The sequence below is a fragment of the Gallinula chloropus genome (genome assembly GCF_964237585.1).
Source record: "Gallinula chloropus genome assembly, chromosome: 9".
Lineage (NCBI taxonomy): Eukaryota > Metazoa > Chordata > Aves > Gruiformes > Rallidae > Gallinula > Gallinula chloropus.
In genome coordinates this window covers 7366835-7511013 of record NC_140094.1, presented here as the reverse complement: position 1 = coordinate 7511013, position 144179 = coordinate 7366835, and the positions used below count along the sequence as shown (strand labels likewise).

The 144179-nt window shown below is 41.1% G+C and overlaps 4 protein-coding genes across 6 annotated transcripts; 2 read left to right on the top strand and 2 right to left on the bottom strand.

The window, feature by feature from the left end:
* Positions 1 to 28601: 28601 nt before the first annotated feature.
* On the top strand, positions 28602 to 70251 carry TNFAIP8L3 (TNF alpha induced protein 8 like 3; the record flags this gene model as incomplete). The annotated part of the gene is made up of 2 exons (XM_084268049.1): positions 28602 to 28656; positions 69689 to 70251. The coding sequence occupies exons 1-2, from the start codon at positions 28605 to 28607 to the stop codon at positions 70249 to 70251; spliced, it is 615 nt and encodes a 204-aa protein (XP_084124175.1). The 5' UTR covers positions 28602 to 28604.
* Positions 70252 to 77096: 6845 nt separating this feature from the next.
* On the bottom strand, positions 77097 to 96312 carry AP4E1 (adaptor related protein complex 4 subunit epsilon 1; the record flags this gene model as incomplete). Its single annotated transcript, XM_084268107.1, has 21 exons — positions 96059 to 96312; positions 95525 to 95596; positions 94582 to 94705; positions 92428 to 92501; positions 90906 to 91027; positions 89896 to 90055; positions 89221 to 89387; positions 88590 to 88663; positions 86880 to 87002; positions 86681 to 86790; positions 86269 to 86408; positions 85330 to 85442; positions 85044 to 85162; positions 84498 to 84800; positions 83691 to 83805; positions 82748 to 82883; positions 81373 to 81628; positions 80239 to 80814; positions 78666 to 78850; positions 77723 to 77880; positions 77097 to 77257 (listed from the first exon to the last, which is right to left on the bottom strand). Exons 1-21 carry the CDS (start codon positions 96218 to 96220, stop codon positions 77097 to 77099), a joined length of 3450 nt encoding a protein of 1149 aa, XP_084124233.1. The 5' UTR covers positions 96221 to 96312.
* Positions 96313 to 101717: 5405 nt separating this feature from the next.
* Positions 101718 to 126979, top strand: SCG3 (secretogranin III; the record flags this gene model as incomplete). Of its 2 annotated transcripts, none has more annotated exons than XM_084267838.1 (12): positions 101718 to 101817; positions 102493 to 102545; positions 103117 to 103162; positions 103253 to 103468; positions 104501 to 104643; positions 105778 to 105939; positions 106248 to 106425; positions 108310 to 108426; positions 119896 to 119979; positions 120584 to 120712; positions 122569 to 122649; positions 126861 to 126979. In XM_084267838.1, 12 exons carry the CDS (start codon positions 101733 to 101735, stop codon positions 126977 to 126979), a joined length of 1413 nt encoding a protein of 470 aa, XP_084123964.1. The 2 variants fall into 2 exon arrangements, with proteins under 2 accessions (XP_084123964.1, XP_084123965.1); XM_084267839.1 differs by having other exon boundaries at positions 101733 to 101817; positions 122569 to 122637.
* A 5273-nt stretch (positions 126980 to 132252) lies between these two features.
* On the bottom strand, positions 132253 to 143027 carry LYSMD2 (LysM domain containing 2). 2 transcript variants are annotated; one of them, XM_084268146.1, is made up of 3 exons: positions 142755 to 143027; positions 139029 to 139366; positions 132253 to 133030 (listed from the first exon to the last, which is right to left on the bottom strand). In XM_084268146.1, exons 1-3 carry the CDS (start codon positions 142950 to 142952, stop codon positions 132979 to 132981), a joined length of 588 nt encoding a protein of 195 aa, XP_084124272.1. In that variant the 5' UTR covers positions 142953 to 143027; the 3' UTR covers positions 132253 to 132978. The 2 variants fall into 2 exon arrangements, with proteins under 2 accessions (XP_084124272.1, XP_084124273.1); XM_084268147.1 differs by having other exon boundaries at positions 132253 to 133026; positions 142755 to 142968.
* Positions 143028 to 144179: the final 1152 nt, after the last annotated feature.

Sequence of the window (144179 nt, the reverse complement as noted above, 5' to 3'; positions counted from 1 at the left end):
AACTGCCTGATTAGAGCCGAAAATACCTCCCCTCAGATTTCAATCATTCCTTTTTCATTTTAGAACAGCTGATTAGCATCTCAGTGCTGTATAAACTTATCCTTACCTTGTAGTGATATGTAGATGAATTTCATTCTCCTTTTAGCAGTCATTGAAAAATTCTCAGCAAGTAATTATAGATCAAAATAGCTATATTCAGAAACTGTACCTTCTAACACCTATGTACATATTTGCATTTATATTTATATTTTTTATTCCAGCAAACACTAGAAGATATTTTTCAGTGTTAAACAATAGTTTAAGATAGACACGAGAAGAGTACAAATCAGTATTATTGTAATATTAAGTATGGTGCTAACTGCATTAAGAAAATTGCCACTTACTTCCATTTCAGAAAGCACAAAATTAAATTTTGCCAAAGGATGCAGCTACTGAATGAATACTAAGCAGTTGCAAATGGATCTTTTTCTGTTGTGATGTGAAGTGAAATGTTTTCAAATGAAATTTTACCAGCTCCCACATATAAATACAAATGAAACTATATTCATTAATCTTGTCTTCCTTCTTCCACAAGAGTAATGCAAAAAAGACAAACTCACACAACACAAGTGTTAGCGATCCACTGCATTACCTCACCTAAGGATCTCAAAGCATGCTATGAGCATCAATTAAGTCTCTGAAACAGGGCTGACTTGCTAAACCCATGCCCCAGAGAAATGTTACAGTAAAAAGCAATTTACAGTGTAGCTCAGGAACTAATTGCCTGAGGGTGCCTTCACCCCTCAGATGACAATCTTTGGTCAAACCCCCAAGACACTGAGATCATAATCCAGGTAAAATGCCTTCTCTTAGATGTCAGGATATATTGCCAGAGTCTGCATCTACGAGGACGTATGCATAGTTTAAATAAAACCATATATACAGTGAATATTTCTCTAACATTATGTAAATCATACAATCTAATAATTTAAACAAAGAAGAATATAGCAAGAAATAGATAATAAATTATAATACTTTCGTTAGAACATACAGTAAAACTCAGGGATAGCAGAAAAATTTGCAAACTAAACAAAAATGAGGCAGCAAATCAGCTGTTACTGCAAATGTGTACATGTGGCTCCAGGGAATATACAGGGGAAGAAGAGAACACCATCACGAGTAACAAGTTGTCAGGACTGAGAACATAACTTGCTGAGACTCTCCACCTAGGCAAGAATAGCTACCAACCTTGGGACCTGACAGGAGAACACTTCAAGATGAATATATACACCTTGCTGAAGTGTACCAGCTGTCGTTTATTGCTGCTTGCTTTTTGTTATTAACTAGGTTCAGTAAGCTATTAACTTTACACCTTGTGCTTTCCTTTGTTGCTGGCAAGTATCCTGCTTAAAATAACAAGTGTGAACACCTCAAGGTGGTTTTCTGGGGTTTTTTTAAATATCTACTTCAAATTATGTCAAGGAATGACAATTCCCTGTTTCCAGTTCCAGCTACATACTGGAACTCATTGCCATAATAGTAGCTTGTTGAAATTCTCTTAAATTTGAGTAATTTATCAACCATTTCTTAAAAGTGCCATCAGGACCCAACAAAGGATAAATTGTTTTCGAGGACTACATTTAACAGGGCATACCAACCTACAATCTACCATATTTTGTGAAAGAGAGGGCAATGATGCAATATAGAGTACTGATGGGCAAGAATAGTCTCCAAACAATATAACCTACAGAAAGCCCAAGTTTGCCAGGTCCTTTAAGGTCAAGTTACCAGTCATTAGTTTGTGACCAGTTCAAAGCATAATATTGGATCTATTTAAATTTATAAACAGAAAATTCAATAAGTGTCTTAAGTGTGCTAAAACTAATCTGTATCCACATTTTTCAGTTTTTGTTAAACGACTAAATGCCCAATTCTCCTCCAAGAATTCCAGGAGTTCTCTGTAGAACAGTGTAGGGACAGAGCATGAATAGAACAACAGGAGATTAAACCAACCCAAAATGCTGCTTCAGCATTTGGCTTCTGAAGAAGCTGATTGATTAGCATGGTGTTTTTGTGACACCATAGTTTTTCAAACAAAATACCATAGACTGAACTTGGATCAGAGTAGAAACCACTAATTAATATTGCTGCAGTGGAGCTTTTGCAAGTCCTATTAATATATTAGCCCACAGTTTGAAAAGTTAAATAAACTGAAATGTGACGTTCATTCACCAAGCCTTTTCAGAACTTACAATGCATGGTTTACAGGGGCTCATTTCAGTATTCTGAACAAGTCTAATGAAATGTCATGTAAAGTCAGTGTGATTTAGAACTTTAAGTATTAAACTTGCTCCCAAAAGCAAGGAAAAAAAATAGCCAAGACACCTATTATTCTAATTGATTAGCAAATCACAGCAATACACATGTACAACATAAACCTTAAAGTAGGTCTTCATATGAGATATTATATGGTTTAGCTCACCGACAAAGCATTGCCACCATTACTTTTCATAGTATTTTAATTCCAAAATATCAAGTCCGTACTTCATGCAGTGATCCAGTTTTGTGCACCAAGTCACTACTGTTTGGGTGGTTTGTTTTTTGGGTTTTTTTCAGTCATCATTCTATTGTAATATATATTTTAATATTTTATAGCCACTTCCTATTTGCAATTTCATTGTGCTATTCCATTGTACTAGAATATTTTTATAGCATTTTGAAACTTTTCATTTACTTATCCATCCATTTAGCAGTAACAAGACAAGATACAGCTAAAACTGCTTATCTGATATCAAGGGAGAAACTTTCCAGAGCAGAGACTTAGTTCCACAGACTGCATGGCATTTCTAGTCCTTTATTTCTTTTTTCAACCAAGGAATGTCTGACATAACATAAATGGTGTACTTCAGCCTTCCAAAGCAGTACCTTTTCAATCCATAAATCTGCACACAACTAAAGATTTTAAGGCATGATTTGAGATAAATATGAGATCATGTGAAAGATGCAAAGCCTGTTGGTATAATGGAGAAAGTACCACCTGTATTCTGGAGGACATTTACCTATCACACTAACCCTCCATCCCGAAGAGAGCTAGTTGAAGGTCCACAAAATACAGCCAAGGGACAGACTTACATCACTACAACACAGGCAAACAAGAGGTCTGATGTTCAAGTTCATTCCTCAACCAACCTTCTCATTTAGCAACAGAGAATTCCTAAAACTGTAGAGTTACTGATGAACAAGTAAATGTTCAGAGCTGTTACAACGCAGTGTGAGTAGAAGAACGAACAGAATTCATCAGGAAGAATACGCAATAGGAAACAAATATGTACTCTGAAGATTTCAGAGTATGTTTTATTGCTCTTATGAATAAAGCCCATTTCCAGTGGAATTCATTATAGTTTACCAAGATATTTCACACACACCCCTCTACAGAGTAACACTAAATAGGTCTGCTGAGAGAAGAAATAAATCAATTTCCAGTGGATAAAGGAATCAAGAAAGAATATTTAACCCTTTCCAACTCTCAGAGATCTAACTTAAGGTTAACAGTGGTTCCTTTAGTAGCTAGACATATACATTAATCTCTGTTTAAAATTTCAAACATGTATTTACAATATCTAAGAATTTGATTAGCACCTTTTAACAGTATTTCTGAAATCACCGTATAAACACAGATATGTCCTAAACCTCCAGTAATTTTGAGCTTTGGTGTTGCAGAAAATGCAGAAATGGATGTGCATTAGCTATGGAAATCTATAAAGTGTACAGTCTCCTGATTGCTTTAAAATAAGCACTTAGAAGTTTAATGAAGAGAAATAATTGTCTTTGCCTTACTAATTATGATTCTGCTAGGATATTAAAATAAATTTGATGCATCACATCTTTTGAATGTAACCTAGTAGGATATTGAAGTGGAAAAACATGGATTGTTTTACTTACTATATGCATTGATAAGTATGGAAATCAAAAAATTACACATATGTTGATAAGCCCATTTACTACAGAAACATGGATTATAGACTCATGCATTCTTTGCTATTTCTCTGACCTCTCCCCAAGAACTTTTGGATTACAGAATACTCTTATGAAGTCAAATACCAGGGAGAAAAACTGGCTTTGTAAACCCCAAACAGCAACAAACACTAAAATGGGAGAGCTACATCTAAATCACTGAACTTTTCAAGCAAAAAGAATTGCTTCTATTGAGAACAAACTGGATGGACACTTAAATCCATCTGTTACCCCTTAGAAGTTGACAAAGTAGTATGTGGATGAAACATAACCTTCAAGAGTCTTGCTTAGACAACGCTCTTCCCAAACAGTCTTCAGTTTATTAATCCCTCAGTAGTAAAAATATCAGATAATAGATCTAGACTATAAATTAAGGCCAACTGTGCATTCAAAATTAACTGTACAAAATAAGCTACTTCAAAACTTTTATAAATTACTTCGAGAACAAGCTCTGTCAGATCTATTTTAAATCCCCGGCCTCCAATATCTCTTTAGAATTGAATACCTTTTAAAGACAAGTAAGAACAAAGCGATCATTGCAAACTGGTTTAAATTATTTTTCAGGGCAGGTTTTATATATTAATAGCAATATGTTTTTGCCAAGTGGGCATAGTATCTTTGGGCCTAGAACAATGACTCAAAAAATAATTATTTTCATGTAGACTCATGCTTGTGCACAAGATATACAGCTGATAAGCATCAGAGCTGTCTGTGAGAACTAAATTGTTAGGTTATTATTTAAAAGTATCAAAGGAATTATTATTGTGTGGTGGTTATATTAAGTGTGTGTATGCTTTTTCTTTACTCATTACAGTCAATGGCAAAATCCTGTTCAACCTTACTGAATGTTTGGTCAAGACAGCCACAACAAAAACACTTTTTGGACCACAAAAAAACTTTCCCACTCAATTTTGCACAAAAACAATGGAAAGAACAAACCCACAAGGTCTCAAAGATGCAGTGAGCCTTTTGCCTCAAAAGGCAAACCAGATTATCTAAGACATAGTGGCTGCATTTAAGTTTTAAAACTAAGTAAAAAGTAATTTTATCTGGCTCCCACTTTAACCAAAGGAGGTTTTTCTACTACCTTTATTAAGGATATAATGAATTTACTGTTATACAATAGGAAAGTTTTATGTCCTCAACTCTGTGGCAATGCTTTTTCTACAATATTCACAAATTTAGCAAAGTACATTTTCCTATAGAACTCCCCTTCACACCAGCAAAGCATCTTTTTGATGTTTTCACAGCTAGAATTGAAGCCAAACGCAACTCTCTGCTTATTTGCTCCAATTCTCAAAACAGGCAATGTTGTTTTATGTGAAGCTTTTAATGTTTTGTTGCATAATATTTGTGAGAGGGGAGAGAAAACATAGAGCAAGAGTGATTTTTGCATACTGGACCTCATTCTGTTCCAGCTGCTGATCTGTTAAAGGAAAGAAAATCTCTAGTTTTTGAATAGGATAAGAGAACGACAGTATGAAATTAAGAATATCTGTTACTCTGTGCAGCAAAAATTCAACTCGCCTATGTACAAGCCAAGATTTCTGTAAAAGCAGTTATGCAAGTTCAAACTCAGATCTAACCACCAAGATGGATTCTGAAGAAAAAGTCACCATTTTAATAAGAAAAAAACCACTTGTAATATCAGATTATAATATTTACCACAGGCATAGAACACAAAAAACCCCAAAACACATAGGATACCCTTTTAGCCAGTAAGGATGGAATGTTAGATGCATTTCTTCATCGGTATATAATGTTGAGTGTTGCCTATTGAATAATTTTATCCTAAATTTCAGTTAGCAACTACAAAAAACAAACAAACCACAAAACCAAACCTGCATGATTATCAAACTCTGCTCATAAAGGTCTTTGAATGAAAGACAAAGGTTTATTTCACATCAAGAACTGGAAATTACACCATGTTCCCAAATCCAATCATGAATTTTCCTTTTAGTCAGGAATATATATCCCCACCGTCCCTTTCTTTGAAAGGAGGAAAAAGCCTTTCTTTATCAGGAAAGAATCCTTTTCTGCTTTATTAACAGCGATATCCTCTTGCTCATACACCAGCGCTGTATCTTTCGATTTTAACTATTTTACATGAAAGACATCTCATCTCTTTCCTCCTAAATTAATCTTCTCTTCACCTTTGCAACTGTTATTAACTGAGAATAAACAGGGGCCTAATTTTATATATGAGACATTCAGTTCCAAGGAAAGTCTAAACCATCTGGAATGGATGCAAAAGGATTGTTGACGCTCAGTTTTATTAGACTCCCATATGGTCCCAAATTATTATTCTTTTTTTTTTCCCCAGAATAGGGAAGCAAAAATACACCACAGGAAGATTTTCCACATCAAAGCTTGTTTTGCCCTAGCACTGATGTGTTGTACTGTGAAGTAAATGACACAATTTGCTTGTTTTACTTTATCTGGTCAGCCTGGTAATGCTATTATAGGTTAAATGCATTTAATTTTATTTCTTTTTTCGGTGCTAATATTTGGTTTCACTTTTTTTGATTACTCTCTTTCATGCACTCTGCATCCTGATTTCAGGTTGATAAAGTAGCAACAGTTGCTTCAAAACAACATAAAAAAAGGATACTCTCACCCTCATCTTTATATATTACTATGGTCTAGCATAAGTCCACAGGAGATTCTAAAGCCATTAAAACTTTTGAGAAACTTTCCAAGCTAGATACCAGGTGCAGTAAAATCAGCAGATATCAATGTTTTCTTGTCTTTCACTGTTAGGATGTGCAGAACACACAAGCATGACAACTGAAAGACATTCAGCAGTAGAGCAGTATGTGTTCCTGCTTTCCAAAATGTTTGCAATTGGGGGAGGAAGTAAAACTGCCCTTATCTTTTACAAAAACAAAATCAAAAATGTTTCCATGGAAGAAAGCAACCAATTCATACAATTCTTACATAAATTAACGTTTCACCTCCATGCCTATGCGAACGCAAGATGTTCACAGCAGAGATGGGAGCACTAGTTTTCCTTTTTAGCTGAAATCAGAAAAATTTGTGTGAAACATATCCCTGAATAATAGAAAAAACTTATCAGAAATTATTTTTACCAGATCAAAGAACCAAAATTCTGTTTCTAACAAACCCTGTTCTTAATAATTACATACTGTTCACAACAGGGGATTGTACAAATCCCACTGAAGGTACAAGCAGCTTTTCCTTTTGAGCAATTAAGCTCAGGTTCTGAATGCTTTGTAAAAATAAGATGACTGATGAATGACAGGGTGAAGAAACAATGGAAAAACATCACATGAGATTGTGGATATTTCCTGCACTGTCGAATATGGCTTAAAAATCCTGACCAAGGTTCCACTATGACTACTGTGTTGCTTACAGGAGCAGACAACATAGCATAATTTATTCCAGAAATGGGTTGCTCTCCTGTTACTCAGCTGTTTAGTTTTGACAACCTGCAGTCTAGTTTTCATCTTCCTTCTAGTTGTTGACTTGTCTGAGGTAGTCCTGACTAAGAGGTAAAACACAGGCAGGTATTGCTCTCTGGATCACTAGGACACACAGTACATCTTCACAAGCCATCCCAATGTAAAACACAATAAAGCTTTAATAACATGCTTTGGAAATAATGTGTATTTGATTATTTTTTTTAACAGCTTTACTGTGCTTTTCAATGATGAAACCAGAACAGAAATATATCTTAATCAAACTAGATTGGTTCCATCATAGTGGACAGCTGAAGAGTCAAGCAGTAGTAAGGTACATTTTTTTGCTGTCAGAAAGTCTTATAAGGATGTCCTTGCTTTTTTTTTTGTAAAAGCACGCACCTCACTGTCTTCCCTATCTAGTATCAGAAATGAGGATCTTTTCCTGCTTAACACATACTGTTGATACACAGAAACCTGAGAGTCTGTAGTTGGGACATAATGTATTACGCTGCTTTGTTCGAGTCAGCTAGCAGCCAGCAGACAATGGCTGGCTTTCAATAGTACCAGGAAATCTTGCAGAGTGTTCTCTTTCCACTCTTATCAAAGTTGTCCCTTTTGCTACTTAGACATTTCAGACACTGTAGCTCTTAAAACTAGGTATTATATAGGGCAGATTGTACAGATCCCAAAGTCAGATGGAACTCAGAGACCACAGCAAGTTGTGAAAGATTCTTTTATCAAAATTATTAAAGAGATCCCTTATGAGTCCTTTTGGAACCATGTCTCAAAAAAAAAAAAAAAAAAATAATATCCCTTCTCTCCTGACTGCCTAGTCCTGATCTATCTCTTGATGAGAAGCTTTCACAGACTCCACTTCCCCTTGCTTTTTACCAAAGCTTCTATTTGACAGTTTGAAAATCTTTTGTCTCACATCAAATCTCAAACACTTGTCTCATCACAGCAGCCAGTAGTAAGTGGTATTTCACATAGTTCTCGGGCATGGTTCGCTCAAACTAAATGTCAAATTCTATACAATCCAGTAGACCAGACCAGTAAATTACATAAAACTGATTAGACTACAGAAAATCTTGCTGAAACAAGTATATAGCCATCAATATATTTTCTTTTTGCTGCCTATGTCTATGTATTTATGACATAATATAGAAGTATGTTACCTATAAATTCAGAGTGCTTCAGTAATGGGGAATACCTGTCATCCAATACTTATCACTGCATTTTTTTTGTTAAGTGATGAACACTACAACATAATTTTACGGATCATGAGGAACTGATCTATTAGACCAGTGCGTTTTCATTGAAACATTTATATTGTAACGGATGTTTGATGGGGGGTACTTAATACTATAAATTGTTTTAATATTTCTTTCAAATATCTTACCCAATTACAGAGAAAATTTTTATTTTTTAAGCACATTTTAGTTACTCTAGGCAAACAGAATACTAATCATCCAAAGGTTTACAGGCTAATATATCTTTCTTTACTATTGTTTCCCATAAAACAATATAAAAATATTATCAAAGTTTAAAAGCTGTATTAACTACATCTCTTTTCTCCACAGTATTACATACATACACATAAAGCTTCAGCACTTTTCTTTCCCAGAAAAACAAGCTGACAATTGTATTATAGTTTAAGACATTTTATGCGTAAATTAAGGTTGTATCTTATGTTTAGACAGCAGAATACATACTTAGTTGCCCACTGTATATCCAGTACTCCATAAATGGCAAAATATTGCAGTCATTTTCAGTGCAAATTACATTTGCATATAATATACTGAGCACAATAGTATTTCAGAAGAAGTTCCTCTAGAAGTAAGAAGAGGAGGATTTTCTTTGTCTAGGTCTTTCACTAACACACATTCAAATCCTCTTACAACTTCATCTATAGAATTAGTGCAAAATAATAAGGAATAGGACTTCAAGATTTCATATGAATTATACAGTAGAGATTTGTATGAGGCTCGGGGTTAGCTTCAATGAATTGCTGGGTGTAAATCTGTAAACTTAATTGCCTTTCCTTTACATTAATATCTACAAGGTATTTGGAAAGCAGGCATAAGCATCTTTTGTCTATGGTTCTGAACTGGGAGAACTCATGAAATTTCAGTAGCTCAAAATAGAGTGGTATCATAGATATTGCTTCTTGGTGGCCAAAAGTACCATTGGCATCCAAAGACTCAAGGTGCAAATCACATGGTGATATAAAGATTACAGAGCTCAGCACTGCAATACCTATCTTATAGGGAACTTCAGTCATTCATACAGTTTCTGGACAAATGAAGAGCAGACAATCAGAAAATTCAACATGCCAAGCTTTCTAAGATATTTTTAATTTTCCCCAGAGACATGTTCAATAGTGCTGAAAGGGTAATATTTGAAACTTTTTTGGTGGTAAAGGTAAAATATACATGATGATACTAACTTAAGTGTGCAATCTCTGCTTGAATGTAATGAATAAAAGTGAAAGCACTGAACTGCTCAGAATTATTATATCTAGTCTAATTAAAGTCTAATTAATGCAATTGCTATAAAAGGAGTATTGCATCTTTTGATAATTGGGCTTTATTAGAAATAGAGAAGCAGAGGCATAGGCTTAAAATTGATTAAATTGATCCATTGTTTTCTGAATGAGAGAGAACAATAGCTAATGCTTGGCAGTTACAAAAGGAAAAATAATTTTTGAGAGACAGAAGGGTAAGACTCCCATAAATCTTGTTAAAAGAACAAAATCTTTTGAAAATCAATTTTTAAAAAAATAAGAAAAAAGTTCTAAACTGTATTCTGAATGACCTACTTAAAAGACTTTCTTTGCTGGTCAGTCATTACAACAGTTACCACAGTATTTTCCCACCTATCAAACAGTAGGAATACCAGTTTCTCAGACTAACATGCAGTTAGACAACCCATAAAGTGTGGATCAAGCTGCAAAATTCCAATATCCTGGACTGTTATAGTTAAATAAGTTTATTCTGATAAGCAGAGTTAATCACACTTCCTTTACTCTGCAAGTCCTAAAAAGGACTGATATTCAACAACTGTTTTGATAAAGAAGCCAAAAATAACAATCCAATTGTCAGTCCTTGGTAGGTAACAAAATAATCGCTTGGTCAGGAATCATTTAGCAATTTACATTTGATTCATTCACATGAAAGAATAATCTTTGCCTGTGAAAGCTTTTCTGCATTTCAAAGACAGACCTCACCTGGTCATTGGCTCTTCAGAATAACACAGTGCAAAACCTCAACCAGTCAGCAAAGATATACACATAAAAACGGGCTTTTTGTGGCATCTTCTTTCAAGTATTGTGCTGTGATATCACTGACCTGAGAAAGTTCGATATCAAGTTTGGAAGAAGAGATTTGGATTTATTTCTGAACTGTGAGGAAGGCAAAAAAAAAAAAATCTGTAAATTTACAGAATTACCATGTGCAAAACTACTCACAGTTTCCCAGGAACTGGATACCATGGACTTGAGTCAATCTGATACTGAATTTTTCTCATCTCTATTTGGAAGTGGACAGGCCAAACCCAGAATCATTTTTCTAAACTTTCTAATTTTCCAAGTTTTGTCAATTACAAACAATTTCATAGAGATAAAGATTTAATAAGATAACAGATAAGGGAAAGATCAAAGCAGCAATGTTCTGGAACTGGGAATTATGTTGCATGCCTTTATATATTGCATTCATGCAATTAAGAGTTGTGCTTCAAAGATTAAAGGTGAGCTCAATTCATCAGTAATTATGCAAAGAAAATGGATCAGCAAATGAAACTCTGCTACAGGATAAAAATGAACACATCGATTAAGCTTTTTCTATCAGTTTCTATTTTTATTGTGTTCCTATTTTCTTCTTTGTTCAATAATGAAGGGGAAGGGATGTAGGCGTCCAAGTTTGAGCCCCCATGTGTAGAACAAAGTTTCCATTGCTGCACATTTGCAAACTGAGCATTAATTTCTTCCAATTTTATTTAAACTTTGCCATGGGACATCTGTTCTTGTGTGCTGTGTTAATAATGTAACACTTTCTACATGGTCTTACAGGAACACTAACAATCATTTTGAAAGAATGTTCCTGCTTTAACTTAAGTATTCTAGAATGTGCTTTTTAAATATTAAAATGCTGGTACATCACTCATTATGTTAACAGCTGAATTTCTGTTTCTAAATTAAGGATCCAAGAAGAAATCAGATGTAGTGCAATAGACACTGCAGTGACAAACTCAGGTACATAATGGTCTGTGTCATACAGAACAAATAAGCTCTTTCTCCCTGCTAAACTCTTGGAATTTGTGAACAAACCCCAAACAAAATCAAAAAAGGGATCTAGCTCTAAATTGCTCCAGATCGGGGTTTTTGGGGTTTCTTTAAGAGCCCAAACCCAACTGCAGTACACTTTTATATGGCAAAACCAGCCCTATTTGTTCTCAATTTTTAGGAAAAGGGAGATTGGCCAGAGGTTGACTCAATCTAGATTAATGTTCCATTCAACCTTCAATTAATTTCAGTTTATATAATCCAAATTGTCTGAAGCTTCAAAATGAACACTACAAAGACAACCTTGTAGTTTAATCCATCATACGGTATCACTTGAGAGGCATTTATCAATTTCTAATGAACTTCTTTTTATCTGAAAATGTCATTTGCCTAACCTAAGTCTTCTCAGTAAGCAGCGTTATTTGAGAAAAGTGAGACAGTAATCCCAAAAGAAAGACTCGTTTATTTCAAGCTGTTGTCTTTGTTGGCAGAAACTTAGATTTAAGACTCGTCTCTAATGAATGTTTCCATGGGGGATATTTTTGGTTTCATATTTAAAAATAACATCAATTGTGCTAAAACTTAAGTCAGGGAAAATAATAGCAAAACATTTTGACCTGACCTTAGTTTGTGCTGTAAAACCTGAAGACACTATGAGCAGTTCCCCAAAAGATAAAACTATACTTTCATACTATTATGTCAGGTTGGATAAAAATGTGGCAGCAAAGTCGCAGTACACTGGATTAAAGTAACTAATTTAAAGTACAAAACCTAACAAACACTCTCTGTGGATACTTCTTTTGATGTAAGAGAGATTTACCTTTTTTTTTTAATTCTGATATGTTTGAAAGAAAACCTAGAACGTTACATTAAAATGTCAGAAGCAAAAGAAGTTTAAAGCTTCTATGTGATTCAAATACATTTTTAACAAGTATAAAACTGGAGAATGTATTCTATGCCCTGTAAATTCACTGTGCAAGTGCACTGGTTGGGACTAGAGGAAGAGCACAAGACAACAGAGTACTTCACACAACATGTTTACAGAATGAGCTCTACTCCTTTCCATCACAAACACCTCTGTGCTGATTAGTCTAGTGTATTTCACCTTTCTTTTATCCTTGCTACAAAGTCTGGTACATGAGCCAAGGGCTTGGTTATCGTTCAAGTACTACTAAATGTCATTTTACCAAACAGCATACACACCTTTCATGTGGCACATACCTCACACGCATTTCTTACTGCAATGTGTACATTACAGTCTATTCCAATTGATTTAAAGTCTAATTCAGTGAAAATCATGTGCTCAATGAAAGGTATTTCTTGTTACTGAAATTTTATTTTAGTGACTGCTACTTACAGCAAAAGCTTGGAAAGTTTTGGAAGAGTTCTCTTATACTAAAAAAAAAAAAAAAAAAATGTAAATCTATCAAACCTGAAAGGACTTTACCTCTGTTACAAGATAAATGTGCAGTGTGAGGCGTTAACATTTCCACTCAGAAACCCTCACTGAGATGAGAAACAAACTATAATCAGATATGCTGTTAAAATTGCTAGCCTACCAATAATCCAGCTGTGTTACAATGGCAGACACAATGGTATGGGAGTGACATCCCCATCATAATAAACAGCTAAAACAGAGACAATTTCATTACAAACCAAAACGAACATTTTGTCAGCTGTTACTATAATACACAACTGCTGAAAATAGGGTCTCACAAATAATGATAAATATTCATTAGGACACCATTACAAGACTATGAAAAACATGGCTCAAACTGAGCTACCATTACTGGTGTGTTCTTTTCACAAGTCATGATACCTTGTCTCTAGATGCTAACTCTCTTAACTGACTCCAAGCTATCATTTGTCCTACCCCTAAGTAGGAAATATGTATGCTTAGCATGTCACTGCAGACTCTCAGTGCCTCACAGGGGTGAGCTGGAGAAGAACAAAAGAAGAGAGTCTACAGGCAGATGGTAAGCAGCCAGGGAAAAGTCATGCTGGGTTGGCTGACCAGCTGAACAGAAACAGAGGGAGATGGTTTAGCAGACCCATTGTGGAGGAGAAAATGGAAAAACTTGGGGGGGATCACACATAGCTTGCCTCTATTGCTTCTGTCCCTATTCCCTGAATTACAAGGGCTCAAAACAAAGTGTAAACTAACAAAGAAAATGGCAGCCTTGGCCAATTCACATACCAACACCACTTGGCAAAACTGCATCTTTTCTCTCTGCTTTTGTCACTGCTTGGGCTGGCACAGATTTTTCTACTGAAATTACTTTAGACATGCAAGCAGTAAGCAGGTAACAAAGTAAAGATATAAGAGAACATCCCAGATTGAGCATGCCTTAAATGAAGGGATTAGTATATCAACAAGCTTTGTGTCCATTGTAACACCTTCTCAAGTGACATGAGGTCAATTTAGCTGTGTTACCAAGCTATATCCTGGTATACTATATAAAGAAGTCTCATCTAGTGTGGTGAATTACACATTACAACATTTACCAAAAAATGGAAACAGAAAACCCTCATTCCATTGCAGTGCAAAAAGGCTGACAGGTGCATTTCTATCATGGGCCTTTGAGTTTTCATGATATTAAAAGGAAATGCAGGCATCCTCCTTCCACTTCCACACACATCTGTGTGTGTGTGTGCATGCAAACGAACATCCTGGCTTTGCAATGACCACCTGGTTTCATCACCATCCATAAAGGTTTAAAAGTCACAAATTGAGATATACATCATTGTTTGTGAAGAAAAGATAGTTCAAATAATTATAATAGGCTCAATCTGTTAAAATATAGGTTCTTACTTTGTAAGAAATAGGGAGCATTAGATTTGCCACAGCTTTCAGACAGTTTGTAATGCAACTGCCCTGGATAGCCAGACAAGCACAATTCAAGCAGTTAGTACAGCCCCCCATCTGCTGGCTACACTAAGTGTATGCAACTTGCAAGTCACGAATACAAAATTTAAGTGAGAACTCTCTCCGAACTTAGTCCTACTACAAGACAAGTCACCTTTTTTATACTTAATTCTAGGAAATTTTGTTAGTTTAGAGATTATACAAATTACAAAATCTAACATTTAAAATTATACAAACCCTAACAAGAGAAAAAAAACCCAAAACCAAGCATGCTGGGAAGTTAAATAGACTATTTCATCTATTTACCAATCAAGACCTAAACATTGTCAAAATCACTTGGGTTTTTCCCTTATAATTTTTGCATAAACTTTCTGCCTTATATCCTAATCCATCACTGGTTTATCAGAGAGTCTAGCAAGATAAACTGAGAATACTTACTTTGAGAATATGAAATTTATAAAAAGCCTATTTCTCTTAATGAACACTACCTACAAAAGCACTTTAACAATAGTATGTGAAATCTGACAGAGAAGGGGGTCAGTAAAACCTACCCATGAGCTTGAGTAGATTACCAAGGGAGTGAAAAAATGAGGGCAGAAACCATAGATCACTGCCTGAGATAGGAGGTTGATTTTTTTTTTAAACAGTTAAATATCCAAGACAAGAATCTCAGGATTGTTCCAGGAAAACATATTACATTCCTCACTGAGCCCTGGAACTTCACCTAGAGTACACAGGAAAGAAAAGAATTTCTTCATAAATCAAAAATAAGAGAAACATTGAATAAAGGCTGAGTCATCACAACCAGAACCTCAGCTTCCGCCTACACCTCTTACACATGCACATAGACACAGAAGATGAACAGCATTGTTTATGAACACTGACACATCTTAATATCAAATGAGTCATTACACAAGGTATTTCAGGATTCATTTTATCATAGCATGTGAGAGGAATACAACAAATGGACCACTTCAATCCAGCCCACATATGCTTTGCCCAATACTATGTTAGGTTGCCTTTTTGTATAGTATTTGTCAATATCAAGAGCACCTCACTTTAAACAAAAGTCCATCTCTGAAATTGAACCTGCTATCCCATAGTATGTTGGGCTAGGGTTCAGTGTGATACTCTATGCTCTGTAGTGCTAGTTGTATGTATCTTTGTACTTTTTCTCATTTCTATCACTTAAATCTATCCTTAACTTGGAAAGATTTTTAAAAGTTATGTAATCAGTTAACTTGGGATCACCTTTCCCTACAGTTCCAGTAATTCACACCAAATTTTGACTGCAATGGTGCCTCAATTGTGCATATTTGAATGAGTCCTAATTTCTATTGTATGATGCTATGAGGAGGTACCAGCAACACCACAGGCTCCATGCCACCTTCAGTTTACATACTGCTCATTAGAAGTCTTAAACTCCTAAAACTCAACAGAAAAAGAATTCTGTCCTTTGGTAAAAACATGAGTGGCCACACCCAGTTTTACCCCAGAGAAGATACTTTTGTCTCCACAATGACTTCAGCTAACCACTTAGAACCTTCTTTTAAAATTCTTAGTACACTATTAGAGCTTAATGGTACCTGGCTGAGTAAGAAAGCTCTAAACATTCTGTTTAGGCACATGTGATCTTATTAATAGGAAAGGTTCTTGCAGTGCATGATTTTTTGTTAATTATGGGGTACAGCCATGGTTTATCGTCCTTAAAACAAGATAAGGTGGGCACCTTACCTTATTTTATTATCTAGTGTAACAACATGCTTGCTTTAGTGCCCTGATGTACTCCTGCAACATTTCCATTTGTAGACTTTGTGATGGTTTTCTATAATTTTTCAAATTCTTTCATCATAACACCTGCTGCAGTAGTTGATCTGCCCTTAGGCTTGTGATATCCATAATGAATCTCTGCAGTGACTCAGCTTGCTACTTGTTGCAACTGTTGATACAGAGCTGAAAGTGTTGTTATATAACCTGCCCATTGATAGTATTGGAAAAATGTTCATTTACTTTTGTTCTCAGAAATGAATTGGGCTTCTTAGCCTTGCACAGAGACAGAGGGCTTGGGTTCTCACATTCTGTGCTGTCTCCTCTTAAGGGTTTTCTCCACATGCTGTTGATCAAACCATCCAACACTAGCATCCTTCACATCAGCACTTAGTTCCCCTGTCACAATCCAATCCCTTTGTGGTGCTCAGTGCTTCCTGCATGATGCTGAGCCTCCATTTCTACCCGACTGACTGAAAACAAGAAACCTTCAGCCCCTGCTGCGTCTGGATCTTTACTTGGCATTCTATTCCAAATCCACTAGACACTGTAATTTTAATCTGACAAGATGCCTGGTAGAAACAGTTGTTATAGTAATGGCTGGGTTGTCATCTTTGACTAAATTGCCTTGCAGATAATGGATCTGATTATCCTCCCTGCCTACAACTTCTGGTCTGCTTTTTAAATTATTATTTGTTTTACAGGTGATTAACAAATCAAGAGGGAACATGCCCTACTGACATGAGTATCCTTTGTCCTTACAAAAGGCAAACCTTTGGCATAGTTCTGCTTTGAGCGTGAAGTTTGATTAGTTAACCTCCTGAGATGCCTTCAACCTCCATTATCATATAAGCCTAAGTAGTTTTCTTATTACAATCCGTTCAGACTGATAGTTAAAAGCAGCACTGCTGTATTATGCATTATGTAATTTGGGTTTTTTCCAGATTTTTTTCCTTGTACAACTTTCACAAATAAAGCAGTGGAATAGTAAAGTGAGTCCACTGTGCAGTGAAAGCAATTTGAGACTTCAAGCATTTAAGTTTCCCCACTGCAGCTCTGTTCTGAAGTCCCGCTCCCTATTCTAGATCTTGGACATGGAGTAGTGATGAAAGCCAGATATCCAGGGTATTTTTCTTCCCCTTCAGGAAGGGCATTACAATTTTCTTTTTCTTGAAGTAGCAGAAACAGTCATTATGATCTCTTCACTTCCCTCATACACACACTTGCAGCAACAGAGAAACAAACATTTCTCTTCTTTCCCCATCCAACACAGACATTACTAGAAGACAATTCCCCAAGCAAGATTCAGCCATCAAGATTTCTCTGTCCAAGTATGTGGCAAATACAGCTAATGTCATTCTTCTACTTACAAAAGGAAATACCAGCCTTAGAATACTTGTCCTACTCTAATTCCTGCCTCCCAAGAGCAGATTCACCTACTGAAACTGTGAGGATTCATTGAGTGCCAAGGGCACACACAGGTGAGTTGAGACTGATTCAGGGTGCTGCCCTCCCAGCTACACCATCGCACAAAACCCACCATAGAGCACAGTCCAGTAAATTCCACATGCAGGCAACTCAATCTGCAGCTCCTCCTGTATTTGTAAACCATGTGCAGCTGATAACTGCAAAGAAAGGTGTTGCAAGAGAGTTCAGGGTTTCTGAGGGTTTCACAGTTGTCCTGGTTTCAGCTGGGATAGAGTTAATGTTCTTCCTAGCAGCTGGTATAGTGCTGTGCTTTGGAATAAGATGAGAATAAGGCTGACAACACACTGATGCTTTAGTGTAAGCATTGCCTAGCAACAACTAAAGTCAAGGACTTTTCATACTGCCCCACGAGCAAGGAGGCTGGTGGTGCACAAGAAACTGGGAGGGGGAACAGCCAGGACAGCTGACAAACAGGCCAGAGGGATATTCCATATTATCTGAGATCATGCTCAATATATAACCTGAGGGATTTGGATCCTGGCTCAAAAACTAGACGGTCATCAGTGGTCTGCAGGTGGTGAGCAACTGTGTTGTGCATCACTTGTTCTGTATATTCTTTTTGGTGGTATTATTATTTGCCTTTTCTCATATCAAACTGTCTTTATCTCAACTCCTAAGTTTATCTCTTGGGTTTTTTTTCTGATTCTCTCCCCATCCAGGGCCAGGATGGGTGGGGGGGAAGAGGAGCAGTGAGCAAATGGCTGCCTGGTGGTTTAAACCAAAACTCAACATAGCATTCATATTAAGCAAATTCCTAGCAAGTCTTGTTTTCAGACCTTCTCTATTGCTTCACCACCACTGACTTCGATGATGACATGATGTGACCCACCAGACTGTTCCACATCTCAGCTGACCAGATTCAAGAAAACTAAGCAATCCTCTCTCCCCGTGCTCCCACAGAATAGCATGAAGTGTGAGGAAAAGAATTTTGGTTGTCCTACTGGGATAACATGAAGTCATCTCTGTGTCACTCTTACATCTCTGAAATGAGTGGAGGCCTACTGAACTCTGACTTTAGATACCAGTATTTCACCCATAAAACCATTCACTGTGTGCTGAAAGGCCTCTAAAGGTTTGCTTTACGGTTTGATAAAAATACCCTTTTTTCACATTCAGTCAACATTATAACACCGGATTCATATTTGTCTTTCAACATCTTCTACACTCACAGAATTTATTTTTCTTAAAACGTGGTCATAAATGGTAAGGTTTTTACTTAATGAACACTACTTTTTTTTTTTTTTTACAAGGTAAAATCCTCAAAAAAACACATGTAGGTTCTTCTTGAGTTTTTAAATCTTACACAACAAAACCTGAAAGCAAACCATCCGTTGACATTAGGTAAATATACTACAGAATATGCTCATTCATGTAATAGCTTCATCCTCTATAATTTCTGCACTAGTTCAAAACTTCAGCTGAATTAATACTATGCTGCCTTGAAAAACCCACCATCCTCCTTTTCTTCTGATCCTCACATCATTAATTTCATATACCAGCTGACAACAGACCCATCTCTACAGAGCTGAGGAACACAGATGTCTTGTACCACTTTATAACTTGATTTTCTAACATAAATCAACCAAAAAAACCCAAAAAATCCACCCAATAATCAGACATTTTAGTTAGCCAAACTCACCATGATTTTTAGATTGTCTGCATTTTGTTTTCTTTTGATCTGTCTAACACTCCAGGTTAATGATTCCCTATTTTATCTCCATTTTCATCATTATGGATTTCTTCTAGTAGTTTGTTGGGGTTTTTTTCTTCACCAACTGCCCTCTGCTCAGAATAAAAGTTAGATGGCTCTTGGTGAGTCACAACAATGATTTTCTGCACTAGTACAACTGTAATTCCACTTTCAGATACACTGTTCCACAAAGAGAAATCAACATGCCTTCTTTCCTGTAGATGTGGATCCTTCAGCACATAAGTCACTCCTATTTTCTTCCTGTGCCACTAATTCACAATTTACCTTCCAAAATGCCTACTAACAAGGTGACAGCATGTGATACATTAACTAACTCTGAGTAATGCAGGACAACCATCTAGACAATTGCTGCCAAACAGACAGATGAGTTTTCCCTGCTTTTCCGCCAGCAGGGACACCAGCTCTGTTGCCGAGTGAAGGAGGGAGACCAAGTTTTCAGAGTTTATAGAAACTGAATAATTTCTGAGGCATGCTTTCCTCTTTTGACTTTTTGAAATTGGATAGTTGTATCAAAAGTTATTCAAGGCAAGGACAGGGGGAGAGAGAGAGCAAGCTTGTTTTCTAAACAAAGCTGAAAACAAAGACATATTAATGCCATGCTCCTGTTCTACCTTCCAACATTTTTTCCTTGTAATTCTCAAGTCTATACCTTCAAGGACAGAACACCTGCTCTCTGACTTGCCAGCCACAGGTATTTCTATCCACACACCAGTACTGAGGTGTTAAGCACTTTTTACAAAAACACATTTTTACTCCAAATCACACAATACCTTTGTTTCATTCTTAGCCCTTTATTGTGCTTTATCTGCTACATTTTTTCACTTCTCAACATTACCCTTCTGCTGTGTATGCTGGAAATAAGTAGAATTTACATAAAATTGTTGAGTAGACATCATTTGGCAGACACATCCTACAGCGCTGACCTCAGCAATGTCAAAGGAAGCTAGTCTTGGTCCTATTTATCAAGATAACAGCTGATTTACATCCATAGTCCAGCTTGAACCACTTTTGCTAGAACTATTCACTTTGAATAACTATATATACATGCAGTGAAACACAGCAACTCATACACACTTCGTAAGATGGAAGATAAATAGGTAGGTTCAAGTCTTCACTTTCAATCAGGCAAATGAGGACTGTGAACCTGTGTTTCTCTAAATCCATAAGGAAAGTACTACAAAGTAAGCTATGACTGCAACTTGCTTGTGTTCTTTTTCTCCAGTCCCAAACCTTAAAATCCTTCTCAACAAGGTAGTGTCTTCCTCCTCTCTCCTGCAGAACATGGATGATGACTGAACCATTTTGAATGCTCAATGAAATGTTTACCTACAGTGTTTTTTTCTGAAGGGTGGGGTGGGAGGGAAGGGGTAAGATGAAACTAGTAAGATTCTTATCAAGCTCTTACCCAAATTCTTCTTTTGGGGGGGGAGGGAGGGGGGAGGGAAAGCAGTTACTAGTTAAACACAGAATCCTGCCTAAAGACAGCCAGCCATGAGGAGTGCGGGAGAGGCTTTAATTAAAAAACACCACATCTTGTACTGGGATATGTTTCCCTTAGTGGTTGCCAATGGCATGTAGTCTGTAGAACTCACTGAAGGACTATGTAAAGTTGTCAGCATCCTTTACATCGTCGGTTTCCTTCAAAATTCTACCAGTATTTGAAAGGGCCTTTATTTCACATTCCCAGCTACTTTAGCTGCAAAAAGTACCCAAGATCTACACTCCAAGAGTTTAGTCATACAAAAGTAAAGGTTCTTGATCAACCTATTTATAGATGAATTCATGCTGTCCAAGTGGAATTCAAGTCATTCATATACTGTATTTATAGATACTCAGAATCCCTCAGTGTGTGCAAGAGAAATAATTCACCTGAAGTGGTCTGGACAGCAAGTTTCTAAATAATTTCATTCTCTTTACTGGGACTGTTGTAGGACTACGTATAATCTAATTGCCTATGTTGCATGTTCCTAAGACTACCCATAAAATGCAATTTTATGTCTGGTTGATGATATTTAGTTATTTATAAATAGGTGGGTAGCAGAGTGCCTTTTCCCATGCTCTTAGAAATGGTCATGAAGTAATGCCCACACACTGTCAGATGGATATGATGTTTCCATACTGTTCTAAAAAATCACATCAAACTCTACATAAACCACAAACAAGTACATTAACATCCACAGACCTTGCTCAAATGGCAGAATGTTAGTGAACTGCTCCACAAAAAACCCAAATGTTTTCTGTCTTTATGAGTACCTCTCACAGATGATGATACCCTTTGGTCCAAAGGATCCCACACTTTTCAGCAGGACCTCTATATGAAGACTGATCTCAGCTGTTGAACCTCTATTTCAGTCACAGGTATATCCCTCCTGGACTAAAATCCACAGCATTGCTTCAGTCACCTTTCCAACGTGCAGCTACATCTTACTGTTATAAAATGGGAGGCACAGCATCCAACATAAAGGAGTAACCAGACCCAGTCAACTGCAAAACACCATACGCTTCCAGATTTTTTTCTGATAATATCCAGCTTGAAAAATGTTCAGTTTCTGCATAAGATGTACAACTCTGTGGATCTCAGCACTTCCCTTTTGTGGGAAAGCATGATCTACAATATCAGAATCATTCAGGATGTTCAGGCAACATTATCATGTCAATAAATATTAGCCTTCAAAACACAACAATCTGAAATGTTTGGTGGGTTGTTTTTTGTGCATTGAAAAATAGAAGAAAGCAATACAGAGATAACCACAGAATGTATTTTCTAGGATACACAAGTGTGTAAAAAACATTGTGACTACAGGAAAAATCTGAATGTTTACATAAAGAGCAGGATTAGAAACATTAATGAAATAACTGACACCAATTCTAAAACATTCTGGAAAGGCAGTACAGTACAGTATAGGGCCTCCATAGTATCCTAGCAACAGAATTTTCTCTGCTTTCTGAGAGTGGCATAAAGTTGTGGAATCCTCCTCCTACACATAGTTTGAAACCAGGGATGAAAACAAGAATGACCCATCTTCCAGACTAGAAGCAGAAAACTGCTCCAAAGCTTGCTGAAACAGAGCTCAGTAATAAGCATCATCTGTTGTTGGTTTCACCGAATTTTACTCGCATCTTAGACACGTCCAAATGCTTAAATTCAGCCACCAGATAATCAACTCATAATGAAGAGTATAACTCAATGACACATACAAAGTAAGGAATGTGGCATTTTAAAATAACTTTAGTGACCACAAGAATTGAAAAACAATTCCACTGGCAGTGGCAAACAGGAAAACGGTTTTGACTGTCTTCTGTCAAAAAATGGTTCTGTCCCCTAGATTTTTCTAGGCAGCATCAAAATGGGGACAAAACAAAAGACAATCCCCTACTTTATCCTGTATTGTACAGTGGTTCCCTTGAGAAAAATTCTTTAAAGTTTTCCTGACTCCAGAACAGAGAAAGCAGAAACAAAGTTTGTGTTTTGTATAATCATTCTTAGCTTTTAATATTATTTGTGTACCACCCATAATGAAGTTTAAATTTGCAAGTATAATAAGCATCTAATTATTAGGACTTTAAAATAATAATATTGAACTCCTTGCTCATAAAAACAAGAGGGTCATGGCCTAAACAATAAAATTTCCAATACACAGAATTTCCTCAAAAGAATTTTTCCACCAACAGAACTAACAGGTACAGTTTCAATCTGGGAGAGTAGGTTTTATTTCTTTAATTACTTAGAATGCAAAGTTCTGAATGTAAGAGTTTGACAATCTACAGCAAATTATATATGTCATTTGCAAGATGGGCATCCTTCTAAGCACAGGATCAATCATCATTCTCAAAACAATGGTAAAGTATTTGTTTTTAAAAAATAAAAACAATTCTCACTAAAGCTGTACAGAACTATTAAATGCCCAGACAATTCAAATTAGTTTAATACAGAAAATTTTATTATATGAGCAAAACTATGTAAACAGAAAAGTAACATCATCCCCATGGCCAAAAAACAGGCATGAACACTTATGCCATTCAGTTCTCACAGGAAGAGGTTAAGTTACTGCACAGAGAGAGAAGGGGAGACACCATACAATAACAAAAAATCCCCACAAAGACCAAAAAAACCACAGACCCATATTATTCTGGCTGTGCTGTTTTCCTGTGTCTGTAAGCACAGATGTTAGCAAGCTTGCCTCCCAATCTAACTACTCCTTCTTTAAAAATTCAGATTATACAATAGATTATTACAACTAAAATGTATTAAAACTGCATACAAAAATGTGTATGTCTGCTGACTAGCTTCCATACATCAGTAAGTATCCAAGTTCCTGACACAATGAAGTTGTTGACAGAGGATCTACCGATCCTTGATGATGGTGGTTATTTACACTTTGCCAATAATGGTGTGTAGGGTGTGTGTATATGTAGTTGGTGACAAAAATTGACACCATGAAGAAATTGGCAAAAAAAAAAAAATAATTGAAGTCTGCTGCAGTACATTTCATTAGTATATCAACCTACAGGAGATGTTACTCTGTTTAATATGTTCAATAGCAAAGGCACTTAGACATGAAATATATCAAACGGTGAAGCCAAATATTAAGCAACAATATTAGGAACAGTATATCCTAGGAGAGAGTTTATTTAAATAATATTAAAAAGTATTTGTGAGAAAAAATTTAATCACATACTTTTACATTTAGAATAGAAAGATGTAATCGTGTAATCCTACCCATGTCTCTTTGGAGTCTAAACCAGACAAGTCAGACACAAAACTGGTAGTGCACAGGGAGTTCTGCTAGATTTAATAAGGGGGGGGGAAATAACAAAACACACACCACCAAACCAACAACCACAGCCACAAAACCACTGCTTCCTGGGATAGGCTTTAAAGCTCAGTTTTAAGGAGGAAAGCTTGAGGAGTAGCAAAGCACAAAGGCAGCTTGCCAAGTTCTTATTTAACAGAAATGTCTAACCTAGCAGTTCAGGTACAGCTCAAGAGATACAGGTGAAAGTCTGTGCTTCACACTTAACTTTAAATCATAGCTTCTCAGTACCTCGTTTCCCTCTCCCTGAAAGTGAGAAATACTACTATCCATATTTCACAATTTTCCCGTAAGGATAAATATATTAGACAGAGATGTCATGTTAACTGAGCTACTTAAGTACTTAGAATATGATAAAATTGTATTTGTGTGAATATGCAAGCATGATTTGCAGATAGAACAGTGAAAAAGCATGAATCCTAAAAGCTCTCACAGGCAGATCTCCAGCTTTTAGATATAACGAGGAGGCAGGGAAGGATTTCAGTTAAGTTCCATATGGAACGAAGATCAAGACCAGACACAGCTGAAATGTGAATGGAGGAGCCATACAGCCAGTACAGACAGCATCACATAACTGGGAATGCACACAGCATATGGGGCAGTAACGCAGCCTCTGTTAAATCCTAGGTGCAGAGATTTGCAGTCAAGTATATTAACTGAGCCTCAAGGAAAAAAAACCATCCCAATAATCTTTAGGTCTGCCCTAGTAATAAAGGAAACAGACATGGGGCTCTAGTTTATAAAAATGGGTATGTAATTGCACTATTTGTACCAAATGCAAAAAATAAGTAAGTTGTGAAATGCCAACTTTCTTCATGTGAAGTTTCATTTAATATGTATCTATCTATCTAGCACATATACTGCTGTTAATAAACCTTTTGTGTTTTTCTCTCTGCCAGTATTGTAATGAGCGGAAACTATGAAGTTCAGAGATCTAAGCATATGGAATTTTCCAGGTCACGTGTTAAAGCAAGTGCTGGACTCTGCTGGGCAGAGAACATCAAGGAGAAAGAAAGTGAATTTTAACCATATGTTTTGAAATGAAACAATATGCTCATTCTGTTACAGCTGAAAACTTTAATAACTGCTTTACAGTTAACAGTAGTAAAGAAGGAAAGTAATTTTGAAACAGCATTTACTGTGGAATAGAAAGTAATTAGAGCATAGTAATGAGCACGTCTAATGTATATATCAAAGGTCTGATGCAATACAATATTGATTAAGTTACTCCATTTCCATCATAACATTATCATGGTTATTGAAGGACAAAAAAAAAAAAACCTGACAAGAATTGAAGTAAATGGGATTCAGTTTTCACTTTTAACTATTTCACAACAAGATTTTTGCCTTTCAGAAGATCATGAAAAATAATCTGCCCTTTACCAATTAACTATGATTAGTGGCAGAGAAGTGTGACTATTCAAAGTTTAACATTTAATTGCAATTGTAGCATAGGCTATGCACTAAGAGAAGGAAAAAAGCCCACACAGAAAATTGGGTAAGGCCAGTGCCTAGCATGCCTTGGAAGCACACTCATAGCTGCCTTGCATGCGCTCGTTACGTGACCCAGAATACACCCTACCAGGCAGCCCCCTTTGCAGCTGGTGCAGCAGGAAGGGTTCACCACACACACACACACGAGCCTGCAAAAAAACAAACCCCAAACCAACCAACCCACAACCCTTTTTTTGCTAACCTAATTACCAGGATTGTCATTACAAAGTCAGAATTTGTCCAGGTAAGAAATTACCATTAGAGTTTCAAGAGATTAAAGACAGTCCAGAATATGAGTTAGTTGCACTCAAATATACGCTTAGTCTTCCTATTGGACTTAAACTGCTCTGCTTTCATTGGGGAGGTTTTTAAGGCTCCATTTGTGCTGGTAAAAAGCAAACAAAGAAAACAAAACCAAAACAAAACCCAAAGCAAAACAAAAGCACAGAAAGACTAAACTCTGTCCAGCTCTCAGATTCAGTTCTTGGTATAACATCAGGGATTATATTTCATGACTTAATCTTGGCATTTTTCTGTTGTTTTTATCCTGCTTATAGATTCACTACATCTTCTAGGGACCTACAGGAAAGCTGGAGAAGAACTATGTACAAGACTGAGTAACAACAGGACAAGTGGTAATATTTTTAAACTGAAAGAGCATAGATTTAGATTAGATACAAGGAAATAATTCTTCACTGGGTGGGTGCTGAGACCCTGGCACAGGTTGCCCAGAGCAGCTGGGGCTGCCCCCTCCCTGGTACTGTTCAAGGCCAGGCTGGATTGGGCTTTCTGCAACCTAGGCTAGCAGAGGATGTCCCTGCCCCTGGCAGGGGAGTGGAACTAGACAGGCTTTGAGGTCACTTCCAACCCAAACCATTCTACTATTCTGGTAGTCTGTGTGATGTGTGTATATGCATTAAGATTTGACATTGGGTCCTCACAATAGAATCACAGAATAACTTGCTTTTAGAATTTTTTCCTTATATGGTACTAATTTATGGGGTATTTGGAATATCATTTTAAATTTATTTAAAATAATTACAAACAAAAGTCCTTTTTTTTTCATGGAATAAAACCCAAGTGTCTTAATAGTACAGGCTCAGGGTATGACAGCAACATGGAAAACTGCTTAACACCTAACTTATCACTCCAGACACTAAAGAACTTTTTGCCCAAATTCAACATACCAATGTGTATAGTCCCAGGGCCAGAAAGCCTGAGGTGTTTTCTCTTTAGGCTCAAAGTGATTTGAAGGCAAAGAAACATGCTAGGCTTCACCCTACAACATAAGGAACACTCTGGCCCTGTTTTTATTGTTCTAGTTCTTAGACTCAGCATTGCACAGGATAAACCATTACTAGAAAGAACTTGACAGGGCCCTATGAATTTAGAGAGAATCCTTTTATGGCTGCATATTTAAACATCACTGCATACGTTGAGAAAATTTTTGCATTTGTCAAAGTGTTTGGCATAGCCTGATGACAGTAGGTAACCTCATCTATGCAGCTTCAAAGCAGTGTCCAGGCACTGCTCTTTCTCCAGCAACACAAGGATCTGCATAGCTTTTGGAGAGAGGGTTACCAAGCAAGGAGAAAGGTATCTGTGGTATACAGCTACAGGCATAGATGTCTGCCAGGAATTGCAACAACACACAGGTAAGCGTTCCAGGCACTGGCTTGTTTTCAGGATGTGATGTATCTATGGATCAAACAGACCTGTGAGCTCTGGTTTACAATGACACTCGGTTCCCAGTAAGAAAAATATTTTTGCTACTACTTTCCTGGGATTTTTGTGCTAGAATTTAAATGATCTTTAGCAAAGAGGAAGACAGAACTACCTAACCTGATCAGAGCTAAGCGAATGGCCTCACCCATCTGGAGTAAGGGATGGCTCAGGGCTGTAGTAGCCTAGGGACACAGGTAGAACGCTGCAGCGTTGACGCTATGAAGTTTTCAGACTCACAAGTTCAAAACAATCTAACGTGTTCCTCATTTACCAAGCACTACTCTGTCTCCCTAAGCCTTTGAACGACATGCAAACAAGCAGTGGCAAAACTCACTCCTTCAATGTTCTTCTGGGCACCAATAACCAGCGAGAACTGACACTTCCCTGCCAGCCCCCGCTAGTCTGATGGCAAATTTCTGAGGAAACTGGTCACTAGCTCGCTCTTAATCCCTTAATGGACAGCGACAAGGTGACAGCTGAAGGTCGGGAAGATGCCAGCAAGAGAAGGCAAAGGCGAAGTTAGCGGGAGACCAGATGGCAGCCGCCGTATCGGCCGGTTTTGCGCCCTGAAGTTCTGCCTGAGGGGCCCTCCGCGGAGCGGGAAGGCCACAGCTCCGGCCGCGGGTCCCGGCAGCCACCCACCCCAGCCCGGCAGCCCCACGGACCCGTTTCCCCACAGCCGCATCCCCCGGAGGCCGCGGCCAACCCGAGGAGGCTGGGGAGATGCAGCCGGCTGCGAGACGAACTTGTGTAACAGGCTCGGGGAAGAAAACCGTTCCTCCGCCGCGCCCCCGCTCCCTCCTCCCCTCGCCGGAGCCCGCCCGTCTCCGCTCCTCCTTTGCAGCCAATGGCACTAAGCGAGGTGGCTGCATGTGGTGGCGCGGACCCAGCGCCCGGGCTGGGAGCAGAGGAGGAGGCAGCAGGCTCTGCTCGCCGTTCGCTCCCGGCTCCCGCTCCCCGGCTCCGGGCACTCCTCCTGCCAGAGGCGGCCAGCTGCGCGCCCCGGGCTGTCCCTCGGTCCCTCGCCCGCGCCGGTACCTGCAGCATGGACTCGGACTCCGGGGAGCTCAGCGAAGGCGAGCTGGTCTCACCCGCAGGTAAGGGGGGCTGCCGACTCACGGACCGGTGCCGCCTAGCCCCGCGCACGACGGGGCGGTGGGGGCGGCTGCGGGAAGGTAAGGGGGGGTCCCCGCTTCACGGCAGCGCCCGGGCAGGGCTGCCAGGGTCGGCGCTGAGGGGAGAGCCTCGCCGTCGCGCGGCCGGCGAGCGAGCCCTGGGCGGGAAGGCTGCGGCTGCCGCGCGCCTCGCCGGCGGTGCGAGGGGTAACCGGCTCCTCCGGGGCTGCTCAGGCAGAGACGCCCCGCGGGAGCGGCACGGCCCGGCCCCGGCTCCGCTCTGCCCCGGCTAAGGGGAGAGCTGAGCTGATCAGTTGCGCTTGGCCATGTCGTGACAGCCGGTTAAATTAGCGGTGTTGGCATGAACCTGAGGCACGGTGCTTTGTCTATCCAGGGGCTGCAAAGTTCTTCGGGTTTGGTTAGGGTGGTTTGGCTGTCACCCCCGGAGCAGGGCAGCGAGCCCCTGCGCAGAAGGGCAGGCTCCCCTCGGAGGCTGGCGTGCAGGGCCCGCGGCCGACAGCCTATTGTTTTCAAGTCTTAACTTGTCACCAACAAACACTGAAGCGCTGCTGTCTAGCTGCTCGCATAGTTCTTAGATGAGACAGAAGAAAAAAACATCATCTCCTGCCGTTTCCCAGTCTCCACATTCCTGTGTCCTACGCAAAACAAACGATGTGCCGTAATCAGGGGCTGTCCTGCACGAATTCTAAGTGTGGAGAGGCAACTTGTGTGAAATTCAGCACACTCGGAGGTCCGGTCGCTCCAGCAGCGCAGCACGCACCCCAGAGCCGGTCTGACAGAGCTGCCCTCAGTTCGGGACTGCCACCCCCTTCCCCACGCACAGCTCTGGGTTTCTAACTCACCTTCAGCCAGTGGTGGTACTACCCTGCCACCCGCGAAGTGGGCTGCAGCCGTGTCACACACGGCTGCCACCTGGACAGGCCCCAGGCGATGTGCACAGGGATGATGCTAGCTGCACAGGGACCTGCGTGACCTCAGTTTCCTGTGGTGCAAGGCACAGGCACCTTTTCTGAAGCCATTTAATTGGCATCAGATACAAGTAAGAATGATTGGAATCATGCCCAAAAGAATGCTAGGGATCAGAATAAACCCAAACAGAAAGTTACTGGGTTACGTTATGAGAACTTCAAGAAAAATCTTATCACTGTCCAGTTTAGACATGGCCTTTACCTCAACTGGCACTCCCCACCCCCCAAAAAAGAAAGGTTTTTAACACCAACCTATTTTAATGGCAACAGGGAAAAATGCCAGATATTTTGTATATTATAACCGTCCTGTTAATACAACAATAATGAACAATGGTAGGAGAGCGTAAGATAAATAGGAATTATCTTGTCAAGTCTCCCAGCCAAACAGGTCCTAAATCCAATTAAGTTCTGAATATTAGGGGGCTTAACTCTTGATATCTTACTTTGCATTTTCTTCCTTTAGATCTAAAGAATGAAATAAGCCTAGCAACAGGTCAGACAGCTCTTTATATTCAGAAGGCTCCATTAGGCTGAACTCACTAGCAAAGACCACAAACAGCTATAGTTCTTCATCCAAATATTCAACTTGTGGTCCGTACACTGCTTTACAAACACTATGTTTATAGACAAATTAATGTAATACAGCTCCTGCCAACAACTTACTCCTGTTCTGAACAGGATTTTCTTTTAAAGAAATTAAAAATAACTATACTTAGATATTGCCATAAGTGCTTTTTATGTCATCACTTGCTAGCTGCCAAGAGTTGATGTTCATCATTCTCCTCTCTTCTATTCTTTCTTTGTACTATGAGACAAGAAAAATCTGGTATTTTGACCATACGTGGCAGATGCCTCTGCAATAGAATAAACTTGGAATAGAATGAAAACTTGGTGGTTTTGTCTTAACCAGCTGCAATCATCTTTTCTGCACTACAGATTTACTTGCTGTTTGCATCCCCCATCCTATTCCAAAAAATACATTTTTTTCTAGATTTCATTTGGTCTTTTTTCTGTGTTCTGCCATATGTGTGGTGCAGCATCTCCCTGTACGTGGGTGGTCGTTGTGTAGTCACGCTGTCAGTCACTGGTGCAGGCACAGAAGCTGAGGGGTTATAGTGTAGGATTCAGTCATCACCTTATTCAGGTAGATGCCACGCCACAGAGATCCCAGGGACATTCTGCCTGCAGTTTAGAGGGCAAGCAGAGTGCCTCAGAGGAGCATCTGGGAGGAAGTCTTGGCTAATGTCAGCTTTTGAGCACTGATTTTAAAACAGCTAAGATTTTGTACTAAAAGTAACACAAGCTTGAATGTTTATCTTACTGTCTTCGTTATTGTCTTAGTGTCTTCACACTTCCAAGCTTGTAAAGCAATGACTTCATCTTATACAGCTGAAGCTCCTTGTAGCCATTGCCCACTTCTTTGGTTGATTGTTCAAGCCCAGCATGATACAGTTTATTACTAGGGCTCCACGATTCTAATGCAACACAGATGTTTAAAAACATAACCCATTATAAGGGTTTGTACTACTCCTGCAATACTTGCTCAACCTTCTGCTCTGTCTGTCCCAGCGGAGCAGCACCCCTGCCATTGCCGGGACTCGCACGGTGCGCACAGGACAGGAAGGTACCTTGTACGCCCCCACCATCTGCCGCACACGCTTGGCTGCTGAGAGCCAGCTGGAGTCTTACTCCGAGATCCCAGCAGCCTCATTTCCTTTAATAGCCCACTTAAAGCTGAGTCTCCAAGGAGGCAGAAGTATTTTTTCTGTATTTATTCTGAACACGTTGTCTTGATAGCATCTTCATATTCCTTTGGTGCAAACAAAAAGCCCCTTATATGCAAGCAGTGTAAGATGTTAGCTGTACTGAACCCCCTCCCCCCCCATCCAAACCCTAACAAAAACCATCACACCTCTGCACACAAAAACAACCAGCTCCACGGCCTTGGCTTCCACCAGTCTCCTCACACCCACCCATTACTGCTTCACATTGGAGTTGTCTGTATAGGCAAAAGGTTTGCGGTAAAAGAAGAAAGGTGAAAGAGTTCCTCATGAAAGAGAGCCCTATTAAGAGCAGTCAGCAGGTCTTGATGATTCTGAAAGATATATATATATATACATTTTAATGCAAGAGGAACAAGTTACATGCTTACTGGTGCTACCCCCAGTGATGCTTCTTGAGTTGTGCTGTACAAACAACTAGCCATGGTTCTTTTCTTGCCCTACAGATAAGCTGCTTGAGAACTGAAAAGGTAATCTTAAAATAGACCATTGTTCTGACTTTTTAATGCCCAGCTATTGAGAGGCTGGCTTTTCTGAAAGAAAATTCTTCAGTAGAGCGATCGACTACTTTTTCCCCAGGTCTTTCATAGGCAGCCGCCCACATGAAAGTATGATCCTCTGTGCCATCTTTCAGAGTAGCATTGCACAGAAATCCAGGTCATCTCCAACAGCAATCATTCTGCAGTTGATTTGGAGATTCTGCACATCAGAGAGAGGCGGCTGCATACCTTCATTTGGTGTGCCTCTTCCTAGGTTCCTTAGCTCAAACAGGCAGAAATTTGGCCACATAGGTTTTATGCAATATAGAGTCAAGACCCTACAAGCTTCTAATTCAGAACATAGATTTCCACGTTTATTTTAATGGAACTATCGGTTACACTATTAATATATGATAACTAGAGGTTCAGCTGCCTGTAAGCTCTTTGAAACAATGCAGACTATTTTTTATGAAGTTTAACATACCCTGGAGAATAAACTGGTGCTGGTCCCTTCTCTGGCTTTAAACTGGTGACAAGAAGTTATTTTTTTTTATACATTAACACTGTGGAGCTTACAGCTTTGTATGATGCTGGGGGAATAAATTGAAGACAACCTTATCACAGGCTTGTATCCATAACAGCAGTCTTACTGCCTTCAATAATCCCAAGATCTTGCCCTGCTAGTCCTGGCACAAAAATATTTATGCATTTAAAATTATTTGATGAGTTATGTGAACTTCAGACAATAAATAAGAACAACAGGTTTAAATATTACCCACTGTTGTAAAGCAGCCCTGACAGATATGAATATTTTTTTTCTGGAGCTGTAATATTATTTGATTTGCAATGCTTAGCAAATCATTTTTCCTGCAGATTATTTACCATGCTATGTGAACTGCCTGTACTTTTGTGATATTAATCTTTTAAGCCTGTTACATATTTTAATCACTGTTTTGCAGCGTTAAATGCCATTCAAGAGCTAATATTCTTGTAAATACAAAATTAATTAGAACGTACTGTAAGATATTTAGCTCAATTATTTGAGGCATCAGTAACACGTTTATGTGATACAAAGTGCAAATAGGCATTTTATAACTCTTTTTGCACTACCACAGTGGTCATTTGACCAACATTTATCATGACAAAAACTATACTTTGGCCCAGGGAATAATTATGTGTTTATTCAAAGAAGGTTTTGATTTAACAAAGCCTTGTCTTGACTCTACATAAAAAGGTTCAAGTCAGATATGCAACAATACCTATTGGACTTTAGACAAGCCAACAGAGATGGTAGATATCAGCATGTTGTAAGGATGGAAGCTTGAAAAAAAAAAAGATCTCAAAAAACTCTTTGGAGTGCAAGGTGCAGACTCTGCTGGATGCTCATGTAATGAAGTGCTTTCTAGCACCTGTCTAAAAGGGCTCCCCCTTCCCTCCTGCTGCAAAACAGGAAAAAAAAGCTCGTTGAAAAAGACAATAGACATGAACTAGCATGTCCTGGAAACCCACGCTTCAAACTCTTTACAGGGCATTTTGGACCGCTGCAAGCACGTGTCCCAAGGTTCCATGCCAAGACCAAGTGGGCAAGAGAGACACTTGAGGATGAGCAGGCAGAAAATGCCTGTAAGAGTAGCAGCTAGGGAGGGCACAGGAGCCAAGAGCCTGGCTGGGTGGATTTATTTTGCATCTCTCTACTGCTCCCTCCAGGAAACACCTGGGCTGCTGGCTTACAGAGACTCCTCTTTAGTACAGTGGCTGTCAGACTGGAAGCCTTGTCCAACCAAGGAAAAAATAGTAATAACCTTGAAAGGCAAAAAATATAACCATGCTGTGAAGGTAGTGAAGACTGTAAATAATCCACTTCTGTCAAGATGAATAGGCAATTTGGACAAGCAGAATAGAGAGTTTGGTTGAACAGGTCAGCTTGTTCAGGCTTCTGTTTTTTGAAATCATGATTCTAAGTTCATAGATAGGAACATGAAGCAATACCCTGCCACACAGCAATCATCAACCAAAGGCCTGGGAGAGGAGCAGGTTCCATTTGATGAGATATTTTGGTGATAGGAATGACCTATATGAGGCAACAAACGCATCTGCTCAAAAACCTCACACATCCAGTTTGAAGAAAGAAATCTTTTATCCTTTATTCTCATCTATACCAAAGACTAAGAAGTCATGGTAGGAACAGTAGGTTGCCTGATTTTGTTGGTAATGGAAGAACAAAGCTATAAACCCCAGGTAAAAAGGAAAGCAGCAGGCCAGCTAGATGAGACAGCTCAAGAAGATCTGGTCTGCCTGCAAAGCCTTTGGTATTTGCATTTTACCTACAGCAGCAGCCTTAGGGTGACAGGGTCTCCCAGGAAAGTAGAACTCTTAACTTTCTAAGAGCACTCACTATCTTTTCTAGTAAACTAAGCAGGACCCTGGCTGTGGGCCCAAGCAGTGGTACACAATCCTCTAAACTGTTTATCTATTAATATACTTCCTGGCACTGTTACAGCCCGTGCCAGATAGCCTCCACAAAATGCCCTGGCTCAAGACAGAGGATAACAGGGGCCAGTATGAATTAAACAACATTTGGAGTGGGGAGGGGGAGAAAAATCAGCTTGCATCCAGATGGCAACACAATGCACATACAACAGGTTCCACCTCAGTTTGTTTACAGTCATAGACCCTGTGGTCAGAGCAGGGTGCAGAGATTCTTCACTATTACCGTGACGGCTGGTGCACCACTCACAGCTGTCCATGCTGCTGGGCTGCTTGTGGGCCCCTCTCAGGGCAGCTGCCTTGGGCCAAGACATGAGTTTGGAGCTTTGCCCAATTCAACATGAGCTGTTGGCTGTTTGTCTGCCCAAATCTGTCAGCTGGATGATGGGAGAGCATCTTATAGTTGACAAGTCTAACTGAAGGAGACTGATGGGACACCGAGACTGATTTGTTGCAATTATTATGACTTTATACCCAAGACTCAAACTTCTTGAAAAGCCAAGATGAGCTCAGCCACTGGCTGGTGGCCAGTGATTTTTCTGCTCTTTAAGGCAGCCATCTTTAATGAAAACAGCTGAGAAAGAGCAAAAGTCCCTATGCTGGCCTTTCCAGAGGTCACTATTTCCTCCTTGGTAGGGACTTTGGTTTAAGTCAAGTTTTGTCAGTTGGTTCTGTCTAGCCTTCCTACAGAGGAACAGAGATCAGTCTCTCTGTACAGGTACAGGTCTTGGCTAACATGATGTAACAACAAACATAAAGCAGGAATACTGTTTCTATCTGTGATATAAAAACACTTCACCACAAAAACATTCCATTTGGTCTTCTTACTGGCACTAGTTTAAATGAAAGGTAATCTTCTGAAAGACAGATAGCAGAAATCAGCAGAATACCACACTACCACTAATGAGCATCTCATTTCTGGAGTTAACTTTGTTTCCCCAAGCAGCACGTGTTACAGGAAAAACTAAATTTTCTCTTTCTCTTTGAAGAAAGATATTAACACTATTATTGTGTCACTGTTTCCTTTCCAAATAGTTTTACATTTACTTTTAGAGCACATAGTTTACATGCTCAATCACTCACAGATGCAGATCAAACACAAGCAAGTTTCTTGGGACTTTCAAAGTGTTTTTTTTTTTAGTTCTGGTTTGTTTTTTAAGTAAGATAACTATCTTTCAGATGATTTTTCTAACAATGCCTTGGTGCCATATAGTGTTATGCCAGGTGAATGTATGTGTTTTTTGTTTAGTTGCATTTAATTTTAGCTTTCTATATTTTGCATCATTTCCCCTTCGCTCACAGAAGTCAGAAGGAAGCAGATTAGAGGTACCAAGAGTGACCTTCACATTCACTTCAAAGCAAGTTATACTTGATGTCTCATTACTTTAATAATCATCACTATTTTGACACATTGTTTCATTAGTGATCTTCACTGTTAAGAGAAATGTTTAGTAGTAGATGCAGAAATAACAATTCAGTCATGATGCACAGATACTGGATTTCTTAGAAAGTTGTAAAAAATCAGTGAGGAAAAATATTGACTTGGATTACAGATCTAGGAATGGGATAAAAAGTTCAAGGCTGAGTATCGGTAAAGATCACTTCCACACACTTTGTAGAGTACCCCGTTCTTACCAACTTAAACTAACCGGTGCCCTTTAAAATACCAGGCTCTATATAACTGAAAGAGGAAGTTTTTCTTCAGTGACTAAATCTAATCAGTATTCCATAAATCTAGTCTGTCCTCGGTTACGAAGCCTACCTGGCTTCTCTCTTCCCTGTATTTGCTTTTAAGAGCCTATTTCCATATCAATTCTTACAGGTTGGTCTCAGGTATTATCCTGCATAACAAGGAATGACATCACACTTTGTATCCTTGGGGTAGACATAGCCGAGACTTCACTCTCGCCTGTGCCCTGCCCTGGTCTCAAAACAGACAGAAAAACAAAATAGAAAAAACCCCATAAAACAAAAATTCAACCCCAGAAACACTCCAGACCAATATACTCATCCAAAACCATCACCACTGGCATTTCTCCACAAATCACTTCCCCCTACAGAAGTCATACAGAATTGATGGAAAGCCAAGAACAAATCATCTTAAGGACAGATGAATACCAGTGTACTCCATAATTCCATGAGTTAACTTTAAAATTTGGATTAAATCAGATGCCTGAGGGCTTAGAGCAGTCCCAATACTTACTTGTTAATCGGTCTCTGTTTAGCCTCCAGACCAAGGTCTCTCCTGTAGCTTGAGGCTGATTTCCAAATGCTGAACTAGGGTTCTTTTTAACTACTTGGTAACATTCACAAGCAAGTTGTGCTGATTTTAGGCAGTGCTCACTGTTTAAAAGTGTAGTTACAAGGAGCTAGAAGAATCCCCTTTCAGTGTTACGTTGCGACATGCAGCAGCTTGTGCTGGTAAAAATGGATGCTTTGGCTACATGAAGAACAATGAGTGGAACTGCACCCCAGGAGGACATGCAGAAATGCCTCATGCTTTGAAAAAAGACCAGCACATGCAGCGAGCAAGGAAGGTCATAAGCCCCCTTGCACCCTTCCTTTGACTACCACATGCTACTAAAGAGGCCAAATCCCTTGCAAGAACACAGATACCAAGACTTTGGCTATATTCTCCATCTTCTAACCTCTAGAATTCATTTCAATTCTTTCTCTTTTCACCCATCCTTACTTTTACACCTACAATTTTTTGCACTCCTCTTCCAGGTGCCCACACCTTTCTGGTATACAACTGATCTCATTTCCCCTGTGCCACAGCCTATATGATATTATTTTGCAAGCTTCAATTCTTCCAGTATTGATCTGATTCTTCTTCCTTAACTCAATTCTTCAAATATTCTTGGGTTTATGATTTCTGCTGCTACAGAAGCGAGTAAATGCTGTCAGGTTCTGTTTCATGAAAGGGAAAACTGAAGAGAGTAAGATACTGTCTTGCCTTTGTAATTGGAGGCATTAGAAAGAGATGTGCTTGCCAGAGGAACAAACCTGCCCCATCCAGCAAACAAATAATACAGACAATGGGCTTGCAGATGAGATCAGTGTCATCTAGATTAGTAAAGCATGTTGAGAACAGGAAAGTTAATTTGATTTTGAAATACTGAAACAGGTAGATACAATATTTGCCAGAAAGTGAGAGCACAGTACTGCCTCCACAGACAACAAGAGCCTCTCTGTTGTTTCCAGAGTGCATTCCTAAACACCTACTTGGAAAAACAGTATATCCTCATCCCTGTAAGATCAAATCATTGGGTTCGAATAGGAGCTCCAGGGGAGAATTGCATTTCTCTCCAGACAGAGCAGTCAGGGACTGTCGCTGATGGAGTGAGGTCAGAGTAGGATGCTGCTTCCTAGTGACATAGCTTAATTACAAGGAATAAAGGAAAATAGAGTGTAGCCCTTTTGCAAACTATCCCTATGAACCATGACAGGCAGATCTCCCCCAGCAAAGTTCACTAATATATTTCCTTAAAAGTTCTAATAACTTTAAATAAAGGTATTGTAAAAGAATTCACAGTTTGCATCTAGAAAGCAAGCAGAGCATTAAACAGCTGTGAAGAGGCAATCAATGTGAGAGATCCTTCTAGAAACTAAACTCTTCTTCACTTAGGACAAGAATGTTTCTTTCAATACTCTTCTGCCAATGAGACAAGAATGAGAGCACCGAAATACACCAAGGGAGGCTTTAGGGAAAGCACTTGAAGCAGGGGAATTGCCAAGAGGATGCAGGTTCCCCAAAACACCCACACAGTGCCTGCATCCACCTTTCTACCCCACCACTGAACTGGCTGAGCTGGATCAAACTCAAATCAGAGCCAAGTCTGCCCTTTGCACCCTTTGCCCTGACACCTGAGTTTTCTCTTCCAGCACCAGGGTGGCAAGAAACAGCACCCCCATTTTCCACCACAGCATCTGTCTGGATGCTAACCCCAAACGTCAAACCCACCTCATTTGTCCTCAGTCAACATCATCTTGTGTGCCATCTGCCAGAACACAAGAGGACATGCGGTCCTGCCCAGCAGATAGGGAGGGAGCCAGGGAGAGCACAGCTCTGCCCCAGCACAGCAGGAGTGACATGCTCATATTAGGTGATTTTTGCAGCCAAGATGTCTGTGCAGCCTCCCTATTCCCCAGAGCTATGCCTACGCGTGCCCGTCCGCGTACAGAAGATGAGTAACAGTTGCTCTCGCACTGCTTAGAGCTCTGTCTATTTACCTTTTGGAACTTCTCTAGAAAAATATTGCCTTAGCAACAGCTGAGCAGTATTAAGACAGAGACAAGCAATGTGTAGGAAGAGAATTTAGGGTGATGGCGGGGGGAACCATTATTCAGTGTTTTCCGTATTTTCATAGGAGAGAATTTAATTTCCTTGGAGTTACTGCAGTCAATGACAAGGAGACAGAAAGGTGCATGTGAAAAGACTTCTGGCTGAGCTCTGAAATAAAGTACAATGAGAATACACCAAATAACCAGTGCAGGCAACCACAGACGGAGAGGGGTTTTAATTATACGCTCATTATTGAAACAGCTTCTCTTTCTCCTCATAGCCACGCTTGATGGAAATTCAGCTAGCATGTGTGCCACTGTTAAACAACTACGTAAGAGCAAGGAAAGAAACAAACTATTCCAGACATTGAAACAGTAGTTACACTACTTAATAGGGATTGTCATTTAGGGACAGTTGATGCATATGTTTAGTCACTTCATCAATGACTAAAATACAAGTTCTGCCTGCTCTACAGAACATATGTTATTAGAGAGATTGTAAACAAGTCTTTAAATGAGTACTTAGCTTGCTTTTAAAGCAATGTGGCTTCTTTACCATTACAAAGTGATAAAAATACACATGATATCATAAAGCTCATAAAACTCACAGCAATTTTGTTACTCCAAGTTTTTCAGCTACCTACTTGAATTCATTTAGTCCGAAACTTGCCTTGGTCTAAATTGTTTGGGTTTTTTTTAAATACAAACAGCATATCACTGAGCATAGATAAGTATTTATACATATGTAAAGCAGAGAAAAATAATTTTCCATAAGTAAGGAAATGCTATATATAGAAGGAAAGCTAAATGCTTTCAAGTCATAGGCTTCCGTAGGTTCTTCAACATCATCCCTAGACAGGCAGAACCAGAACAATATAAAAGCACTTTTCTTCATGAGAATACACAGAACATCAGAACAGTAAGTAAAGAGAGTGGAGTTCTGCTGAATGGAAGTCATTATCCTGTTGGCCCATGTTTTCCACTCCAGTAACGATCATGCTGCCTTGTTACCTTAACCTACCGAAGCGTTCACATGCCCCATTCAAGGCTTTAAAGATAAGTTTTAAATATTTTTAACAAATACAAAGATCTGAGTAAGTCACAGAAGGTATAGGCTCTGTATCTCAAGAGGTAGAGTGTGAAATAATAGCCCTGAGGAAGACTGTTACTGGGTGGTTTTGTACCATCAGAACTGCATGCTGTTATTTGGGATGAATGAACTGCTGGAAAAGAAAAACTGCATCTTAAGTTTTTGCAACTCCCTCAGGCCTTGTGGGTAGTACACCTGGACTGTGCCAGGAGTTCTCTTATTAGGGATTTTCTGGTTAGTTTTTTGCATATCGCCAAGGGAATGTTAGATGGCTACAGCTAAAGGGTACAGGGAGGATACTCCTAAGATACACTCAGAACTTTGCCACGTGGGATGCTGACTGAGGGCTTGGGTAATCCGGAGCTGTTCTAACAGAGTATAGAGGCACAGATACACACAGAGTAACAGAAAGTGGCACCAGTTAAGCAGCTTCACGTGTTCATTTGGAAAAAGATGTACAGAAAACATTTGCATAAGGTTTTTCATGGGGTTTTTTCTGCTGTTTTCAGTTTTTCCATCATTAAATAGAAGTGACAGGATTCCTTTCTTAGTGTAACATCTCAGTAGCTATGTCCCAGTGATACCTTGCTCATATTAAGCCTGGACTTCCATATTAATGGCTTGTCCACCAATTTATTACATTGAAAAAAAGCTATCTGCCATATCTTAAAACAAACTTTGCCACTTCAGATTTCTGCTAAGTAACACCTTCCTGAATTTCAAAGCAAACAGGATTTGAAATTTAATGACACTGTAAAGAGACCAGTTTAATTTCTTTGTGCAGTGTCCCATATGATACCCTTTCAAAGATCTGATGGATGAAGTACTGGACTGACAGCAGGGTCTTAATCACAGCCTTAAGCAAGTATTTCAGCTGTGGCTATTTCTCCTCCCGCTCCTGGTCTGCTTTGTCTGTTTACCTTCGCTATTTTTAGGTCAGGAGTGTCATTCACTATGGGTTTGTGCAGTAAGAACATCAAGATGTTTTATTAAAAGCTAATAAACACTAATAGCAGTGCATTGCATGGTCACCACAAGTGCTTTATAAAGGTGTAAGAGAACTTTCATCCCTGAGAAAGAAGCCGCTCCTCTGCAGTTACCACATTATCTTAACTGTGACTATACATGAAAGACCATATTGGATGCGTGTAAGTCCTTCATAAAATGCTGCAGTGTGAGATGTAATTTATCTTCAAGCTTGACGTGGTCCTATTAAGCAGATAACTACAATTATATTTTTTTACTAAGCAGCACTACTGCAGGTAAGACAATAAAGGAATGTCACAAACAGAAGAAATTTATTTTAATACTTTAGCAATTCAGCTGAAGAGAACATGCTCCTGTTCCTCCCGCTTCCAATTCCATTCGCTTCCACTGCTGACCGTCTAGCTCTCTGGCAGTGAAAGCACATTTTGAATAAAAATAGAACCCACAATTTGAAACTATTGGGTGTTGCTTTGTTTTGCTTTTCCATTTAATACATAAGCCTTTGACTGAAATGAGGAAAGCCTTTCACCCAAAGAGAATTTACCAGAACAAAAGACGTTTGGCAGCATTAACGTGCTCGTGATTGCTGGCATATTTTCCAATACAAGTCTTTCAAAATACAGGGTGGGATCAAACACAAAAAGAGATCCTGATCAAGTGGTAGGATGCAGGCTTTCTTCCATGACTGAGATATACACACCATGGTCCAAGAGCACAGTCTCCCCAAGAAGCCCACTGAAAAGCACTCCCCACAGCAAAGTCACTATTTTCTTCATAACCTGAGTTTCAGTTCTTCCACATAAAATAGTCTGTGTGGACTTTATATACATGCATATATCATAGCCCACCTACATCATAGTCTTCTCAAGAGGCTGTTGGCTGCCAAGCTCACTTGTGTGCAGGCCAAGGAACATGGACATTTTCTGATCCTGTCTGTCAAGACTTTTCTGCAGCAAGCTGGCTGCCTAGGGTGTGAATTTGTGCTTCAAAACCATCTGCCCTCTGTTCCTTCAGCTTAGGCAATGCCTTAGCCGAAGGAATAATAAATCTTAAGGCAACAAGATCCAGTAACCTGGCACCAAATCTCCAGTTCTAGAAAGCCAGATGAAACCTGCCCCCAAATATAACCAAGGCAGATCCATCTGAGGCACAGCTGTTCATTACTAGAGCTGTGACAGCCACCTTGCCCATGGAACACAGGTTCAAGATTTACTAGCAAACAGCTGTATCTGATAACGCTGCTTTCCTTCTCTCACTCACAAAATCAGTTTGTCTGATCTAGAAGTGAGATCACTACAGGACAGTGTTTTACACACACATACTGGAAGTTTGTTAAAGTCAGTTAATGCGTCCAGGGGTCGATACCTGCTGGAGACAGAACAAGAAGCACTCAGTGTATTTTCAGCCAGGGAGATTGAGTCTGACATTAGGAAAGCTTTCTAAACATATGAGGTGCAAGCACTGCATTAAGCTGCAAAGGGATGTTGGTCTGAGAACAGATTAGACAAATATCTCTTCTAGCCTACTAGCCTTATCTCAGAGAAAGGAATGGATTAGATTATTGATAAAGTTTGTGCCTTCAACCTCATGTTTCTATGATACTGAAACAATACAGCAAATCAAAGCTTAGTTCGGTGATGTAAACAACAATGTTCTACACCAAACCAAGTTGTCAGCCTAACTTTGTCTTCTAGGTAAGCAGATAGAATGACCCTTGCCAAAACTCTGTCCTTAATTCCATTTCCAACACTGATAGTCTTTTTAGATAAAAGCTCCACTCTTTCTGGAGAGCATCCTTATTTCAGTTAATACCTGTGTAGATTGCCTAGATAGTCAAACAATCTTTGCTGCCTGCCACTTTAGAGCTTCTGAGCCTTGTTCATCCATCAGTACCTAATCACCAAGCTACAGGTGATAATTAACACAAACACTGATTTCCAAACTGTGGATGCAGGCAGGTCAATTGCAAGGGCTCATGAAGACAGAGCTGGGAAAGATTAGAGAACACCACCTGGGTATTCTTATCCTTCCTCTGCAGCAAGATGAAAAAACATAGATTTATGAAACCACAAGATCAGGCTGCATCTTATCAGGTCATGGTCACAGTCCATTCTCATCTCCCTAGATTCAGTTGAGATGAATCCCTCCCAGCACCACCTCGGGCAGTACCAATCCTCCCGTGCTGCTGCAGGCACTGCCCTGTAGACTGCAGGCTGCCTTCACTCTCTGGAAGCCCATGCTCCTCCACAAGCCAGGAGCAGCCACCTTCTGTGCCAGCTCGCTTTGAAAGCACAAAAAAGCCAGTCTAAGTCATCAGCAAACTCTACCTGGAGGTGGGTCAATAATATCATGTATTTACATATCATACAGCCACTGGCCATTATTGACACCGAGCATCAAATATCCTCCCCCTAAGTAATACTGAAATATAGCTGTCTCCTATAGCTGGCTGTAAATACAACTTATCTAATACCCACTGGAAGCACTTCACGGGTGTAAACTATACCTGGAAAAAGAGGAAGGTGGATTTCTGCTCAATTGAAAACACACCATCTACTCTTAGCCCACAGAGCAGTGACGTGTTGTGTTACAGCTTAAAAGCACAGCGAGGCCAGGAGGCAAATTAATACCAAGTGCAGTTGCTGAGGAGCAGATACACTGTCTGGCAAACCCAACAGTGTAATTTTATACAGTGAACATCTAGGGGTTTTTCATTTTCATCTTGTCATAACAGAGCCATATATAGCAAAAAGGAAAGAAAAAAAAAATGAAAGAGTCTTACAAAAGCAGAACTGTTCCTAAAGTGACCCAAGACAGACTAAACAGACCATCAACCTCAGGAATCCGATTTTTAACCAGAAAAAAAAAAAAAAAGGAATGTTAGAACCTATGAGTTACAGTTAGCCTTACTCCTTTCATCATAGTGCTACACACCAAGCATGGTCTTGCCTTCCCTTCACCTGGAAGCCAGCCTACAGGAGCAGCAAGTTGGGAACGTGCTAACAGAACGGTTTTCTTAAGTTTTATCACACAGGGGAGACAGGAAAGAATTATTTTTCCTCGTAGTGCTACAAAGTCACTGTGGGCTATGCAAGGAAAACACATCAGAGCAAATTTACTGAAATACAATGCATGAACGAGCCTGCTACAGAAAGCAGTTGGCATAATGTTCAGCTCTTCTGCTGCCAGAAATAAACTAATCAAGCCTTGATGACATTCATTTGAATATTAAAGGAGTTAAACATTCATCTACCTCTTAGATGAAAATAAAATACCTCAACAGAAAGCAGTTTAAGTACTGGAACAGTATTCCCAGGGACCATTTCCATGAGCACCATTTGAGCATAGAGCATGTACGTGCTTATACTGGTTAACCCAATAGCTCCCTCTCTTTTTTCAGGCTACTAATAAACCAAAATCTCTGCTTTATACAGCAAGCAAAAACCACACAACCTAATAAAAAAGGAATTCAGGTGCTGCCAAACTAGCCTTAATATTAAAGTCATAGAGTAAACTGGAGACCTTTAAATATGTAATCCAGCAGACAAGTTGATGCATTACTGCACATAGTGCCAGCACGCTTGACTCCTTGGTTCATACAGGTCTTTGCAGACCACTGTAAGTTCATGACTACAGAACTACAGCATCACGTTTTTATATGTTTGGAGTGGCTTCTTTCAGAGAAAAAATAAAAAAAATTAAAAATAGTAACTTGCACATGGAGTTGGATCCATTCTCAGTTTCATGAAGTACAATGCCACAGCAACCACCAAGAAAAACACGGTTCCACCAGGTCCTACAGCCACAGCAGCATGGAAGCAACACAAAACCCCTACACACACACTCCATAGCACCATGAAAGAGCTACTCACTTGCAGCAGGCCCCAGCAGGCTGCTCAGAACAGGCACCAAGGCAGCCCAAGGCTCCTTCCAGCCCAGCACACCTCTCACAACAGCACCCAAAGCATGTCATAACACCAGCACAAAAACTTCTTACAGACTCCAACAAGTCACAGCCCCACAACCTCCCAACTCAGAAGACACACCAGCAGCCAAGGAGCCACAGACCCACCTTGCAAGTCACGCTTCCCAGGGCCCAGCCATCCACAATTGCCACCTCCTTCTCCATACTCCCCTATAGTAGGTCACAGCCTTTCACAATTGCCTCTTCTTCTTCTTCTTTCTCCTCCTCTGGACTCCCCTGCAGTAGGTCACAGCCCTCCCCGCTCCTCTCCTCTGCTTGAAGCACAAGGCACAGGTGTCTGGAGGAGCCCCTGATGTGCTGATGAGGAGCACCTTGTGCCTCGGGCGAGGCAGCAGCAAAGCACTGTCGCCTCGAGCTCTCTTCCTGCTGCAGACAGGCTGGCAGGTTGCTGCCATGCAGCCTGGCACTGCTTTTCTCTGATGCATTTCCAATGATGGGCAGCAGTGCATCTTACATGCTAGAGGTGCGGACATGGGACTTCAGCCTCCTGGTAGGGGTTGTGACCCTCAGGTGATCCCTGAGACTATCAATACTTCCAGAGCCCTCCTTCCCCTCCAGCTGGGGCGTTCGAGCTCCGGAGGCCATGCAAATAAGCAGTGTCACCATGTGCATCTCCCACAACTGCACGTTCTGTGTCTCAGGCACACAGACTAAAATCTGACTTAGTGGTTCATGTTATTCTGAGCTGCTAACTCATTTTTATCCCCACTTTGGTACTTTGAAGTCTGCTGTGGAGTTTTTCCCTTTCAGACATTCCCGTGCTCAAAGAGCCAAATGTAACCAGGACTGCAGAGAGCAACCTTCCCTCCCTTCCAGAATAAAACCCAGCTCTGCAGTACTGACAATGCCATATGCAAGCAGCCATTGCAGAGTAGGACTACACAGCAAGGCATAAAAAGATTCTTCAAGTATTAAAGGAATTTGATTTTTAATTGGCCTTTCAGCTGTCAGACTGCTTTTGAAATGCTATTAATATTCTTGAAAATCAGTGACAGCATTGTTTGTCTCACAGTGTAAAATTGGTTAATATATGAAATAAGTGTCTTCAGAGCACAGTAAAGCAATTTAAATGCTCAAAATACTTTATTAGCATTATGAGGAAAGACATAATTACCAATTCTGCTCTGAATAAAATAAATTCTGTTTATCATTTAACACTGAAGGCTGACCTTGCAGTTTTACTTGGGTAAAACTCCCACCAAATGAGGAGATAGTGCTACACATAAATCATTATGTGGGAAGGGCGCAAGAAAATATTTTTCTAATGAAATGATAAGTTTTTTGGAGTAGCTAGGAGGTATTATCAGCTCTGTGGATCTTAACTGCTTAAGTACCAACTTGGACTGTGAAGATCACACTGCATGAGGTAGGCAAATGAAATTGTAAAACTCATTTACTGTCCCACTACCAGCTTAGCCTAGGTGGAAATTCTCAATCTGGAAAAGTTGTTATTTGGATCTTTCACATCCTTCCCCGTATCTTTCACGGTTGCTAAGAAACAGCAGCATTACAGTAGAGTAATCATTCCTACTCCATTCTAAATTGTCGTTAATTAGCCTATGTGTGAAGTGGGATTCCTAGCACGAGAAGGAAGAGATAAAGTTTAAAGGTACAAACCAATACACAACCAAAGACCTGAGGATTTCTTCCAAATCAAAATGTTCAATGGCAGAAAGCTTTGGAAAATTTGCATTTCCAGAATGTTTTATCATACTTGGGTAGAATAAAGGAATCATGATTAGCTGTGTCCCACAATCTCTCCTTTTGCAGACCTTAATGAAAATTCTCAGCTTGAGTGTGAAATCTGATGGGTACAAAGACAAAGATAACGTGATTGGATAAATTGGGGGGGAGGGGAAAAACCCAGAAAAGGAATTGTTCTCTGACGTGGGTAGCATATACAGCAGGAAGAGGTCTACAGCATAGGGGAAGGTGGGAAGTAAATATGTTTCTGAGGTTTTTTTCAGAAAATTTGAAATTATGCTTTTTATATGGAAATAAACAGAAGCTGCTACAAATTATTTGGGAATAAAAATGTTTAGATTACATAAATATTATTCTTTGTCTTCTGCATTTCTCATTTACCTGAATAGGTTTAAACATCATGGTCTTGAACAGAAATAAGTCCTGGCTTTGTCATTTGCCAGGGAATTTTCTCATTAGTGCCTTTGTTGTACGCAGCTGTAGTCAAAGGATTTTGTCATTTGATTTCCAAACATGAGTGAAAATTTGGTATTTCATTATGAAAGAACAATGAACAAGTGCCTGCTATTTGAAGCTCAGGACAGATCAGTCATTATCTTTCTAGCAAATTTGTGGTAGCAGTGATAGTACTTTTTAACCGAGATTGGGAATTTTAAATACCTCAGAAGCTGATTCCTGTGAAAGCTTTTTTTTTCCTCCTGTGCAGTTTTACGTGGAGAGGGTTTTCATGAATTCTGCTTGGAGAAGGGAAGAACAAGCTGCTTCCAAGTCTTTTCATTTTTCTTTTCCAAATAGGGATGCTACAGAAAGATCTTTCCAATTCAAATGCATTGGTCTTCCCAGTTCTCCCTGAGCAGGCTCTCTCAGACTACCTTGGGGCTAAGCGTTAGCATTGTACCAGGTGGATCTCTGCTCTGTCAGACAGCTCTCATTTCAGTGGCTATTTATAAGAGCCACCACGCTACGTAGCAATGGTTTATTAATCAGGGTATACTCTGCCACCCAAACCTAAAGGGCATTTGTGTTCAGAATACTTTGAGAGCTTTCAAACTATAAAAATGTAGGAAATATGTTTATAATGCTTATTTGTTAACTACATGTGTATAATTGTGTGTGTGTGTGTTGCTATTTCCAAACTGAGATTTAAAAGTTATTACTCCGATTATTTCTCAAGCCTCTATTTTCCTTCCTCTCTATAATGGTATAAAGACTGATGCATCTTGTAAGAAATCAATGATTATTTCATTTCACTACTGCTTGGGATGTCAGAGGGCTTTTAAGACGTATTGTAAATAAACAGCTTGACAGAGGCCACATTGGCTGCGCCCCAAAGGAGAGGCTACGATCATCTGTGGAGCAGCTAAGTGCTATTTTGGAAATGAGCTGAATAATGAACTGTTGTCCAAGGGGCAGCAGAAGGTTAAAGCCTACCATCAGGGTTGGGTGGAGCGCTGGCCTAGGGGAGGAAGACACACTGTACAGCCACAAGCACAGAGCAAAATGAATGGATTGTGTGGCACTGGGGTGTAAGGGCACTAAGGCTTTGCCTTCTCCCACTCATTCCTCAATCCATCCCAGTTCTGACTGTAAACTTCACACGGGTGAAAGAGAAGCCCACAACACAGCTCAGTACAAGGTTCAGATACTGCTAAGGGCTTGTGCTGGCCCTAAGCAATTTGAAGAGTTTTGCAGGGATTCTTTCCATGTCCCATCACCCCCAGATAACAGAGTATTGAGAAAAATCTTCAATGCTAACCATAAAGGATTATCCATGGCTGATCGTGGTTGGTAAGAGTTTTCCAGAAGCTTGCTGACTTGTGAGAATGCAGTCTTAAGAAGCATGGTGGATGTTCCACAAAAATCTGTTTAAGAGCATGTGTGGAAAGTAATAAATGTGTACTGTAGTGTGCCATTGCCCTTTGAATGTCACTGTGAAAACGTAGTGAGGTGTGGTATAATTCAAAGAGACAGTGAGTTTTGAGGCTGATTGTCAAATCTAATGCCTCGTTTGATTGTGAGGAGTGTTACCTGAGGGACCCACAGCCCTACCTGAGCCTAGATCAGTGGTTTTCAATTATCCTTGATGAGATGGAGTGGTGAAAAAAGCTAACTGTGGGTTTGAGCAGCTCGACTATAATAGAGACTCATCCACTGTCTTGTGAGCGCTCTTTGGCTACTGCCTCACAGGCTGCCGCTCTTCTGCCTTGCTCCTGAGGGCTTCTGGAGTAAGAACTGCATTCATGGGGAACACACAAGGCTCTGGTTGCCCATATAAAGTGTAAAGGGAAAACAGAGGTATTCTGCGCAGCCAGAAACCGCCCTCCCCCTGCCCAAGGCATGTCATCCACTACTTGAACGCTGTCAGTCTCAGCAAGAGCTACCAATGGATTGTCTCCCACACAGAGATGGTTGAAATGACCTAAAAGCATCAATTTATACAGTAGTCCTGTGCCCAGAAAACTTGAGGTCCCGAAACCTGCCTAAAGAAGCCTTTACTGAAAACAGTAGATAATTCTGTAAGTGTCAGCCCCCTAAGATCTGGTCACATGAAGCAGCATGACAGGGTAATTCCACTCCTCAGGAAGGAAAGCAGCCTGTGTGGAGCTGTGCCCCGCCTGCAAGCCCCAGCACCGTTGAACATTGTTTCAGGGAAGTTCTGATAAAGGCTGGTGGAGATGCGGATGCGTGACAAATGGATTTGGCTTCATGAATCCTCTGGCTAAAACTCCTACGGATGGCATGAGCGGCAATAGCCACTGTTACAGCATAGGAATTGTCGTGGCAGAAAGGGAGGAGCTGGCAGGACGTACAGACGCTAGGCAGGGACTGCATTCTTGCATTCCCAGTGGCACGCTCTGGCAGAGCTCTGTGCTCCAGTGTTTCAGCTTTCAAAAGGAGCTTTAGGAAAAAGGCTACGGAATAGCCCCTCGGTTTCCACTTGACAGAAAGCAGCAGTTCAGACCCACTAACTGTAGATCTTTTGAGAGAACAACCCTAGAAATGAAGCCGTGAAAGGCATAGCACAAAATAGGCTGCTGTTTCAACTGGCAACTGTGGAATATGCTTGTGTTGGGCTATTTCAGTCTTGTACAAGAATAATTCCATCATTCTAAATCATTTTTCCAAGTAACACAATCTGGTTTCATTTTCCAGCACTAATGGATGAGAAACCTTTATTTAAAACTTGTAATCGATCATCAGTAACAAGATGAACTGGTAACAGAGGGAAATAAATATGCCAGATACCCAAATGAGCTTGCTATCTACTCCAAAGTGCTGGAAAATATAATGAATTCTGATTAGTTCATTGAGTGGCAAACTCCCAACCCCAGCAGCAAAGGCGGGTGCTATCTGCTGTGAAGCAGACATACCCCTTTCACATAGAGCAAAGGGAACTCTGCAGCAACAATGACTATGGTCCACTATGGAAAGGCTGATCTGCCATGGAATAAACACTCCCTCCACAGCCTACTGCAGGGATTTTGCAGTATTTTCTTTCCTGTTGAAGATTACTCAATTTTCTTTGGTTGAGCATGCTTAGATAGTAAATATAAAATTCTAGACAATTGACTAGGTTTTCTTAGTTACATTTTTCACTGATGTCTTGGAAAAATCCAAGGGTTGCTCTAGTCTGTGTATGTCCACCCAGGTCTTACTTATCTAGGCTGAGTGCCAGGCTGTACTTTCTGTATGGTTTACCAAGGAAACTAACCTCTGGGGAGAGCTGTGAAAATTTTTTACTCTATTGAAAGATAGTACAAGTGCTATATAGCAGGTGAATGGTGTTGCATACCCCTGAATAGCATATGAACAGTGTTGCCCCTGTGTACACAACTGAGCTTCATGCACCACAAGTAGGAAAGGGAATGCTTCATGGTTTAGTGCATTTTCTTCTTTGGAACTTTCATTAAACTCTCTTTATGCCCTTGCTAATAAGTTAGGTCACAGATTTACATCTACCTCCTTGCACAACACAAACCCCATAAACACCACCATGGAAGTCAATGTTTTCTGCAGATTTTTTAGCACAGTCATTATCAAAGAACAGACAATAAAAACCTAAATGAGCCATCAGAAGCTACAAGCTTTGAAGCTCTGTATAACAACTGGTCCTAAATAAAAGCAAGAACTTGAGCATCACCAGCAGCAGTTATATGGACAAGAAAGAAACCTTTCATGTAGCGAGTACCTACAGAGAGACTCCTACTGATCACCACCAAATGAAAGGATACCAAAGAGGAGACGTGCGAGACTTCAGTTGTACAAGGTTAATACATTACCTACTTGAATCATGGAAAAACAGAGGAAAGAACACAGGCCACTGAAAAAGCCTGATTTAATTGGAAAGCATCACTCCCCTGGCTTCTTTAGTTATTGTTGGAAGCCATCCCAACTCTTTATATATTTAGAAGTGATATAATTCAACTCATAAATAATCTCTTAATAAGCAAGAGTTCTCTCAAAGTATGTGATTTAATCCTGCAGAGCTTGTGAGAATATTTTATAACCATGATAATTTTTCCATTATATGTTTTAGAAGTAGGGGACCCCAATAAATGCATTTGTTATCCTATGAAATGACAAAGGCTTTGGACAGGAGGTATTAAACGCTGAAACAATTTTTATTGTCAGTCCTGTGGTGTCACAGAGATGAAATTACATTATCATTAGGGAAATCTACATATGCATATGTGAGATTAGACCTGATTAGAAGGCAATCTTTACACTGCTGAAAGATCAGCAAAATCTAGAGGTGCTCTGTTGTCATTAACAATGAAAAATTTGTGAGAAAATGTAAAAATATACATACTTATGTATACATATGTGTGTATGCATATTTATACATACACAGACACACATGGGTGGGGTGTTTTTGTTTTGTTTGCTTATTTTTCCAAAAGGACACTGAGTCTACAAGAGCAAGGTCAGTGTCAGCTCTGTGAGCTTGAAGGGGAGCAGAGCTGGATTCCCTCCCACACCAGAGGAACAGCTCTCTTTTTCAGCCAAAACCTGTGCAGTGAAGCTGCAAATGGCAGCCACAGGAAGAAAGGGCTGTCTGACAAGCTGGGAGACTGATAGGAAATCATACACTATTTTATCAAAAATGTTAATGTTTTCCATCAAAATAGCTTAAAAGGATCATTTCCAGGTTATATTAATGCTAGGGATAGCCCATAATTCATTAATTTCCCTGTTCTCAGTTGCATAGGTAGATACAGCCATAATATTTGTCCAGCCTTAAGTCTCTTTAGGTCCAGAGTGATTATTGTTCTTCACTCAACCAATTAAAAATAAATCTGATGAGGGGAGCGCTCCCTCCCTTGGTAGGGAACTGCTCTGGTGGAGCTATACCAGCGCACACCAGAGGACTGAGCTTCTTATTTTAGAGAGAGCGAATAGTTTCAGAAGCTGGATCTGTACCTTGGGACAGGAGGCATAGGAAAGAGCAGAATTTCTTCTTGATTCGGGGGTTATGTTTTGCTATGACTTCAGGGCAAATTTCAGCCAGGCCCCGACTCATCCTTAGGATATTACTTGATATGGCTATTAAACATTAGATTGCATGAACAAGGTTACTGTAGCAGAGGCAAAAATTTAGGGCACATTTGGAAAATATGAGAGGAAGGAAAATAAAAAAAATCAAGATTTTTTTCCAATGTGGTTTCCCATGAAGCTCTGTTCAGTTTATTCCCAACATACCCTATAAACCGATAAAGCTATTTACATGAGTAAGTCGAAGCAGGGCTTGGCTGTGAAATCACTGGCTGTTAAGGAAGCGTGTTTTGATTAATTTCAACTCGCTTTGGGTTTAAAAAAAGTAACAAATAGTGCTGAAAACCAGCGAGGTGCCAAGGCTGGCAACTGGGAGTCCCCCGAGCCGCCAGCCATTCTAATCAGGGTACCACTGAAAAGCGCTGTTTCGAGAGCTGTTCTCTGGCAGCAGGCAAAGAAACGGCTTTTCATTCATTTTCTTCCCACTTCAGTGGGTTAGTCAGGACGAACCGAGTAGAATAGGCTCCTCATTGTACCTGTTCAAAGGGTAAGGGGGTTGTATTTTTACATGGAGGTGGCTTTGCTGGTGTAACTAACCTCTCGCCGTTAGTTAGGGCTTCAAAAGCTTAACCTTGCCCCACGTACTTACCACTTAGATCATTCAGTGCATTTCTGTACATCTCAGTTAGGGAAAGCAAACCAAACAGCCTTACTCACTGGAGCTCATGAATTAACTGTGCTGCACCATAATGCTGCAAATTCTGCAAGGAGTCAGAGGAAGCTTCTGCCACCGAGTCTGTTAAAGGTTTCACATAAACGTGTCTGTTACTACAATATTTAGCTAACCCCTCCCCGTTCCTGAAGCTAAAGTCTGAAACATGAAGCCACCAGTGACCATGTTAAGCTGCCAGCCCAAAACCACAGTAAATGGCAGCAGTTAGAACTAAACAACACTTTGGGAATTGCTGTAATTACAAAATACTTTTGCTGGAAAATACCACACTCCATGTTGCGTGGGAAAGAACAACGTAGTTGAGAAAGGGAAGCAATGACCCTTCTGAATTCGGTGCTTTACCTCTGGACTAACCTGAGAGCTGTGCCTAGGAGTGTGTTTCCCATGCTAACGTTTCTGCAGGGATCACTTACCAGCCAAACAAATGGCTCCATTGCTGTGTCAGTGCTCCAGAGGCAGGAAAGCACAGAGGATGCCCGTTCATTAGATTTTGTGCAGGCTTTGTGTTTGATTGTGAGGAAACCAAGAAAGCAGTGCTTAAAGGACATAAGGAGGCCCTTATGAATGATACCTTACTCAGAAACCTCACACTACCCTCTACTTACCTGCTAAACAGGTATTACCCAAAGCAGTCCCTGGGCACATTAATTGTTCTTGGCCCCTAGAGTGGTAGTACAACTCAGTCCTACAGCAAGGGGAGTTGAAGCCACAGTGTCGTAATTGTAATCCTGTGTTTGATGAAGTTTCCACCTCCACATCACTGCTGCTAGCATTGAGTAGCACACAGATAAACCTGTTCCGGAGCAGGGAAGAGAGCAGAGTGTGTGTGTTCTGAAGGATTGCTGTGAAACAAGATACCTGAAAGCATCATTTTGTAGAAATGAGGGATGAAGAAAGAGTCCATTTAGCTTGCACCTTTGCCACTAAAGAAAATAAGCCAGGTGTTTTGGCGAAGGGGATGAACAAAACAAGAGATCCTGCTATTAACACAGTACAACGTGTCTGTTAAACAACACAGAGCAGCTAATGCACTGTGCAGCATTCAACACTCTCCATCTAATCTTTCCTCACCCAAGCAGAGATGTCTCACAGATTTTCAATGCCAAATGAATACCTAAAAACAATTGGAAAAGATAAATAAAATCAAAATTGCATAGAAATATAGTGGTATCATTTAGACCACGTTAGACATTGTCAGAGATCAAAACTTTTCTTGGCATGGGTTTTTATTTGAAGAGGAAAGTCCCTTTTTCTTGTACAAGAAAGAAAGGGGAAAAGGTTACACAAGCATAACTTGAAGAACAGCATGTGATTATAGTTGCCCATATTTAACCAAACACATTAACTAGCATATGTGATAAGAATGACAGCAAAGAAATAACACAGAACTAAGAGTTCCAGAGATCTATAAATCATGAGAGCTTGGTAGAATTAACCTGTAATATTTCAAAACTTCGGAGGTTTTTAATCATCTCCTACACTTGTTTCCCCATCCCTATCTCTGCAGCAGTTTTTTTCATTTACTGCTTGGGTGACCTATGCCTTTTGTCTCTTCATTTCTGAAGCTAAAGCAAAGATAATGCCATTAAAAGTCACTCCTAAATCTGTCCACTGACACATATTCCAGATGAATTGCATAATCATTTTACAAAAAAATAAAGAAAAAAGAGGAACGATGCAAGAACAGACACAAGTAAGATCTCAGCTTTTTCTCTGTTTGAGAAGTTGTCATAGTGAAAAGTAAACATAACCAAAAGAAATCAGAAAATAGTCCTCTGCATTTACTGATCCAGTCCTCAGGCTGAAGGACAAGAGCTGGAGTGAGAGAAAGACATTTTGAATTCAGGACATGAAGTCAGGCAGCAGCCACCACACAATGCACGGCTATCCTCTGGAAGCTGTGGGAAACTACAATCCTAACACCAGATATTCTGGACAGTCTGAGAAAGGTGATGCAGGGAATCTCAAAAACATAGTTGGCTGGACTACATCCCACTTAAGTAGCAAGTTCCCTCTAAAAGAATTAGGAAAGAACAGCTGCTGGATATTGAGTGAGGCTTGAATGAGAAATGGGTGGAGTCAAACCTGAGCACATCATGGAAGGGAGGGAAGCATCTTTGGAAAAATAATCTCTGTGTCATCATTGTAGAAAATGTTGCATGGAAAACATGAGATTGGGCAGAATCCAGTTTGTTCCTATGGGACTGGTGGGAGCTGCGCAAGAAGTAGGAGGGTTTGTCACACTTCTTCAGGCAGAAGGAGCACTGAAAGCAGCAGAACCTTAAAGCAGGACTAAGAAAGGCAAGATTAGGTCTCTAGGAAAGAAGGATTTACCAAATCCTGAACAGCAGTAAGGGGACACTAAGCAGTATTTCCCCTCAGGCAACTGCAAGACTATCTGAGGAAACTCTGCAGGCTGCTCACTCTTTGAATACCGTGCCAAATCCAGGAGAGATCAGATGGATCTAAACTCACCTTTGGAAACTTTCTTCATCAGCCACGAGAAGCTGCCTATGTGAAGAACATTTCCAGCAGGACAAGCAGCATGCTGGTGGCTCTGTTTCTTCAGTATGTATCACAGACACTCTAAAAATCCACGCTCAAGGTTAAGAAATGGCAAAATTGACCCAATTTTGTTGTTTTGGTGGGATGAAGTTTTGTTTCTAGGCACAGTCTTTATCTCTTAGCAGAACTGGAACTGTATCTTATTCTATTACCATTAACCAGATATAAAGGTGGCAGTTTCACTGTAAGAACACGTGGGCTGTGTTACATTTCTTGCTCTAAACACGAGGCCGGGCTCGATTCAGTTCATGTGGAGCCTCTCTAGACACTGTCATGGCTGCTGTGTTCAGGGGTAACATTTCTGCATCCCCCTGGATATTCAGGTGATGCTTTCAGCACACATCTAGATATCAGCACAAGTAAATTCAGTACATACAATCTCACGAGATTTCACAGAGCTGAAGCCTCAGGAGGGATGGCCTGTTTTGCTTACATGTGTCTATCGTTGAGGCTTGTCCTTTTGGGGTTTTCTTTAGGTAACATAAAGGCACTGATGTCTTGATCTTTCCTCTGAAAGTTCAGTCCTGACTCCATATAGCTGCAATGTCATGCAATGGGGATACGTACATAGACATACTAAAAACCAAAACAAAACCAAAACCACATTGCTGTTACTCACATGCCTTAGAATAATGAAATAGGCCTCCTACGAACTGTCTTGACCCTTTCAAGCATCTTTTCCATTTCTGCTTTCCTGAAATAGAGCTGAAATAGAGCATGGCACTTACCACAGCCATAGATGGCTACAGCTAAAGCTGCTAAACTGTTATTAGAGACTCCCTGATAACAGAGACACCATCCTTGTTATCAGGATAATTCTCCTGGCACGGTATGTTTGGCAGTATGTATACACACAATAAACAAGAGGTTTCTGTAGAAAACCAGATTCTCTTCGTTAGCATGTATCCTCCAGAGGAGCTTTGACTGTGAGATAGCATTTATGCTGCTTGGGTCAGTTCCATCCCTGCTTAGCGCTTTCGTTTAGACCCAGAACAAGGAAACCATCATTTGTAGCCTAGTTTCTCCTCCTTTTTTCCAGCACAACCTCAGGACTTTTTCTTTCATTACTGTAACATGACAAGACACTGTAATTTTTGGCAGATTATTCCTGCAGATCTTGAACCAAGGAGGAACAACAAATCCACCTTACTGAGTTTTGTATCCTTCCACAGAAATTAATCTTTTGCTCTTACTGTACGGCTCAGCTTATCTTTTCATTAGGATATACAGGCTTTTCATGGTTTAAAAATTACTCCCTTTTACTAAAAAAAACCCGCTGGATAAGCACTGGACAGCCTTTGTGACAGCACTTCAGAGAACAGCTATGGAGAATGCAGCAGGTGGTCCAGTTCATGTGGGATAGAGATGTACTAGTCTGTGTCTTTTTTCATAGGGATGGAAGGCATCACTTATTCCTGTTTTAGTGTTTTGTTTATCTTGACCGGATGCTTGACCTGACACTGAAGATGAGCAGTGCAAAGAAGATCACCCAGAGAATATATTAAAGTCAAAATCAGGCTTCATCTTAAAGGAAAACAGGGTTACAGATCACATCTGAGGCAACATGTGCTTTCTTCCTACCAATAAATCCCGTATCAGATGCACAAAAACTCAGACAGAGAATACGAAGAATCCCAGCTGCATTGACCAGCATTATTTTTTTCCTTTGGTCAGGAGTTTTGGAATCTGGGTTGGCCATCTCCCCAGCAGCTAATCCTTCTCCAGAGGCAGGGGGAAAAGAAAATTAAAAAAGCCACAAAAAGAAAAAGTCAAGGATTCCACACAGCCTAATAGTCTGCAACCATAAAAATCTCTTTTCCCCCCCTATTAAATAACCAGGCAAACAGTAGAGCATTGTTTAAAACAATAAGCACATGGAGACTCTTCCAGTACTGTTGTCCTCTTTTAGGAACAGTAGAGAGGCATAAGCAGATTCTCTTTAAGCTCTCCTGTCCCTTTGCCTTTTCATTTTCAGCTTTGCTGTTGTTAAATACTTTTCTAGCACTTTCGGGCTGAAAACAAGACATTGATTTCACCACAGATCAACAGTATCGACACGTTCAGCTTAGATTTTTCTTGTGAAGATACACAGAGAGCCAGTGTCTGTGTGTGGGCAGCTCCTTCAGCATAGCATGTGCTTAAATCTCTTCTCTGTTGAAGAAGGGAAAAAAACCCTAAACTACAAAGAACACACTTGTTTGCTTGTCAACCAGGATAAGTGGATGACAAATATTATATATATATATATATACTTTTCTTTAAGCTTGTAATACCATTGGTTCATGTATAACTATACCATTGACCTAAATCTTTGAAGATAGATCCTAGAGTATCAATTCTGATGGTTGTAATCAAAGAGCAAGCAGCTTTTGTTTCAGCAAGGCCCCAGTGGGATTCTCTGGTAGAAGTTTCTAAATAAATTGTTAAACTTTTAGTGGGAGGAAGAAAAATACTTCAATTGAGCTAAAAGAAACCAGAGCAGGCACAACTCAGACACTGATATTATCAGCAGCTCCTACACAGAAAGGGAGGATGCCTGCAGGTCTTTTATGGACTTGCACAAGCAGCATTCCCATTTGGTATCCTGCCCCTCTTGTAAAGCTGCAGCACAAAGCATCGCCTCATTAGAGCTGGGCGAAACAAAACTCTGCTTCAAATGGCAATGCCATGAGCCTGGACCTGTATTCTGTAACCTATTATGGTAAGCAAAGCGTAATAGTTTAAAACCTGGGTGAGAAAAGTTGATGCTGTCTCTGCCCTGCAGCGGGGCACAAAGCAGAACGCAGGGCCCAGCTCCGCGCCAAGGCACCGCACACGGGGCAGGAGGGCGCTGGGCAGGGAGCAAGGGATGCTCTGCAGCCGGGAGCGTCCCTAGCGCGGCAAGCGGTGAACCCACTGCCAGTATTTTCTTGACCCAAAAAGACATCATAAGTTGCAATAACTCTTCCAGGTTTTGTCCTCCTTTTTCCCCCTACTCTGAGAATATTCAGGAGGAATTGAAGGTTTGGCCTGCACTCAGCAACACATTAGGTGCTTTTACAAATCTAGGCTTTTGCGTTCGTGTAGGCAATGAAAACTTGTAACAACACAGACATAGGCAACACCCACATAGCTTGTAAGTAATGATGCTGGGATATGCAAAATACTGTAACTAGGCATGACTCAAGGTGATGGTTCAGAAGAGTATTTCTTTAGTAACTGCCTTACGCACCTGCGGAGTCCCTTCATCGAGCATTTTAGTTTGAGGGTTGGTGGTTGGGTTTTGTTTTGTTGTTGGGGGTGTGTGTGAGGTGTATAGTTGGTTGTGGGGTTGGTTTGTTTTAAGGACATTAAACAGCCACAGGATAAGCTGCACTTTAAACTCCCTTACACCCCTGTCTAGCCACATATTGCAGCAGGTCTACCATCCTTCGTTTTCCTTCGTGATAGTCACATCACGGTCCTACTGTCCCAGGTGTGCCACAGCCAGAACTGTCCCTGCTTGTTGACAGGCAAACAGCAGTTTGTCCAAACAAGTCCTCATGATCCACAGCCCTGTGACTCACAAACAAATTGTAAGCACTAACCAAATCAATACTTTAATTAATTGACTCCCTCAAAGAACATAGCAAGCAAAGAATAAAAATGGGACAATAGCCTATAAATAAGGGTAATTAAACTTTTTTTTTCTGAATAGTTTTAAGATGTTGTGATCAGTCTAGTCTGCTCTGGACTTGGGAGAGTTAACTTCTGTCAGACACTTCTTGACGCTATCAACCTCATCTTCCCCTCATTAGATTTTCTTCTCCAGTTTAAACACAGTTTGGAAGCATCACTGGTGTCAACTGGGAAAATCAACAGCTCCTCTGTGTTTTATTTGGGGACCCAGAGTATGTTTTTCCAGATGTACCTGATCTCTGCCATTGTTTGATTTCCCTCCTATCCATCACCTTGTTAATTCAAAACTGGCAAAGCAAGCAAATACCAATGTAGTGAAACAACAGCTCATGGCATCCATAAATAAATAAATAAATATCTCCCTCATTTGCAAGATAGGCTGATGCCATTAACCAAAATCAATTCCAAGCTTAAACATCCTACCTTTCCCCTCCACCTCCCTTGGCCTCTTCTCATACACACACACACGCTGCCAGTGTTCCTCCTGCCCCTCCTGATCTTCACAGAAAGCTACAGAATCACAGAACGTCAGGGGTTGCAAGGGGCCTCCAGAGATCATCTGGTCCAACGCCACTGTGTCGGTGTCCTCAGAGCACTTTAGTAAAGAGGGATTAGTATTGGTATTAGCATTGTCAGTGGGGTCTTTACTTCTAAAAAACAAGACAAAACCACGCAAGAGCAAACTGCAGTTTTACTTCCAATCACTCCCCCTGTGTGGGACAAGGTGGGCTATTTTGGGTGTATCTGAACAGCATGCCAGAGGGTGGTGAAGAAAACCATATGCTCTGCAGGAATGCTGGTGGTGTTCTACAGGGATGCAGTGCCAGAGCTGCCAAGCCCCCTCCTCTCCCTCTGGATGTGGCAGAGCTCAGCCTAGTGCAGCTGGGGAGCTCTCTGGGCAGCAGCAGCCTCACACTTCCTGCAGCTGCAGCTTACTGTGGGTGTTTTGCAAGCTCCTTCACCTTGACCTGGTTTAGCAGAAGTACTTTTTCCCTCCCATTTTCTTTCAGCCTTACGTTCAGCTACAGAGAAATGCCATCTTAGGAGTTTCTCAGCATCTTTGGACCAGCTACCCTTGGGGTGCCGACTGCTTGCTTTCTCATGGAATTTTGTACATCCCTAGAGCATAGACATGGTTATTTTTCATGCCATTCTTAATATATTAGAGTCAAAAATAGAATTACTCTATGTAAAAGGCAAGGACATTATATCTCCGGAGAAACAGCAGTGTACTGCAACAACAAGCAGCTTCAAGGCACAAAAATAAACCCACAGAATTTTCTTCCTCAAGGGATGAGAAACAGGGGGGGGGGAAGAAGAAATCAGTGAACCAGTACCCAATAACCTGTTCCTCAGCCACACTTTATCTGTGTGAAGCACACACATGGCGTGGAGGCCTTGTTTAATATTTAGGGTTGATATCGCCAGGCCTTGCTTCACTAATGGCATATTATGATGTTCCTACTGGGAACAACTGGCTCCTGCATGCTAAAGAGACTCCTGTGGAAGGAATAGAAAGCATTTGAGCTACAGAAGCACAGGGAAATCTGCACCTCCCGATAACCAGGACTGCTGACTGTGGTAATTACCAAGCACTAAGCCCTGACAAGCACAAATGCCCCCACAGCCCTTCTCCCCCCCTCACCCTTCCAGAGGAGGGTATGGCAGAATACATCCTGGACAAGAACACAAGCCATTCATGAAATTGGACTAGACTACCCCAGAAGGGTGTCCAACCATCAGGAAAAGGGTATGGCTGCTCCCAGGCACCAAATCCCCCATCTGTAGCTGGAAAACATAGCCAGAGGTGGAACCAGGAGAGCTGCTTCTGGGCCACTGCAAGTGAATACCAACATATAGCTGTAACGTATAACTTGCCATACAGTTGTATACTGTCTGCCTGGCTCTGTTTTCTGTCTATGTATGGCTTTGGGGCTTTTTGTTTGCTTTAAAGAGGCAAGAGGAGAGACTTAGTTGTTACTACATTCCTGGAGCAAGCAAGATTGCACATACTGAAAACAGAAAGCCTCAGCAGCTTTAAGAAACATGATTCTAGCTGCTGGCTTCCAGGATGTGTACGTGTATCCCCCATGCTCAGAAAACACAGGCTGGATTTTCTGTCATTCAGTGCTGGCAATTTCTTTGTTTACCCTTCAAGTTTTTGCTCCAAACAAAATCTACCAGTTTGGAAACATGACAAAGTAGCAGTGCAATCAAGTTCTACAGATCATCTACAAAGAGAAGTTGCTACAATAATTGCAACTGTATAAAGACAGGATAGCCACAAGATGATGAAAGATGTCTCATGGCTTATCAGAGTCTCAGTGGCAGATAATACTTCAGCAAGAAAATTCTTTCTTTTCTGGAGAAGTGTTACTTTTGTGTAGAAGAATATGGTGGTCGAGTCCTTTTAAAGAAGATACCCAGGCTTTTTCCTTAACAAGATAATTGATTTATCATTCATGATATGCCTGATGCTCCCCCAGAGACTCTGTCCCATCCAAGCAAGAAAGAGTTCCTTAGCACATATCAAAGAACTCGTTACTGTCCTGTTGTGAAAATTACATGGCCAGACATTAAAACAAGCATAATTTTCCTATAGAGATAATTATTATTCATGTAATTAGCTGGTTTTGCTCCATATCACCATGACACCTTATTTTTAAATGCATTGTCTTTTAAAGGAAGGTGCAAAATAACCTGGTAAGTGTGGAGAAAACAAAGGAGATTAAATACAAAATGTTTCAGAGACTGAAGTTAAACTCTTCAACAGTTCCTGCCCAGGATGTGCTATTTAAAACAAAACAAAACAAAACAAAAAATTACTGACAGTTTGAAGGCCAAAAAGCTCTAATCAATTCAAGATGCCTACCATTGCCTATCTGCTGGGGTTTGAGAGATACCTGTTCACCCAAGACCCTGCTGTAGCATTTGGGATATGCCAGCATGCTTCTCCACTCTAAAAGCCCTTTTTAGACCAAAGCTAGCATTGAAAGAAAAAACCCACTAAGGTAGTCATAAACATCTGCCCCAAAACACAGGAGCAGGATCAATAGGTAGTAACTGATTACAACAGGTTGTAACCAACCCTCCTGCATTCCCTAGAGATCAGCCCTGGCAATTCCCAGTCTGTTATGGCTCCATCTATTGCAAATACATCCCTTGTCAAGCCTTTGCTGTCAGTGTGCAGGCACTTTCCCTTGCAGTGTCAACCAGCATTAAACCAGCATTTCTGGGGTAGGGATGTTCAGCCTTTCCTATGTATCCTGCACTTGCTACCAACATGGTGACCTGACATGGACAATAAAATACAGTGCTCAGTATACCAAAACCTCTCTTAGTCATATACCAAAGCTTAAAAAGCCCAAACACCACCATATTTTACTGTCACTCCTGGCAGAATTACTCATTCCTGAAACACCTGAGAGCCTACAGATAGGAGCAAAGCCCAGTTTGTACTCCATGTGTGTGTGCCTTGGGGTGCTGTGTAAGCAAGCTCTGCATTGTTTGTGCTCACCACCAACTGCCAAAAGTTAACCAGATGTGTTTGCTGCCTTGGCAGGGCTCCCCTGAGGGCTGCAAAACAGGAGGGGCAAAGTTTAAACCGCACATTTGAAAGTCACTCTTCAAAGATAACCATTCCCTGTGCTGCTGCCTGGTTTAGGTTGTGGTTCTGATACATGTGGTCAGATTAAAAAACAATTAAGAGAGGTGACTGTGCTGCTGCGTGTGCCAAGCTCATCCTTGGCAGGCGAGGCACACGGGCTGGGTCGCCAGCACAGCGGTTGCTGCCTGGTTTCTGACGCAGCGCGTGAGGATGTTCCTCACTGAGCCTTTTTGTCCGGGAGTGGTTTCCTCTCTCACAAGCTGGATATGAGTTTTCAGGATATGACTGGAGTGTAATGTGCCGTTTTGACAGCACCGTGTCAGCTCTGCCACATACTCAAGGGAGCTCATGCAAAGGTTTCCACATCGCAGGCCAGTTTCAGGCACAGGACAGTGCTGTTGTCCAGCTACTGCTTGCCAGCTACTGCTTTTAGACACAGAAGAAGAACATACAGCCATGTAGTTCAATTCCCAGCCAGCTACTAGGGGTAGCAGCAGAAAAGCTCAGCCAGCCCCTTTCTTGGCAGCTCCAAGAAGAGCTGATGGAAACCGCAGCTGAGCTCCTCTCCCCCGGGTATCATCTGTGGAGGCATCACCAAGATGAGGACAGCAGTTTAACCACTCATTCTGCGTTACTACTCTTCTCTGTACAGAAGTGGCTCCCCAGCCTACCACTGCCCCTGCCAGGTACTGAAAGGGACACTCCAGTACGGAGCAACAATACTTTACTAGTGAAGTAAACGCCGAATAGAAGGCAGCTGCTGAAATAAGCCTGCCATTAGGATCTGCAGTCGCTGGGTTCCCAGGCGGCGCTTGCTTGCGGCACGGCTGCTGCTCGCATGGCACACTGAAAGGAAAATCAGTCATCCTCTTTTTTCCGTTCAGCCGTGTTCCCTCTGTACAGTGCTGTTGGCTGCTGCTGCCAGCATGCCCAACTCCTAGCTTTCAGACTTTTGGATACCAGCACATTCCCCCAGCATCAGATAATTATCAGTCTGTAATCTCCTGTTCCACTACAGAAATGAACAACCCTTTTATGTTCATAGAAACAATTTAAAAGTGTTAAAAGTCTGAGCACCAGGCCCCTGGTGCTTACACGTGTTTAAATTGGCCCTCCCTGAAAGCTGATGTATTCCATCTGGTCTATTGGATTTCTTGGCTTAAAAGTTACTGGAAACACTTAATGTTTCTTCTGCAGCGATCCCGTAGCTGTCCAAGAGCAATAGGCACGCTCAGAGCTAGCTCCCCGCCTGCCCCACGCTAAATCACTGTGGGAGAAGAAGGGCTTTTAGTGGGCTTTTCTCCTGCCTGCTTTTAGAGCTATTTTGAAACCTGGAGTTCTGTGGTTCGCTTTTCTAATCAATCTTATAGCATGTAAGTGACACTTGAAGGATAAATAAAACACACAAGTTTGCAGCTCATTACCTCCAAACATTTTGTCTGAATACTGCAAATTAAGTGACTCAATTATTTTGAGGTGGGTTTTTTCTCTACATTCTCCTTTCCAAAACTCCTGTTTCCTGCTCTTATTTTCCTCAAAGGTTATTTAGGCTTTATAAGCTATTTATAACAAGGAAAGAGACAATACAGGCAACTGCAGGTTATAGTGAAAGAAACGGGCAGCCCAGTAAGTTACCAACACCAGCAGCAGCACTGGATTAACCATACAGATACCCACTGCTCATTTAATACCCTGTAAGAGCTTTAGGATACAGCTGCCTCATTCCTTCTCCCTGGCATCCCCGGACTCGGTGGGCTCTGTGGAAGGTATATCACCAGGTTAAAGTACACAGATGTATTCAAACTGGGCCACACAAACCATTAAACCAGCACACTCCTACAACAATATTCACAACTCAGCCACCTCCTACTGTGGCAGCCCCTGAGAGCGTGCCTGTTCCTTGGCTTAGTCCTTCTCCCACAAGCTCAAGCAACTGCTAGCAGCTGGAGAGATGCCCACGTTTCCAGCAGCTTTGCTGACTCCTTCAAGCCTGGCTTTTGCTGCAGAAGCTGCACTACATTTGAAAATTGAGGATTCAGGAGTATTAAAAATATTTCAGCCTCTTCATCATCTTTACTTCCCTACATACTTCCCTCTTGTTCAGCAAAGATTCAGGCCTCTGCTTACTTACAGTGCAGCTGCAGCACAGATGCCAGGACCCTTTCTGCCCCCACTGCCTCCCATTCCTGACAGGCTGCAGGACTGCAGCAAACTCCTCCAGCTTCAGCATGTTTTGGGCTCAACTCCTTACCTCACAGCAGCTGAGCTCTCCAGGATGCTCCCAAGCCAACTCAGTGCCTCCACCCTACTTGGCAGTGGCTTGAAAACTGCCCATCACCAGCTGCTGGGAAGTGGGAGGGAACTGGGCCCAGAGCCCCAGGTGTGACTGAGCACCACTCTCTGCTCAGGGAAAGGAGGCAGTGCTTGAGGCTGACACAAGTGGGACCTGCAGCAGTAACAACTCCCAGTGCCCCATGTAGCTCCACAGGTGTGACAAAACCAAAGGAATTCCTTGGTAACCCTTCTCCCCAAACAAGCCTGCCAGTGCTGTCACAGACGCACAGGACAAGCTCCACTGAAGCATTGCAGGTTAAGCACCACTCCATCTGTGTTCACCTGTGGAGCAGCACTCCCACCAGAGCTCACTTCCCTGTGCCCTTCTGCCACCAGCCAGGGCAGAAAACAGCCTGGCTGCAAGGCTTTGTTCAGGCTTTTGCTACGAAGTGGCTAACTGGGAGGGAAACAGATTCACGTGCTCAGGGTTTTGTTTCCATCTCCACTTAATTGCTTTCAGAAAACACGGACCGTGCTCTCCCCTGGGCACAGCAGGAGCATGCTCTGCTTCACAGGCTCTGCCTTGTGTTTTGCACAGACTGGCTGGATGGGTATTTACACTAAAACAGTATTGATGGGCATTTAGTTCTAGTCATGTTGTCCTTGGTGCAGCCATCAGGGATCAAAGTTTTTTGAGAATATTGCAGATGCTCTTGCGTTTTAGCCCCCAAAACTCTGAAAATACAACACTCTTAAAATACTAAACTCTTACATTCACTCCCTGGAGTCGCCAAACTTTGTCTACACTTCTGTTATTAAGCAACTCCATTATTAAGCAATGCTGTTATTTAGTGGATGTGAGACATCTTTGTCATGTTCAGCACCGTGTGCCAGAGGTTGGGCTGTGTTGCTGGCAGGGGTGTCGCACCCTGCCCGTGGCACTGCCTGGGGGTGGGGGGTCCCTCCCCTCCATCCCCCTGCAACTGGGCTGCACCATTCCCTCTTCGGGTGCCACAGCTGAGGCGATACAGATCTGAAGAGTTGCACTTTTTGAAGGATGGAGGATTGCTGTGGGATTAATCCTGTCACATGGGGCTTTTTTAATAGCTTTTATCATCACAAGACTCCCATGACTGAGAGAGAGGGAAGAGAGCAGATCTGAAGGCAGAACTGGTCCTTCTCTTAGTAAATCAGACTTTCTATTAAGGAAGCTAATCATTACCCAGCAAAGAAGTACACTCAGAGGTTGGTTTTTCTCTTCCAGCTTTGCTGTAATGTTCCTGAAAGCTAATTGCATCTATAATGTTGTTGCTGATTTGTTTTGCTGTATGAAAGAAAGCAGAAAATAGAATTGCTGTATGTAGGAGGGGCAGATGTATTTTGTGTAACAAGGCGTGTGCTGCAGTAAGAAACGATTGCCACGGTAAACCCGCAGTTCCCATGAAAGCCTGAATTTAATCACATAGCCAACCACTTGTGATCCCTGAAAGGCCAGCCATCACTTCGTGTCAGAGCACTACATGATTCTGCAGGCAGGAATCCAAACAATCAATCCAGGTTCTCTCTCTTTCCAACATACACCATTGCAAAACTATGCACGCCCCAAATTTAAGCAAAGCTCAGTACAACCCCTTGCAAAGAACTCCTGGGCCATTGTCTAGGCTGCACAAACAAGCTGAGGACTGTTGTCTCCATCCTCCCTGTCGCTGCATGTTGTCTGACCCCACCAGCAGCTGGAGACCACAGGGTGAGGCTCTGCAGAGCATCAATCCCAGGAGCAGGGCTGGCAGCCTGCTAGTGCAGCTGGGATGCACCAGTTGTCCTCTCTGAGCTTCTTGGTGGCTTCCTGATGAGTGGAGAGACTTTGGCCACTCCTGTATTTAGCACCAAGCACCACAGCATGTCATGGATGCAAAAGCTTGTCCTGTGTCCCCACAGAACACAGCCCTTTTCCACCAGGACCATGTCTGTTGGGCACAGATGACTGGGAGAGAGCTAAGTGGCTGTGGTGAAACTAATTACCAGCCATTACAGATGTTACAATGCACAGAGCGAGACACATCATGGGAGGAGGTGGGGGAAAGGAGCATGCACAAGATATTGGGATCTGGCTGGTTTCTGAAAGCACTTGGGGCTGGTGCTGGAGATGCCATGGTGAGACAGGCGGTAGAGCCAGGAGCACAAAGCAGAGCAGAGGGCTGCAGGCAGGAGAGCAGGAGTGGAACTGGGGTCCTGGTTTGAAGAGAGGAGAAAAAGAGAGAGGAGCGGGGTACAGCACTAGGGCCTGGTAAAGGAACAGAGGAAAGGGGAACACACCTTGTACAGGAAGGTTTAGCAGCTCCAATGCAATCATAGATTTATTTGGAGACAGAGCTCAGTCTCAGGCTGTTTAATAGCAGATCCCACAGCTGGGACTGGCCATGTAAAAACGGTCCCACCTCAATGTTTAAACTCAGCCCACTGCTCCCTGGCTGCACTGCCCCTTCCCCAGCTCGCTCCCTCTGCTGGGAGCTGTGTTACCGTTGGCCAAGGTGCCAAAGTTGGAGGTGGCACCTCTGAGGACTGCACTCCAGTTTTGTGCAAGAGCCAGGACTCAGAACATAGGAACATATCCCAGAACCACTCTTTTTTGTGCCAAACCTCGCTTCTGTGTTTATTAGAAGCTTTTACATGCTAATTTAGCATTTAGTTTTTTCTCTCAGACATCACAGAGGAAGGAGGGCAGCTGCCTGCATGTCTCAGAACGTGCTGGTGCCTGTGCTGGTCCCGGCTCTCCCACAGATGCGCTGGCGTACCAGAGACACAGGGGTGCGGTGGAGGATGCCGCGCCTCGCTAGCCCCCTCCTCCTGTGCGCCACAACTGAGGGAGCTGCTTCAAGCCCCAGAATCACAGGGACTCTGCAAAGCTCTCCCTGCCACAGACAGCTGAGCACGGCAGGAGCCAACCGGGCTCTCACCTGGTGACAACGACACAGAGGCTCGGGTGTCACTGACGTTGGGAAAATTCATATTCTGAAAAACATACTGTGATCACCTTCAGCTTCTGATCAAAGCCAAACTACTGCGTCCACCTGATTAACAGCAAACACTTATGCCAGAAGCAGACAGCAGTGTTAATCTTCCATTTTACTGTGTCAGATGCAGGTAATTATTCATCACTGATACTATTTATATACCCCCGTACTGCTAAGTGAAAGAATGCTTTCATCCTGCTTTTATCATTTACTAGATTAAATCACAGTTTCTCGATTTCCTCCAGTCAGCAGCTCAGCCCCACAATTTTCTCTCCAAATGACAGGCAATTCTTTTAAGCACACTGAATTACTTTTTTCCAGGTGGTGGTTCAGTTGAAATTAAATGTTACTCTTTCATGGTGCTCAGTAGTACAGCTGTAGCACACAAAGAAAAATGACAACTTCAATATTCTAGCTAACCTGGAAAATAGGACTTAAACAGAAGACTGGTTAAATTCAGGGTGTTACACACTCAAAGTGAGCACTGGCACCCAGCACCCCTTTTGCCTCACACAAGGGTGTAGGGTGTACAGAGGAAGGAGATGCTACAGTGAACCCACGGCTGTGTGAGTGAGGCTGCAGCTCAGACAAACACCAACAGGTTGACAGCTGCAGAGAGGGGTGACAGTGCGGCTGCCTCAGCTGAGCACTCATGTGCTGAAGACTGGAAAGGGCCTCCAGAACTCACCCAAGCAGCCCAGGACCCACTGTGGCTCCACAACCACATCAGCACTGGAAGCTTTGATTTGTGTTGGGTTTAGTCTCGCAGCGGTGTGAGTCCCCGGCAGCTGGTGAAGGAGATGGTGACCTCCACCCCCTTGCACCAGCCAAGGCTCTGGTCTCCCAGTGAGCACAGTGAGGTCCCTGTGCTCAGAGGGCAGAGAAAGGTGGGCAGCTCCTCCACGTAAGCAAATACAGAGGGAAGTGAGGGGAAGGGGAGGAAGGTGTCTGCTACCAGAGAAGACACTGCCACCACTCAGCCCATACCTCAGTAGCTCTGTGCCTGAGCCTACACACACACACTCATCCTTTGATCCAACAGAGACTTCACTACTGCAGTATTAAACTGGATAATCATTGCATATGAAATCTTTCTGTTGCCTTCACTTTGTCCACATGGGGACAGTTAAAATGCAACATTAATAGGAAAAACAGAGGAAGGTCAAATTAATCTCTACCAATAATTATAGAAGCTCACTGTAAAAGTTCAGCAGCAGTAGCCACAAGCTTAGGTGCTGGGTAAAAGACATTAAAGGTATTTATTTGACAAGCTTAAGAGCAAATAGCTCAGGAACTTTCATCTGGCAGGAACCACATGCACTGAAGCACCAACATTTTACAAAAATCACATTCTAGAACGTTGCAAATTAGTAACAAATGAGAAAGACAAAAGATTAAAGCAAAATAAATCCATGTTTATGAATCCACTCTATTAGCCATTATGCTGCTTTGTCCAACCGTGGAACAGCGGTGCCCCCCAATGACCAAAAGTATAATTCCAGTTCGTGTCCTTTGTCAGTATCATTTTTGCTTGTCCCTGATCACTTACTGTTTTGAGAACATCTCAACAGATCTCTGCCAATAAAGCTTTAATATTGAACTTCAGAACTAAAATACCAGCAAAGAGCCAGCAGATATCCCGTGCCAGAATATTCTGTTCTTAAGTTGGTAGGCAAAAAGTCCCCAATGACAGCAGGACCCCAAGGACGCCTGGAAATACGGTGTTGGAAATGTTCCTGCTATTGCAGTCGTGGCTATATGCAATGAGTGGTTAAATGTGCAAGGTCTCAGCTAAGCCCACAGGTAATACTTTTCTTAACTGATTATGAAAATTATTCATCAAGTAAAATAAACATTTTCCTCCTTCTCTGCTATCCCCAAACAGGTCCTGATTGTTTCAGTTCCAAGAATCTCGCACTACAAGCCCAGAAAAAGATCCTGAGTAAAATGGCAACCAAAACCATGGCTAACATGCTAATCGATGACACAAGCAGTGAAATCTTCGATGAGCTGTACAAAGTAACAAAGGAACACACCAGAAACAAAAAGGAAGCCCATAAAATTATGAAAGACCTGATTAAAGTGGCAATAAAAATCGGGATCCTCTATCGAAATAACCAGTTCAACCACGAAGAGCTGGAGATCGTAGACAAGTTCAGGAAGAAGCTGAACCAAACTGCCATGACAATTGTCAGTTTCTACGAGGTAGAATACACTTTTGACAGAAATGTTCTTGCAGAACTTCTGAATGAATGTAAAGACCTTGTGCATGAACTGGTAGATCGACACCTGACAGCGAGATCCCACGGGCGCATCAACCACGTCTTCAATCACTTTGCCGACGTGGAATTTCTAACTGCCCTGTACAGTCTTGATGGGGACTGTCGGCCATACCTCAAAAAGATCTGCGATGGCATCAACAAACTACTTGATGAGAAGATCCTTTGAAACTAGGCTCGAAAACAAGCAAGAAACCAACCAAAAACTTCTCTCTAGGACTGGCCACCCCTCATGAACCGTGGTGAGCAAGCGAGCTTCCTCCCCACTGGTCTCTTGCTCCCATCTCCAGCAGGAGCCAGAAAGCGCTCACCAGGCTCATGATGAAGTGGAATACTGAAATCAGAACACTCTCAGTTTTCATGTTTTGTTCAGGTAATTCAGTCTTTCCCAAGGAGCAGAGCAAACAAGGCTGCTGATATATATTGTTCAGAAACAGATCGCTACACACCATAATCTTCCAAGCTTTGTGTTCAAGGCTGAACACGTGAAAAGAAAGTAAACTCAAATGCATGGCTATGTACAGACAGAGAGGTGAAGGTAAGAGCGATGGACAGGATTCACCCCCTAGTAATTTCCACGCTAACTGAGAAAGCTTAGACAGAAAGTAGGGCTGTACTGAATTAAGCTCACTCCTTTCAAAAGGACAAGGAATCAGTATGAGAAGGCATCTCTGATTTTACAGGGTATTTCAGTCTAATAGGGGAGTAACAAATCTCTACAAATTCAGTAGAAGTGGGAGAAAAATTTACAGAACTGCTCAACGAAGCAATGTTTTCATTAGTTTTGTTCTATACCAGCTCATAACAGAGAAGAGGTTGCATTTTGATTCTGAAAAGCAGCTCAAAGGTTCAAGCTCAAAGGTAGAAAGCTACATAGAGCAGTACATCAGTTTCCCCATTCTCAGGGTTTGTGTATTCACGAACATCAGACAAGTTTAAGCTGAAGGTTGTGCTGCTCTTCATGCTGTCATTGCTTTGCTGCACACAGCAAAACACTTTGGGAAGATTTTGAAGTTGTGCTTGTGAAGAGCAACACCACTAAGGCACCAAAGTGGCATTGCCATCCCCTAGCCTCAAAACACGATGTTAATTTGTGCCCTCAGAAGACAGAGGTGTGATGAAAAGGCAGCAGACCCACAGCAGGCTTAGGAGAACGGCCAGCTCCAGGAAGGATTTTTGTTCACAATGTTTTCAGTGACAGTTTTTAAAACAAAATACACAGTGTCTGCAAACTGAAAACACTTTGCAAGTACTGATTTCTATAGAGTTCTGTTAGGATTAAGGGAAAAGGGGAGCAGAGCACATACACTAGTTTGCCACTTGCAGGATCTTGTGCTGTAGGTGCTGGCTTACCTCAAGTAAAAGAATTCTGTTTGGAAATCTCTCCTCCCCTTCCCCTCTACATCTGTATCCTCCAGGCTCACTACTTCGGTGTCATGAGCCATCTTTCAGTTGGCACAGACAGCAGACAATCCCTTTATCTGGAGGTAACAGCTTCCATATTGCCTATTAGAATAGAGATGCATGTACAAAGACAAGGAAATCTCTCCAAGGAAAGCTTCCAGTGCAGATCTCTCAGTACTTTGGGTAAGAAAAGTTTTTGCTTCTCCTGTGAATTCTTAAATGCTATGATAGTAGAGAAAACTGTTGAAAATTTTCTTCTTCTGGATTTCCTCACCCCAGAGTAACTTTATTGTTTCTCTTGCAACAAATTTGGCTATCACAGCTTTATACAATTGAGAATACACAACCCCAGAACCCACAATCAACTTGGGTTGCGCTGGATGGATATTTATCTGGTCCCAGAGCTCATTTTGGAGCACAGTAAAAAAGGCAGCACGAAATATTACCAGAGCAGTTTCTAACAATGTAAATGTTCCCCAGGTATTTCCTTTAACCATAAAAAGTATATGTAGTAGCCAGGAAGGTTGACAATTCCTTTGCAACAGAGCTCATCAATGAAATACCCACATTTGGGGTTGCAAGTTCAGCCATTGCAGAGCCATATTGACCCGTACCATGAGCTGCATTTTGTTTTCTCCAAGCACGGATGTGTCAGCTGATGCTTTTAAGTAGTATTTATTGTATCCAACACTCCTGTCCCAGTGCACATGTCTGACTCTGTGTCTTTGTTTCACTTGTGGCAAGCAATTTTAAGGTCTATTTTTGAAGCCGGAAAAAGACGATTCCACATTCAAGATGCCCAGAGGAAAGGGATATCCTGTACCTGTGACTTTCTTTTTGTGTGTTGCAAGTATCAATATTCAGATTCTGGTATTTTAGACACAACAGTTGAACATCTGTTGTTTTATTTATAAATCTGAGTAGCCTTAAGGAATGTTTGAGTATTTCTCATACCTGCATATCCTGTATATTCATTGTTTACTTTTGTACTTGTAGCTTGGTATGTAATAACATTGCTAAAATATGGGCAATGTTCAGGTCACTTTAACTATATGATGTATTATCATATTTGTGGATTAAAAATGTGTGAGTACTGCCCTTTGTTTCCTTTGGATTTATTTATTCTACCATCCAAAGTAAGCTGCAATTAAGCAGTAAGAGGAGGCAATTCCTGTCGTCTAAGTTTTGGCACCTTCAACTTCTGCAACCTTGGATGACTGGATTTTGTGAAGGTAGGAGGTTGGTAGATGGGCAGTTCCAGGGTTTAAAAGAAAACTGGAAATCCACATTTCTGCTGCACCACACACACATAAATTAAATTCCTGTTTTTCCAGGAATTTCTCAAATGCTTGAGCTAACAAATGATGCTGGCTCAATGTGTTTAAGAGTGTGGTTCAGTCACCAGGCTCACACTCCCTCCCACACCAGGTGGAGGGAAGGGCACCAGCTTCTTGCCTGCAGGTAACAGCCTCTTCCCAGGCTCAGCCTGAGCAGTGCTTAGAAGATCCACAGGCAGCCTGTGTGACAGGGCCAGAGCAGATGGAACACCTGAGATCTAGCCCTTTACCACCCTCTTGCAAGTTTTCCATGATGTATGTAGCTCACTTGACCTCATTGTGATTTGAATTAGACAGAAGACACAGCCCTGAGAGATTTCAAATCCCTGCCCTAAACCTGGGTATGCCAGAACCTACCAGAATGTTTTAACAACAGCTAGCATATATTTTCCTATCCTTATTCCCAGAAAAGGCAAACTGTTTTGGCTGAAAGAGCTCAGGATTTGCAAACAACTCACATGGCAATTAAAAAGGAACCAATTAAAGACTGGCACAAAGAGAAAGCTACCTTAAAATAAAAGTTTGAGGCAATCTTCCTAAGTGGCATTTTGAGCCATGCTGCTGGTAAAACATTGCTGTCAGGTTAATTTTATGAATCATATCATGGCAGGACACAATATTCTTTGCTTCATCACTGCCAACTTTATGTAATAAAGAGAAAAATGTTAATGTTCAAGAAACACTCAAGGGAATGACAACTTCTGGCATCCTAATGAGGTTGTACACGTACCACAGAACAGTACATCACACTGGACATGTAATCTTATTTGTGTTAGAGAAAAATTCTCACAGAAAGAGCTGACCCTGAAGACAACCAAGAGGTAAACCCCAATTAACTCTTATCACCACAACAGAAATGCAACAGCGAATCTTAACTCCCTGACTTAAGCAGATCTACTTCCATTTTTACATACCTCAGTGACAAGGACAACGCACAGTCTTATCCACACAGAAAAGATAATACAGCTCTTAATGCTGAAAACCTACTAGTGGAATTCTATAGGAGATAACTACCTTCCCAAGCTCTAGAAACCATCAGGCAGTGTCATTTACAAACTACTTGCAAGTACAGGAAAACCTAAAGACAGTGCCATCCATTATACTGATTTCTTCTCAGCCTCTTACAGGATGGGAAGGGGTTGGGAATGCTTAACAAGTAGTAATGTAACAGTGGGAAATTTGATCTAAAACATACTGCATCGTGCTGCCCTGTTGCTCTTCCACCATTTTTTTTCCTACCGAAGTCTGAAAGTACTTGGGGTAAAGGGGAAGAATCTGACAAAACAGATGAAATATGAAGCCAATACAATCAATAACCTGTGGACTCCAAAGTGTCCAGAACTCCAAGCTGACCACAGCATAGAGCAGTAGAGCTGCTGGTGTCTCCTGGTACCTACAGTTTTGGTCCAAAACACTGTTAACCTGCCAGTTTAGATAAGTCAGAATATACTCTGGTTGGCCTCTGGCTGCCTGTTGGAAGTAAACTTGGTGCTAACTGGATTACGTGCTCTTCCTTCTAGCCTACTTCTACACACCTTATTTCCCTCTCTCTGAAAACAGGTTACTACAAGTCCTAGTAAGTCACAAAGAAAAGTAAACAGGAGCACCACAAAAGATGAAGATATTGGGTAAAGGATTTTCCACACAGCCTAGATGAAATAATATTCATTCATGTAATGACTTGAAGTTTCATTTAATTTTAGAGAAAACTGGATGATTGATAAAGAACAGAGGGATTCCCAGTGCTGAATTACTGAGTTTCTCAAGGGCCTAAGGTCCCTACATCAACCAGAACAGCAGTGTAGTATGCACTTGGCACACACCAACAGCCCCCCCACCCCCCCAGAAACAGTCTTCCAATTTACATCAGGGCTCCAACCACCTTCAAGTCAACAACCTGCCAACCTCCAACTCCTTCTCAACACTATTGCAAAGGGCATGTTACGTTAGCACTGGACAAGGAATGCATGCCATTGCTGTCAACTATGACTAACAAGAGACCCCAAAGTCTCCTCCCACAATCCAGCAGTATTCCAAAGAGAGTGCTGGATAATGGGAGCTGGCACACAGAAGGCTGTTTAAAAGATCAAGTGTATTCTCATTCTTTTTATACCTCCAACTGTGACACAGGAAATTTAAATCACCAGTGGATTCAAGATTTCTGCAACGTTACATTCTCCACCACTATTCAGATGCAAAGAGAAACAATACAGCACCCAGTTCTTAACATGCTACGTGTTGTAGCAAAGAAGATTTAGCAAGTTGGGGTTTTTTTAGTGAAACTGAATTTTATTCAACTACAAGACATGTGAAGATGATAGATTAAGAAAAGTATTTTCTGGGCAATCTAGAAATGAAGACTGACACAGGTACAATTCCGTGCAACCCCCTTTATGTGGTAACACCATAAAGCTCCTCAAATCCGCATTCTGACAGCTCAACACACACTGTTCATACAGTGAAAAAAGTTATAAAGAACATAACAGGAACAGCAGAACACATCATCATCTGCTGCTGTTCTTTTTAAACACTAGGACACTGAACATCTCGTTACTGACATGGTTTAAATGCATAGGCCAGAAACAGATACTTCTATTATAGCTCATATGATTACAAAAGTCTAAATGCATAACACAAGTCTGATTTACCAGCAGGGAAATCATTTGCTGGAAATTATTCCACTATAAATCATTTTTCACTTATATAAACTGTCTTGAAGTATCAAGTAAACATTAAAATATGCAGAACATGAAGTATATTTACAAGTTCAGTGCACTTTAAATTCCTCAGTAAGAGGGTACTGAAAGAGCAATAAAAAAAGAGCTTTGCTTAAATGATTGTACTTGTGATAAGTGGTTTGACTAAAAACACCCCCCCCAAAAAAAAAACCCTATCAGCACATTTACATTCTTATGATGACTTCACAAGCGTTTACCACAGCATTAGCAAAGTAACCAGACTATTTTACTTTCCTTTAGAACCAGTGCTTATCAAGTGAGAATCAATAACGCTGAGAGGTAACAAAGAATTTTCTTGTTAATATTAAACAGGCAAAGGAGAGGGTTCTGCTGTGTGTAGAATCATTGATTTTTTTAAAGTAAAAACATAACCAGTTATAAATAATATTCAACAGTACCAAAGATTTAATTTAGCATCTAAATAAATTACGATTGCTGTGAGGTTGTTTCAGGAAGGAGACAACCTAGACAGGCACATTTATCACAAATGCTTCTCATGATTTCCATCTCTTAAGCCTTACTGCAGTTCCTTGCCAGGCACACAGAGCACAGCCACATCTGTGCAAGTCAAAGGCTTGAAGAGTCATACTAAGGGTATAAATAATGAGATGTAAAACTAAACCAACATTTCCTCCATGTAACTTCTCATGGACAGAGATATCAGCCTAATTAAACTCTGAGGATTGACTGAAGAGCAATGATCACATTCACAGACAATTACAACCATCTCAGTCTTGATCCACATGAAGCTCATCTTAAGCCACACACAAATATTCAGCCACTGTCACAGACCTCTAAAGAGAGGGAAGGTGACTGAAACACAAGGCAGGAAGAACTGCAGATGGGAACCAACCTGAAGGGCCTGAGGTGGGCCCCCACAAGGTGCTTCCATACAGTTCCCCATGCTTGCTTCCTATCAAAAACCTGTTTAGATGTTACCACTTTATTGGTAAATATCACAGATCATGGGAAGTGCACTGACCACTAAAGCTTTTTCACCATTTCCAAAAACACACATTTGTTGCTATGTAAGTTTCTTTATACAACCACCAATAATAGGTCTTCTTGCCAGCAGTGCCTAAAAATAGCTTTACAAAAAACTTATCAAAATAAAATTAGATGATGATGATAACTGAACAAGTCTGACCTCATAATGGTGATGTTTTCTTTAAAATCATATTTAAATAGTTGCTATGAGAAATAGTTGTTGATGTCTATAAAAGCTGCATAACAAAAATAAATACTTTCAGTCATTTACAACAAAATTAAGAAATATACATTTCACTTAAACAGGTAACAATACTTTAATGGATTACTGTTAGTCACTGTACAGTCCTGAGCATGTTCTTGGAGGCGTAATTTAGGTCATCATTCTTCCCCCACAAGTCCACATGACATATGCCAGCTGGAAGAAAACTTTAAATACCTCTGAGAAGCAGTATCTTAATATAGCTTTGGTAATTATCTGTGCAACTGTGTAAATCTTTGCTTTGCATTTCACACACCAAACAGATTAAGGCAGAGCACTCCTGTTATCAGGATTCCTCCATCACCTTCTGACACTGGTAAAGCAAACCATCGGGAAGAGCAGAACAAGGTGATCTGAACCACAGAGCCAGCATCCCTGAGTGAGTGCGACAGTGCAGCAGACAGGGCACAGATGGAAGCAGCTGGCAAGCCAGTATTCCCTCATTACCTTAAAACAGAAGCCACAGGAAAAAAAGTGGTAAAACCATTAACAAGTAACAATAGCTACGATATAGTTCACAAAAAATGCACCTTTCTCTCAAACTATTTCCACTGCTCTCTTCTCCTCTTACCCCCACTCCTCTAACACCCCTCCGAAAATCAGGTGTCCTGCACGTAACCCCAACTCTGTATTTGTTGTAGAGCTTCAGTCTCATTTTTTGTCCCACCCAAATTCACAGTGCCATAGACTGCTCCCCTGTGAAATTTACTGTTTGCTGAACACTTGGACCTTTACATCAACCTTCACATAGATGTCCAAGTAATGCAAATAAAGTCCTCAGGGGAATATTTCTGTGCTTACTATGCTCCTAAACATTCCCTGCCTTAAACTGTAACATACCTGCTTCCATGCACTTATACTCCTGGAACAAGTTACAGGTTGTAAGGAACCTTACAGTATACTTTCACTCACCTATAATATCAACTATATGGAGCTTCAGCTTCTGTTGCAGTGTGTCCAGAGTTGCTGAAAGGGAATCTTGAGAAGGCAACATTTTTATATTCTGTTTCACATCGTTGGAGAGGGACAACCACAGCTTCCCAAAGTCTTCTGTAGTCATCACCATTGGCCTAAAAATAAGTTCACCACATACCTTAGCAACATATTTGGTCTCCCAAAAAAATCTCATCTAGAAGCAAGCTGAACAATAGAGCAAGCAATAAGCAAGTACAGATCAGTTAAAATAAACTCCTCTTCCTCTCTCCTAACATTTAATTTTCAATTCCTTGCTTTAGGATAATGTAATTTTTTAGAATTTAAAAACTACATAATGGAAAACCAAAAATGAATGGCAGATTATTTGCCCACTGAAAGAGACAAAACAAGTTCAATGTGAGGAAGACTCTATTATGCAAAATCAGGTGTATTTCACTATGAAAAAGTCTAACAGAAAAAAGCCACTTACTTTTCTGGTCTTTAAATATATGCAGTGTTCAAAATGACTATAATGAGCTTTCTTCTTCCCCTGCAAAAGCTGTCAGCTAATATATGGGTCTCTGTACTCAGATCACTTATTTCAAGTTGACATGTTTATGTTATGCCATACTTGAAAGCAACAGACCCTTCTGTTCACTCAGTTCTGTTAGCCTCCTTGAAAATCACATTCTGTTGTTTAAGGCTATTCTAACCAGCAGCTCCTGTCAATACTCTCACTGGATTTGTGCTTCTTCCTGGAACTCTGCCCCTTTTTTGTAAGTGTTTAACTAACCACTTGCTATCTTTAACAGTCACCACAGATTAAAATTAGCTGCCCAAGTTATTAAGGCAATTTTCATAACCAATATCCTAATCATCCTGCTTTCAATACATACTTGAATACCTGTGTTCTTAAAAACCTGCAGCTTATTTTATTTACCTGATGAAGTCCAACAATGATAAAGTCACTGAAAATTCAAGGTGAGTGTCCACCTCTGACTGGTAATTAACTGAGCCAGAAAGAATTCCGTGAGTACAGATTTTGTCCATCCACACACATTTCTGACAACGTTCCACACTTTCAGCTTCAATTACAGGAAACTGGTAGGTGGGACTCTCCAAAATCTGTATTTTTTAAAAGGAATATAGAATATAAGGCTTGCTGTCAAGTTGTTTAAGTGGCTAAAACACAGCTATAAAAGTGCCTTTTATTTCAATTGATTTTTCTTGGACTATTTGGCAAGTGAACAGATCTACCATTTTTCAGCTCTCATCAAGGATAAAAATCAATCATTAATATATAGAAAAGTTCTATGAGATTTAGCACACTGGAGAAATTGATCTCTTTCTGCCAAGCAACTGCTCAGAGACCAAGAACCTGTAGTCTGTAATTCAGTCCCAAAATTAACTAATATACAAGAACAAGCAATGCTGCAACACACACCAAGCAACATTCTACAGAAAAGAATCTGAGAAATCATGCCTAATAACAAAGATAATTTCAAGACCACTCAGCAGTCCCCAGCCTCTCCAAACAAACTAGTATGGAATCTCTCTCTGGTAGTGGTCTGGGTGGAAACAATTCAATTACTAGGAAAAACTAGACACAAGATGCCCACTTTCAATCAATGTTGTGACACATGTGATTCAAGCCAGAAATAGGAAGACAGACAGCTTCATAGCCAATAAGAAATCCCTTGATTAAGTCAGTGCTAAAAGAAACATCTGCTTAATTCTCTTTACAAGTTATCACTTGCAGAGTGTCTCTGAGCTTTCATAATTCTGGGCTTTTTTTAGCAAAATCTAGAGGCAGCCATGCCAGGAGGCAGTTCCTAAGCAGCTTTCCTATTATTAAGTAACGTTTCAATTGGGACTATCACACACTTTTACCAACCATAGTTAAATCTTCATTCAGTTGATGTCAAAAAACCTAACTGATCAACCACTCTCCTACATTATCTGAATCCATGCAGGAATGAGACAGGACTGACGGATTTTGGGGGGGGGGGAAAGGACAAAAAAACCCAAACTTGAAGTAAGTTTACACAAATTTTATAGGAAAAAGCTGCATCATGCCCTGGCTATCAGATCAATACAAATGAGTGCACAAACCCAGCAGTAAGACCCAGACAAAAAACCCACACACAGTGTGGCTTTTTTGTCAACTCAAGTCACATCATGCCGGTGACTGTTTAGATTTGCATTTAATCTTAAGAACCAGGAAGAAAATGAATTCAGAAGTGAAAAATAATGCATATTTGGTATATGAAGGCAAGCAGCAAGAAACAAAAATCAAAGTGAAATGGTAAATTTTATACCAAATGACAAAGTTTAGTATTGAGATTTCTTTCATCACCCTTCAGGATGTGTTAATAACCACATCACAGGTCCTAAGGAAATGGTTTAGGAAAAAGCCATGGCTGTTACTTTAAACCAAATATTGCATGCTTAAATGCAAGCAAAAAGCAAGGAGTTCCAAGTCAATTTGAAATATAACAGGAAGAGTTTCTTACCTGAAAATGTTCTGTTTCTTCAAACACTAAGTTCACAGCATTAAGTGCAGAAGTGGTTTTGTTTGAAACAAAAACAGTGAGCAACAGAGACTCATCTGTCCACACCTTACATAAATACAGAGCTAAAACATCGCTCTGACAAAGTTCTGCTATTTCAGAGTGAGTGAGCTCTTCCAGCTCTTCTGGTAAGGAAGGGACCAACGGCATTTTACTGGCACTTTGACACTGAGCACTTGGAGAAGGCTGAAAAATTTCAATATTACTATCAGCAAACAAAGATGACTGTGACAGCCTACTATCCACAAGTCTGACATCCAGCCCTGATTGTTTAAGGGACTGAGGTGTTTCAAATGCTAAATTGTCTTCTACAATATCTGAAGAACACAGGGAGGCTTTTCTTAGCCTTGTGCATATATCTCCCTCATAGTCTTCCATGGTAATAGGTACTGTATCAAGTAAGGGACCAAAATCTGAAGCAGTGCTATTCTGGAAATCTGATGCCTCCTCTTTGTTTTGAGTTTCATTTATCTTTGATTTCCTTTTAAGCTTCTGAGTAGCTGTGTCTGCTTTCCCCATCTGAAAAGCAAAAAGAAAAACTATGGGTGAGGAAGTTGCTAGTAGCCAGCTGTGTTACTGTTGACAGCCTGAAACAGTGAGAAAGGAGAAACAATGACCAAGGAATCAATTCAGATGACAAATACAAGTAGATTCCAAACATTTTAATGGAGCCTGTAACAGGCTTCTGTTGTATTTCTTACAGGGTACTGGATTAGCCTATAATGGAAGACTTAGTCTACATTCTGTAAAACATAAACCAAAAGCTCCTATAAAAAGGACAGGTAAACATTTTCTTGTTAGGGAAAACACAGACTAAAATCTTATACACAATGTGCAAACAGGGAAGTTCTAGTTACTCAATCAGATCTGCTCCAGAGGTCACACCATCCATTAATATCCAACCCAGTTCAGGTTATTAGCAAGTTATCAGATTGCAATTCTCAAGTTTTTCAATAACTGAGGGAGTGGGGTTTGCCTCATTTTACTGAAACCCTAATTTGCCCCCCCATTTGAAGATAAATATCCATAATTGAAATAAGGCAACATAAAAACTTTAAACTGGTAAATCTCACTTACCAAACTGACACCAGCATTTGGTCCTAGCCCAATAAACAAACTTGATGCTAACTGTTGCTTCTCTTTGTCTTCCTCAGAGAGGCTGGCAACTTGATCAGACCGTGACACAGGAGGATCTCCCACCTGTCCTGCTAATAAGCTGCCACAAGAAACTGTTTGTGGCTCATTTTCTTTCCCTACTTTGCTTTCTTTCTTTGGAAGATAACCTTCTTTCCCCCATAGCTTGCGTACTCCCTCAAGTTTCAGAGTATTTGTTCTAAAAAAGCAAACAAACAAAGCAGGATCAACCACATGAATGCCTGTGAACCAAATTCAAAAATCATGCCAATAACTTAAACACCACTCCCCACTTCGGTACTTTGATATTAGGAACGAGTGGTGGAATATGAACAAACACTTTTGCATCTGCATGAAGTTCTATGTTAGTAACATCATTCATTACATATATATATTATAAAACACCCCACAAATGCAAACTCAGACTAGTCTATATAGTTCTAAGCACAGATCTATGCTAAGTCACCATCAGGTACCTGCAGCCAGTGTGAGACTGTTTGCCCGCTCCACCCAGTTTCAGATGACATTCATAGTCTACCTAAATACTTTTTAAAAAGCAAATTCAAGCAACCTAATATCTTTCTCTCTAAGTATATTTGAATCATTTGATTGCTAGTTCTTGAAGTTAATATAAGAGACAGAAAATTGTAAGAGCCCCAGTAAGTATGCTTACTTCCTATGAGAAGTGTCCATGTTCTCAGACACCCTGGACTCTAGCAGACATTAATTCACGAGACACAGGCTAAATGCTTCATCTCCTACACCTAAAAGGCTCACTAAAATCTTCTTACAGAACCTGGTTGAATCTGTAAAAGCTTTCAAGGTTTCCTGCATACCAATTTACCAAAGTATAAATCAAGATATTAATTTGCATGAAACTATGGATATGGAATTGATTTGTAGTGTTCTCTAAAGCTTAGAGTTTCTTACATTGCAAACCTTAACCTCACTTCTATCTAACAAAGTTTCCTTAAAAGGCATACTATTATAAACCCAAAAAAAGTAAGTGTAGCTTGTAAGAAATAAGCCAGAGGAAAAAGAATACTTAATCCTGTAATCATCAAGTAATCCTGTCCCAATTTTAGTGCATTAACTATCCCTTGATTTGTACTTTGTGAAGAAAGTGGAAAACCAGTTTAACTGCAGTAGTTTGTTCCCTGGTTATTTCAAAGAGGACACCATCTGAATTTCTTACACGATAGAGGTTTGAAGTTCAACTGTATGCTTTTTAGCTCCATGTAATGAAGAAGCAAAGACAAATGATACTGAGAAGAAGAGAAGCTTAAATATACTTAATTTCAAACAGATATGAACTCACTCTTTATGCCCTGTCTCAGCACTGTTACCAGACATATCAGAACCAAAAGATAAACCAGTGGGGGACTGTCTGCCGGTGACGCCAGATGAGGACACACTTGAAGCAAATGACAATCCATAAGGCTCAAAATTCAGAGCTACAAGAGAGAATCTTAAAATTACAAGGAAGCATAAAAAGGTAAGAAAGAAATCTGTTTTCTGAAAACAGATACATTGTACTGCTGCACTTCTCAGGCTTCCCAATCTGTATCTTCTCCCCATTAAAGTGGATGTTTCTATTCTCAAATAAGTTTTTTTAGACCAGTGGATTTACCTGAAACATATATTTATCTGACATTGTTTTAAATACTGAAACTAAACAGGAACCATTAAAATATCTGTCAATGTTTAGTACTTATAGACAGACGTACTGCATTAGATCAAAGTCAAGCAAGCTTTTCCATCTGTTCATGAGCCTAAGTAACATTCTGAGTGCAGGGCACTGTGTCCACATATCATTATCTGACACCTTGAATGATAAATCGTTTTTACTCAGAATAATAAATCAGTATTCAGAACCAAAGCATATGAATCAAAGCATAACCTGAACGGCTTCTAAAGAATTGTTTTGGATTATAACATTAGCACCCATGGTTACATATGAAGCAGAGTAAAACCCCTCCTTTGCAGGCCTAGAACTACCAAGGGGTACAAGTCCCTTTCCCTCATCTCCACTCCAATCTTTACATTGATACACTTTCAACCTATGATAAATGAGCAGTCACATATACCAGCTAGACAGATAATGAACTAAAAATGTAAATTTAACTTGGCTAACTCTACAGATAAGAGATGGATTAAGATAACATTACTTTAAGAAATAATCTTAAGTAGTAAAAGTCTCAGTGTACACTTATCAGGTCATTTAGCAGATATTTAATTAAGTGCAGTAAGCTAACAGTCACCTTTTTCCTGAGAAAGTTTTTCCTCTTGTCTCTGGTGATGAGGTTTATATGGTGCTGCCCCGCGGCCGAGTCCCTCGGACACAAACCCATCCAGAAAAGATAAGGAAGCATCTACCTGTACAGAATTAAGCAAGAAAGCAATAAAAATCTTTTCTATATATGAGCCTGATGATACCAGAAGAATATTGTGCCTTATCAGGATCTTCCATCTCATGTCTCCCATAATACAGAACCTTTACTGGTAGACAACAGAAATCTTTAAGCAACTATTTTGAAACAGACCCTGAACTAGATATTTGCAGCTTAAGTCCTCTGATATTTTTGTTCAGAAAAACAGTTTTCCCACAATATTTTATCCTACTTTTATATGAACAATACTGAATTCAAAAAAGCCCCACTCAAAACCCTCAGTATTACCAATACTATTTTCAATCATTTATGATGGATGATTCATTGTCAGGATCAATAGCTTCTAAATAGGAGGCACACTCAGAGTTAAAAAGCAGCACTACATCACTAAATCAGGCCTAACTTTTTTAAAAGAGACAACAAAAATGAATCAGCATATGAAATGGTAACTTAGTTAAAAAATTTACTCCAGCTTGCTATCTAAGCACCATGGTTATTCTTCAATATACAACATCACATCCATCGCATCTGCCTGGAAAAGTGTGTTTCTAAAACCTCACTTCAAACACACTAAGGACTAGGACCAGTCAGAATTGTCAAACATAATTCATTCTGAAACACTTTTAACCCCCAAACTACAAAGAGGTTCACAATGACCACATGTTGCAGCTGCCTTACCACCATGTCAGTGCAACTAGCATCAAATGGAAGCAAGTTTTTCATCAGTGCTTTGTCTTCACACAGATGCTTCAGTTCAAAGGCATACTGTCTCATGCAGGTATCCAGAGAGTTGCTGAATTCTTGGATTAGTTTGTCAACTGTCTTTGAATAGGGGGTACGTGATGCTATCTTGGTGACTGCTGCCATTATCCACGCTTTAGTTTCAGAAGTAACAAAAGTCTTCTTCAGCAGGCTGTGTAGCTTTGCCAAAATAACTTCTGGATCAACATCTGTAACAAGGCTGGAATATTCCCCCAACACCTATTCACAAAGAACAACAAAATGTGTGTTCAGTCAGGAAAAGCAGTGCTTTCAGATTGAAAATTTAAATTCAGGTTTAAAAATGCAGTACTAACACCACAATAAAACACACTTCTACCTTCAAGAAACTATTAAACATCTTCTAAATTATTTATTTTCCATATTATGTTATTAGAAATATCCCAAATTTTTGACAGTTTCCTCAGTTCTATGTATTCAATTTTGACCATTTATCCACCTTACCCAACTCATAACTTGAAGGAATTTCTGTGGATATAATGCATCTCCCTCTTCAAGTAATCCTAAATAAGACCTCACTGCATACATCCGGAGCTGTTCATCTTGTTTTCCATCATCAAATCCTAGCAGAAAACAATACATACTTTGCCTGAAATGCAAGTAACACCCTTCTCCTGCCCCTCTCCCCCCCCAAAAATATTACCAAATGCATTGAAGGAAAAAAAAAAAAAAAAGAGCCAAATGATTAAGGAGTGCCTCTAGTCCTCAGAGCATTCGGGAAGCTACTCACCTTCAGCCAGCAGCCTCAGAAAGTTGTTTGGGATATCAGGATGCACAGCATCACCTCCAACTGAAAACACAGCATTCATAGTTTGGATGAACCACTCATTGTCAGGGGCATACGTGTCCAGCGTTAAGGAATGAAGTGCTAAAGGCATACCTTGAGCAGTGGTAGACTAGTTGGTCCTTTCAGTAATGCTCTGCTGTTGATATACTGAATAAAAATAAACCATGTATGAACTCTTCCAAAGAAAGCAACACTGCTTTTCTTACAAAGCTTTTACTAACTTTGGAAGTTAGCTTCTGCACACTTACTTACTGAATGGTAATTTTCACCAGTACAGAAGCAGTTATGTCATACAACCTGCAGAACACAGACAACACAGCTTTTCTTTTTGTGCACTACTCCCTACAGCAAGATTGAAAGAGAACTCTTGTTACAAAGAGCTCATATTATCAGTTGAGCATACATACAGAAAAAAAATCAGGCAGTGGCAAGTCTAACAGCAATGTTCACCATATGCCACATGCCTAGACATCACATTAATTTATTTTGCATAGTTCAATTACCTCTTATTTCTATGAAAATGTGTTATTCTTAAAATCTGTACACCAATGAAAAATTCTGACAGGAAGATCATGCCCACAATTAACAGCACTCAATGCAGCACTGAGGCATTTCCCTCCATGAAGTAAGTGCAAGATTTCAAAGGGTTTTTTTATAACCACAAGGTTTTAATGCTAAATCCTGAAGCCAGAATCAAGTATTCTGAGTGCCACTCCATGCAGTGAAATGGTCATTTTTGTGGGTTTTGGGTTGTGGGTTTTTTTGCATTTGTGCAAAGTACAGCTGTAATACTTTCAAAGATCATAAAAGTTATTTTGAAAGGTACAAATGCTACATTTCCCTCAGCTTTGAATCCAAAGCTCCAGAAAAATAAAAGGATATTTCTCAGCTAGTTCTGCTATTTTGCCAACTAAGTTGATCACAGTATATTCTTCCCTGCTTTCTTTCAAGTAGTCAAGCATCTTCTGAACTATGACAATTACATTCTGTCCATTTGTAATTCTATAGAGGAGTTCTAAAGTCTGAAAGAGAAAGCAAAAAATATATTTAATTGGCTCCAGTGCCTCAAAGAGCAAGCATGCAAACAGAAACACTTTAGTCAGATGCAAAATTGAGCAACTATTTAAGCAGGTCTTAAATATACTACTTATGTACACAGTTTGCTGTGTTAACATTGTTCATAACTGCACTCTCACAGTAACTGAGACATAGTATGTCTTTTGCACTACCCATTTTAGAAAACCTACCACTCATCTTTAAAATTAATCTAATTTTTGACTGAATTTTAACTGACCTCCCTTTTAATAATAGGATCTGGATGGTCCAGACATTCAATTATTGTCATCTGGTGCTGAAGTGCCAGATTAGGATCCTGCTGGATAACACAGGTCAGAGCCTTTAAACCTAGAACAGAAGTGATTGGAAATGATCTAAGAGAATGTATACTACTGTGATCAAAGTATAAATACCTGAATGAAACCAAGCATCCTTACCTAAGTATTTCAAATTAATTTTGGGTGACAAAACAAATTTTCCAATGCACTTGGCAGCCTTTTCAAGTAGTTCAGATTTGGGATGAATTGTATAAATTGTCTGGACACATTCAAACAAGATGGCTGAGGGGGAGAAAAGAATGACACATAATGCATGTGCATTAAACACCTCTAACTCTAACACACACAAGCTTATTGGCTGTATGAAGGAATTGCTGGCCCACCCCCACTGAATCTAACTGCAGAGTTTTAAGTAAAAACAGGATGAAAAGCTATTGCCTTTAGTACTGTGCATACAACTTTCTGTCCTATTCTGTAATAGCCAAGGACTTGGTATAAAAAAAGAAAATCAGTCAGAATTACATTTTTGTCTAGGAGCATCAATTAAAGTTCCAGAAAATCATTACTGCATGTGAACAATAACTATATACCTAAATTGTGTCCTTATTTAAATCAGAAACTGCTCACTTTGGCTCCACAAGTGCTCAAAACATATTTACTGTTTAACTCTTAGCAACTCCAAGAGGAAATTGTCCATATTACAAGGCAACACAACTCCCAGTATCTTCTATGTTCTTGCCTAAAAGAATTGAAGCAATGAACTGAATACACTAAATGTCTCACAGATGCTTCCTCACACATCACTTACCAGAAGACAGCCCTTCCCCAAAGCTCCCTTTTAGTGGAGCTGAAGCTTACACAGTGTTTTAGAAAATACCTATCAAGTCAGCATTAGACATCTAATGCTCTGGGCCTCATCCTTCCCTTCCACTCCTGACACAGTGTTGTTAAAAAATAAAAATTTAAAAAATCTCTTTTCTTTCCACTCCATTAGCGCAGGTACTTTGGCAACATCTGTGGGGTTTTACTTTAGCAATAAAATATGAGGGGGTGTTTTCCTAATAGTGGAACAGCTCTTAAAGTAGGGTTCTAGAACAACAGATCTGGGCGGGGGGGGGGGGGGGGACCAGGGAAGAGGCAAATAAAAATCCAAATAAATTGTTCAACTTTTCTTTTTTAATAAAAACCCCTCAACACTGCAATTATTCCTTTTGGTCTGTTCTAGCATCAAATAGAGTTCTCTCTTCTCCGAAAATAACAAAATTAACATAGGCTTCTACCATATTCTACAAATTTGTAATTGAGATGTGTCCCCAACGGATCTTTTCACAGGCACCACTATCACTGAACTCTGTTCAGTGTCAATAACCCTGTTGTTAACTGTGGCTAGAGGAAAAGCCCTGCAGAGCTGTAAAGAACTGACACTGGTCCTCCTGCACACTTTTTATTGCCTTTCTCACAGCAGTGAACAGAAGACCTGAGCATTTCTGATAAACAAGGTTGTATCATTTGGATTTTCTTTTAGCATTTATTTCAATTTAAGTCATGTTCTGTCAGCTCAAGCACTGTTCAGTACAAGCTCTCATGAAGAAGCTGAGCTTCTGTATTTTAAGGCCAAGGACAACACGAACACAGGACAGGAGCTGTTCAGACAAGTTGAATCCCCAAGTAAATAAAAATGGTTTACACCAACAACAAAACCCTGCACTGTACAGCAACGTATCACTTGTTTTACAATTCACTAGTTGGACACTTAAGAACACAGTTGCATATTAAGAATATAATTAGATACTTAGTTAGTACTGCATACATATTTTAGCATAATCAACAACTAACATTTGCCAAATACTGATAATTAAGCTCACCCACCATATGTAATATTATGATTTATCTCTGCTCTTCTTAAAGATTCATCTAGAACATCGTACATCAGTTCACTTGTCCTGTTTAACAAGGAGATAAAGAAAACTTTGCAGCACTAACAAGCACGTAGTCTTATTTTGCCAAACAACCTATAGACTGGCATTGAAATCTGTACCACAAACTACTCCAATCCACAGACTCACTTTAACTGGAAGAGCTCTAGAACATGTTTCTAAATGGAATCTAACAAGATAATTTGCAGCTTCCAAGAGACATATTTATCATATCACCAGAATAAAAATCACTTCCTTTACTGCTTGTATAAAAACCAAAACCTACACAGAAAAAGGATCACAGACAACCAGGTCCTCACAAAGCAACACCACACAGTCCCAGTAAAAAACGTATTTCGAGCATATCCCACGGTAAGTAATTGCTTAGCCAATCCAGAAGCTAAGAAATTAAATTTTGCAGTTAAAGTATCTGCTCACTGTACAGGTTAATAGCAAATTTGTGATAAGTTTAACACTGAAATCCTTTTATTAAAAACACAAACAGAAAGCTGTCTTTGAAGTACAAGCCATGACTGTATTCTTTGTGCCTTCAAAATATTAATTACAGAGAAAGACCTCCTCACCTTGGATCATCTTTTCCTAACAGCCCCAATATTCTTAAAAGCTGAATTTGTAACCATGGTGCTGGCACGCTGTGATAGTTGAAGTCAATAGGGAGCTTTCCACCCACTACCTGCTTTAGGATGGTTACAAAACTCCCAGTCAAGTCCTTGTATCCAGAGGAGTTTTCCTACATAATGAAAGAGAAATACAATTCAAATATTTCCATACACCTCCTCAAAAGTGAGCATAACTCACAAATTAAGTAAGATCAAAACACCTACACTGATGGTTTCATTTCTTTACATCAAGCTTCCACTCTCATCTCCCAAAACCTGTAAGCTCTTCACTTTGAGGCTATGCTATTTTCTCACATATTTGCAGAGGGAGTGCACGTAACTTGAAGGCACCAGTAAAACAAAAAAGTCCCAAGATAGACCCTCTAGCTAATGATGCAAATAATGCTGAGTATTCAGATCATGCAAGAAGCGGATCTGTCCAAGCTAAATGGAGAGCAAGCACAAACACAACACAGACATCCATCATCACATAAATTAACTTTACTAACCATTACAAGTAATATTTTTTCCCCTGCAAAACTTCTGTCCAGCATACTGTGCGCTTATATTTTTTAAATTTTGAATTTTTTTTTATGTAAGTACCTCCTTAGATCAGTTGCACTTCTAATTTTTGCCCACCTTAATCATTTGGAGATAAATATGCAGAGAAGCAGCCATGACTCCAGCATCCCTGTCACATAAGGCCTTCCGGAACTTATCGTGAATATGCTGAACTTGGTTAGGAGCGATGAGATAGAATTTGTACAGAGCTTGAACAGCTTTCCTTCGGATAATTTCCCTGCAGCAAAATGAAATTGACACAAAACAGAATGAAGCTGTTTGTGTATTTTAAGTACTTGACTTAAACCAACTTGCACTTGTTATTGCTACAGCAGTGTAAAATGACACGGCCAGGTACAAACATCGGGGGTTTGAGAAGATGAGAACCCATAGTTTACCTCTCTGATAACAAATAACTTTGCAAATACCATCCAAGTAAAGAAATAACAAAGCAAACTTCAGACTGTAGTAGTGCTTGGTGTCAGACTGACAATTCAAATAACGGCCACCAAATAAATAGCAAAGTTGGCCACTACTAATCTACATCACATGTAGATTACACAATCACACGTGCAGCTCCAAAAAATATTTGTTCCCAAGTTACTGAGTTCATTCTGCAGTTCCCTTTCCAATCAACACTTCTACTGTTATGTAGGGAATATTATAAATTAAGACCCAAACAATTCAAGGATATTAATACATGCACATATACTTTTACCAAAGTTTCTATAAAGAGCCTTATGGAAAAAAAAAGTATCAGCAAAGTACTGCAAGGATCCCCATCTGTTTTTCCACTTGCTCCACAAACACTTCTTCATCAAACTGTTAAAAGGACTCCGGCAGAAAATTTCAATTACATTCACCTATCAAAACTGGTTAGGAAAAAATTAATATCTATCCAATACTCGGTAAAGACTGCAAAGAAATGGGACAAGCATCCAAGATAAAGAGGAGAGCAACAATTTCTGAAGGTAATTATTACAAAGATCAACTCAAAGAAGAGCACCCAGCACTTTACCAAAACTAACTACAAATTTAAGTCTTTCAACCGTGCAAAGCCACTAGAAATTCTGTAAATAGGTACATACTTAGAATGCTGGAGCTTGTCTTCTATTAGGGGAAGAACAGCTGGAATCATCTCCCGCGGAAAGATCTGGCTGACGATGGTTAAGGCCATGCACACCTCCACTAGATTAGTGCTCTGTAAGTCCTGTTACAATCAGTGAAATAAGACAGTCATCTTTCATTTAGACTTATAAGCTCTGCACAGAGATACCCTAAGTCTTTCATAAGACGACTGGATCTAGCCCACCTACACAGCCCACCTCCAGCAAGCAGCCTGCTGCTAGCCATCCTGTTGCCTAATCCTGTTTGAGAAGCCTCAGTTCTCATTGACCTAACTGCGTCCTCCTCTTATACAGGAAGAAGGAACAATCAGCTCCTCACACTTCTGCTACAGAGCCACATTCATATTTTAAATGTGTGCAAGATTAACACATAGAGGTACAATCAATGTTTATTTACCGAGATAGCTTGACAGTTGCAAAACTATGCTGAGTCCCCCAGCTGGATCGGTGGGATGAGTCACTTCTCACAGAATTCTGCAGTATTCTCTCTAGTGCCTTACATCAGCCCAAAGAATTTTTTTTCTAAAGAGCAAGCTCAATAATACTGCCCATTACACATCTGTACACTGAAGTAAGTCATTGCCTACTCCCTCCGAACGCAATCACACATAACCTTCTGCAATCTAAAGAATAAAAATTCACAATATGTCCCAAATGCAATTAAAAACAGTACATATAGTTCCCTGTAACCTTAAACCAAATAAGATACTAATTAATGAAGTACAAGACTAGAATTAATCTCCTTTTAAAGAAAAAAAGAAATGTAAAATTTCCAGCTCACATCATTATTTGCTCTGGCTGTTTGTCCCAGATAGGTTTTAGTGCTTGTTTTGGTTTAGTTCCTTGTGGACTATCATTTTTCACTTCTTTCTACATCCTTACTAGTTTCCAGTCATATTTTTAAGTATTATAATAGTTTTCAATCTGAATGGCAAAACGAGCAACAACTTCAGGCTCTAATTCATGTGACTTCAACCTACTGCAATACAGAAGTAATGATTATGCAAAGAGAGTTATGAGAAGTCACAATTGCTCCACATAAGAGGCAGTAACACAGACGACACCTATGAAACACTATTAGTGTCATTCCAAAGCATGTTCCATTGTCTCTTAAAATTATCAGAAGAACTGGAAGATGCCAACAGATTCTTGCTCTCATTTAAAAGCAAAATTTTAAATTGAAACAAGCACATGTAGCTCCTCCTGGAGTCCAGAACATTTGTACATGTTATAAGGAAGATTTTATGGTATCTTTCCTCTGAAAAAAAATAAAATTAAAAGCACATCTTTAACAGCAGAAATTCCCAGATTAAAATAAAAAAACAGAGAAAGACATTTCAAATTTTCATTTCTAACCAAAGAAACAGCAACTTTAAGAGAGCAAAATATAATTAATGAATACATAGCTTAGATGTTGAGTGACACAAAATGGCAAGAATAGGTCCAAGTTTAGTTTACCTCCAGACCTCCAAAAACACTGTACCTTCACAACTGTGTTAACAAGTAGAAGTAGCAGTTCGTCATTTTCATGGAGAAATAAAGAAACTGCCAGGTAACCTATAAAAGAAAGCAACCTCCATTACTACTTTCAAGCAAAAAGCAGCTTCAAGATAGAAAGCTTAAGACTGTCTGGAATACGAGAAGAATCAATTTAAACAATTTAAACAACAAAAATACCCCACTGTTGGATGACAGTTGTTCATGTTTTCAACAGCAAAGCTTTTTTTTTGTTTCCAGGCACACTAGTTATATTTAAGTTTCAGTAAAGTTCAACAAACAACAGCTAACAATTCATAAGCTGTGAGAAATAAGAAGCATTACAATACTGTTAGAGCTATTGAGCAGCCAACACCACCGTGAGAAATCACTTCCTCGGAAACAAACATCTTCTCTACATGGACAAAAGGACATTCCTTCTAGACTACAAAATCAATGCACTTCCTTACATTTGTTTCTCTTATATGAAAGTTCCATCTCAGATAAATTTTATATTCACCTTGGAAAACAGAAGTAAATTCACCATTACCACAGAAACCTGCCAGAAACCTATTCCAAGACTCCTCTTCCTTTTAAACTAAGGGACTGAAAGTGTGGAGGTGGGGAGGGTTTGTACTGCAGAGATAGATCTTAAAAAAGGTCTTGGTTCATTCAAGACTTAGGGATGAAAACGAACAACTTTCATACAAATAACTGTATTGTCTGGGTTACCAGATTGGCCTACCTGCTTGTGAAAGCACGGACTCGATATGCTTAGCACACCCACAAAAAAAGGAGCTTGCTGTCAGTCACTGAGGCTCACTTTGGGTAAGGGAGAGACACCCATCTTGTTTGGGTCAACTGACAACCCCTCCATGATACAGACCTTGGCATACTGCACCAAGAGCAGACAAAGCTGTCCTCATATCAAATACAAATGGACAACAACAATAAAAAAAAACCATCAAAACTGACATACACACTCTTGATAACATCCTTTTATAAAGGCTAAGGCTGCTTTCTGTGTAGCAAACTTTCAGTCACCAACAATTAAAAAAGCTTCAGTGAACATTTTCTCTCAAAAAGGTCGCAAGACACATTGATTCTTGACAGTCACAGAGGTCACATTTTTCTTCAAAACAGCTTACCACCTGACCTCCCAGGTTTGGTGAAGATAGATTTTCTTAATCACTACCAGAGCATCTGCACACTGGCTTTCATTACTCAGGGATAAATCAACTTGAAATCATCCCTCGCAACACATTCTCCCAGAAACTCCAATACTTGAGTGGATGATCCAGATGAAATTCAAACAAAGGATATCAAACAAGCATACCCCGCAAGATATTGCCTTCCTTCTGTGTATGCAGAAACAGTATTGCTTGGAGTTAAACCATTTTCTCTGCAAACAAGAAGAAATGTCTTCACTAGGCAGTTGAATCAGCAACTGCAAGGAAATTCTCCAGATGAGACAGGCTGACAGCCACTTCCACTAAATCTACTGGAAACAAGTTAATAGCCACACTGGCAGGCAAGAAATTCACAGCTGCATGGCATTTCAAAGAAATCTGAAGGAGCCTTTTACATTTCCTCAGGAACTTCTGCATCTACACTACAACAACCTCCCTATTTGCCTCATTTCCTACAACAGCTTCTGAACTAAGAAAAAGCACCAAACCATAAAATATTTTAGGGCCACTCTGCTCACAGCAATAAGCACTTCATAAAAATTCTCAACAACTATCTCTTAGTTAAATATGTGGAAACCAATCCTGTGCTTCCAGAAATTGTCTGACATCAACATTTTTGTCTACTTTTGTAGTAGAGTACTTGAAAAAGAAACCAAATCCTATCAGAAGCTCATTCTCAGCTTGATGTTTTTTAGCAAAGTTCTTGTAAATTACCTTGTTTAATGCTGCTGCAGCTCAAAACAACAAACAACTGATGATTTACCTTATTTACAAAATTCACCTGCTTCTGTTCTACAGATACAAAGTAGCTCACAAACTAGGGATTTCAAAGAGTGAGAGACTATGAAACAAGACCAAGAAAATAACAGAACATTTTAAGTAAGTCTTATTTTTACATGAATTATAAATCCTAAAAAACTTCAAAAATACACTCTGAGAACATTATTAAGGCTACAGCTCCGTGCACATACCGACTCGTTTCTCCAAGAGATTTCCTTGCTGTGCGAGCTTGATTGCATGGATATACCCGAAGGAAGACTCGTACCCCAGCATTTCACAATAGATGAGTCTCACCATACATTCTTTCATCAGTCTCTGAAATACCAAAAATAAATTATTGAGAATTTTAAGTCAGGTATGTTTTATGATCTTCACCACTCTAACAGAGGATTACTTTATCTGATAGAAACATATGTGCATTCCCATAGCTTTTCTAAGATAAGGGTACTCGCAGTTTTTGCTTTGCTGTGGACCTCTCCTGGGAGCCACATCATTTTTGACCCTAAGAACAGAACTCCCCATATGCTACCCTTAAAGATGCTATCTTGACTAGTGGTCATGTGAAGGACACTAGATTAATGATGATTAACATAAAAAATGGTCGTTATCTGAAGCGTCAGATGATCACACTGCTAATGCAAATTCTTTTTAATCACTACACTGACCTACATTGGGTTTTCTGTGTGGGAGGTAAAACGTTTCCCTTCAAACACCCTCACTCACAGGACAGAGACATGCACTCACTAACTCAAGTATTTTTCAACTCCCACCACTCAGACAATAGCAACAAAAACACCAGTTCTGACACAGCACAAATTAATTCTAAGAACAATGTCAGCCTGCAGAAAACGTTATTTGATGGAAGCACTTTATCACCTGGCTTTTTTGCCTGTTATTTCAGAAACTACAGAAGGAGAGACTCTGAACACCCTATTGTTACAATTTATTCACATCAAACCATACCACAGAGTCCTCACTATTTTAACCATGCTGCAAAACTGCAGCCACTGGTACCTTTTAATGACTTGATATCTGAAACATAGATAACTTCTACATTCCACCTGGCAAAAAGAGCAAGAACCCTGTTTTTCTTCCCCTTTGGTCTGCTGCTCTGTAACCACTAATAGAACTTACAAGGGTTGTGGTGGGGGCAGAAACTGTTGCTTTCAAACTGGTTAGCTCCTGCTGGATTAGTTTTTCTTCTTCCTAGAAAAGATTAATCCCCTTAATTTTAGCCCCGCATAGGTTTTGGAGGCTGAACGCGGCACAGAAGTCAAAGAAGACATGTTAACAGCGCTCCACTATCTTCTCAGAGCAAGTATACGCCTCATTTAGGGGGGTAACGCCTGCCCCAAGGAGGGCATTCCCAGCGGCCGTGCCCCCCCTCCCCGCCCCGAGCAGCACAAGGCAGAGAGGCACGAACGGGCACTGACTGCAGGGAGGTTCACCGCCGGGCTCCGGAGCCGAACAGGACACGGCCCCGGGGCTGAGGGGAGCCGCGGTGCACGGGGCGCACAGCACGGCCCAGCACCGCGCCTCGCCGGCACTTCAGGGCGCCGGGGGGCGGGAAAGGAGAGGAGCAAGGCCTGCTGCCCGCCCGCTTCGACGCGGCGGGAGGAGGAGGAGGCCCAGCCCGGCCCACCCCGGGACGCCGCCCGCAGCCCGTACATGCTTGGAGGTGAGCGCCGTGATGCTCCGAATGAGGCTGCCGAGCCGGGAGGTGGCCGAAACCCTGCCCGGGCCGCCGACACCCCCCGACGCGGCGCCCGGCTCGTGCTGCCTCAGCAGCCCGGGCAACACACTCAGCGTCCGCTCCACCACATCGCTCATATTGGCTCCCGCCGCGGCCCGCTCCCCGCCGCCGCCCGGAAGGGAAAGGCCCTGCCGGACCGCCGGCCTCGCCGCGCACTTCCGGGACCGCCCCGGCTGCGGGCGGTGGGGGGCATTGCACCGCCCACAGGGCGGGCTGAAGGCGGGCTGGGAGGAGTTCTTGGGTCGCCCGGTCGGCGCTCGCCCCCTGGGGAGCAAGGTCTGAGGGACAAGGCTCGCTGTGACAGCGGCGGGAGCCCCGGGGGTCGCCGCGGGTGTGCGGGAGGCGCTCCCTCAGGCCCCGGGCTGGCCTGCCCGCCGCTGCCCCCCTCCCAAGGCGCGCAGCAGGCCCGCCGCGCCTGAGATGGCCCCGGCTGCGCCCCCGCTCACCGCTGGCGTCTGGGCCGGAAGGTGGAGCTGAAGCACGGCGTTTGGAGCGGGTCAGCCCGGCCGCTCCCCTGCCCGGCCCCCCAGGCTTGCCGCCCGCGGCCTGGCGGGGGTCGCAGAGAGATAAGGGAGCGCTGCCCGAGCGGGGTCCGCAGGAGCGGCCTAGCGCCCTCCCGCCCGCGGGAACTGTTTTAGTGTCAGCATCGGAGAACAAAAGACGCCTAAAGGTGCGTTTCCAAAGAGAGCAGTGGGAGAATCCGTAGGTGCCTGTGGGAAGCGCTGTTGGTAAAGCGTGGGTGGGAACATGCCGAGAGTGGTGCTGGCCCAGCGGCCTTCCCGCCCCCCGCTGCCTGGCCTGGCGGTGTGGGGAGGTTTGTGCCGCAGCTCCCGGAGCCGTCTCTGCATTCGTTGCTCTTGCAAACGAGACAAAGCGTTTCGTACCAGTGAAACGTAAGATGTGAATTTATAAGGTTAAAGGTTACATTTTTTACTGACTCCTTTAGATACCGTTTAGCCATAACCTTTCAAGTTCAGGTTGGTTTTATGTCACCATAGCTGAACAGGGAGTAGTTGCAGATGCTAAATGAACAGAAGCTGTGTTAGTTTGGGTGATTCGGTACCTAAAGAAGAGATTTAACTTTACAGAACAAAACTCCCACCTGTGTTTGTCAGACACAGGCCATACCCCAGCTCTGCACCGAAACGCCGTGCCATGCCTTTGGTCCATACGTGCTGGCTGCAGGACTGTGGCTGGGATGGAACTTCAGCACTCAGCAACACAGCAATGAAAAGAACACAGGAAAGGAGGGTCCCAGATAACTTCCATAGGTGTTTCGCACTACAAGGGAACTAACCCAGTCATGGTTACCGTGTTAGGATATGGCTTTCCAAAGTTACATAATGAAATCTGCAGTCAACTGCGACAGGATGTATTCAGATCATCTTCACTGTATTTTTTTAACAATTGATTTTCTCACTGCTTCTCCTGTGAGCAAGGAAAAAGCATTGTGCCACTCCAATATGTCCCACAAAAGACAGGAACTTTACTCTATGTAGTTTTGGATGTTTCATTCAGTTTTTGAAACTTACATCTACCTTTTTTAATTACACATACTTTTCTGAAACAAAACTACATGCAATTTTCTGACTCCTATTTCATTTCAAAAGTGATTTCATTTTTATTCTTATATTTTTTTAAAAAGGGTGGGGAAGAAACCAAAGTAATCCCTTCTGAGCTGTGTGTTTCTAGAGAAAAATATCCCTCCATCTCCAGTGTGTGGTAAGAAAATCACGCTGAATTTTGAAGCTATAAATTGATTTATGAGGAAAAAAAACATAAGAAAAAATGGAGGTCAGTAGTTTTTAAAGTATGTAAAAGTTGTCATTTCTTTGAAGCTAAGTTGAATGGTTTATACTCATATTTTTAAAAATTAATTTTACAAAATGGATTAGAATATCTCAGTCAAGAAGTCTTCATGTAAAGGTCTCATATTGTGTTGTAGAAGCTTGAAAAGCTTGTGAGCTTTGCAGACCAAAAATGTAAGTTCAGTAAATGTAGGAGAAGCTGCTGGTAAAGCTGATGGAACTGGAATAAAGGCTAAAATCTCAATTGCTTGGCTCTTTTATTTATTTTTCTTGTTTCTAGGGTCTTGAGTATCTCTCTTTGCCTTAGGTGGTGTACAAATAAATGCTGTATGTAAAATGACTTGTAGAGTACAAACCCTCAGGCTTCTGTGTGATGAATTTCTCATACTTTCACTAACAGCACTGAAATCAGGAGGACTATTCGTAGTGCACACATGTGCAAAATACAGGACTTACTGTCAAATGATTATAGCTATAATTAGTGTCTTGCACAAAGATCACCAAATAACTCTTCCAACAATTTTCTCCTTGAAGCACTAAAGAATTTAGTGTGACATTTATCATAATATGAAAAAAAGTAGCAAAAGCAAATCCACAAAAGTAAGGAATGTCTACCATCTAGGCATAAGCTTGGCATGGTAGACTGTTGCGTTGTTTGTTTTTCTCCTGCTTTCATCTGCCTTCTGTTTGCATCAGCAAGATGAAAAACCTTGAAGTGTGGTTATAAAACAACTGTAAAAATAGCACCAAAAGGCTGCGTTTCAGTTCTTTCTCCAGGCTCCCTATCGACTGCGCTCACCACAATGAAAAACATTCTAATTGCCATTCCTCTAAGTTCTCCTTGGCAGCTGATAGGCAAGAGGTATTCTTTCTGGCTCATGAATCATCACTGAAAATAAATAGCTCTAGAATAGAAAATGCATTGAGTGTGGACGAGCCAAAATAGAATCCAAAATAGCTTTTGCTCTTCACAGTATTGTCTCTGTGCTGGGAAGTGGAGTGTGTAGTAGTAGATGATGTAAATGATCTCTGAAAACAGAGATGTGAGAAACAAAGGCCACGCTTCTAGCCAGTCATTTTCCTATGATGATTAAACATATTTTGTTGTAATTAGCAGAGATTATGTACTACCTGTCACATGCCATGCACGCTGACCTGCACGCTAGCAATGAGTACTGGGCCAGATGTGCAAAGCCAGAGCACGGCATTGCAGGTGTGCTCTGTGCTGGCCAGTTACAGCAAGCGTCTGAGTGTGGTGCCTCTATGTGAAGTCAGCATGAACAGGGAAATGGGCTGTGTCTGAAGTGTTCAGCTTGGCTTTCCTGGCATGTTCTTTCTGTGTACAGTTTCAAGAAGTGGAGTGGCTACTCCAGTCATGGTTTCTTTGGATGATGGCAGGTTTTGAATTCTGCTCTCTCCCCATCAGTCTGGCCCCTGCTGAGCCCTCCTGTATCATTTCTTGTTAGGCTGGCGAAGCAGGAGGCAGTTTGTTTAGCACTAGGGAAATAACAAACCTTATACAACTAGGAACTAGTTGAGAAAAGATTTCACATAAATAGAAATACTTATCACATAAACAGAAGCATATCATGTCAAATAAACACATTGGAACACACTTAGACATGCCATTATACACAAAAAGCCAGATGTAGGCATACCATATCAATAGGTGCATTTTAACCAGCAACTTCATTGCAGTACTGTCAGCAGTTAGAGTGCCTTTTCTGATCTCACTGCTTTACAGCTATATTGATTTCAGCCTGTGTAAAATACATTTACTGCTCTTGAATTATTTGGTGACTTTCGTCTGAATGACTAAATGTGCAGGGTCCTATAAATGGGTGCAAGTTTGCAGTGTGTTGTGGGAAATGTTCAAGCAGCATAGAAGCAAGTATCAGGAATGCTAAATGGGGAGAAGCTACACATTTTTCTGAACACTGGGAACATCAGATGGGCAATGAACTGTTGAATTAATACAAGACTGGGATAGAATCTCAAGCCATATTGAAATAAGAATTGATCTTTTTCATTTTTCTGTATCAGAAATGTTCAGTATTGTGAGATTCCTGTTGGGTATATATGGCAGGGGAAGAGGCTACTCTGCGCTTTCTTGTGGAAGCTCCTTGTCTTCTGTGCTAAAGTGAGGGACGGCTCTCTAGTGCAACAGTGTTCCTTGGAGGTTAACAGGCAATGTATAAATAAGGCTATTTTGTTCTTACATACAAATATGTTTGAAAGGGCTTTATCCAAAATATCTTGTAATTTCTAACTCTGGTATAGCTGCAAGAATAGGAGCCTGACTGTAGGTAAGGATTCTGGTGTTACTGCATTTCTGGAAGTTAATTTCATTGCTCTGTGGATCATGGGCATATTAATTTCCAGAAATGAATTGGATGTTAAATGGAGCATCAGATTTTATCACTGTATCTAAATTGTATGAGAAAGCTTGAGTATTAAATACAGCAGTTGCTAACAGGAAAAAAGAAGAAATATTTATTTCCTTTTTTTTAGTGCTTGTGGTTGTTGGTTTTCATTCTCACATCTTTTCTGTTCTTCCCCTCATACTACAATAATATTATAGAGTCATAAGAGATTGACCAGTCCCACTGTGTTCCTGGTTTTCAGTTGTAAAAGCCCTGACACTCTTTCTGTCTTCAAGTAAGAAATTTTGGCCATTTTGTTTAGCAGTTACCAAATACTGAGGTTTGTAATGTTGAAGTGTTTTCAGCTGACCCCTGCATGCATGCATTTATGACTACAAAATGATGTGGGGGTTTTTTTAAAGAAAAAACACTGATTTATCTCCCATTTTGGAAGCAGATCCTATAGTTCTGAATAGAGCTACCGCTGCGATCCTTTGTTCTGACATGAAACAGTGAAAATGTCTTCCCCAGATCCCTGGGGATTTGTTGCTGTTCTGCATCTGCAAGGGCTAAATTTTAATTCATGGCAGTGTTGGGAATTAGCTTACACTCCTAAGTTACAGCTTTTTAAACTCCATTTTAAAGAGCAAGATGTACTATAATTACACTTTTGATGTCCTCTCTTTGTAGTAAAGAGAATCACTGACGTCTGTGCCTTTACCCTGTACTTCAGCCCCGTGGATATAGATGTAAATGATTCATAGGCCTGCTCTGCAGGGCCGGGCTCCACTTCTCCGGCTCAAAAGGCATGTGCAACCCGGCCCTGCTGAGCTGGCTCCAGACCCAAGCCTTGTTTTTCCCTAGCCTGTCCCGGAGCGCGCCTGGGGTTTAAGCTGCGGTGCTGAGGACTTGCGAGGGGGAGAGGCCGCCGCACGCCGCCCCTCACCCGAGCATCCCCGGCGGCTCTGCCTCGGCCCCTCTCTCCGAAGCGGCGGGGCAGCAGCGCCGCGGAGGCAGCCGGCCCTATCCCCCGGGAGCGGGAGGGCCGGGGCTGCGGCTGCCGGGGCCGCGGGAGCGGAGCGGGGCGCGCATGCTCCGCCGGCCGCGGCCCTCCCCCGTCTCCTCCCTCTCTCCCCCCCGCCCGGGGCTGGCCGCGGGGACGGTCTCGACCATTTCTGCGGCCGCGGGGACGAGGGGCCGAGCCCGCACGGCAGCGGCTTTCCCGAGCGTCTCGACCGGCTCTGCTCTGCGGCTTCAGCACCGCGGCGCTGGACAGCGCCCGCCGGGCAGCGGCTCCGCGGCGCTGAGCCCTCATCGGGACCGGGAGCGCGGAAGGGCGGCGCGGGCAGGAACCCCCGCGGGCAGCGGCCCCGTCCCGCAGCCAGGCTCGCCCTCCGAGGGGGCTGGGCAGCAGCAAGATGTTCCTTCAGCTGGCGGTCGCGGTGCAGGTGCTCTCGCTGCTGGCAAGCCGGGTGCATGGCTTCCCGAAACCCGGGGGCAGAGGTAAGCACCTTCGTGGGGGCTTTTGCTCCCTTTTCTCCCAGGTGGGGAAAGTTTTGCAGGGTGTAGGCAGAGAAAAGTAGAAAACTTTCCTTCCACTTGGCTCGAAGCAATTAGATCCTGAAGAAACAACGTGCCTCTCGGAAGATGCTGGATCACTGAAGTTGCAGCCTTCATTGAAATGAAGAGAGGTGCTGGTAGAGGACAAAGCTCTGATTTGTTCAGTCTTTCCCAAGCTATGTTTTCAGCTGTTCTATAGCACAGAGTCTGTCTCACTCCCTGGCTCCCCTGGTATTCTGGATGTAAGAGATTTTTAATCTCTTGGTTGTGTCAATCCGATTATTGCTATTTTAGTCAATCTCTTACAGCATTTTTCCCCCCAGTTTGTCTATGAGTTTTCTCATCTGAAAGGGGTTACTGAGCCTATATCTGCATTTCTGTTACATCTTTTGCAGAACCCCTCCCTCTGCCCCAAACAATTGCACTTTGTTTAAATGACTTTTTGGTCATCTTTTCATTCTTCTAGGAACATTGATTTTTCTTATAAGAACTAACAGTTGGCATCATATTTAAGACACCATGGGAGTTTTATGGGAGAAAACTATAAATTACAAAAAAAAAAGTGTGCTGTCTCTTTTGCATCACATAACTGAGTATATGTGTGTGTGTTTATTCTAGATAAAGCTATCCATAACAGACAATTAAGTGTAGAGAGACCTTTGGAGGAACAGGTAAGTGAAATAAAAATATTTACAATGGGGTTCTTTTGGTTTGGTATTCCCATAGTATTTTGAGCGTTCAGGTACCACATCCATGAATATCCTAATGGCTTAATGAGTGAGTTTTAAATAGATTTGTCAGTAAAGTAAATATTAATGGGGTTGGGTACGAAATAGCGTTTCAATCATTTTTAAGAGCTGGCATATAGAGTTTTACTGTCCAGCATTCCAAAAGCAGGCTGTTAGCTCCAACAGCTCACAGGTGTGTCACCCCTCTGTATTGACATCCTATGGGAATATCGCAGGAGCTTGGACCAAAGAAGGTAAATGTAACAGGCATTTATCTTAAACCTGAGAGTCTGTTGCAGCTTCTTGTAAGTCCAATTCTGATCAGAGGATGCGGTGGTACACTCAGAAAGTGCCAAGCGCTTAATCGTGCTCTACTCATTAAGGGAAACTTCTTCCTAAGAGTGAAGATCGGGCACTAAGGCTTCTGCTGATAGAAAGAAACTAAGAGATCACACATTTTAGTGTATTCCTTCTGCCAGTTTGTTGTTTTGTTTGTTTTATTTTTGTGTATCAGATTGCTGAAGCTGAGGCAGACAAGAATAGGAAAATAGCTCCCACAGGTAAAACATCTTTCCTGTTTTTATAGCAATTTTCGTAATGATATTCAAAGAGGTGTAAAGTTTTATGTCATGTGTGCATTGATTTTCCAGATAATAAGCCAGAGTTCAGGAATTATTCCTTTGTTGATGACCTGAACCTGCTAAAATCAGTAGCAGAAAGAGAGAGGAATGAAAAAGAGAGGGAGTCAATTAGAAGCTCTTTGTACGAACAGCAACTGGCCATTGATGATGCAGACTCCACCAAGAACCGCAGGCTTGTGGATGACTATGACTCCACTAAAAGTGGGTTGGATTATAAATTCCAAGGTATTTGATAATCATCTTTCAGTGACTTATAGGTTAGATGTCTCTTGCAAACTGATTGCCATCCTGAGTGCTGTACTCACCGCTAAACATGAGCTCTATTTGTTACTGGAGTGTAATTTCAATTATTTCCAGTTGTGGAAGCTTGTCGGGTTTGAAACACAATACAAAAGAATTGCTGTCTGTTTTCACAGTCTTGTTTTGTGGAGGAAAATCCAACTGTGTGATTTGCATTATGTTTTTTAGCAACTTAGATTTGATGGAAGGAAAACAAGACATATTTTTAGATGAAAATGTATTTATTCTGATTTGAAAGGAGAAATTTCTTTTATATAGACCTAAATCACATCTATTTGTACCAAATGTTATGTGCACTGTTAGATAATTCTCCTCATCACAAAGGTATAAAAGAAGTTACAAAAGGCCAAAGACTACTCACCTTTACTACTAGAGTAGTTAATTGACTTGCAGTTTAAGTGAGTTGTGAGCAGCATTTAGCTCAGGATATTTTTAATTATGTCAATGTATGCTGATCACAGACCAAAGCTTACTCACCATATTCACTTACCCATAGGTCATGATGATATTATTTACCATAAATAATAATTACATACTTAAAACTTCATTTCCTGGCATCCAAACAAGCAGATAATATGCTGTTTGTCGTGACCTGTTTTCATCTAAGTGGCCACACAATGGAAGCGGATACCAGGCAGATGCATATAAGTGGATATGTGAGGGACTTTCTCTCATTCTTACGAGTTTTTCTATAAACAGGAGAGTATGTTCCTCACATTCATCATTCAAAAGAGACAGTCAGAAAGACATTTTTCATTTGTGGAAAATGGACAGGAAGAACTTTTCATTGGGACTGATATAATGGGTTCCAAAGTGTGTATCCAAGTTTATTTCTAACGTGCTAAAAAGTGCTGCTTTGTTCTGAAGAGAAAAAGGTGTGGGCAGATATTTTTTACAAGATGTCTAATCCAAATGAGTTAGGACAGTCAGCACACAGTGAAACTGTAATCCTTTTAGATGATCCAGATGGCCTCCATCAATTAGATGGCACTCCTTTGACTGCTGAAGACATTGTTCAGAAAATTGCTGCAAGAATTTATGAGGAAAATGATAGAGGAGTCTTTGACAAGATTGTTTCAAAACTTCTAAATCTGGGGCTAGTAAGTATCTTGTTAATACTTCATTTAGCTGTTTTGTGGGTTGGTTTAATGCTTTTTTTAAAAGAACAATTTGGATGAACGTTGTGTCCAGCTAATAACACTGACTTGAGAGGAAATGAATGGGATTCAGACTGAAGGAAAGCTTCTTGGCTCACAGGGGCACATTGGTTTAGTTCTGCAGTAATGTTGTTGTTCCTGAGATGGCTTTGCAACAAAATAGGCCAAACTGCAGAATGTTTCTGATGCTGAGGAAACATTCACTGATTGTACTCCTCCCATGTCTGCCCTCATTTTTCCTTTAATCTCTCCTCTGATTTTCACTGAGGTGTTTTTTCTATTCTCAATTTCTTTTGGATGTTTATGGGGAAAGGTCCTATCCACCTACTAATTATTGTCATCAGCAGACATATAATGATGTTGGTTAGTTAGGGATACATTTTTCATTGTTGCTGATTTTTAGCAAGGCTGAGTTTGTCTCTGCCCTCTGGATCTCTCAATGCATTTAGCCATTGCAGCATGGGATCCTTACATTTTAAAACACTAGCCTTATCTTTTCTGCACTAGATTTTGCAATTATCTATTGCATGCTGAACCCCACTGATTACAAAGGGAGCTGTGGGACAGCTGCATGGTTAAGTTCTCATTCAAGTGACAGCCATTACAAAGCAGAGACAAAACATTTTTATGATGCCATGAAAGCTATTTGCTTTTTCCTTTTCTGTATTACTGTATCCTGTTGTAATTATTGAATTGTACATAGGTGTGTTGCAGAACATGTATGTATACACACACACACATATATATACACATACAGGTATACCACACTTGCAGTTCCATCTTTCAAGCTGGACTCTTGTGTTAAGCCCTATATGGGCCTTTCCTGTTGGAGGCTTGATGTGTGTTTGTATGTGTGTATCTGTACATTTATATAAATACAGACATGTATACATGTCTTTCTGTGAACATGCATACACACAGGCACAGCAGTGAGGGCATTACACCTAATTCAGCTGTGCTTAGCCTTGAAGCAAACATATTTGAAGCAACCTGTTTACAAAGCTCAGGTTTCATATTGCTGTTTAATCCAGGCAAAGCACAATATTCTATAAGTACTCTGCACAAATGTTTTAACAGATCACAGAGAGTCAAGCCTATACCCTGGAAGATGAAGTGGCAGAGGTTTTACAGCAGCTAATTGCAAATGAAGCCAAGGATCGTGAAAAGGAGTCTGAAGATTTTGATTACCCTCCAAGCAAGGCAGACAGTGAAACAAAAGAAAAGCAACAGGAAAGAATGGTAATCTCTTAGCTAATCATTTTGACCTACTTGCCAAACAGTAGACCGATATGCTCCTTTGCTCTAGGGAATAATTGGTTCAATCTGGAAACTAAAGGTGTTCTTAAAGAAATTCCATCAGCTGGAGAACTGAATTGTGAGTTATGTTCCAGTTTAAGCTAAGTCCCAAATCCAAACACCTCTGAGAAAATACTACAATCTTCACCTCATCATTAAGAAAATGTTGGCATAAGGTTATAATGTTATTTGTTGCTCTATCACCAAAAGCAATGTGCTTATAGATTTTTTTATATGTATCTTTTGTGGAGACACCAAGCAAAGCTGACCAGGGTAGTTTTGTTAATGGAGAAGTTGATGATACACTGGACAACACATGGTCATCATCTAACATCTTGGAAAGACGAAATGAACTGCCTTCTGAGGAGAATTTTGAAGACCTCCAATATTTTCCGAACTTTTACGCACTGTTAAAAAGTCTTAACTCAGGTGAGCTCATCATGTGGTCAGAGGGATAGTTAAGGGAAAAAAATAGAAAATTAAGGTTCTCTCTATTTTTTTATAGTCCTTTCAGTTCCCCACAGCTTCCCTAGTTGCAAGAGACGATGTGCTTTAAAAATGTTCTCTAAGATGGGTAGCAGAATCTGATTTGATTGAGTGTGGGAAAACATTGGGAGGAAGAGTAATCAGCACTGCAAACTAGGTGACCCAGGTAGCCTTTCCCATCTTGTGCTGTATGATTCAGGAATTCTTTTCATTCCCGTAAGGGTAAGATGAAAAACCAGCAAATTTTCTCCAGAGATCTTTCCAGTAACATCTTTGTCTTTTAAGCCAACAGACATACAAGTAAGCCACAGTAGAATCCTCACAGTGATGGTACCAGTAAATGAGCCTCAGCCTTTCAGCCTTTTTACAAACCAGAGGTTTGCTGTTTATTGCAATGAAAGCTCTGCATGTCTCTTCCTATTCCGGTGCCAGACATCACTGCCTTCCAGTTATTGCAGGCAAGATTGTGGCACCTTGCCACAGCCCCTTTGTCATCACGCTTTACCACACACTCACTTTCACTCTCTGCAGCTAGCATATCTTCTGCTCTCTCCAGCACAGCAACAATTTATGCTGTAGATGCATTGGCCTGCAGGCATCTCAATCTTGCTTCAAACTGTGCCCAGAAACACCTGAGTGTAGAATGAAAATCTTGAGGGCACATTTTGCTCCAGCCCAATCTACAATCCTTGTGTTGTCTTCCTCTTAATTTCATTTTCCTGGGGTAGTTTTGCATTCTAGTTCTTCTTTTTCTACTCACAAAGCAGAAAGGCATGTTGGGTTTAATAAATTATCAGGCAAATAAAACCAGGTCCCACTGGCTGCACATTGCTGCCTTGTCTCCTGCTTTATGCTGTTCACCTGCTAGCTTGTATCAAGCTGGGGAAGAGGGGTTTCAGTTGCATCCTACAGATGTGTTAAATTACAGGCAGCAATAAAAAAAATGGTTCAGCAGCTCTCCAAAGGGACTGGCCTTGTGCCAAGGCAGGGAGTATGTTTCTGAGTGTCCCCATCTGGCAGTGCCCCTGGCTCTGTTGGGTCCTTCAGTGGCAACCTGGGGTGTAGGGAAGAGCTCGTGTAACTGTGTGGTGGGATGTTGGATGCTGTGAATGTGGAAATGACATAGTTCAGCAGATAAACACAGTGGAAAAGGAAAGCTAAGAAAGCAGTGATTGTGAACATGGTCAGAGGTGCATGTGGGCAAGAAAGATCAATTTTTATCATGAGAAATTATTCTTTGTATCCTGTTGTGGAGTCATGATTTTCCCATGTAATACGCTGCTTTACCAATACCTGAGTCATGGTCTTGGGCACAGTAACAATCTCATTTGACACTTTCTTTTTTTGTCATTGAACCCGTGGGTCTTGCTGGAGAAAGTCTCTCTGAGCTATCTTCCTCATACAGACCCAGACTGGTTTACTAAGCCGTTCACAGGCAAATAAAAGAAAAAGACAGAGGCTGCAGAAAACTGCCTTTACCTGCCCCCTGATCAGCAATTTGAACTGTAAAGTCATTACATGTCAGTGAGTTTAGTGATCTTATTTGTAAAATGGAACTGATATCATCTTCCTTCCGTAACATAGACCTTCAAGACAGAACTTTCTAAAGATCTGAAGCCTGAAGTTTTGAAGTATACTTGGGTGTGCTTTGCAGGAGCAGTTTAAAGGCAGACATGTATAGGAGCTCTATTTGATAATCCAGCACAGCATTTTCTTTTTACTGACTTTATTGCATTTATTACTGCATGAAGTTTGTGCAGAGTTTGCAGAACTGAGTTTTTCTGAGTTTCCTGAAGTCTTTGACTATTTTTGCTTGATCTCGCACAGAGACGGAGGCAAAAGAGAAAGAGACCTTGATAACTATCATGAAAACTCTGATTGATTTTGTGAAGATGATGGTTAAATATGGAACAATCACACCAGAAGAAGGAGTTTCCTACCTGGGTAAGAGTACATCCTTTTTACAACAGTGTTACCATGCTGAGACTTTACTCTACCAACAGTGACAATTTGTCATTTTCCTTGCTCTTACGAGTCCTGTTTCAAACTCGTTCATTCAAAATGTTAAAAGCTATACTTCTAAATGACTGATCATTTATTATAACAACTTCCATACTGCTTTAATACTTCCAGCTAACGAAGGAGAGGTTATTTATCAGTTTTGTATTTAGAGGATTATTCCACTTGCACACGTGTGAAGCGCACTTGATTTCAGTGGGTTTATGTCAGGGGAAGGTTAGTGTTCTCTTCAGTTACACTGAGGTGGATCAGGTACCTACATTTTCCAAAAAGCAGTCCGGTGCTTCAGGACCTTTAATCTTTCATGTGTAAGTAGCTAGAGTGGATGGGACGGTCTTCTACCAAGTCTTCTACCAAGTAAAATTAATTTAGTCCATGGAGAGCGTTACATCTTGGCACAGGAGTGGTTTCTGAAGTACTCTTTTTCTGTAGTTGTGCAGTTTTTTAAAAATTGTTATAATTTCCTGAAGAAGGATTTTTGAACAGCATGGTTTTGGGGTTGGTTTTTTTTGGGGGGTTATTTTCTCACACACCTCTCCTGGCTTTTGTAAACCTTGCTGTATTATCTGACAGTAGCCTTTCTAGTTAAACAAGTGAAGCTACAGAAGAAGGGCTTGTCTGCCTAAGCTCTACACAACCCTTTCATTTTTCTAAAGTATGCCTGGTCTGGGCTAATCTGAAAAGTTTTACTTTACATCAGAGCAATATCTCAGCTTAATAAATCAGCCTGTCACAGAGATGGGACTGGCAATGATTTTTCATGACTTCTGCTGGCGTATTTGGTATGAGCCGTTTCAGACAGATGATTGATGCAGCTGTAACTCTACAGATTGATTATCAATTTCTTGGCTACCAGTGGATCATGATTCACATTCAGTGCATAATTGCACCTCCTCTAAGGAATTCCTTGTATCTCTGACCAAGATTATCCCTTTATTTTCTGTGAGAAGTCCCTGAATTTTGGAATATTTGGTCAACTTATGCTACAGTTCAGCTCTTTATTTCTCTGGCTATCTGTACATTTCAAGAAAGATGCATATAAAAGAAACAGGTGATTACAAGCAGAGTGATTTCAGTGTATTTCTACAGATGAAGATAATATGGCTTGAGCATATATTGCCCTCACTGATAGTGTTGTGCCAGAACTTAATAGGCTAAATTCATCCCTGATGCAGGACCACTCAGATAATGGAATTACACTAGGGATGCATTTTTTCCTGATAAAATTCAAGGCAGTTGTTCACATTGGCTTTACTTTGAGTAAATAAATACTGTAACCCTGGAAACAAATTGCCATGATGACATAGTACAGAGGGCAGGGATTAGGTTAAGAATTTCAGAGGTCTGATTTAGTCTGGATTTAAAGTAAAACCATCAACTGATGTATCCTGACTCTGCCTTGCAAATGAGTGATTTATGCAGAGATGGATTTTGTACTCCATCAAAGCAACTCACTGTAGTGGAAAAAGCTTTCTCATAGGTCTCAAGTTGCTTCTGTGGTATTCTTTTTTTAGACTTGCTGTTCAGAAATGACTTTAAAGCTGACCTTCATTTATTGAGCTAATATTCTCAAACATTTAAGAACAGCAAGCACAAGAGAATCTTAGCTTCTTGCAGTATCCATAAGCATGGCAGCAGGTTTATGTCCACCCTTATTCCATCAGAAGTTACAATACAATATACCCAGTAATACTTTAATAGGTACTGAGTTTCTTGGTGCAGGTTGGGTTGGGGTTTGATCCCCAGCTCTGTTTATTTATAACAGATAAAAGAATTAGTATGAATGTCAGAGAGAAGAAACAATTAAAAAAAAAAAAAAAAGGCAGCTTTTATTTGTCCCCTGAGTCCAAAATTGTTGAGCAGATCCCATGCTAGTTGGAGGAAAATCCCTACTGGGTCTGTGCAGATGGATTATATCCTTGCTCTGGTTTATTACAGTAGGAAACTGCCTAAATTACTGTTCCTCACTTTGTGGCTGAAGCCATGCGTAAGCTGTGTCACTGAATTATACATTCAAAATAATAAATCATTTACTGAATCAAGTCAAAAGCTTTTGTTCCTTTCATGCAAACAGACAGTGAATTTGAATGCATATACCAGCACCAGCTGGTTTGGGATTTGGAAACCACAGCATTATGTCATCATCATCGTATCCTACTCTAGGGGAAAGTACCTTACTGCTACAGTGAACAATGTTACTGGATTTAGCTTTAAGTTACAAAGGCCCTGCCTGCTGTGTGGTGCAAGAAGAACACACATGCACAGACACACAAATGCAGCCAGGAGGAAGTTTGTGTTTTAATACACATATTCAATATTAAGTAATACATATTTAAAAGCTTTCCATATGCTAAATATAATCTGTAACACAGCAGCCAGAAAGCCAAAACCATGTATTCATATATATGAAAGAGGACAAAAAGTACTGCCCACCTTTTACAGCATATATTCAGAAAGTGTAGGTCTGAAAGCATTAAGGAGGAGGTGTAACAAACTGATATAAAATGTGTGTTCAGCCAAAATGTATCATATTTTATAACTGCCCTGCTGGTGGCAAAAATGCCAATATCTTCTATCACACTTTACTTTCTTGACTATGACTGTTGTCTTTTGATGTACTGGGAGCAAAATTCTTCAGTGGAGTAAAAGCCACACGATGTGCTTCCAGCCTGATAGGCTTGCAGAAACCTTTCTAGAAAGCCTGTCTGCCATCTGAAGATTGAAAGATGCTTTAAAATAATTTTTGCAGTTCAAAGAAAGGACAAACGTTGTTGGTGCAGAAAGCATAAGGTGATCAATCACATGGCACAGGCCCACAATCCACAGGTGGCTTGTGGATTCCATCCAACCATGGTAGCCAGTTACCTACCCGTGGGTCTGTTGCCAGCATCCAGCAAATGCTGCCCACATGGCTGAACTCTCCTTGCTCACCCCAACCTGCCAGAGGCACAGGCTGTTGTCACTGAACAGGTTGAGGGTTGGGAGGGACTTAGGACACCCCCTGAAATGGTGATGGCTGTTGGCAAGGGTGCAGTGATGGAGTGGAATGGAGGAGTTGGAATCCCTCCACATAATGACCAGCGGCAAGCAGCAAAAGGCTTTCAGAGAAATTATGACTGGTTCAGCATAAAATATTTAATTATTCATGGCATTCATACTGTTTCAGTTGCATAAGTAGCTGGTACTGAATTTTACATGCAGAACGGAAAGGACTATATCCTTCTTGGTGCTGAGTGCTTCAAGGGAAAAGGTGCTGTTTGAGCCAATAGTAAAATTCATTTGGATTGCAGCAGAGCAGAGTAAGGACTCCATTGCACAGGTACTTGTACTCTTCCAGTATTTGTTTGTGACTAATATTTCACTTTCCTTCATTCTCCTCCTGTCTGCTGAGTAGTGTCACGCAGGACATTCACTCTGATAGCTTTTCTGTCAGAGCCATCTATCACAGACCAGGTAAATATTAAGGAAAACCTTCATCTACCCTGCACAAAGAAGAGGATTTTTCTTTGTGCTGAGTGACTTTTCCTGCCAGGCTGTCTAGCTAATTTTAAAATGAAGGCATAACAGTCCACTACCGTCCTGGTAAAAGCTCTATTTGTAGTCATTATGTAAAGCAAACTATAGTTTTGTAACACATTTCTTTTAATAATATTGTTGTCAGCTTAGAAGCTGGAACAAATGTTTTCTGCCAGTTTGTTCAGATATGTTTGTAAATCATCTCCCACCAGTAACACCAGAATAATGAGTGATTTTTAGAACCATTCTAGGAAATATTTGTAATTAGAGCATAGTGGACCGTAACCAAAACAGAGCTTTCAGAGATGATAGACAAATTCTTAGGAGGCACCAGTATGGATTATTCTTACACAGTACATTGATTATATCCTCCTGCTGTACATACACTGCTTAGAGGAGTGTATTTGTAGTTTACCTGTTACTACCCCAAACAAATGGAAGTTGTGTTATTCCATGAACTATTCCCCTAAAATCAGTTATGTATTACGTAAATCACTGTATTCTTGTGTGGAGTTCTCATTGACCAGTACACATAGCAGAAACTTTTGCCATCTGTACTTCTCTGTCTCACACATATATAGAAGCTTTACCCTGATGCTGCCTATAATGTGTATTTTATTGAGATTGGTCATTTTATTTTCAGTTTCTACGTCAGGGCTTCTGTATCTTCCACAACTGAACAGCACTGGAGAAGAGAAAGAGGCAAAAGAGTAGGAAGAAAATTAAGTTTAAGCACTCTGTAGTTTTGCTCTTTCTGGACGCTTTTCACCTCCCTATAGTAGAGAACTTACCTTACTGGAGCCACAGCGTACAACACACAGGCCACAGCAGGCTGTCTGGGGAGAGCCCCCACTTTAATTAGAATGAAAACCCATAGAAATTGCTCCAGCTCTTCAGTATGCAGTGTTTGAGTCACAGCTGTCTCCTTCCATAGACCAAACCAAAGCCACCTCTCACACCGCCTCCCCTTGGCTCTGACTCACTGTCAGAATCCACACTCTCCCCGTGACTGAGTAGGAGATTGTGTTGGTTAGAAATGGGCACGAACAGATGTCTCTGTTTACCTCTGCTACCCCCTCATCATTTGTTTTCCATGGACAACTGGAAAAAAGACCAAACTGCAGGGAGCACTAGCAACAGGGAGATGGATGGTTCATTGGTGAGCTACTGCCAAGGTATATATATGCCCATTAGTTTGGTCCGTCTTTAAAGTTACTGTTGGGATACTGTTTCACTGTAATACTTGCTTTTAGACAGACTAAGGATGCACAGAAAAATATCCATGGGGTATGGAAGAGGCAGAAAGACCCCCGTGTTGACTATTAACATGTCCCTGCCACTCCATGTAAGGAATGTGGAATAGTTGTTCTGCCTCTCACATCCGTGCTTGGCACCCTCCACAGCTCCACTCCTGATCTGAAGGCAAAGCTCTGCAATTTCCCCAGCATAGACCAGTGCATAGTAGACACAATCTGGCCTTTTCCTGGGAGAGGAAGAATACTGTGACTAATCCCTGAAGTTCTCATCAGCACAGATGCTGCAGGCCAAAGGTCTGATCCTGGTATTTGTTTAGTTTGGCAAGAGCGGGCACAGAGCCAAGAGTGCGATGGGAAGAGCAGAGCACAGCACAGACTGGCATCGTCTTTCCCCTACCCCCTGTCTCCAGGAGCAGATGCTCCCTGATGCAGACTGTGATTTGAAAGGGGGGAGAGGTGTGGCTAAACCAGTGCCAGAGGCTGCGAGTGATATATAGACAGTGTCATGTGGACCTCTTGTTCTTTCCTTTGTTTGACCTGGGAGATGAAGGGCACTGACAGTATTTCATACAGGGAGCTGTTCAAGCATAGGAGCTTCATTTTCTTTTTTAACATACTTTTTTTTTTTCACAGAGCTTTGTGTTACTCCTGTAGGTTTTCTTCATAAGCATTATAATGTTTAATCAATTTTCCCTATCTGAATTTCCCTTTGGTGACTTTCCTTGCCCAGTATTACTTTATCATATGGCTGAAGCATACAGCTGCCAGTGGGAGTTATTTAATTTCAGTCAGGTCTCTTTTCTCTGCTCTTTGTTATGTATCTGATGAACTAAGGTGACACAGATGCCAGTATACTCTACTGTCTTTAGGAGGATCAAGGACTCTCAAATATCTGTAAAGTAGAAATCAGGGGTGCCTCAGTTGGGGGTCGTGGGCCAAATATGGAGGAGCAGCAGCGATGGTGTAAAGTATATGTGAATAGGTAAACCTAAGAGGAATTCACACAGGGGTAAGACAAAAGGATGTGGGACAGAATGTGCAAAGGTCCCAGACAAGACTGGACTCTAGGATCAGTTATCACTGAGCCCACTGCAACTTCATAGCTTTTCTTTCTGTAGCCACATCCCGTGTCTCATCCACATCTGTCCCACGCTACTTCTGCATTTGCACAAACACAAGGATGTTTTTTGCCCCCACTGCTTAGGTCTTGTCTCACATTTTCCCCATTTAGACTCTCACTGCATAGAAAAAAAAATGGGTAACTCTGGTGTGAAAAGCCTATGACAGCTAACCTTACAGTTCTTCAGAAACAGGACCATTGCACACTGCAGTAAAATGGGCATCACCTGGGGCTGGCAATATGGATGAGAACATTTCCAGTATCCATAGGATCTAAATTTTCTCAGATATCTTTTTGGGAGACAGCTAGTAGATTTAGTATTACTAATTCTTTTTCCCACCATGTTCCATGACTATCAAATTGCATATGCAAGAAGCAAAATGAATATATTATAGTTCATTCCTTTGCTTATTGCTATCTACTCTTTAAATTTGCAGCTGTTTCTTGCAAATACACTGCCTCTTCTTCTGTTTTCCCTCACTGCCTCCTCTGTGCTTTCCCAACTACATACTTTGTAAGAAATCCCCAGCTTCTCCTAGTGTTTCTTTTGACAGTATATTGCTCAGTTCCTGAAAACCAAGGCTTTACATCCTACCAAGTGATTTGTGTTTCCAAAGGAGGGCAGTGCTTTTATTTTTTCTCACGGTATTTAATAGCTGCATAAACCCCCTTACTTCCTGAATTCAGTATCTCTCTGCTGACAGCTGAGCACTGAGATGGTAAGGTATGATTTGAGAAGATGTGGGTGTGGGGTAAAGAGCGTGTCACTGAACTTTCAAAACTAGGCTCCATCCCACTCCTGCAGTAGAGGCGGCTGTGTGCTTGCTTCAGCCCCAAACCGTCAGGCTTATGAAGTGCGTGGTACCAAAATACACTGCAAGTGTGTGCACAGGCCATGGAGCAGCCTCAGGATGGGTAAAGGATTAGGAAAGGACTGCACCACACAGCTCCACGAGACCTGAAGTAATGCAAAGGAAATGCCTGTAGAATAGTGAGAAGATAAACCAGAGAAATAGTCCCTGAGGTAAGGAATTTAATAAGGACAATAAAGGAGACTTGGCCAGAGCTTTGTTCACCTCAAAAGACATCTATTTAATTGTGTTTTACTTTTTGAGTTGCTTTTAATCTGATTGCCAAGCGATACTGCTGCTGGTTTGTTCCAAATCATTCTGACCGTTTTGCCCGTAATCCGCTTACAAGTGATGCCACTACCTGGGGTTTGTCACCTGGCGTGTCATTTCTTATGGCAGCATTAGGCTTCAGACACACCATCGTGACAAATCAGTCAAATGGGAAGATTCAAAAAGGAAATGCCCCATCTTGACATGTAAAGCAGGGAGGAGGAAAGGAAGAGGAGATTTGGGAGGCTCAGACCCGCCTGTAATTCCACAATGGAGGGATTTCTCTTGTTCGTCACAGTTTAAGCAGTTTATGTGACATAAGCACGGTACATATATGAGCTGGCTAAAGGTCAAATTCTGCTTTTGGCTACATTGGTGAGAATCCAGTGGATGTTGGCAGTTCTTGGACCTACACTCATGTAAGCTCAAAGAGAATTTGGCCAAAGAATTAATCAGGTATGCTGTTCCCCACAGAATGGTCACAAGCAAATGCTGAGGTGTCCTGAGTTTTGTCACAGGTGGCAAAAGGCCTTGCAAACCCCTAAGGATCACGTACTGCAGGGGCCAGAAGAGCCCTGGGAGAACTGTGCTTTTTAATGCCTGTGCTGTGTGCATCTCCTACAAGCAGACATCAGCACAAAGCCTTCTGCCTGAAGCTGCTGTAGTGAGGAAACTCATTAAGTAAACTTGATTTTTAGCTATCACCAAGATTGATTTCAGGTACCTCAATCATCCCTTTTTCTTCTTTAATAAACAGCCTTTCTGTGCTGTGTGAAAACAGGACAGCAAAGCAGGTCTTTCTGTGGAAGTTTAATGACATGAAATCTCAGCTTCAGTCAATTTGATGAGGATAGAATGTGAAACTGCCTCCCAGGCACAAGGCAATTATGCAGATGAAAAAGCCCTTTGCAGGAAAATTTGCAAGATCCCAGGAAACACCATGAATCTGTCAATCTATAGGGAAGGGTCCATTTCAAGTTTCCATTACCAATTCCATTAAATACTCGTATGGGTACGTTAGTTTCTGCCTCTCTAGTAAGAACAAAATTAATTCATTTGTCATATTTTTTTTGCTTGGTATTTTTTTCCATGGATTTAAAGGGTGCTACCACAGTGCATTCTCCCCAAGTAAAGCAAAGCATTCTGCTTTTATGCGATTCCAATTTTGGATGCCTGACTGAAAGGACTTTAGAGTTTCAAAAGTGCTGGGAATTTGCATTTTCAGATGCAGCTAATAGGATCTCTCACTGATGTCTCCGAATGCCTACTCAAAAATAGGAGCCCTCCTGCAGCATGAATGCTTCAATGAGTCATCCCAGATCAAAGAGGGGGTTAGAAAGCAAGGCAAGGCAGAAACCAGATCTTCTGACTGCTGGTGTCTGGTTCCAGTCAGTGATGGGATTATACTCGGAAAGCCGCCCGCCAGCGGAGTGACCTATTTTACCAACGTAGGTCACTTCCATTAGCTCAGTAGTTATTGTTCTGTTGTTTTAATTAGTGCCATTTCAAATAAGTGGCCAGCTCTGTGGAAAGGTCAGTACCTTTCTGAACTCTTCCGCTCTAAAGATTGCGTTGCCAGGGAAATGATACTGGAAAAGTAATAAATTCTTGTTAGACCTCCAAACACGACATGCAGTTGCTTAGCTGCTGGCCAGGCACATCTCAGCTCAGGAGATGACTCACTCCATCAGTGTACCTCAGAGCAAACATTGTTCAGCCCTGGCCTAGCCACATATGACAAGTACAAACATGTTTTGAAACAACACCAGCTGTTAAAGATACTAATTCTGCAGAGGGAAGAGGGCAATAAAACCTGTTCAAGAAGAGTTGGGATTCTCTGATAACGTTCTCTTTATGACATGTAAAGGTACACCAGATAATCCCCATTAACATGATCAGGCTTCTGTCAGGCAGAAAATACAGCTGCCTATGAAATCCTGAGGTTCATGTTGATGTGCCATCCAGCCAGCAAGATAGCTTCCATATTTCTCAGCATGGTCCTTATTTAAAGGCCTGTCCTATAAACTTGTCCACATCTTTAGTGGCAGAATAAAGCTTCAAAAATGGAATATAGGTGTTACCATATTGAGCCTGGCTTTTGTGACAAAGCTTGGATCACTGCTGGCAACCATTGCCACATTGTGCTTCATATCCAGATGTGCCTGTTCAGTGCCTATGGCTGGAAAACAATGCACGTTACCATGGTGCTGGACTTGACAAAGAAGTAGTAAGTATTGTTCCTTACTCATATATTGAGCTCAAAGGAGATTGTTAGCCAAATTGAAAGACTCTGAGCAACTGTAGAATTCTTGATGGGATTTATAGAGGTAACTGAATAATGGAGGAGTTTAAATCCTGTGGCCTTCAGTAACAGGTGCTGCATGTGGATAGGTGTACAATTTTTAAGCAGTACAGTATATCAACATAACAAAAACATTTGGAAATATTATCGAGGTGCAGACAGTTGTCTAAGCAGGTTATAAATCCATCTTGTGGCAGAATCTTTTTGTTTTCTGCTTAATACAAGCTTGCTGCAGCAGTGCCTAAATGCAATTACTTTCAAGACAACATGAAAGACACTTAGGAATTGATGCACTTACATATGTGGCATTTTAAACATTTAAATGCTACAATCTATTTTAAAAGAATATGTTGACACTTTAACATTAAGCCTGATTTAATAGATTTTGCTGTATTAAGATCTAAAATCAGTGACATTTTTGCTTTTGTGTGAATTGGTGAAGGACAATAATCTATTCACTTGAATTTACAAAGGTTTTTAAGTTCTCAGCTGTATAATCTTATCCTAAAACGGTGCCTCTTGCAACAGGGAACTTCTTATATTGCATTTGCAATACTAGTATGGTACTGATTCAGGATAAAAAAATAGTATCTTAAGCTCAGCTGAAAGGAATGTTTACAGTCCTTTCAATAAGCTTTGGATCAAGTGATTAGTGAGGCATCAATACCACCACTATAATTCTGGCTTGTTTTTTTTCTTCATCTGCATGTCTGATCCAGCCCAGACCTGTTCCATTTAGGGCATATAGTACACTAAAAGGATATTTACCAAATGAAGATAATTTTCACAAAAAAGCCCTAATGTGATATAGGATTGACACAGTGCAATCAGGCAGGGTGCCAACAAAACCCACTTACATTTTAATTTTATGTAAATAACAAAATCTAAGGACTCAGGCAGACAGGATTGTGTGATTTCTCATCAGATGGCAGGCAGAATTGCTCATGGTGATCTGCCACGAAGAGAAATGTGCCTGCTAAAAACTAATCTTTAGCTTTCGGTGCTGAGTTTCAATCTGATGGAAAAAGATGCTCCTGACTGATGGATAAAAGGTTGGCCTTACACAGGAGGTGTGATCTAAAATATTCACTAGCCCTTTAATACCTATTCTGCCACGGTTACCACATCTCCTACTGACTATTTCAGCTGTTCATATCAAGGGAATCCCTCAAAAATACCCCACCAACTTTTTTGGGGGGGGGCTGTGTTTGAATGAACTTCTTTTAAAAAGCTGATAAAGAAAATTCTATTCCCTCTCCATAATATGACTGAGGAAATATGGACAATTGTGTGATGATCTGTACTGCTGAGTATCTGTTAAGTGTTGGGGATTTTCCCACATAAGCATACAACATTTATATCTGAAACATCCATTTTGATGGAAAGGTGCTTTTACTTTTAAATTAGATGAGTTCAGCCTTGAAATTTGCATAGAAAAAACATTTTCTAGACTTGTAGAGCTGCATAGATGGCCACAGACGTCTACTGGGCTTTCAGGTAAATGCTTGACCTCAGAAATTTTAAAAAAGATTTGTTTTAATCAGTTCAATTTACATACTTATTTCATCTAAATATAATTTAAAACCTTTTATTAGTCTTCTTTTCCAATGAACCTATATATAATCCAGACAGATAAGCAGTTTGGTATATTTTCCCACCAGGATGAAGCACATTTGATAGTCTTGCATACTTTGTGCAGTTAATTAAACCCTTTCGTTGCTTTCATCAGAATAAATTGCTGCAGAGAGTTATCTGTATTTTGTGACTTACATGATTTAAATGATACAGAATATGTATGCACACATTTACTGTCTTTTTGAATCTTGGCTTGATTTGGTATGCCTATTGTCATCATGTAGTTGTTTGTTTTCATTAATACCTTCTATCCCAAACCATTCTATGATTTGTTTGTTCTTTTAGTGTTGGCTCTGCAGTAATTCTTCAGAGGAAAGGACAAAGACTGTTCTTTTAGGTTTCTATTTACCTTCAAACAGGTGCTGCAAAGAATATAGTATAGATTCTGCATTGTATCTGTTGAAGAATAACTGGGGTTTGATTTTGTTTTGCCTTGATTTCTAGAAAACTTAGATACAATGATAGCTGAGCAGACAAAGAAGAAGCTTGAGAACCCTTCCACTAAAACCAGAAAAAAACTACCAGCAGGTACTTACTTTATGGTTTTCTCTCCTGAATAACACGTTTTTAGACCTATTCAGTTAAAAGCATGCTAATTGCTTTAGGAGCCAGACTGCTAGTACAAAGATATGGTCCCTCAAGGGTCTGTAGCCACAGCTTGGATGTCCAAATAGAAAAAACGAGGAATTTTTACTTAATTATTCAATCTTTGAGAAGTATATTCACTGTCCTTTTCTTCAGTAGAGTCCAGACATTACAGATATGCAAAAGCAAGCAGTATTAATGCTTGTTAAGGCTCAGTAGAAAAGTCATTCTTCATCAACTTTGGATCCAGTGAATGCAAATTTCCTGTCATTTTTCTCTGTACAAAGGAATGTGCCTTTATGAACTATATACTATTGCAATTTAGTCACCTGTATTCAGGCACTGTCTGTAATACCAGAAACAGACTTTCCTGTTTCCAGAGGTCTGGGGTAGAGAGGACCTTTAGAGACACTTCAAGCCAGAGTCCCACAAGGCTTTTCCTCAATCATCAGTCAAAATGTTTTATTTCCTAAAGATTATATTGATGTGATTTAGAAGTGCTTTTGGTACTTTTGATACAAAATTGTTTTTATTGTTATTTCTTTAGACAAGAGTAGTGAAGAAGCAGACAGTACAAAGGAAGAAGCAGCTAAAATGGAAAAGGAATATGAAATCTCAAAGGATTCTACAAAAAATGAAGAAAAAAATTCAGCAGGGAACAGTGAAGAGCCCAGAGGTACAAAATAGACATTTCTTTTCCTACATATGTATGCTCCAAGTGATTGGAATCTTCAGCAATTGAATTGATTGGAATCCTTAACAATGAGAACTAAGCATTTCTGTGGTGTCCAGCACAGCTCTCAAAGATTTAAATATAATTTTTTGTCTCTCTCAGCTTGTATGATAAGGAAATCTTAGAAATGGTTGGTGTGTAAACTTGTAAGACAAGAGTGAGTTCATTCTAGGTCTGTGTGTGGATGAAGAACTTATGAGGGCAAGGAATGTTGGAGAAATTAGTATGGCAAGTGATGGTTAAAGTATAGTGCTTCAGGCTCAGCTGAGCCTTTTGTTAAGAGTGAATAACAACACAGTGTAGCTGCATCTCCAGAGGAACTTCTCCCTCCTGAGCTCAAAAAGCTGCTTCATCAGCAATTTATTGACCAGACTTGACGGAATTTCTTAGGAAGTGATGTACAGACAGGAGATTTGTCAGTAATGAATACCTAAGTTTTGACGAATGATGTGTGTTGGGGTAGAAACCTTTCAGTGGGTTCTCATTGCTAAGGATTCAGCATTAGCATCTATGTTTTGTAGGCAGTTGGTTTAAAAAAATTGCTTATAATCTGTTTTGCATTGATGCTGTTTTATGCTCATACGTTTTTGCATGCATGTGTTTTCACTGCAAAACGCTTGGCAGTAATTGCTGTAATCAAGGCTGTGGTAGATTGTGGTTCACTGGTCACCTGGTCCAGTCCTGTGGGCACTGCAGATGTATCAGCCACACACAGGCAGAAGGTGGCATTTTTTCCAGCAGCAGCTATTTGAGCATAGAAGAGGAAAATAGCTTGATGGCTGGCTTATTTCACAGTAAGAGAAATTGTCTCAGTACCCGTGGGAAGTGATAAATAATATATTCCACTTGCCTAGTTTGTCTTTGTTCGGTTTAGTGCAGGTTATTTTCCTTTCCCTTCAGAAAAAAAACTTAAAATGGGGTCAGTATTTAGTTCTTTGTCTGGTCATGCAATGCCCTTTGCTCTTCCACAGAGTAAGTTACTATAAATCGAACTCTGCACTCCCAGCTCAAAATCACAGTCTAGCTAATACTGTATCCACTTACTAATGGGACCAGACATGCATAGTTGGCAGTAGCAGCCATCTACATGCTAATCACACCAGGGCTTTTTTTTCATGACAAATGTAAGAACATTACATGAATAAAGCTCCAGCCAAGTTAAGAATTCAAAATCCATTAGCTGGAATATTTCCTTAGGGACCTTATTAGGTAATCCTTGAACTAATTCTGTCCTGTGTGCTTTCTGGTCCAAAAATAGCCATCACTTTAAATTTTCAGCTATAACAAGGAGTTATCATGGTAATTTTAATACATCCTTTTTCTCAGTGAATGTAAGTAGCTGTATGTCAGCTTTTCTTTCCAAAATATCACAAGCTTAGATTCACTGCATGCTGTTAGTACTACTGAATAGAGTTTTCTGACACATTGTGTATGAGATACTCAAAGTTCTCAGCCTTAAGTCATTCCTTGCATAGTCTTTGCTGCAGCAATCATGATGAAAAAGCTACAGGGTGCCTTTAATCCACGTATGCATTATCTGTGGATACCACCAAAAGGTATGTATACAGCTCAAAAAAGCCACATTCCTAAATTTGTGGGTGACTAATCTTGCACAGGCAAAACCTGCTGGCCATCTCTGGGAATTTTGCCTGACTAAAGTTGACAGGACTCAGCTTTTAAACAGAAACTAAGAATAGTTTTAATCTGCCTTTGCTGTGACCATCTTCATTCAGCTAAGCAAGCTGCACCAAGCATTGGTGTAAGTGCCTGCCTGATTTCTCTCCCATCCTCTCCTCTAGGGAAAGCTGAGGCTTATTTGGAAGCAATCAGGAAGAACATAGAATGGCTAAAAAGCCACAACAAACAAGGTAACAAAGAAGGTATGAAGTAAAAAGCCTTGACTTTGGGGTGGGCACTATATATATTACAAGAAATGTAATTTAGATTATGTTGTATAATTTAGCATTCTAAGTTAAATGATAGTACTCTGCAACTGTGCTGGTCTAGATGATAGCGATAATTAGTGATGTTAGAGTTAAGTAATACAGGTCATGTAAAAGCTAAACCAGTGAATGAAAATACTGAGACAAATGAGTGTAACCTGGCTCAAACAGCAGTTGGCCACACAACACCCAGTGACTAACTGCTGAAGTGAGTCATGTGCTGCCCAGATAGTCACGGTGCTCTGCCTGTCACCAGGTAACAGTACTTCAGGTCCATCCTGCATGAACTTCATGTCTGTGTTCTACATGTCTTCTAATTATGACTTTATACATGGAGTGAATGTATTTTAAATGTCCAGCTGCGCCTAGAAAAGCTCAATGCATCTGGCTAGCACTTTGCCTGCCATCACAAATAGCAATGAGTTTTGTTTCATACCCATAAATAGCTAAGATACAAACTTATGTCACTAGCACTGTAATATATTGGATTACAGCCCAAATCAGCTCTAATGACTTGTAGCTCTCACACGCAAAGCTGTGTAGAAGGGGAGCAGTGCCCAAAGCAGCTGCCCAGGGAATGCTCACCAGCTGCCCCACTGTTCGACGCTTCCTTGGAGGCAGGGCTGCATGAGAGCTGGAGGGAGGGAGCTAACAGCAGCAGAATTTCTAGCTTATTTTTCACAAATCTTTATTTATCTGCATCATGTTTGCCCCTAAGATCTTAAATAAAATCAGTCTCCTGTCCCTTCTCTGCCATTGCTGGGTCTTGTGCCGTCACCCACTCTGGATGTGAAGGTTCCTAGCCAAGGGATGCATCCCTGGGGAATGACTGGCACTGGGCAAGAAGGATCCTTCTTGCATCAGCGAAGCAGAGGGAGATCTGAGATGAGATTAGCCCTGGGCCATCTAGCCACCCTCTCTGTGAGTTGAAGTGTGTATGAATTACATTGCAGTGATGAGTGGGAGCCTGCAGCCCAACACATTCACAGTCCTCTATAGAAACTCTGGAATAGGAGGGACATTCTTTTAAATTTTTTTGCTCTTAAGAGTGTTTCTACAGTGGCAGTTAGCAACAGGCATATTTGCTCAGGGGTTTTCCTGCCAATTCTAATAAATGCTTCTGTTTAGCTGTGTAGTCATTACAGTAATCAGATCTCAGTCATATGTGGTAACTCCTCTGTATCACACATACTGCCTGGGCAGCCCCTCCCTCCTGTTCACAGCACCCTTTCCTCTGTGCTGCTGCAGTCTGGAAACGGCCATGGCTGCAGATCAACAGCATATCCTCTGCCTGTGGATGCAGTAAGGTGCACGCTTTCTGCACAGATGGATTTTCACTTGCACTAAAATATCTTTATTGTCCTCTGGCAATGGGAATGGGCCTTAAACCAAGCATAAGTTGCCACAAAATTAGAATGGTGTTTTTGCTCTTCTGATACATTATCTTTATTGTGCCTTTCCATACTTTTTATTTTTGTAAAAAGTTAATTCAGTTCTCCTGGGATGATGTTACAGGAAATGCAGTCAGGGTGAGCTTATCTAAGCGTGAACGCATTGCGCTGTGTTTCCTCAGTACAAGATTAGGTGCAATTGATGTGCTCATCAATCATTTCTCCACTTCAGCTAGCACCTGGGAGCTAGGGGAGAAATGATTCACAATGTAATCTCTGTGTTAAAACATCCAGTCTTTTCTCTTTTCCACCCCTATTCATGGATGAGTTTCCCCACTGAATGTACTTGAGGAGGGTTAGGTTTTTCTTGAGGTGTATGTTTGTAGATCCTTAACTTCCTATAAATCTCAGTAGCAATTATTTTTCACTCAATGACTAATGACCCTGGAAATGTTAATTTGCATTTTCATAGTTTAAAAATATCAATTGCTTATTAAGAAGGCAATTGAGTAGTCTGGGTGAGGAACATGTCAAAAGCCTCAATTTTGGCCTGATTGGCTTTTGTCTCCCAAGTGTGTTTTGCACATATACAATATATAAACTCTGGAGGCCCATCTTTAGTATCTCCCAGACCTGGCTTGACCTTTGAAACCAATGCTTTTTAGGACCAGCTCCTCTCCTGTGTAAATTAACATCACTCCCACCAGGAGACAGCGGCTGCTGGGTGTCCTATTGCATTTAGTCTCCGGAGAGCATAACCATGAGTCATTTAACTAACACATGCAAATAGCATGTCTGGATTTTTCACAAAGTGCTTAGATAGTTTATAGTTTCATAACACTAACAGTAGCCATCTAGGAATGAAAGTAAATCCTGTAATTAATTGCAATGGCAAACGGCTTGATTTGAATAGGCGGCAAGACCTCACTTCATTTACTGTAGGGGTTTCACAGCTCGGTGTAACACTGCAGCTGTTCAGGGGAACATAAACCAAAGCAGATTTTTCTAATTACTCTCCCAAATTAATAGGGTGAGGGCAAGCATTAGAAATTAACAGTTATCAATTTCTAGAGAAAAAAAAATCAAATTAAATTGCCACGATATATACAAATTAGCCAGAATTGGTTAGTATCTTGATGGTTATAATCTCGTACAGAATGGCTAGTAATTAAGCCTTTACATACCCACATAATGACCTTGGAGTTGTAAATACTATTCTAGAAGAAAAATAAGCTCAGGAATTTTAATGTGAATAATGTGGATATTATATTAATTTAGTATCAGTTCTATTAATTTCTATTCCACAGTATCTTTCCCTGGAAACTCTCATTATGTCAGCATGGATGAAATCTCATAGCCTTATTATTAAATTTCTAGGTGCTATTTGTCAGACAGGCTGGAGAGACAAACAGGTTACATTCTCTTAAGTAACAGGCCGGCCACGAAATCCTGTCCTCAGTACAGCACACAGAAAAATCCCTCTTACCTCAGATATATGGAGAGGACACCTCTGTAGGAGGGGGGAGTTGTGAGTGTCAACTTTCCATGTTACTCACTTGAAATTGCCTTATACCATTAGAAAAATGATCACAAGCATTCGTTTGCTTCTTAATGTCTATTTCTGTACAATTTTGGTCGCAACCATAAAATTATAGCCAATCATCATTGCCTGGTTGGTTAAGAACATACAGCGTGAAAGAAGTTCCTTCCTCTTGTTGCTGTGTGGTGACGTAAATGGGAGCACACAACTAAATCAGTATTAACATATCCTGAAGGTTCTGTCCGTGGAGTAAGTAATTTATACTGAAAAAAACAGGATGTATCTGGTTTTGAGAAAGGCACTAATTTGTTTAACCTAGTATGAAGCCCTAAGACCCTGATTTTTTCCAGACAACTTACTTGTGAGTCTAACCAGCTAAGCTCTACATTTTATGCAGCAAGTTATGTAACTGACACTTGTATTGTGCTTATGTGTGAATATACTGGATCTGTTGCCAGAGTTACGAGCACACAATAGGTTCCCTCTTGGTGTTATTTGAAAGATTGCTCTATGGTAGAATCCTTCTCATGGAAAACAGGGACGTTTCCCAGTCTACTTAACGCACATGGTGTGAATCACTCTGCATAGGTGCAGCCCCTATCAGGAAAGGAGAAAGGATCTTTCAGCACTCTATTGCAGATTGACATACAGAGACTGTCAAAGGCTACTTTGACACTGACAGGCTACAGAGACTACTCACTGTACTGCTTTTTGTGTCAGGATATTAGCTGTGTAGCAAGGTAAAAAGTTGCATTATTTCAATTTCTTTTCAGGAAGTTGCCTTCTTGAATTTTTGCTACAGGTGTTCATAGTAGGTAGGAATTTTACTGGGATTTCAACAGGAAACCGTCAGTTTAATGCTTTCATTTGAATCCATGACAGTTGTGTAAATAATAGGGTCTTAACAACAGCTTTTGCATGCAGACTAGAACATCAAATCTCTGGAGCAGAAAATATTCTGACTTTAGCATTTGCCAGCATGTAACCAAGAGCAGAAGCTGATGATTCCTCTTGAACAGCAAAACCAACGTGACATGTAGAAAGATTTTGGGCAGGTGTTGCTCTTATTAAACTGTTTTTGCAGGTTGCACTTGCAGTGACTTCCCTTCCTGTTGGATAAAGTGTGTTTGTTCTATCAACCTTGTAACGACATTGTCTCTTAGGTGCAGCAGTGTAATGGCAACTACTCACTGTGTGAATGAATTCTTGTTTTTCAGACTATGATCTTTCAAAGCTGAGAGATTTCATTGACCAGCAAGCTGATGCTTACGTGGACAAGGGCATCCTGGACAAGGAAGAGGCTGATGTTATTAAACGCATATATGGCAGCCTGTGACACGCTAGCGGCTGCCAAACGTGTAGAAAACTAGTTTAGCTTCCCCCAGCCCCAGCTCAATGACTTATGGTCTGTTATTTTGAGGATATCATTAGAAATGCTCTGTTTATATTGTACTGACAACTTCCTAGGCAGAAATGAAGAGCTGTAGTGCTCCGTACACTGGCTGCACACTGTATTTTCCTACACTCACAAATCAGCCCTAAACACCAAATTCTGACACCGATTCTCTATTTGACAGGGTAAATATTTATGTAATGTTCTCTTTGATTTATGATTTGTATTTGGTTTACTTCTGTAGATAAACCAATCATTTCTGATGGAAGGTTCTTCTAATGCTACATCTTTTTGCTCTCACTCCACTAGCTTTCTATAGATGCAACTGTGTAAAGGGCATTATTAGAAAATAGTTCATAGTTCTCTAAATAAAATATTTGAAAATAATTTCCCTATTGAAGTTTTCATTAATCTTGATATGATTTGATATCCAGAAATCTTGGTTTTGAATCATATTACCCTTTTTTTCCTTGACCCTTTTTTAATTTCATCATGTAATAGTCTATAACTTGGACTATCGTGTCCTTAGCTGACTTAATACATCTTTTGACACTGCAGCTGCCTTTCATATTGCAGAGCTGTGTTCTCCCCATTGTTAGTTCATTCAGCATGTATAAACGTTCTCTTTGGTGCACCCTCTGATGATTGTGCATATATAACTAGATGAATTCCTGACGTGAGTAGCCTGATAACAAGTGTAAATAGCTATTAGTTTCTTTAAAGAAAAAGACAAGAAAAACTGTCCAAGTCAGTTTTCATGGGAAAGTCAGTTTTTCATGGGAAGAAGAGTTTGCAACTAGAGATGTTTTTATGAATGTGGGCCTCTTTAGGACCTCCTAAAGAGTGAAAAAGGAAAACAAAAATCTCAGTCTTACTCTTCTTCCTCGGCTTACAGAGTTTTGAAGAATGGTTTACAAAATCTTTTCTATTTAAGTTAATGGATCATTTTATGTATGAAGAACTCATGAAGCAAGATCAATTGTAAAGACGGTTTTAGAAAACTAAATTTTAAACCAAATTCCAGAGGATAGAACTCCTGAGACTAATGCCCTGCCGCAGGCATTTCTGTAAATGAACTCCAGGAAAGCCCTGCTCTCTTTCTTTACAGATTCTTCATCAATAATTAAGGTTATCCCTCCTCCAAGTTTTTTTAAAAACTCATGATACTTCTGAGATTGATACAGTCAAAAGATGTTAGCTGATGCAGAGGTTGGTATTGCCTGCCAGTGAAGGGAGATGCTGATTTCCAGCACCGCCCGCACAGCACAAAGTTCTGTGAATGCTAAATGGGCAGATTGTTTCCTTCCTTATTTTCTCAGAACAGTTAGAGAATGAAGAGATTTGAGCAACTTTTCTTAACCCACTGAAGCAAACTTTGGAATCCTTGCAAAACATAAACTATCATCTGAACATTATCAACAGACTGTTACTGGTAGCATTAAATGAATGCGATAGCAATGAGGTGTCACAGCGTATCTATTTGATCTATCTGGTGATAAATAGGCTAATAAATGTTTCTAGCACACAAAAAGTACGTCACTGCCTGCTCATACACATCCTGATATGGATCACTGAACTGCAGTACCAGTCACTAATGGTGGTATTTATTTTAAGATAAAAACTGATTCAAGAAATGTAGTCAGTGGAACCTTCCTGTTCAAAAAGTAGTCCCTTAGGAACATCAAAGAAAACAACCAGGAATAAAAGAATACCTGTTATTTTTAATCATTGTATTTTTTCTCACCTAAACCCTCTAAGCCCTTTTAGAAGTAGTAGTAATATTTAATAATGTTCCCAAAAATGATAATTTCTTCTTGTCCCTATAGGTCTCAGTTATTTTCTGCAACAGCTCGTGATTCACTTTCTTCTTTGACTATCACAATGGGAAAATGTATGTTTGGATATTTATGAAATAAATCAGGAGAATGATAACTAACCATAGACCTTTACCACTGGGGAAGTGGTAGTGATCTAGGATCTGCATTTAAAAAACAAAAAGGACAGAATTTCCTTCCCCCAATGGCTACTTAAAAAAAAACCAAACAACCAAACCAAACTTTCTTTGTCAATATAAGAGTAACATAATAATATTTTTAATTACCATTGGAAGTCAGGTTCTTTGGCCCCTCAGGACTCTGTACAGGAGTCTGATTCTAATGGAAAGATGTCATCAACTAGTGACTGGTGATTATGAGCAGTTTGTGTCCACAAAAAGGCTAGTACAGTTTTTAACCCCTCAGTTTTACAAACGTTATCACATACAAAGCACATATAACATCATTTAGGAAAAACATTCCAAACTATGGGCATGACCTGATTTGAGAGTATGCATGTTCTGGGGCCTGGTCTGTGCTTGGTCTGCTGCTGTGCATCAGCTGGGGTACATACACAGACAGAGAGCAACCTGATGACTAGCTGAGAACAGAGCAAGTCCTCTAACTAGATTCACTTCCCACCCTGCCCAAGCCCATTAAGCTTATTATTTGAATGCTTCAAATACTGTTTTCATTGGTGGTGCATCAACTGAACAGCTAGCGGTACATCACACTGTCAGGGCAAGACAGTAAAGGCACAGCCAGCCCGATGGATCACCCACCCTGTGTTTCAAACAGGCTCTGACTTAGGCTAAAGAAAGTCAAACCTAGTGCTGCAAGTCTCAGGCCTTATTTTGAATGGAACGCTTGGAGCTCATTAGCACTGGAGATCTGCCACTAGAGTGGTTAGGACACAATTAGTGAAGCACATTCTGTCAGCACCTTCCTTTTTCCTGGTGAGAAAAGGGCTTTTCAACACCTGCACATCCCAGGTTCTACACTGACATAAATCAGTTTCTGTGCTGTTTGTATCTCTGCTGGATCCTTCAGAAACCCTTCACTTTCTACATTATCACTGAAGATGTAACAAGTACTATATATACACATATATATAGTGTTCACCTTTTGAGCTTTTCTAGTAGACTATTGTTTCTGATACTGAACTTCATTAAACACTTTACTACAAGCTACAGTAGTACAAGGCTGCTTTTGTGTGTTAGAGTGCTGCTTCTCTGCCCCCTGCCAAGCTCCTTGAGGATGTCCTGCACCACCGAGCAGTAGAAGCTGAGAGCAGCCATGTCTGCAGGAAGGAGGATGCCCCTACAGCACCCAATGGCTGAGGCAGAAGGGCGTACAGGGATTAAGAAGACTCCAGACACGTTGCAAGTAACTCCCTTCCCCCCCCCCTCCAAAAAAAATACATTATTAGTTATCTCCCACATTTCATTTAACAAGATTCTAGTCCAAGCCTGCCCAGGTTTTGACTTTCTAAGCTTTGACTGAAGATATGCTATAGAATCACAGAATCAGAGAATGATTTGGGTTGGAAGGGACCTTAGATGTGCAGCTGATGCAGGCCTGAGAGAAACTTGCGGAGCGACAGTGAAGCAATTTCTACAATCATTTTACCTACACTTAAAAATGGACATTCTGTCCCCGTATGTGCCTCAGGGATTATGAAACACCACATCCCTCTCCTTGAAAACCAGCAACAGCCACTGATGTAACACAAAGTCTAACTCTGCACCCACAGTGCAACCGGACAGAGAGAATCCCCTTTGATTAGCAGACTGTTTGCAGCTGCTGCCCCAGCCCTGCAGGGCCCAGGTGGAGCTCCTCAGGCCCCAGCCTGCGGCCATGAGGAACAGCTGGGCCCAGGGCAGGGTGAGGCTACAAAAGCCCAGGAAGAGGTGGGGGCTGTAATGATGAGGGTCCTTTCTGTCCGGTGCTGAGCTTTTGGAGCACTGAAGTGCCTACATAGCAAGGAGTGGGGACTTGCTACAGGGCCACAGCCAGCAAGGTAGGGCCTCCTGCAGGCAGCCTCTGTTGTGGGTAATGGCAGCATTGAAGCTCTTCCTGGGGGTGCTTGTGTGGAACAAATTGGTTAGGTGTCTCTATCGGATTATGCAGTGGATGCCATGCTGAGCTGGTGTGGTGGGTTCCTAGTGGTGCTGTGGGCTGAATAGGGTGCTGCTGGGCTGAAATCCGCCTGTGGCTGGGGAGCGACATGCGGTGGTGGTCTGCACAGCTATGTCTCTGGGCTGGTGCAGTTGCTTCTTTCCTTGAGCTTTTGTGGACCCTCCTCGCTCAGGAAAGGCTGAAAATGGTGTCACTTCTCTTGCTTGTCCTGAAGGTGTCCCAGCCTGGGAGCTGGGAAGGGGGTAGTGAGGTGCAGCTGGCTGGTGGTGTGCCTGTGGTGCAGCGAAGGCTGTGCTCCTGCCTGTTGCATGAAGCACCCTGTGCATGCTGCACAGAGGTGTTACAGTGGGGCCTTTGGAATGAAAGGAATACGCTTTTCTGTAGGATTATACAATGTAACTGGGCTTGAGGCTAGGGTTGTCTTTAGAAAAATGGTTTATTCCAGCTCTAGCAATGTCCTACTGAAGTTACCTGACAATAGAAATTACTGCGCTGCAAGGACTAGTTACAAATCCCAGTTTATGAAAGATAAAAGGCATAAAACTAATTCACCAGTCTTTTAAAGAAAAATCAATGCTTCCTTTTATTCACTCTAGGCATTCCCTGCTCTTGTTAATTAGCATGTCACGGCAGATCTCCTCTTTGGAACTAGAGCAAGAGATGATTTGAATGAGCCTGCTGGGCCCAGGTCCCTGCAGCTCTAGGGAAATCCCAATTCCTGTCTAGCTTTGAGTTTGTATTTCTAGCTTTAGTAACTTAATGTAGCTTTCTATATGGTTTCTGTATTAAGATACTGGAGAAAGCTTTTGCTTTGAGGGAGCAATAAACTATATAAATGAGCTGATATATAGGAAACAACATCTGTCATGGAAGGGATCCAGCAATTCTTTACTGACAAGAGTTTTGTGAAGCCTCCTGAGCATGTGAAATAAAACTGCAGTATGCTTACCAGGAAACTGCTAGTATGTGAATGTCACGGTAAAGGGTGACACTGCCTGCAGTCTGCCTTCCTGAGTTTTAGGTGGGGTCCATGTGCACTTGCTTGTCTCCTCAGAACAACGAGGGCTTACTAGGGTGGCTCTTATGAATAGTTTTCTTGACTGGACAACTAGATCAAATACTGTTTTGGGGTTTTTTATGTCTCACTTGAGAGGGTTAGCTAGATGGTAGAGGAACTTAATTTGCCCTGAAATTAACATCTAACCACTCATATAACTAAGCAAACCACTCTTCACAAAAAACAGATGAGACTCAAGCTGACTTTGTTATGAACAGACACATTGGTATTTCTGTATTTATTAAATTAAAACCACACAAAATATAACTGCACACACGAACACACATCTGATAGTCCAATGTCGTATCTCACAAGGAAAAATCTCTTGCTGTAACTCTTCCCTTTTATTAGCAGGAATCCAAACTGCAAACTGTTCATTAACTGTAAAGGCTTTAACTAATCAAAACAAGTCGCTTTCCCCTTTAGGGGATTACATCCTAACCACACAGACACACATAGAGGCTTCAGAGTTCTGCAGCCCTGACATAGACAAAAACCCCACAGCAAACTTGCCTGTGTTTGCAGAGTAAGTAAATTTCTATTGTTTTCATACTTGGTCATGTACAAGCAAATGTAGTATTTTTAAATACTTAAAACAAATTTCACTTTAACAAGTATTTACAAAATCTTTACTAAAGATCATCATCCTGCATAAAGGTGACCTCGAGGATATATTTTTGCTACCATGCTACAGTTTTCACTGAAGGGATATAAAGGCCATTGCTAGTTTTGGAAGGCTTAAACCCTTTGTTGATATAGCATAAGGACATTAACCTATGGAAGGCAGAAGAGGTCATAATTTCAGTGCAATTACCCATCTGTGACTTCTTTTAAGTACATAAAGACGAGGAGTCCAAAGTTTGGAATTATTGACCATTTAGTTCTTTAAGAACTGATTTCATGGGAAGTTTTCAGGCCATCACATCTGTCTTCTACTGGTGATACGAAGAACTTGCATAGGGACCTTCCTCATTCTCCTCCTCTCTAAAAAGAAAAGAATCATATCTGTCAGATCAGGATCACACTGTCACTCAACAGGAAGATGTAACACAAATGCAGGTACCCAGTTTGCCTTAGGGCTCAAAGGAGGTAAGGCTGGCACTGCCCCACACAACTACTGCTTGCAGTATGCTACTCTGTTGTATGTCTCTGGATTTCTTACCACATTGTTTCAAAAAGGGGATGCTGACAACCCGTAAAGCTGTGCAAGTTCAGCATCAACATGCTTAGAGTTTCGGGAATTATTATTGACACTGCAGTGCCAAACCAATTGCTATTATTAATGCAATGGCTGGCTAAACCAAAGTGGTGTTACTATTAAAAGTCCTCAGGAAATAAGTCTGCCTACGGTTTACTTGACAACATTGCTCTTAAAAAACAGTACAGCATCCTGTACTAACTCAAGCATGGCCTGTTTTATACTAATGTAGCTTCAAAATTGTGTTCCTGAAAGCCTACTCTTAATGTTGCTGCCAAGTGTAGTGTTTTGGTGGGAACAGAAAGACTTGACAGTTGCTACTGTGAGATTCTAAGGATTTCCAGTTAGTTTTAATACTGTGCATACAAGTAGTACAAAGGTAGTTATGCAGATTCTTCTATACAAACTTCTAAACATGGTTATTTATCTGCATTTAAATTTTGTATTCATAAATTTCAGAGAAGAGAACCCTACAAACTAACCAAGCAACTGAGTAACTTGTTTTCATTTCCTTAGCCCTTCTCTTCTCTTGGGTGGTTCAGGAAAGTTATCCTCTTAATTGAAGATGTGATTTTTCTTTTGCCTTGAAAGAATCTTGTCCAAAACCACACCAAACACAACCCTTCAAAGAAACAGGTTTTGGATGAAACTGGTAGTTATTTGCAGGAGGTATGCTTGCTGTAGTACTGACAACAAATGTTAGCCTTTCTTAAAACACTACTTATGTAAGTGATACTACAAACCCAGTACCAAGTATGATTTAAGTAGTATCTTTCCTGGTACTGTCAATTCTGTATTGTAAAATTAACATAGCACACTGTTAATTTGCACATGATCCTCATAATACCTGGCTGACAGAGTGAGGGAGGAAACAATCCCCCTGCTGAGTAAGCACTAAAGCAATTCTGATCTATAAACTGGCTCAAGACAATGTATTTTATAACTTTACAGAACTGAAAGCTGTCAACATACCAAGCTTATAAGACTGGACTGCAGGACTCTAAAATTCAATTAAATACTTTGCTGGAGTTAAATATTTCAAATGTATATTCTGAAGCTCTGCTATACCTCCTTCTGGGTCAACAGCTTCCTAGCCACATGTGCCCAGAATGTTGCTGCAAATAGCTGTCTCCTGCTAGCTTGTGAGATGGAGAACTTCTCTATCTTCAGAGCTCAGGCTGCCCGGTAGGCAAGAACCTTATCTCCTATACTGTACATAGAAAATTACTTGTACTTTGTTTTGTTATGGTTCCCCTTTTAAGAGAATGAAGTGTGGCAGAGTTACAGCAAAAAGGTCTTCCTTCTAACCAGAGGCTGGCAGAATCGGCCTTTCAGCCTTTTCTTGAAGGCCTTAATATAGGAATAGCATGCATCCTGACATGGGAACAGCCAAGCACTGGGCTGAAATCAGCAGCAATTGATCATGGTGAATACTGGGGGTGAACATAGAGAACCAAAGACTTGCAATAAAAATGTTGTACTGGCAAGGCTTCAGACATCAAAGGAACAAAACAGCTAGTCTAAGCTGTTCAGCTCAGCTTCTCTTGTGAAATACGCGCTTGGGCTATGGTATGGGCTGTTGCTTGGCATTGTCAGTAGACAGTAGGGCTGGCACTCCAGTCACAGCCAGCTCTGAAGGGTTTCCCATGTGGCAGGGACATGAGAAGCATGCTGTGCTCACACTGCCTGTAATGTGAGAAATAAACTTCTGACCATGACTCAGGCACACTGCAGCTGGCAGTGAGGGCTGGCAAGTTCAGCTTCTAACCTTCTGCCCCAGGCTGCAGAGCTAGGCTGTGTGAGATTGACACCCCTTACTCCAAACCAGGGCAATGACCAGAAACATTACTGATGCACATGCTGAGAACTGGACACAGAAGTACAAGTCTGTTCCAATGGCTTAAAAAGCCCAGCTTTAGATGAAATAAAATTATACAGTAGCAGCTCTGGCCCATGGCTCACAAGTAATGTGGCAGCATTTTCTTCACTTTTAAGATGCTTAAAATAGCAAAGTGGGAAGTCACTGCCACGTTCTCCAGGCAAAGGAGAAGGAACAGCACAGCATTACCATGCTTTGTAGTGCTGTCTCTTCCTGTTTGCTGCTCCCACTTTGCTGAGCTGAAAGACAGTTACTACAAGCTATTGTATGTATCTGGCCAGGAAGAAAAATGCTAATTACCACTTCTGTAAGACCAAGTGCACCTGAGTGACCAAGTAAACTCAAATCCAATGCTTGGATGCTTCTACAATCTGCAATTAAACAGGACAGCAACCTGAGTTCCTGAGTTAACAGCTTTTGGAAGTCTGAAAATGGGATTCTCCAGGCAGCCTTCTCTATTGAGGGATCTGTTTTCTTAGCTGATAACCAATGATGGAGAACAATTATTGGGCAAATTATCTCAATTAGTAATTAGTTTTAAATGCTTCAACACACTACTCTTTCCTAGCTTCAGGTCAAGGCAGCTGAGCAGGTGACAATATATGGTTCTGTTCCAGTGCTGCACACCAGTTAATTACACTTGCTCTTATAAGCAATAGTAATTAGAGTGGCTCTGTTCAGTTTCAGTGTTTTCAAAGCAAGTCACTACATGGGAAATGCAGACAAATGTGATCTGTCCCAAAAGCATGTTATATAGCCCCTGTGTTATAGATAGGTCCATAGTACCACCCTAAAATATTAAGGACTGTATAAAGATCTTGCATTAGACCTCTGCTGTTCAACTAGCTGATATAAAAAGCATCACTGAACTACATGTCTGTGTGGGCATCCTGAAACGTGCATAACAGCATCTGGGGCAAGAGGAAGCACTACTGTATCTTAAACTTTCCTTCCATGCATGGATAAGACTAATAATGGGTGTTTTTCCCTAAGAGACAAATACATGAGCTCACAACATGTGCTACAAATTGCTATGTTAATACTTTTGCATTTCTTTTTTGGCCTATTACAAAAATATTGCTTAAAATAAAGGCAGTTACTGCCTTAAGCTGCTCACCTGGAGCTGCACCCTGGGGGGATTCATTAACCAGTGATTTCTTGCTCAATGAAAGTCTCCAGCAGAAGTGATATTAAATGTATATCTAACCTCATGTTTACACACAGTCTAACAGAGGCAGCTGGCACAGAGTGGGTCACTTTCTGTAGCTGTGAATGCTCATCTGTTTGCACAGCTATTAAGTTTAGTATCCATCACCTATGTGAGTCTGAATTTTTTCTGTCTAATGGCAAGTGGCTTTAACTGGGAAAGGACTGACAGATTAATATACTCTATTCCTCTGAGTGCGTTATGATTAAAGGTGTAATTCACCTTAGGTTGTCTCTGCAGCACATGGCAGTTTCTGACCATGGAACTGTCTACACAGTTGAGCAGAATCAGTGTGAGTATGTGTGTGCATCCTCAGCAGCTCTAAGGGACACCAAAGTAAAGGGAGATGTAGTGGTTCTCTCCATCTACCTGATGAAGCTCACAGTTATGACTCCTGAAGTTCTGGAACTGATAGTCTGCTTCGACTTGCAGTTTTCTTAGTTCCAGTGTCCATTCTGGTGGTGGTAGATGTAACTCTAGGTGTTCCTTTGTTACTCTCAAGCAGGCACACTCAAGTATGCTGCAGTGTTGGTGCATGTCATGTTCTAAACAAGCCCTGACAAGTTAATCTGAATACCCAAGTCCAGAGGAGCTGGAAGCAGCACTCTTAACTTGATAAATGGCTTCCACTCTAATAATGACAATTTGTGCATTCACAAGGCTAGCTCACTATCATGAGGGCTGTCTGGTTTTCAAGGTCTCCTGCTCCAAGCAAGGAACAAGACAGGTACAGTCAGGAGAACAGCTGCCTCCTGGGGAGCTGCTGGAGCAGGAATATTGCCACAGCTCAGTGTAGGCCCAGGAATACCACTCATAGCTGGTAAGGGGTGTGGTGGAAGGTGACATTATAGAGACTTTATCAGACATACAGGAAGCTTTTCTCTTCAGAGGCTTTGAATAACATCCAGCTCAGCAGACAGCCTGCAGCTAACTCTACACTTTGTGCTTCATGTAGCATCATAACCATGCATAATTAACAAAATTAAATACTGAATTCAAACAGGAGATGTGGGAAATAATTCACCTTCCTCTTACGTTTTCTTATTCCTTGGGAGGAAATTTGGGATCAGGCCCTCATTTACCAAATTGCAACTTCACAGGCTTCAGTAGTAGCAGTGTATTGTTTGTGCAGTGTCACTCACCATATTGGTGCTAAAGGTACAGCAAGGTCGAAGTGAATTTCCTCCTGCAGATTAGCATGTTATTTTGCTGGAGGGGTGTTAACCTTTAATTGTCTTCCTCTGGCAGGGACTGTGGCTTCCTGTCACCCAGCTTAACTGCTGGGTCAACACCTATTCTAATCTGTCTGTTACTTCTGTCTAGCAGTGGCAGGTATTTTGATAGCTGCTCTGCACTGTTCCAACAGTGCAAGTGACTGAGTTTGAGTAGAGGGATTTGAGTTCCAGCAGCTATTCCTCCTCTTTCATCTCATCAGTTCAAAAGAAAAAAGCGTGTCAAGATGTGCAAGCATTCCAGCCTTCCCTGGACAGTAACTATAAACCAGGGTCCTTCTGGCACTGGAGGGCTGTATGTGGTGTGTGACAGGTAGGAAATTATCCTCTTAAGCTGTCATACATAATATCTCTCCAAATAAGGCTTGTCCATTGTCAAATGCAATATACTGCTCCCCTTCAAACTTCTGTTTATTCAGCTAAGCTGTAGGGTTTTTAAATTGCTGAAATAATCCCTTAATTTACTGAAGAAATGATGGGAGACTCTGCTCAATAGATTTTGACCTGGAAGATTACTTTTTTCTTAATGTCAGAAGTATGTTGTTTGCACTCAAAATCAGAGTATGTGATGTGAACCAGGATGATGGAACAAGTTTTACATGAAACTTGCAAAAGCAAAGTACCTGCAGGCATAACCTCCCTCCAGCTCTCTGGTAAGAGATATGATGCCAGTGCCCTATAGTCATACCTTTTATTGTCATGAGAAACTGCCTCAGGGTGATGCCATGTTGGCCTTTCTGCAGAGAATAAACAGGCCAGACAACCAGTCCAAGAGATTCCTTGTGAACAAGCTGAGGAAGCTTGTCCCAAGGACAGGGGTAAACAACCACTACTGAAATCCATTCTTGCTGTCTTTCTGTAATCTGTGGGATGCCCATGCATATGAGGGGTAATCACTATGGCAGAGGTCAAAGGGTACTGCTTTTTCTGAGAGTAAACTGTGGAGAAGCTCCTGGTTGTAGAAGATATACTGAAGAAAGAAGTCTACACATGTGGATACACAAAAGGAGGGACTGCATAGGGGAAGGACATGGGATAGCTCATCTGAAACTGCAACATGGAGAATATTTGCAGTTATGAGGCAACTGGTGACAGAAGAAAGACAATCATGCCTTGCTGAACACAGCCAGCTTCCACACAGGCCTTGGCTTAGTACTCTAATGAAAACTAGGGCTTTGCTTAGTTGCCCACTTGCATAATGTCTTGGAGAATACTGGTCTAGCTTTCTTGGAATGTTACTGCTGTTCTATAAACAATGTGTTGAGGCAGCCTTTATAACTGCTGTATCAAGGTATGTGCTAATGAGGTACCCTGAATGTACCTGGTGCATTGTAAGAGCACAGACTTGCTGTTGCCAAGGTCAAACTACAGAGCTATCTGAGGTGCCTCCCAGAGAGAGAGTTCATCTTAGACTAAAAAGCCTTCAGGGTGAGATTAAGACACTAAATACTAAAAGTGGCATTTACCTGACACTGTCATCTTTTAGTTTTCTGGCTGCTTGTTTGGATAACTTAATCTGCAAGTCCAGTCTCTGTAGGAAATCTTTGGCAGATAGTTCTTCTGGTGCAGTGGGCTGATTGTCAGGCTCTTGAGGACTGGGAGAAGAACTGCTGTCTTCCTGAACTGTCATTAGCCCTTCTTCACAAGAAGGGGAGCTGTCAACAGTTTCATTCTCAGGAGACTCCAGTGAATTAAGTCCATTGAACAGTAATGGTTTCTCCGATATTACAGGAATATTCAGGGTTTTTCTCAGAAATATACAGTCATTGGTGAACAGTTTATTTGCCCTCTTTATTTGTTCCATCTGAAAAAGAGGAAAAAATTAAGTTATTAGGTTTTGGCAAAATATCAAGTACTAAGATTCTGAAGTATAGTAACCTATAGTTACAATAAATCTGTAACATCTTTGCTGCAGCAATTAACTTCAGCATTCAAAGTGATTTCAGAGTGTTATGTAGACTCGACTGCAACACTGGCCTTTCTCAAGTCTTGCACTACCTGAAGATGCTTTTCTAGAACAGAGTTCCAACCTCAGGTCCACATGAACAACTTGCCAAAGAACAAATTCTGTTGCAGAAGTGCTGCTGACTTGGATTTATACTGAAGTAAGGCTCAGAATGGCTGGCAGCTGCAGCATTGATGTCTCATGTCATGTATGGGTGAGTTTGCTTGGTGAAATCTTTCTCCCTAGAAATTGACAGGAGATTCTTTCCAGAAAGGCTAGGTGTATGGCAAAGTACTGAAATAGGGCAATAAACTACTACTGGTCATGTACAAAAATGGTGTTTGCTGCTTAAAGACACCCTCAACCTGTTGATGTGAATGGCTATGATAATTAAATGGCTAGAGTTAATTATACCTTTCAAAAACTGAGTAACTAACACCCAGTGTCAGACAGTGAGCTACTACTAGTGAGAGAAGCTCATTACTCTTCCAGCTCCTGAAGCCTGGAAGTTACTTTCAGTTAGCCTTGCACAGTACAGGGTGTAAGTTTTCTCCCAGGCTGAGTACTGTCTAAGGGGGCATAAGGAAACTTCACCTCAGTTAGTTACAATACTTGATGAATACAAAGAAGTTTTAAAATTCTAGCTGGAGCTTTCTCTAAAAATACAATACAAAAGCTGAAAACTGATCTCTACTACAGGGGAGTTGGAAGGTGATGCTTCAGTAGCTGATAAATAATGCACTGTACTGCTATGCTCTATCCTACTTCACTGTAACTCTACCACTGATTATTATTTCTTCCTATATACCTTTTAAATATCATCTTGTGGCATTTGGAAGATTGCACCTCTGAAATGAGTAATAATGAAGTGGTAAATACTTGGTCTTAAAAAGAACATCCCTCAGCTTTGAGCTGGTTACTCAATACATGCAATATGTACTACTGCTCATACAACTCAGTATGACTCCATACATAGAGGTATACAGAGAGCAGGGTTTAACAGGGTGGGTTTAGTGCCAGGAAAACCCAAGTAGTTTGTCCCTTATTAACAGTGACAGAATGTGCCAAGGCCTTTGCTTCAACTGAAGCTGTCCTAATGCACAAACTGATGTTGAACTAATCCATCGAAACTACTTCTACTGACAGGGAAACAAGCAGCCCTCTTCCTGCTCCCCTCAGAAGCGACACCCTTATGATGGAGAACAGCACTCCAACTGAACCATGAGTATAACACTAAACATTCATTCACAGTGTTATCTAATGAACACAAGCCACACAAGATTAATAGACCGCATCTGGGGGAGAGGGGTGAAGGGCAGAGGATGAGACCAAACAAAGCATGCTGGTCTTCCTCTTCCCCAATGTTTTTATCCATCTTAAACTGGTTATGCTATGTCATGCCAAGGCAGGCACTGGACAGGATGTCTCTTGCTGCAAAGTAACTCCCAGTGGGGATAACCTCAGGGGGAACTTCTAAAAACAGTAATACTGGAGGCAATGGCAGCCAAAGATAATTCTAATGTTCCCATTACAGCAACTCTTACTTCTAGCCAAGCATACAGGATGTGGGAAGCAGATGTAATGTGTCTTCAGAGGAAGTCAGTCCTTGTCATTGTGTAGACATGGAAGATTCTTCATTTTGCTAAAAGCAAACATGTTTGCATACATTCCTACCCTGGCTGAAACCCATTAAAGCAGAAACATAATGGCTCATTCCAGCTGACTTGTCACTGCTCTTGGGGTTGTTTCATGTCAGTTTCTCAACTGAGTCTGTAATGATGCAACTCTGGCTGCTTATGTGGAATATAAGCAACATTATATAACAAATGAGATGCTTAAAAAAACCACCCAGTATTTACACTTAAATGCATCATTAGCAAAGTAACTCTATGAACAAAGCGTATGGTTTGTAAGCTTAACATAATTTTTTCAGACTGTCTGGGTTTGATCTACAACTTTGCTTTAGCTGAAAGGGAGCTGTAAACTGTTTAGAAGTGCTTGCTTTTTCTACAAAGCTACTGCTGTAGTAATCGGTTTTGTATCTTTCACTTCATTGTGAATACACATCTTAATGAAAAATAACACAGCTAAACTACTTAGGCCAGAGACTTCAGCAATTATAGAAAGGACTGTCAAAAATAAAAATTCAAAGAAATCTGGCAGTTAGTTCCCTCTGCTTGACCCCTGTAGTGAGCAAAACTTTGATCTAATGTGGACCAATGCAAATCCAAAATGCTGTTAGTTTTGTTGCACACAAGATTCAAAGTGGCTTAATCTTTCTCTCCTGTAAGAAATTAAGACTTTTAACCCTTTTCACAACAAGAGCTGAATGCTGTTGAAGTTGCTAGAAGGCCTCAGTAGATCTTTAAGAACCAGAGCAGTAAAGGAAACCCATTCCAGTCAATCTCGTAACCTGGGACTGCATTGTACCTCTCTGGGAAAGCCCAACTTGGAAGGTGCTCTCTGCAGCTGGTCTGAAAGTGGCACTGACTGTACTAGAGCCATGCTGTTAGCTGGGCTCACCAGCTGCTTGGCCCTAAATAAGGTGGAACAAAGGTGGGGCAGGCAGCTCTGCTCTGTGGGGAATGGCAGTGTGGCAGGCCCTGCATATCTGAGGCTAGAATATGCCTTTTAACACTTTTCCACAGATGCAAACTTTCTTCTCAGTAGGAAAAGAGCAGAAAAGCAGCAACACTTTGAGAGCAGCTGTAAATCACTGCTCGGCTGGTAGGCGGATGACAACATCAGCATTTTTAGCCCTGAAAATACTTGAAGAAACTTTTTTCCTTGTCACAGCTTGTGTCAACCTCAAAATTATACTTTTCTAGATAAGTTTAATTACTTTGGGCTTTTTCAGTCTGATCTGAGTGCAGTGGTGAAGGGTCACACAAGTGCTCCGGCCAGGCCTGCCAACCCAGCCCTGCGCCCTGGCCCAGGCAGTGCCAGTTTCAGCTGCTTACCTTCAGAACTGGGTGCTGACCCCTCCAAGCAGCTCACAGGAGCCAGCTGTTAGCATCTTAAACACTGAACCGGCAACTAGCACGGTACCCACGGTAAGGTAAGCGTGGTACCTCCTGTGCCCTAGAGTACGGCCTCCTACGGTAACCTCTCGGCCGGCTCTGCCTCGGCTCCGTTACGTTCCGGGCCTAGCAGCTGCGTGCCGCTCTCGGCCCTGCGGCCCCGGGGCCGAGTACCTCCCCGGTTGGCCCCGCCGCCCGGCAGGCCGCCCCGGCGGCGCTCGCCTTACCGTGACGCCGTACTTGAGGGCGATGCCCTGCAGCGTGTCCCCGGCGCTGAGCCGGTGCTCTACGTAGCGCTCGGCCAGCGGCGCCGCCACGCTCGCCGTGCTGCCGTACGAGCGGGCCTTCGTGCGGGCCAGCCGCTGCGACAGCTCGGCCTCCGACTCCGGCCCGCCCGGCGGCTCCTCCCGCAGCGACTCGGCCATTGCTGCCGCCCGGCCTCAGCGACCGCGGCTCCGCGCCGGCTCCTCAGCCGCCGCCGCGCCCCCGGGCATGGCGCGCCGCCCCCGCCCGCTCAGGCGCCGCCCGCCCGCCGGCGGCGGCGACAGCGGAGGGCCCGGCTCGGCTCGCGGCAGGCCCGCCGCGCATGCGCCCCCGGCGGCGGAGAGGGCCAGGCCGCATGCGCGGGGGGCAGCGCGCGTGCCCACCGGCGTCCTGGCCGCGGCTGCGCGGCAGCGCTCAGAGGGGGCGGGTCCGGGTCCGGCCGGCCCAGCGGCCGTTCCGTAGCCTGGGTGTGGGAGGGCTCGGCTCCCTCGTAGGGAAAGTTCCCAAGCGAAGGTGCTCTCACCCCGCTTCGTGAGGCACTCGTGGCTGGGGTGGGCATTTGGGAGACTGTAAACACGGAGTCTGCTGCGCCGTGCGGTCGGGTAGCCGCCTGCCAGGGCAAAGGGCGGCGGGATGAGTCTCTTCCCGCCGTGCGCCAGAGCTCGGCTCTCGCCTGGGGCTCTGGCCTCGTTTGCCAAGCGCAGAATGCCGGCGGCTGGTGAGACTCCGGCCCGTTTGCTAGCTGGGTGCTCTGGCAAGGTGTGTGCGGCCACTGGGGCAGGGTGTGCAAACACAACGCTGTAGCTGTTCTGCCCATCGGTCAGAAGAACTACTTGAGGAAAAGCTGGCGAGTTTTGTGACGAATAGTTTCTTTTCAAGTTTCTTTTCAAGTTTCTTTTCAAGTTAATAACTAAGTCAGTACTTGCCAGGAAACCTGTGCATAGGCCGCCTTTGGAAGATGAACCCTTATTACTGAACTTTGGGGCTTTATAAAAAAAGCTGTGCCATAGGTATGCTGTGCACGGGTGTGTCTTGTACAGGCACACTGTGTATGAAAAGACACAGCAGTGTCTGTGGCAGCCTGCCTTAGGAGACTGGCCTTGAGCAGGGGTGTTGCACAAGATGCCCTTCAGAGGTCACTTGTAACACCAGCCAGGCTGTGGTTCTGGGGAGTGGTTTATGTGAACCAGAGAAAGTGGAGCTCTCTGGCTTAAGCAAGAACAGTGTGCATGAGATCTTAATTGGTTTATGTGGTAACTTCAGCATTCCCCAGCCCGTATTCACGTTGCTATTAGGAAAATGAAATGCATTAACTAGTATAATATCTAGTTGTGGTTTTTAGGTAATGTTCAGTGGGTGGATCATGGAGTCTCTCCAAGGAATACAGT

Excerpts from the sequence above, each read along its gene's own strand:
- LYSMD2 (XM_084268147.1), bottom strand. The coding sequence starts at position 142,952 with ATGGCCGAGTCGCTGCGGGAGGAGCCGCCGGGCGGGCCGGAGTCGGAG. Across the intron at positions 139,367-142,754 it reads CCCTCAAGTACGGCGTCACG|ATGGAACAAATAAAGAGGGC; the intron begins GTAAGGCGAGCG and ends CCTCTTTTTCAG. Across the intron at positions 133,027-139,028 it reads CTAAAAGATGACAGTGTCAG|GAGGAGAATGAGGAAGGTCC; the intron begins GTAAATGCCACT and ends CTTTTTAGAGAG.